Source organism: Netta rufina (assembly GCF_964035555.1).
Source record: "Netta rufina genome assembly, chromosome: 20".
Lineage (NCBI taxonomy): Eukaryota > Metazoa > Chordata > Aves > Anseriformes > Anatidae > Netta > Netta rufina.
Window position 1 is genome coordinate 855,862 of NC_140144.1, and position 117,836 is coordinate 973,697.

Consider the following 117,836-nt stretch of genomic DNA (forward strand, 5'->3'; position numbering starts at 1 on the left):
ACCCAACAGCAGGGACTGGGGAGGGACACAAGCAAGGAGGGCCACAAGAAGTCCCTGCCCTCCCCTCTACCACTGCCAGTTCCCAGGGGATGCTCCACACTGTTGCAACCGGAGGCACGTGGAGTCAGAAGCACCATTTATCCCAGGGAGTGATCCGTGGTGCAAGGGGGAGCACATGGAGCAGTCATGCTGGCTGTCATGGGCAAGAGTCCTTAAATCCTGTCTTCAGAGGGATTAACCAGCCATGGTGGTTTCCTCACAAGCAAATGAAGTCAGGTGGAGCAAAGACAACTGGTTAGATATGGCAGGTACTTCATTTTAGGGGTATCGCAGAGCTTCTTCCTCTGAAGCACCACAGGACACCCTCAATACAATGACAATGCTGGAACAGCACACTGACATGTGGAGAGGAACATATACCTGCTGTCTTCAAGACAGTTTTGTGCAGATCTCCCCAAGCCCCAGACATGATGCCTTGAAGCCCCTCCTACTTCCATATGATGACCCTCAACAAGAAAAGCAACAGAAATCTTTTCTCTCCAGAGTGCTGCATGGCTGTCCAGGAGCCCACAGTGGAGCAGGTGGATGTGGCCTGGAGGAGGATGTGATCCATGGAGAGCCCCTGCAGAAGCAGGACCCAGGCTGGAGCTGCAGCCTGTGGAGAGGAGCCCACACAGGAGCAGGGGGTCTGAGGGGAGCTGCTGCCCATGGGGGACTCGTGCTGAAGCAGTTTGCTCCTGACAGAGGGACCCCATGGTACAGACCCATATTGGAGCAGTTATTGAAGAGCTGCTGACTGTGGGAAGACCACACAAGATCAGTTTGGAAAGGACAGCATCCCATGGGAGGGATCCCATGTTGGAGCAAGGGAAGAGTCACTGTGAAGGAGCAGCAAAGTTGAAGCATTAGGGACTGACCACAGCCCCCATTCCCCTGTGCCGCTTAGGGAGGAGGATGTATAAGAAGGTGGATGGAGGGGAGGGTGTTTTTGTGTTGGTTTTTGTTTGTTTGTTTGTTTGTTTTGTAATTTTGTTTTGTTTTGTTTTAGTTTCTCACTGCTCTAGCTTGTTAGAAATACGTAATAAGTTACATTAATCTCCCTATGTTGAGTCTGTTTTGCCTGTGACAATTGTTGAGTGATCTCCCTATCCTTATCTCAGCCCTTGAGCCCTTTCCATTGCATTTTCTCCTTCTTTTCCTTTAAGGAGGGGGAGTGAGAGAATGGTTGTGGTGGAGCTCAGCTGCCCGGCTGGGTAAAACTGCCACACCTGGACGGTTGTCAAGGATGTTCTTTTCTGTGTGCTTGCTGTCACTGAAGTAACTAAGGAAAGGTCGAAAGGTGTCACTGGAGGTGTTGAGAAGACTCTCATCTGAAGCCCAGTCTGGTCCCTTAGTTGATGGTCACCAAGTGGTTCTGGGGATTTCCATGCCAGCTAGCAGTCATACTACCTCATTGGGAACACTTCAGGTGACAGCTGCCTGTCCTCCACACTGGAGATCTTTGCAAGTGGATGTTGAAAGATCATTTGACAGAACCACAGGTGTGACAGCCACAGCCAGGATTTGGTCCCAAAGCATCAGCCTAAAAAGGAGCCTCTGGCAGGTACAAAAAACACTAATGGAAAAGTTCCAACATATAGAAAAACCCTCTGCCGAGGACAGACAGAGGTGCCCTGGTGTGCCAGAGAATGGAGGGCCACTTTGCCCCTGAGTAAGGAAGCCCTGGGAACTCCAGCTGGGCCTGCAGCAGGGTAACAGAGGGAAAGAAGGACTTGAGATGTCTAAGCACATGCCTTTTTTGGACCCAAACTCTCCAGAGCACAGCCCCACATCACTCTGCAGGTTAGTGCCATGTAAGATATTTGTTCCCTTTATGCTCCTTGGGGGGCTTCTTCTAGAAATAAGACTTGTGAAATCATACTGCATCTGCCTGTTTGTCCCATCCCAGACAATCTGGGGGCTCATTTGCCATTTCAGCCACATTTAACAGAAGGCTCAAGACCTCAGAAGTGCTTGGTTTGGTGAAAACAAGCAGCACATGGGGAAGTGAGACCATTCTTGTACTCCCATTGTTGGAGGTGCTGCAGCATGAATTCACCCCATCACAGACATTACAGAATCCGCATCCCAGAGTAACTGCCTTGAAATCTAGCAGTAGGAAAGGCTCTGGTAGGAGCCTGCCCCTTCTCAGACACTAAAAACAGCACTGCAGAGTACCCAACTGGAAGAAGCCCTTACAGGAAGTACATAGTCAGCACAGTGACTGTTCACATCTGCTAAAACATCTGCTGCAGCTCCTCTTGCCAACATGGAACAACAAGATCATTGACAGCTGAGTAGAACACCATGGAACTCTGGATTCTGCCATAAGGGGGAAGTTTATAGCTTGAGAAATTGTGTGCAGAGGCTCTTCTCATACCTCAGAGGAGGAAAACCATGGCCATGTGTCACCCTGCAGGGCACTATGGCTTGCACTGGTGCTTTATGCAAGCCTGAGGTTCCCATTGAGCCCATGTCCCACAACAAGGCATAAACCTCCCACAAGCACACTGCACAGCTGCATTGGGCTACACATACCTATGTGAGCAGCTGCCTCCAGGACCTTGTCCTTGAACATCCTGAAGGGCTGACAAAATCACTGCCTGTTAGCCTGAGCAGAGATAGGCATGTTTTCCCTTGGCACATCCCCAGGCTGCACGATCTGCTGCACACTGCACAGAGGTGGGAGAGGGCTCCAGCGGGTAGTGGCATGTACAGGGAGACCCCAGCCTCTCCTCTTCTGCCTGCAAAGTGCAATGCTCACTGATTGCTCTGTGCTGTGAGCCAATCATGGCAGAAATAAAATCTCAGTCACCACAGAGTCACAGCATGGCTGAGGCTGGAAGGGACTTCCAGATCCATCCAATCCAATTCATACTCAATCTGAGCCACCCAGAGCAGTTTGCCCATGATCACATCCAGGTGGCTTTTAAAGATCTCCAATGAGGGAGACTCCACAAGCTGTCTGGGCAACTGGATCCAGTGCTCCATCACCTGAACAGTAAAGAAGCGCTTCCCAGTGTTCAGACAGAATCTCGTTTAGATGGCACTATCACCCCACTCACTGCTGCTCACAGGCAAGTCCACATTTTTTGGCTTATGCAAATCACCCTTAGCCCCAAAAAGACTGCACTCTCCTGTGAAACACAACAGCCAAGTGGAGCCTCACTCCAGATGGGGCTTTAGGGCACTTATTGCAGGGTGAATTTGGAGCAATGGACACCTGCCAGAGCAGCAGACTGCTCAGGTTAATAAAAGACAACAATGAAAGTACAATTTTTGGTGGACAAAGCGCATCACCAGCACTTTCACCAGGCTGCACAGCAGCCAAGCTCTTCTTCCAGCTTGTGCTCACTCCTGCCCGCAGTGTGGAGCTGCGGGTCCTAGCAGCAGCCTAGTCACCAAGTGCCACTAGCAGATTTGATTGACCCCAAAGCACCTGTTACAGTCTCTCCCAAGGCAGTGGTGTCCAGAGTCATGACCTGCACAAGCGTAGTACTGGTAAATGCAGCAGTGACTGACAGACACAGCCTTGTGCGCCTGGACTTGGCTCCGTGGGATCCAGTCCCTCAGCTCTCCTGCAGCAGTACACACCACTGTGGCAGTTCAGCCACATTGCTCCTCAGCTATCAGCCTTGTCAAGGTCACCGTGCTTCTAAACCTGACCTCCAAAGCATCTTATAAGGAGATCAGTGCAGTAACATCACTTTGCCCAATCCACACTTTCTGCGCTGGCAAGCCTGTACATGAACTGATGTTCGCACAGTTCATGTATACACTCTTACAGGAAGTATCTAGTCAACACAGTGACTGTTCACATCTGCCAAAACATCTGCTGCAGCTCCTCTTGCCAATATGGAACATGTTGCCTTCTTGCCAACATGGAACATGTATTGCCTTCTGTACCCTACACTCACCAGCATATCACACAGCTCTATTTGCTGTGCTTCCTAAGGACCTGGTTTCCTTGCATTTCCAGTCCTGCAGTGCTCAACAAAGCAGCAGCTAGCATAGCCTTGGAAGTGTACACTCAGAGCTCCACAGGGACACAAGCAGCAAGAAACAAGATCAAACTTCTCTGCCAACCACCAGGCCAAAAAAAAAAAAAAAATGATTAGGTCAGCTGAAATAAAAGGGCCTGCAGAATCAGGAAAGGTATATTAGCAAAGAGCATGCTCTCTTCCAGAGCATTAGGATTCACAGTCTGCATCTGACATGCAGGTCCCTGTCCAGCTCCTAGCTGGGGCAAGCAGGATCTGCCAGAGCAGCAACCTCTGCAGCAGCATCTCTCAGCCAGACACCTCAGTCTTCTGCACCACATCATCCGCTGCATGACTGCCGCCATCACTCACCCTGAGTGGACACACACCCTGCATGCTAACAGATCTGCCTCACAGTATTTTCCAAGGCTACATCACTTCTTCAATTCAGACCCCACCAGAAAGCACAGCCATACACCCTCCACACTTCCACTGTTCCTTCCCTCTGCCTTGTGCTGGCACAAACCTCTATGTAGACTGTGTTTTGAACCAGACCTGAAAACTGATCCCTCAGAAGATTAATTCAATGGGAGGAATGAGAAAATATTTTTCAGCTGGCTCAGCTCTCTGGTCCTGCTTATTACCCAGATGCACAAACCTGTGCATGGGATTGAACCCAGCAAGCATCAGAATATGAACAGGATGCCCCTTCTCCAGATCAAACCTGAACAAACACAAGGTCAGGTAACCTCAGCCTTGCTGCAACTATGGGACCCGCTTCCCACCTCTGCTGTAAGAATATTGTGTCCCCCTTTTTGAATCCTTGACCACCTCCTCCAGTATTTTTTCCACTTGCGCCACAAGCTGAAGTATAGGGACCTTTTCCAAAATAAAGACTGCACTTTTTGTTCCACAGGATGCTCCAGGATGCTGGCTGAAAGCAGGGGAAAGGATGCAGTATTCAAATACACTATATCCTCAATCTCAGCAAGACTAATCCAAGCTAGTGTTCCCTGCTGTCAGCAGCAAGCAGACACAAAATTGCAGACTGGTTGAAGCACCTCAGGTCCATGTGATCCAACCTCCTGCTCACACAGGGCTGTTTGCCCAAGACCATGTCTAGATGGGTTTTGAATATATCCAAGGATGGAAGAAGCTCCACAATGTCTCTGTGCAACCTGTGACAGTGTTCTGTTACCCACACATAAGTGTCCCCTGATCTTCCCAGCGGGTCCTGCGGTCCGGCAGAGAGGTTGTCCCATCTAGGTCGCCAAATTGATTCAAAGATCGAAGCCGAAATTCCTTTAAGTGGTATATTCTTTATTGCAGCGCTGGATGCACGGGGGATCTCTCCACCTATCGTGCATACCCAAAGCAGAAAGCAGTCTTGAATTTATACAATCAATCTATCAATATTCTACAAGCGCCTATACATATTCATTACCTATCCCCGCCTTCCCTCGCTTCTCATGCTAATTAGCCTTTTGGCACCTTGCGCCTGCGTAGAGCCTCCCAAGAATTGTGGGCAGGGGTCTTTGGGACGTGGGCAGGGGTCTTTGGGAGGAAGACCCCGAGTCTTCCTCACAGTGTACTTTTCACCTTTGGTCAGGAATCTGCTGAATTGGCATGTTTCTTAATTGCAAGAGCTGGTTGTTGCTAATTCTTCCGTTTGTTGTATCTTTATAATGAATTCCAATGTCCAGTTTTGAGATTTATAGTCCTTACGTTTGTTTCTCTGTCCGTCTGCCGCTTCCTTATCATGAGTTCCAGTGTCTTGTTTCGAGATATACAGTCCATGTCTGGGGATTGTCCTTGCCTCCCCAATGCCTCCCCAATACCTCCTTAATCAGATGGAACCTTTTATGTTCCCACTGGTGCCCGCTGCTTCTTGGCACTGGGCACCACTGAAAAGAGCCTGCCTCTTGGCACCCTCCTGTCCTGGCTTTGGTTGGGATAGAGTTAATTTTCTTCATAGAGGCTTGTATGATGCTGTGTTTTGGATTTTCAATGAAAACAGTGCTGATAACACAATGTATTCAGTTGTTGCTGAGCGGTGCTTTCACAGTCAAAGACTCTTCTATTTCTTGTGCTGCCCTGCCAGTGAGGAGGCTAGGAATGCACAAGGTTTGGGGGGGGACACAGCCAGCACAGTTGGCCCAAACTGGCCAAAGCAATATTCCATACCATATGGTTTCATGATCAGCAATGAAAGCTGGGGTAAAAGAGGATGGGGAGAGGGTGTATTCAAGGCAATGGCATTTGCCTTCCCAAGAAACCTTGATGAGCCCTTCTTTATAGGAATTGGCTGAACACCTGCCTGCCAATGGAAAGCAGCAAATGAATTCCTTGTTTTGCTTTGCTTGCACATGTGACTTTTGCTTTACCTAGTAAACTGTCTTTATCTCAACCCATAAGTTCTCGCACTTTTACCTTGCTGATTCTCTCCCCTATCCCACGTGGGGAGAGCGAGCAAGTGGCTGTGTGGTGCTGAGCTGCCTGGTGGAACTAAACCACCATACCTCCCTTCAGGTATTTGTACACATAAATAAGATTCTCTCTGAGTCTTCTCTTCCTCAGGCTGAGCAGTCAGAGGAACATGGGGAAGGCAAGTCAGGCAGAGCTAACAAGAACCACTGCAGTTTGACAGTTCAAGGAGGCTACACTAACATTTGGCCATGTTGGTGAGACATTGTCAGCTCTCCATCTTAGTCATGCCTCACTAGGGCATGCGCAGTGCACCCAACAGCTCTGCTGTTTCCCCACAAAGCCCCTGGGCTAAGCTGCAATGCAGGCATGCTGAGCATCTGAAAGTATTTGATCATAAAAGCATTCTTGGATTATTTTTTTTTAATAAAGGAAGACAGACATCCTACTTCCTCCAAAGAGGAAATCTGAAATTGTGCAATTACTATGTGCAGAACTGTTTATATCTGACTATATGATCAGACCCTCTTCCTATTTTCAACTGGTTTGAACATCCTACTTCAGTACAGGTTTGAACATCTCACTTCAGTACTGACAGCTAGGACCAAAGGACCTTTACACCATCCATTCTTTAGCTGACAACAGAAATCAATCCACAGAAAGACAATGCAGTACCACAGATTATTGGCGAAAGACATGCTGCTCAGCTCGGACAGGACAAATATCTAATCTCTCCACTTTCACAGAACAGGAACTTAGAAATAATTAATCTGCAGCAGACAGAGGAAGGATTTACATAATTTTAAATGAATAGACAAAATAAAAATAGAGGCTTCTAAGAATACAGAACTGTGGTGCTTGGGTCAAGAGGTCTTTTCACATCTCCCCTGCAGTTTTATCCCACTGTTTGTCTTCTGAGGCCAACAACCTCACCAAGGGATACAACAACCTCACCAAGGGGATTCTCCAGCTGGACCTGGTAATCTGAAAGTAACACTACAGAGAGACTTTCCTTTTCATTTTATTATTTTTGACTGAGTTCAGTATTATTGACAGGAGAGAGACAAAAATAGATTATTTCTTTCTCTTTTCAGATCTTGGAAATCCTTTGGCTCTTTATACATCCACAAGCAAGTATTTTCATTTCTGAACCCATTATTCTATTAGAACAGTAGACTATACTACACAAAAGGCATTAGAGGAGAAAAAAAAAATTACCCTAGGAGTCTTTGCCCTCATCACCTCACAATTTCCCCAAACTCTTCATAAAGCTCAGCAAAGAGAATAATTACTTTCTTCTTCCTTTCCCTGGATGACACACCTCACAGACATTTATTGTTGCCTAATGCTGCAAAGCTCTTTGGGACAGAATTTAGCTAAGCAGTAGTCTTAAAAATAAATCTTAATCCTGCTGTACAGCACAGCCTTCACCCTGAACCCACAAAGAACCTGCTCAAAGGACCATTTCCAGCCATTCCTCTCCACTGCAAAAGCAAACAATTTCCTGCTAATGTATTTAGCTTTCTTTGTAACAGTTCACATTTTAAATTAAGACAAATGTGAAGAATGCCCAGTGGTCTACGAAATGGAAAAGACTCCATGTCAAATTCTTCTCCTTTATAAAGAGGTTGGAAGAAAGTTGTTTGAACCACATCTTTTGCAGAAATCCAAATTCTCTGGACCATTGTTCCCAACAGGTTTAAAGACAATAGCCCAATGTAATCAGAGATTTCAAAATCTTAAAATGAAAGTTTACTAAAAGCACAAACCCTGGAATGCAGGAAATTAATCAGAAAATAAAGTAATTGAAATATTGCTCAGAACGCCCCTCAGTATCATATTTTAATTCTATTAAATTCATAAAGCATAACACAGTTTAAGTTGCAATACACTGCAACCCACTTTTTCAATCAAATGTCCAGTCTGTCAAAGGTAAGTTGAACTTGTGCAAGTTTTGGAGAAGTGGCCAGGATCTCTTCATGCTTGCTCAGGCAGGAACTCAAGTATGAACTCAGCAGTAGAAAAGCCCCTTTCTCATCTGTTCACTCACCACCTGAGGTTCTCTTAACATGTCAAGACAGGCTTCATTTAACTTGAGCCTTGTCTTGTGACCACCTGAACCAGACCAATCTTGTATACTGTGGTTGCCAATATGTGGCTGCAGATGTTAACAGTAGACATGAAAAATCTACCAGTTTTGTAGTTTCCCACCTGTGACCACATCTTTTGGATCTTCTTCTCATAACAGCTCCTTTGGTCTTCAGTAAGCTAAAACTCTTCTATAAAATAAACTTCCACAACATTCACAGACATCTTGTAAAGTGTTTGCCACATCTTAAATAAGCTGACAAAATCCAGTAGCCTCCATCACCAGATGCTTCTTGCTATCTTCATACACTCTTCCTATTTGTCCTTTGGGGTAAAACTAAGCCCTTATTTATTTACTGGTATGTTCATACAGCACTCAACATAACAAGATTGAGCTAGATCACAGGTACTGCTGGGTTTACTTACAGATATACTAATAGGTCCAGCCCTACCCACTTTGCAACACAACTTTATCCATTACACATATCTCCAAGGGCATGCTGGCCTGATCGAAATCCTCTTGGACCTCTATCTGGAACCAAAAACCTACAGAAATCACCCATTAAATGACTTTAATGGCTGTTTTGAGAGCTCCTCCTGAGTTGTTGTCAGAACAGGGTACATGCTCCCTCCCCTCACCACAGAGCCACCACTGTATCACCACCACAGTGACATTCTCTGATCCTGTCACACACTTACAGGCTCCTGCCAAGAGTGAGGGGTATCATTCACACCTCTTCCCATCTGCTACTCCTTCACTCACCACTCCTCATCTGACTGGTAGATGTGAGCGAAAGCCTACCATGGTTCCTGGCCCTTGCCCTGAGTGCCTCCTGCACTGTTACAACTTTTTTTTTCCCCTCTCACCTCCAAGCACTATACAGCCCAGTTGCCATGTGCTCTGTGTGAAGGCAGGACTGAGCTTTTAGCCCTGCCCATCTCCTCCTTCTCATGCAAAGGCATCAAAGAGCAGGCATTAGGTGTTATTATTCTTCCTGCAAATGAAGCACTGATCCTACACCACAATGTGAATGCTACAAATGTAGGAAGAGCAGAAGACAGTGGAGAGGCTGGTTTGTGTTATAAATTGCCCCCTTAATTAATTTTCAGAGAGCATTAATCAATTCAGAGAGTATTAATCATAGAAAGGAATTTATTGAGTAAGCCAACAGCAAGCAAAACAGCGCTGGGCAGCCGGGGAGTCTCAGCTCCGCCAACAGTGCACGCCTCACCCCCACCAGGGTCCCTTTTTATATCTTGGTAATTCCAGGATTACGCAGCACATCCTGGTATGTTCTGCGACTGCGCACACTGTTGCTAGGGGGTCGTCTCTGTCCCTCTGGTGGTCGTGAAGATGAAGGCCATAGTCTTCCTCGGCGTTGTGGTTCAACTTCTTTTTCTACTTGGTCATGTTGGCCCAGCATGAGACAGGAAGGCAAGATGTTGATACACTAGTTTAGCAACTTATCAGGAGATGGTTACATGAGCTTTGCAGCAGTGTCTTTGAACAAAAGAGGCAACTGAGATGCAGAAGGAGAGAAGGGGAGGAAGTTCTCTTTTTTGTTACATTAAGCAAAAGAATTTTCATAGTGTCTAGCCAAGCATTATACAGCTCCTTACTTCAGCAGGGAGCTTTCACAACTCCCGCTCCTCAAAAAGAACTCCTTGTTTTTATAATACAAAAGACAATGAACAAACATTTATGGTTGTTATATATGGAGTGGTAATTCATGTTGAGAAAATTGTTGATATTAATAAAGAAGGGGGAGATTTGGGAATGTGGCCATGGGGGTTGGAAAGCCCCGTGGTTGAGATAACATTAGACTCTTAATGACGAGGCCATCAAGAGTATAAACGAGTTCAGAAGGAACAAAGAAGGGTGATTCAGGAGACTCCATGCAGTCTCCGGTTTCTTGTTCCCCAGCTGGTTCTCTTGTTCTCCAGCCCTTAAGGCATGGATGTTTCTGGGTGTTTGCTGTTGTTGTTACATTCAAAGTTGTTTGACCAATGAAAAATTGTTTTGAAAAGAACTGCAGTGGAGAGAAGGGTATAAGAGGGGAGCCTGCCCTCAAGATAAAAAAAGGCAACACGATGAAGTTACATCAATAAAGAAGCAGGAAAAAGAAGTGAAGAGGAACAGGCTGGTAGAATGGAGACCAGGGCGGGAGCAGGCACATTGAAGATAGGTTTGGCCAGACTCAGCAAACTGCTCAGAGAAGCTCACACAGAAAGTCGCTGGAAATAGGTGCACTGGAGCTGGAGAGAAGCTCGAGCTGAGAGAAGCGGACCTGTGCACACAACTGCCTCTTGCTGGTAAGCAGTTGCGCATTATGGAGAATCACATGTCCTTAGGAACAAAGACTGTCCTGGTAACCTTACAGCTTATTCTCCTTATTAACAATTGGACAGTTTATGAGCCTGAAATATGGGACCAAACTGAGGTCAAGGTGTGGGACTCTGCAACTAAAAATGGCAAGGTTGCAGTGGGATTGCTCAGCACCTGAGAGCAGTCTCTGAGGCCTTGAAGAGCCATGTGGAGCCACAATCACAAACATGTGGCTTGCCAGATAGTGAGGGAGCTGCGGGCTCCTTTACTGATCCGACTGCTAGGCCATGGGCCCCTCTGCTGCTACAGCCATCGAAGGCCTTTGCTGTTACGCCCCCTGTTGACCTGAACGTGCCTTTTGACCCAGGCCTCATTGGCCTTGAAAAGGAGATGGATATGCTTTTCTTCGATCTGGGAAGAACGGGATACATAAGGCCTGAAGACCGAGTTGCTTGACAACTTAAAGCGAGACATATTGTTCAAAGGGAATGGAAAATGGAGACTTGTTAGTAATCAAGAAAAGGAATCGAAAATGGAGACTGTTAAGTCATGGAACTTAAAGGGTTGTTTGTTACCTTTCCTGATTTTACACATGTATAGGCGTACTCGAGTTTAGTATGTAAAGCAATGTTCTGTATATTTAGAATGTTTGATGTTCGTGTGTGCATGTTGGTGGAGCGTAGACTCCCCATACACCCAGCACTGTTTACTTGCCTTTTGTACCTTTTATAGCTTTTATACCTTTTATGCCTTTTATAAGTATTTGTTTTATAAATATTACAAAATTCAGATTGAGTTGAGACCTCATTTATAACATGGTGCATTACAGTTTGGAGACTCCTCACCCCTTGCACAACAGCATTCCCCAGATCTGCAGGGGTGGAGTGGTGGCCTAGCACCAGCACAGAACCATGCTGAATTTCACCTTCCTCATCCTCATTGCACAAGCTGGGCTTCCAACACTGAAGCAGGAGGCCCAGAGAGCAGCTGGCACAGACAGCCTGCCTGCTGCCCACAACGCCCCACATGGTCCCAGCAAGGAGCTTGCTGCACAGTCAACGGCAGGCACAGCAATCCCACCAGCTGCACTCATCACCAAGCATTGCCACAAACGCCTTACCACCCCTGCCCTAGCACACTGTCACTGAGCCCTGCCGATGCTCAGCTCCATCCCGCTGCCAGCTGCACGGGGCCCAGCGGGCTCAGGGTCCGCGCTGCCTGCATGAGCCCCCAGCAGGGCCCAGCTGCACCCAAAAGCAGCAGCTGACGGAACACCCCCAGACAACACGGCAGTGCCTCGGTAGATATGGCGCCCGTGTGGTCACGTGAGGGGGCGTTATCACAGGACACCGCGGGCCACGGGGTTCTTTGCCCAGCCGCCCAGAGCTCCCGCGCCGGCGGTCGGGTCGGTGCCCGCGGAGAGGAGGCGCGAGCGGGAGGTTGCCATGGGAACGCGCCCGCTGCTGCTGCTCTTCTGCCTCTTCCCGCTGCTGCTGCCGGCCTGCGGCGCGCCCGGTGGGTGCCCGAGGCAGGCCCTTGCTCTGCTTCCTTGCGCCCCGTGCCGTGCTGCGAGCCCCCCTGGGTCCGTCCCCTCCGGGCGAGAGCCCCCAGTCGGCCCGGGCCTCACCGGCTGGGCACTCTGGGCTCCCCTGCCCCAGACGGACATGGACAGGCCGGCACCCTCCCGCCAGCCGGGCTGGGCCGGGCCGGGTCTGGCCACGCCGCGCCGTACCAGGGGGTGGCGGCCGTCGTCGGTCAGCCCTGCACTGATTGTCCTTTCCTCCAGCTGCCCGGCCAGCGGGGCCTGGCCTGGAGGAGCGGTTCTTCCAGCAGGTACGGGACCACTTCAGCTTCGAGACCTGTAGCAACGAGACCTTCCCGCAGCGGTACCTGGTCTCAGGTGGGTCCTGGGCCCTGGGGGTGCACTGCGGCCTGTGGCAGCGATCGAGCTTTCCAAAGGCTCGCCACTCGTGCACAGGGACAGAGAATCTCAGAGAGCTGTGCTGATCTGCCAGGAGTCGGTCTGATCCGAGCACCAGCCTTTAACGACCCACTTTGCTTAGCCTCTCCTCTCATCCCCTTCAGTTCCTCATTCTGGTAATGAGATGTGTGGTGCAGATGTGGAGATTGGCCTCTTAGCAATGTGAGCAGGTAAGAAAAAATGGCAGTGGTAGGTTTGAACTGGGCTTGCCCTGTGCATGTGTATTTTCAGTTAGACACAGTATCTTCTTACAAGTGCAACTTCAGTGCATCAGGAAAAACAGTGACCCAAATGTTGTAGTCAGTACTGGTGATTTTTACACCTGAAGACAACTCCAAGAAAGATGTCTCTTGGGCCTGTGTTTCACATTATTCACAACCCAACAACTTTAGATAGCTTAAGGCATGCTGAACAAAGAGTACAAGGAGCCTGCAGTGTCTGTCTTTCTAGCTAAATAATGTGTTATCTTCTGAGTGACAAGAAGTGCGAGAGAGGAGACTTTTCCAAACAATGTGCTTTCATTTTCATCATAATTTCAATAACTAGAGTCAGATGTTTTTGAGTACTGTGTGCTTGGAGTTATCAGGGAGATTTGCAGTGAGACAGCAAGTGTGGCGCTGTGATTAACATCAGCCCAGAGTGCTACCTACCTTTGGGTAGCGCTGGCCAGTTCTAGCACTCACACACTGTCATCTGAGGCCTACAGGCCTGTGCCTGGAGCCTGTTAGGCACATTATTGCCTTCTCATTATCTGATACTGCAGCTTGTTCATCACTGTCATCTTGTTATATGTATTATACCAAGCATGAGCTCAGGGATCACTTTGGCACAAAGATCAGAACACTAGTGAATTTTGATGGCATACCCAGGACTGAAATTTCACAAATAAAATGACCATTTTTCAGCAGAACTTAGGGATCACATGGTCTAAAGCATTGCAAAAGTTGATTTTTAAAGTGTTATGTTTTATCTGCATGACCTGCCAGGGCAAAGTCTGTAAATTTAGAGCTAAATTTATCTGTGAGAAACAAAACATGCTGAGTAGTTTCCCTCTTTCTGCTTCTTGTGCAATACAAGTCTTTGGATTATCAGTGAGAAATTCAAGGAGACTATTATTTCACAACCAGGCGTCTGACTGTCTTGAGGTTAGCTGGCAGTTGCCCCAGGATTTAAATCTGAAAATAGATATGTTTAAGCAACCTGTTTGTGTTTTTGGCTCTTGTGCACAGCTGTTTGCTACAGAAGCCATGAAGCATATGAGAAGAAATGCCAGAGTAAATAGAGCATTTCACTTTCCTACCTGATACCCAAAACAGATGCAACACAAAAAGAATCAGCCTTTTTGTTAACAAAGATGAAGAATTTCACTAATGACACATTTCAGGCCTGTTTCCAAGCCAATACTTGCTCTGGCAGGTCTGCATTGAGAATATCTGTTAATAGTAACAGCCTTGCCTGACATGCTGCAGTTGCATCCATAGCATGACCTCTGTTGGAGGCTCCTTTTAGGTGATAAATTTAATGCTTAACTGACAGTCTGAAGTCTTGTTGAAGAAAGCTATTTATTCTCCCCACCACCCTCCCCTTGACTTCTGTACAATTTAAGAGTAAGCTAAAATCAAATGTTTGACAAAGTCAGCACTAAAGCAGCCATGTGTTACACAAGCAAGTATTGGCATCATCAGTCAGCTCCTCCTGGTAGTCTCAATTTGCCATCAGTTATAGACAGATCAGAAGATAAAACAAATGTTATTTACAGCTTGGCTCTGGGTTGTACATCACAATAAAAGCAGTAGAAAGAGGCAGGCAATTCCTCAATGTTCATTTTGTAGGAAAAGTGATCTGTGCAAGTGTTTTGGGACAATTTAGGTTGAAATGGGTATATAAATGGGAAATCACTCTTTTGGGGGCAGCTGTTTGCAAATTCCTTGTAGATCTGAGATTTTCAGGAGTTTTAGGCAGAAGTAAAAGTTCCAGGCCATATAGTGATCTCATGGAAGCTCTTACTGAACCCTGCTCAAATGACAGATTTCTGTAGCCTGGCCTTTCTAACATCTGTATTCCCCAACACAGGTCTCAGGGATCAGCCTGTTCAAAGAGTTCTTCCTCATTAAGCTCCTGTCCAAAGTCACCAAAACCAGACATTTCATGCTCTGACAGTTTTGTTTGTTTTTGTTGTATGTCTTCTGTCAATTACCTCACTCAGTAAAGTTCTGGAACAAAGGACTTGGACCAGTCTTTCTCTATACTGGCAATGAAGGTGATATCTGGACTTTTGCTCAGAACTCCGACTTCATATTTGAATTAGCAGAGGAACAGGAAGCACTTGTGATATTTGCTGAGCATGTGAGTATTTTAGTCATTATGCATATTATAGAGTTGTGTTAGTATTACCAAATTCATCTTTCTCCAGGTTCAGAAAAATAATATCTCTTGCCACAAAGCAGAGGTAGACCTGCTGCAGGCTTTCTTGTCATAGTAGTAGCTCTTCATTATTTAACCACAGCCTATGATATTTTTTTTATTATGCCTACCACCAATCCAGGATAGAGACTACTGTTTCAGTAAAACTTATCCTATGGCATATTTGATTTAGATCACTGCTGTTGTAAATAGTTTCTACCGGTCTTGAACTCCACACTGGACTGGAGAGTTCTTTCGTTAAGGTAATGTTTTCCTTTCTAGCCTCTGAAGTCCCAAACCATCCTGTTCCTAGGTACACCACCCTAACAAATCTATTATTCTCCAACCTATGCATGAAGAGATTATACACTGTTCCCTTTTCTAGTTGGGGATTTCACGAGAGAGACATGTCAAGGCTCTACTTGGCACCCACTGAAGTAGCTTGTCCTGAACTTTACCATCCTTTATGGGACATATCCTGAAGGTCTCTATTTATCTGATATAAGCAGATTCTGGAGAATCTGAGCATTTGCTCAGTTAAGAATAAGTTAAGGGGATGGTGTGTGCTCTGTTATCACTTCCCATTTGTGCACACTTGTCCCATTCCTATCATGAAGAACAAGGAAGGCCTAGGCTTTGACACCAACATTTTTGCAGCATATCTCCTTACTTTTAGAGGTACTATGGCAAGTCTCTTCCATTTGGACATGAGTCAATACAGCTGAAGAGGACTGGTCTGCTTACTGTGGAACAAGCCCTTGCTGACTACGCAGTGCTAATTACTGAGCTTAAGCAGCAGTATGGTGCTGCAGACTGCCCTGTCATTGCTTTTGGAGGCAGGTAAAGGTTGTGTGTGGTTCTTCCCTTCTCTGCATCCTTTCCTAGACACAGTTGTGGTGTTCTCATAGTTCCATTTAGCTCCCCAGCAAGCTTTAGAGGCAGAGCTCTAAGCTATTCTATAGACAGCATATGTGCCTGAGCTCCTTGAGAGCTTATCTCCAGGACCCAGGCAGCTCTCCCATTAAGAATTAGTCTTGACTTGTGATTGCCTTTGGGAATGTTTGTTTTGGAGACTGGATGTTTCTAGACATCTTTAATGTACAAGTCAGCCAGAACTGCAGAAGATAAGTTCCTCCTGCAGTATCACATGATTTTACATGAAAAATGCTGAAAATTAATAATTGGTAAAATATTCTTTCTTGGGGCCCACCAGCTTTTTATTAAACACAGCCTCTTTATCAGTATCTAGCCATTTTCATTGTAGGATCTTTTATAATTCTGCTCTGTAATCTGCTGCTTGGTTAGTCCTGGCTTCCAACACACATCCTTCCTCAAAATGCTTGCTCAGCTGCAGTTCAGAGCTGTGTTGATATTGTGTCCCTTTCTCTTGAATGGCTTCCTACAGAAGAGGTGCTTCCCTTTAAAAGGTTTCCAATGAGTACAGGGCTTCTCAGACATTGCAGTGAGCTAAAAAGCATTTGATCAGGTGATTATCATTACACTGCAGCTCACTGTAGTGGTGACTGGGTTGTTGATCCCAGTGGTGTTTGTACCATGTCTACCAGGACAGTAGCTAGTGTAAAAAGGGCCAGGACAGTCCTTGGGTGGGGAGGTGGGATTCAGTGAGACCTGCTAGCAATTAGACTACAGCTGTTTGTTTGTAAATCGGAGTTAAACATGCAGCAGCTCTAAACAGCACTAAACCTATCTGAAGAATACTGAAATATAGCAGTATTGGAGCAACATGTTTCTTGGGGGGGGGAGGGAAGAGGGGGCAAGGGGGAGGGGGGAACAACAACCTTAAGTTGCTTACAGTTTTGCCAAACTATCCAGTGGAACTGAATTTTCTTGTGTCAATTTCTTTTTTCTGTTTCCAAGACCAGAGTTAGAGAAAAGTATATGGCTTTACATGTGGGTGATGTGGGACTTGAATACTTCTGAGCTGTGAGTGAAGAGGCTGGAGTCAGACGAGGTGTTGTTATCTCTGTGTTAGGGTTGTCATTTATCAGCCCCAGGAATGACCTCAGAGTAACACAAAAAAAAAAAAAAAAAATGCATCTGAATAACTTTTGTGGCATTGGGCTTATCTAGCAATCCCAGATATATCTGCAGATCTGTGGCCCTGTCACTGAAGCTGTCAAGGCAGCTTTGAGTTTTGATGTGGTATTTGTTAATGTCTCCCATTCCCTAGGCCTTTGCTGATAATTCATGAAGCTGTTATTTGGGTTGCCCAAGATAACTGCGTCCCATTTCCCAGCAGTAGAGGGAGCTGAATATTCTGTAGTGTCCAGGGACACCCTTTGCTTGTTAGCTCTTTAGACAGTCTTTATAATCCTATATGCAAAATGTTGTCTCCTTCACCCATTAGGTAATGACAGCTTGACTTGAGCCCCAGTTGGTTCTGCACTGAAATCATCAAGACATGGTCAGGATGGGGCAGAGTTAGATAAAGGCAGCATTTATATTTGTCTGCAGAATCCAATTGGGCTAGTGTATTCCCATAAGAGTTGACTTCAGGGTCTGGGGAAAAGTCAGTAGAACGTGCTGTGTACATTAACTATAACTAGGTATTTTTACATAAGGATGACACCTAGATTTGCATAAACATTTTGGTTTTTTGAGTTCAGTGAGCTTGTGCCTGCTGGCCTGATCTTTCAAGTTAGTATGTTATAATCTATCTGTTAAAGGAAATAACTCTTCTCTGTCCTGTGCCAGCTATGGAGGAATGCTGAGCGCTTACATGAGGATGAAGTACCCGAACATTGTAGCTGGAGCATTAGCTGCTAGTGCTCCTCTGTTGTCTGTGGCTGGGCTTGGAGACCCCACTCAGTTCTTCAGAGATGTAACAGCAGTAAGTAGTAGCTCTTTGCAAGAACGTTTTTCTTCTTCCTTTAAGAAGGCAGGATTTTTTTTCTTTTCCATGTCTTTAGACAGACAGCTGTTTTTGCAGCATCAGTGCTACACAGATCTGCAAGGAAAAGCAGCAGCTGCAAATAGTTTTGACTGTTGCTGTGGCTGGGGCAGCTCAGGGCTCAAAGGTGCTGCTCTTGTAAGCAACACAAAACAGTTCCATGATGTTTAGTACCACTAAGAATTCACTTTTCCATTTCTAGTGAGTTGTCCAAATTACAGGCTGAAAGTTTTCCTTTATACCTGGCTGAAAAAAAATGGATAATTAATTGTTCAAATCCTCTTTCAAAATGTTTTTGCATTGATATTTATGATTCACTGTAGATCCTTAGTCTCAATATGGTTGCATTTCAATGAAGAACTTGAATATTTCACTAAATAAAAACGTGCATGGTGTCCTGGATTCACTGAAAACCAAAATTTAAATGTGGCTTTCACGTCCTAAGAACATCAGAATAAATGAAAGTATCTGTGGGAGTATTGCTGAGAACTGACTTGCATTTAGTTTACATGGAAAGAAATGTACTAGCTGGTAGTACTGAAATCTTGTGATGGTGGCTGTTTTGCCTCTTTGGTATGATTTTCTAGATCTGGGTGACACATGTGGCTTTGTGTGAACTACCTGTGTTTGACATGTGGTCCTTTTGCTCTTGTTACATGCATGTATATAAAACCTTATTTTAATGCAGAGACTTACAGCGCAGACAGTATTACTGGTAAGCATAAAGAAGAGAGTTGTGAAAATAAACTCAATAGCATTTGAAAATTTAAGTATATAAGTGAACAAAAGACATCTTGTCTTAAAATTATACATTTTGAATATATGGTATCACTCAATTGTCTAACATGCTCAATAGTGGGAATTCTTCTCTGGATGAAGTGAATTCCTTCTCAGAACCCCTGTTCAGATGATAGCTCTGACTTGTTTCAGTTGTGAATGTGCTGTGAGTCATTACACACCCCTGAAAACAGGGCTTTGACCTTTTCATGTGAAAAAAAAAAAAAAAAACAAACTAACTCAGATACTAAGCAAGCACTTTGAGTTGTTTTCAAAGTAATTCCTTCCACCTTCAGCATGTCTATATAACAGCAACCCTGTGCATCTGAAGGCTGAATTCAGCTGCCCTGCTCAGTGAACAAATGCCCCTGAGAGCTGTTAATACTAATCAAGGCACAAACCTTCTGTGAATCGTTGTGGGAGCTCTCTCTTCAGCTTTCTGCTTCTGAGTCAGAGTATGTTCTCTCAAAGCAGCTTTCTCTATGACTTTTATTGAGCATTTCTGGCACATTTCATGAGCCTACAGCTCACAGGGGAAGAGAGCAAAGGTCAGAAAGTTTATTCTGTGTATGGTATTTGCATAAGACTAGGTTTATATGTACACCAACTGCCATCCCTGCAGCCAGACAGAAAGCCCTAGTGTGAAGAATACATGTACAGCAACACGCGTGCTTCCTGTAAGCTTACTGCTGCAGGGGCTGGCCAAGCGATCAACTTCAGATTGGTTTAGACTTCTGAATTAGGTGTAATTCAAAAAAGTAAAGCTGGCAGCCTGAAAGCTTTGATTGCCAAGTTGGAACAGCTTTTCTTGGAATGTCTGTAATGCCTCCTGCCTCTGCAACAGCTCAGCTGACCTGTTTCTATGTCCATAATGGTCTGCTGGGGAAAAGCAAAAGCGGCAGTGGTTCATTATGTGTCAGGCAGCACACTGCAGCAGTTCGGCATTAGCCTCTCAGGGACCTCAGTGCTCACTGCAGCCAGAACAGACTTACTCTTCCATCCCAGACTGACTAATCTGCATGCTACAGTCTAGAGCCATTAGTTGACAATAAGCACACACAGAAGGAGATTTAAACCATGGAAAATCCCAAAGTGATTTCTTGAACTTTCAGACAAAAAGGCACAGAGAGGAGTCAAAGGAATATTCCATATCTGTTTCTAGTTGAGGCTGCGTCTTTGTAAGAAAAACGCTTAGCTAGTGGTCTGTGGTTAGTTACCATTGTTCTCACATGATGAAGAGACCTTAAAAGAGCCCTACTACTTACTATTACAAAGTACTGGTTGTGGGCAGATCTCAAACTGCCTTACAAGCTGACAGAAGAGAAACAGTTCAGGTTGCCTTCAGTGGCAGAAACAACTTGTTCCAACAGCATAACCAGCCACAGCTCTTGAAGCATACTTTACAGTGCTTTTTCAAGAGGATCAGTAGTGCTTTTCCCGAGAAAAGAAGACTTGGCCTTCTTGGTCATCTGGTAGGTCACTGGCAGGCTTAAGAAGAAAAGCAGGTCTTGGTTTCCCAATCCAGTGCTCAGCCCTGTGTGGCTCCTTCTTACAGATAAAGTACAGTAGGAGGCCTCTATTATATGTTTTAAAAATAAAAAACAGCTCTTGGCCCTAATAGTCTGGTACCTGTTCCCATGTCCTGGTCAAGGCACATGTCTACTCTCATTGTTTCATGTTCAGTCTAATGGCTCCACGAAGTGCAAAGTGTTTTGTCTAAAGGCTAGTCCCAGTAGTGACCTGGTGAAACAATTACTGCTTGGTCTGAGCTGTGCAGGCTGTTAGTTTGTGGTGGCACATTCTGATTTCTGGAGCTTAAAGCAGAAGCACAACCATCATTGCTTCTGGAGATGCAGATATGATTCTGGCCATAGTGGGCAAGTAACTTCTGTCATCTCCTGGTACTTCTGGCAGCTTCCCTGTGTAGCATCTGCACATAATTCCTTCTCAGAACCCCTGTTCAGATGATACCTCTGAGTTGTTTCAGTTGTGAATGTGCTGTGAGTTGTGAATGTGCTCTGCACATATCTCCTCTGTACAACTGTAATCCTGTCATTTTCTGTCCTTTCAGGACTTCCAGAAGTCTGGACCAGACTGTGTCACAGCTGTACGCAAAGCCTTCCATCAGATTAAGAATCTGTGCCTGAGTGGAGGTAAGAACAAATGGCCCCACAGACCGTTTCCCAGGGGTAGGTAGACTCTGGGATGGGGGCAAAAAGTTGATTCTGTCAGGTTTTTGGTTAGGCCTTAACTGGGTTCCAGCTAAATCAATGCAAATGTCTGCCTGACCTTCCTGCTTGCATGATTGATTTTTGATTTCACAAACAGTTTCGATCAGTATTATAATTAGTAATGGACACTAAAATGTAAATATCTGTATGGAGGATTGCACTGTGTTAATTAAACAGTCTTTTCTGCAGGAGAAAAAAAAAAAAAAGAGTTTTCAAAAACACCTTCTATTTGATGCTGGTAATATCTGTGATATCTGTGCTTGGATATCTGTTCTCCTGCACAAGAGCCTGGTTGATGAGACTGTCCTGCTTGGCTCTGAAGGGCACAGCAGGTGGGAGGCAGCAGAGCCTGAGGGAGCAAGGAGGACGTTGCCACACAGGGTGCTGGGGAGGACAGCCTTGTACTTACTGCTCTTTTCACTGCATCAGCCGCAACTGTTCTGTCTCAGAGGGTGCTGCTTCCACCAATGTTCCCCAGGGAGGTTTCTGTGTCTCATGAGTGGGAGATGCAGGCTTCAGGCCAGTGAAGCCACACAGGAAGGCTTTGCCTGAACATCTGTGTTTGTGTAAATTTAGATGTAACATACCCTTCCTGCTGGAAACCTCAACTATGTGTTACATATCTCATTATCCTTGAGTGAAACAAGATGCTGCAGCCTGGTATTGGTTTACTCTGTTGAAGTTCATGCCTTTCATTTGCTTTTATTCTGTAGCTTATGATGAAATCAGCAGCAAAATGGCTACATGCAATAAGATTTCTAACAAGGAGGATGTTTACCAGCTTTTTGGTTTTGCTAGAAATGCCTTCACCATGATGGCCATGATGGACTACCCTTACAAAACTGATTTTATGGGTCACCTCCCTGCTAATCCAGTGAAGGTGAGTACCAGGACACAGGTGAGAATTGCACTTTCTGAAGGGAGGGACATACACTTCAATGACCTGAGTGCAGGGCTGCACAGCATGGGGCACAATCAGGTACACATCACTGGGTGGTGGTGACAGGGAGAGGTAGTGGTGGGTTATAGCACTTCCACTGTGATGATAATAAATCTACATGTTTTAAGCCCCTCTGAGATGGTGGCTGTTGTGTTTGAAATGCATTGCTATCAGGCTTGTCAGGGAGGGCTTGCTGGAGCCATACCTGCCATTCTCTGTGTTTACTTTAGACAAAATGGCCTGTGCAAGTTTGTTGACTTCAGTTTTGATTGCTAAAATATACAGCATTTCAAAAAATGTAGTTTGTGGTAGCCTTGAAACACTTTCATAGACATATTTTTCTTGGTGGGTAGGTTGGAGTTCTAAAAATCAGGTTCCTTTTTAAAGTATCATCCGGTAAAATGCTACACCTCAGAGTACAATGAGGAGAAATGCCTGCTGGTATGGGGACTAGAAAACCCAAAAACTTTTAAGAGTAGGAGATGGCCAAGTGTGGGAAAAGAGCCTGGTTACAAACACTTCTTAGACAGCAACTGGGGCCTGAAAAAGGTCCCAGATCACCTGTCACTATTGCAGCTCTTGACTTCTGCTTTGCTGTCAGCCTTGTGCTTCTGTTCTCTGCTGCACTCCTGTACACTAGGCTAATGGAACTGTACATCCTTCTGGCCTTGTGGCTAAGACAGCAGCTGACATTTGTGGTGTAAGTCCTACCTGGAGCAAAATGCACACTATGCAAGAGGTGCTACAGGCCATGTATTACAGGGATCCAGGAGTTGCTGTCTCTGGCTCCACTGGCCATCCAGCTCCCTTCTAGGTTCTGTTTAATGATCTGTAAAATGGAAATAATATTCTAACCTCCTTTGAGAAGGGCATTAAAATATTCTGATTGCAGGAGGAAGAACTGTTCCTTGTAAGTGTCCTCCACATAGCTGTGGATGTTTACCTTGGAAAAGAAACAGGCTTAGTTCTTTCTCACTGTTTCTATGTATTTTGTTGCTAGAGAGAGGAAAAAACACCAAAAAGATGTTGCAATCAAATATGCAAGTGATACTTTAGACAAATCTTCCTGTTTATCCCTTCTGTGGCATAGACTGTTACCTGTCATGCCTGCAATTTGCCTGTAATGTGTCTCATCCAGGTTGGCTGTGAACAAATCCTTGCCCAGACAGATCCAATTGAAGGCCTGGCAGCTCTTGTTGGTGAGTTAATCTTATCAGATTGGTCTTTCATTTAAAATCCTGTTTTCTAGAAGCACCTCATCATTATGTGGTTTATGTATTGTGGGAGCTGGTACAACTCTGATTTTCCAGTGGGATGGTTTGTGCTGTATTGGTTTCATCCATTGGAATGCATGATGGCAGGTTCATTCTCTCACCTTTTCAAACTTATCCTTGTAAAATTTTTCAGCTGTTGTGGCCCTTGCTGCAAAAATATTGCATGCTGTTGACTTTCGATGAAATGTGACTTCTAAGGTACTTGGTTCTTTTCTAAATGTTTACCCATACTCTGGCTCAAGCAGTCACAGATTCAGTGCATGTTCACTGAAGGAAGTTCTCTGGTCTGCTAGTTGAGGACAAGGTTGCCATCATAATGCCCTACAATCTTATCTGAGTGGCAAGACAATTGTAAATGCATGGTATATGCTTATCTCTGTGAGTACATAAATTTTCAGCCAGCAATATAAAGTGTCAATTCTAAATCACAGCTGAAAATGTTTGGCTAGAGAACTAGAAGTGTTGCTAAAGCACTAACCTCTTGGCAAACACTGTCAGATCAGCTCGACCTATTCACATCCTACTTCTCTTCAGAGGAAGAGTGGAACTTTTTTTTCTTTGTGATGAACAAGCTGGGAGTACATTTCTCCCTCCTGCTGGTGAGGGAGCACTTTGTGCCTCTCCCTGGCTCACCAGTTGCATTCACTTGGGACAATTTAATCATGCAAGAGGCATGATCAACCAGAGCTTTAGGCAGGGAACTGGCTTTCTTCCATACCTGCCCCTCTATGTCATACATGAAAACACTGTCTTCTTTTTGCATGTCGTGTAGTGACCCACCTCCTGTGAGGTAGAGCATAGACTCACAGGCTGTGATACTGAACTGGCAGCCGCTGAATGGGGATAGTGACAGCGTTGTCCACTGATCATTTACAGGACAATAGTACTCTGTTGCATCAACGTGAATCCATTCCTCCACCTGCAAAGAACCAGACCAACACTGATCCATCATATTACACCTCAAGCAGGTATCAATGTCACATCAGGCTTGTTTGGTTCATGGTAGAGGAAATCTCGACATGTGTTTGAATACAGCGGAACTCAAGGTGCCACATCTTCAGTCTTAATTTAGAAATCAAAGCATCAAAAGAAGCTGAATTAAATAAAATAATGCCATTGAAGAACTGCTTTAAAATATGCTTGTTCTTGGAAAATGGGAGGAATGAGCCACAGGAACCTACTGGAATTGGTTTAGCTTAAGTCCTTCCTGGTCTCTGTAGACTTAACACATTATGGAGGACCTCATGGGAAGAGAGCTACAGTGCACTGAATTCTAGATAATAACTGAGTTTGTGTCATCTGGAGGAATTTGATGTCAGATCTGATGTGCAGTTTCTCTTTACAGATTTCTATCACTTCCTCAGTAAGCAATTAAGTACTCTAAGACACATTCATTCCTTTGAAAGAAACAGCACTGGCCATGCCAAAATTGGGCATGGGATCCTGAATCTTTACTTTCAAATATGAATTGCTGAATGATCTTTGAATGATTTGAATGATCCATTCCAGGATTTGAACTTATGTCTCCTAAAATCTAGGCTGGTGTCTTCACTGCAATTCATTCCTCTTCTATTTGCCAGTGTTTTATACCCTCTCAGCACAAACAAGGAAAATCAACATATTTTGGGCAGGTACATGAGCAATTTTACCCTTAGGTTTTCCTGCATTAGGCTGCAGCTACACTGTATGTTTTCTCTATGTAAAATAGAGCTTTAAAGAGCCTTTGTACCCTGGCAAACAGGGTATGACAAGGCAGCTTTTAGTGGGCATGATTTTGGGCAGGTATGCTTGCATAAGCTTACTGGCCTAACTTGCAGCTACACAAGTTCACTAAGAGAACAAAAATAATAAAGTTGTTGGTCATCCAGATGGAATAATGCAGTCAGGGCCTAGCAGTACAGAGACTCCATTTTGGAAGAGAATTGGTGTTACAAGAACAAATGAACTTACTCCTTTTAGTGTCCTTCCTCCAATGCAAAAGATTCTGTCTTTTACTGTAGCCATCCCATGATCACAGCGGGTAAAGGTCATGGCAGAGTTGCTAGTCCAACGTCGGAGGTGGGGGAGGTAGCTGTAAGTGTCTCGTAAGGTTTTACCTGCTGAGAAGCCCCCTAGAAGAAGAGCAGAAATCTTGAAAATCCATCTGTCAGTCTCAGAATCATAGAATAGCTTGGGTTGGAAGGGACCTTAAAGATCATATAGCTTCAAACCCCTGCCATGGGCAGGGATGCAACCCACTAGATCAGGTTGGATAAGGCTCTATGCAACCTGGTCTTGAACACGTCCAGGGATGGGGCATCCACAACCTCTCAGGGCAACCTGTTACAGTGCCTCACTGCCCAAACATCCAGAAAACATTCTGCAAACATCAGCAGAGCTGACATGGTATGAAATTTAAAACATGAGCTTCTTAGATATTATTTTTAAAAAATAGTTCCAACTGTTTCTGCAGATAGTTATTCACAAATGAGTTTTGTATCAGCTCTTGGGGTATTTCCGGTGCAACCAGGAAGCACAAATGGCTTTAGTTACGGAATCTGCTTCCAGCACACAGAGTCACAGAATAGTTTTTTGAAAGAAAAACACTTGAAGTTCTTTGAACTACTGACAAAGATTCAAAGTTCAGAGCCAATCTGCCATTGCTATCGTCAACTTTCTCTTTTAGGCACTCATTTGTGTATTTCAGTGCTGACTTATAAAAAGCTCCTTACAGGTCAAAAGTGCTGCTATTGGAAGGGTAAATACTTTTAACTTTCTGCCTGTTGAATTCCAACCTGCAGAGAGGCTTTGCAAAAAATGAAGGTGATACTTCTGGTTGGGCATATGCCCAGCTTCCTGGGGCTTTGATGCTTTCTCTGTATGCATTGTGGTGTAACCCTATTAGGCTGCTGAGCTCCACACAGCCACTTATTACTCAACAACAGTGCACTGGGGTGAGAATCAGAAAGGTAAAAGTTAGAAAAACTTGTGGGTTGAGATAAAAATAGTATACTAGGTAAAGCAAAAGCTGTGCATGCAAGCAAAGCAAAATATGGATTTTTTTTTTGCTATTTCCCATCAGCAAGCAGATGTTCAGTAATTTCCAGGAAAGCAATACCATCACATATAACGGTTTCTTGAGAAGACAAATGCCACAACTCTCAATGTCCCCCCTTCCTCCTTCCCCATTCCCCCAGTTTTATTGTTGAGCATGACATTCTGTGGTATGGAATATAATATTGCTTTGGCCATTTTAGGCCAACTGTGCTGGCTATGTCCCCTCCCAGCTCTCATTCAGCCTCCTCACTGGCAGGGCAGCACAAGAAATAGAAAAGTCTTGACTCTGTAAGCACTGCTCAGCCACAACTGAATACATTGGTGTGCTATCACTGCTATTTTCATCAAAAACTCAAAACACAGCACCATCTCTTCTCTATGAAGAAAATTAGCTTTGGTTAAATTAACTTTTGTCCCAGCCAAAACCAGGACAACATAGGCACATTGTCTGCATGGTACTTATTTTTACATACTTTATTAAAGTAACACTTAATTTCTGAGTTTGCTTGCGCAGGGTAAATCAAATTTGCAGTTACACCACTGATTTTAGAAGGAAATTAATGTTATAGACAGGTCAGATCTTTTACATAAGGGGTACTTCTGGAATAGTGTTATCCAACCTAGATCGCTACAGCACGTTTGAAGCTCTGTGAAGCTAGGAGGCAATTTTGTCCTTGCTGTCCAGTAGGAATCAAGACAAACAGCAGTTAAATGAGCTTTCTGTGGTACCATGGGTCAACTGAGCCAAAGCAGGGACTTGTACCTGAGCCTCAGCTTTTCCTCTGGCTGAACCAGTATCCTTCCTTTTTGGTCATCTGCACAGCCAGTACAGGAAGTGTTCTGCTGTCAGTGGAGTGTGTGTTGCTATCAGACAGCCTCTGTACTGCCTTTTCTGCTCTCCAGACCTTAGGTGTACAAATAGTTGCAGGTAAGTGCAGGTCTTTGCAAATGTACAGTTAAAAAATAATGTGGACTAGATCAGCACAGGGATCCCAGCTGGCAATAAGGGGTTAAGAAGCATGGATCCTATAGCAATGATAGGCAGACCCCAGGACTTTTAACTGCAGATCAATAACACAAACACCACAGTGCTTTTCCAAGGACAAACTAAAGACTATCTTTCAAGTCTGAATTAGTAGCTGTAGAACCTAAAGGTCCTCCAGCAGTTCCGTGAAATGTTTAAATCCATGGTGCTTTCTTGCATACATACATACTGCACCATCTACCAAAGATCCTTGTAAAGACCAAGGGGTCTCTTAGAGGATAAGAGCTGTACAGGTACTGCAGGTAAGAAGGTAAGAACCTGCACTGTACTTATTTTTATATGGACTAACAGTGCAGTGCAGGGGAGTTAGTCCCACATCTTCCCTTCAGATTAATACCAGAGTATAATCCCATCCCTAGCACTAGGACCCTCATTTACCTTTCAGACAGCAAAGCTTTGGGATTTTAGCCAGGACTGCAAGGTCAGAACCAAGTAGGAGTGTGGTTTGCAAGTAGATGATGTCACGTTTAATGTCATGGAAAGAAAATGGCTCCTGCAATTCAAGATCACAGTGAGGTTGTGCTGACACAGCAGGAAAAGCTGTGGGTGTTGGTGTAGATACAGGCTTGGACTGTGATGTTCAGATGCCACTAAAAAATCAATGAAAGTATATGGGAATATGCTGATTTTGATTAGCTTTGTCACCTGAAATATAGAGGACTCCCTTGTGTACTGTGCCTGCATGATCAGCAATAGGCACGGGGAAAGGAGCTGCAAACTCCCACTTGTTGTCAGTGGGCTGGTATGATTCCACAGTGCGGGTGAGGGTCCCCAGCAGTGTCCCACCACCCACAGAAAAGATATGATCAGACAGCACATCCGCATGGAAGCGTGTCCGCCGCTCCAGCATGCTGGCAACCTGGAGCCAGGAAGTGTTGCGTGGATCAAATCGGAAAACCTAGAAATATACCAAACAGGAGATGGTTAGCAGAAAGCAGGTGCCTGGCTTTGCATCTCATGTGGCTTCAAGAACTGATGAACATTTTCTCTGGGCTGAGGGATGGTTTACATTCAGAGCTGGACACCTGAAACAGCAGTACCATGCTGATGGAGCTGGCATCCCTGCGAAGGGGCAGATGCTGATCTCTGCTCTCTGGAAACAGCTACAGGACCCAAGGGAACAGCATAGAGCTGCAACAGGGGAGGCTCAGGCTGGGTGTTAGGAAAAGGTTCTTCACCAAGAGGTGTTTGGGCACTGGAACAGACTGCCCAAGAAAGTGTTTACAGCACCAAAGCTACCAAGACTTCAAGAAGCATATGGACAATGATTTAAGACATAGGGTCTGTTATGTATGGAGTGGTAATTCATGTCAAGAAAATGGTTGATATTAATAAAGAAGGGGGAGATTTGGGAATATGGCCATGGGGGTTGGAAAGCCCCGTGGTTGAGATAACATTAGGCCATCAGGAATATAAAAGAGTTTAGAGGGAACAAAGAAGGGTGATTCAGGAGACTCCATGCAGTCTCCGGTTTCTTGTTCCCCAGCTGGTTCTCTTGTTCTCCAGCCCTTAAGGCATGGATGTTTCTGGGTGTTTGCTGTTGTTGTTACATTCAAAGTTGTTTCACCAATGAAAAGTTGTTTTGAAAAGAACTGCTGTGGAGAGAAGGGTATAAGAGGGAGCCTGCCCTCAAGATAAAAAAAGGCAACACGATGAAGTTACATCAATAAAGAAGCAGGAAAAAGAAGTGAAGAGGAACAGGCTGGCAAAACGGAGACCAGGACAGGAACGGGCACTTTGATTGCCTCATGAAGATAGGTTCGGCTAAACTCAGCAAACTGCTCAGAGAAGCTCGCACAGAAAGTCTCTGGAAATAGGTGCACTGGAGCTGGAGAGAAGCTCGAGCTGAGAGAAGCGGACCTGTGCACACAACTGCCTCTCGCTGGTAAGCAGTTGCGCATTATGGGGAATCACATGTCCTTAGGAACAAAGACTGTCCTGGTAACCTTACAGCTTATTCTCCTTATTAACAATTGGACAGTTTATGAGCCTGAAATATGGGACCAAACTGAGGTCAAGGTGTGGGACTCTGCAACTAAAAATGGCAAGGTTGCAGTGGGATTGCTCAGCACCTGAGAGCAGTCTCTGAGGCCTTGAAGAGCCATGTGGAGCCACAATCACAAACATGTGGCTTGCCAGATAGTGAGGGAGCTGCGGGCTCCTTTACTGATCCGACTGCTAGGCCATGGGCCCCTCTGCTGCTACAGCCATCGAAGGCCTTTGCTGTTACGCCCCCTGTTGACCTGAACGTGCCTTTTGACCCAGGCCTCATTGGCCTTGAAAAGGAGATGGATATGCTTTTCTTCGATCTGGGAAGAACGGGATACATAAGGCCTGAAGACCGAGTTGCTTGACAACTTAAAGCGAGACATATTGTTCAAAGGGAATGGAAAATGGAGACTTGTTAGTAATCAAGAAAAGGAATCGAAAATGGAGACTGTTAAGTCATGGAACTTAAAGGGTTGTTTGTTACCTTTCCTGATTTTACACATGTATAGGCATACTTGATTTTAGTAAGTTATGGAACTTAAAGGATTGTTTGTTACCTATCCTGATTGTACGTATGTATAGGCATACTTGGGTTTAGTATGCAAAGCAATGTTCTGTATATTTAGAATGTTTGATGTCCGTGTGTGCGTGTTGGTGGAGCATAGACTCTCTGCACACCCAGCGCTGTTTACTTGCCTTCTATACCTTTTATAGTTTTTATACCTTTTAGAAATATTTGTTTTATAAATATTACAAAATTCAGATTGATTTGAGACCTCATTTATAACAGGGTCTGATTTTAGTGTGGTCCTATGTGGAAGTGGGACTTGAACTGAATGATTCTTGTGGGTCCTTTCCCAAAGCAAGATATTCTGCAATTCTAGTATGTAGAAGTGGGAGACCTTCAGTGAGCAAGCCGAGTAACACTCCCTCTCTCCCTCACTCCCTCCCTCCCCCCCTCCCTCCCTCTCTTCCTTAGACATTTTTCCAAGTCTAAAGGTTTCTTGTGTCTTACCTCATTTGATGGTTGCTTTCCCATGGGATCAAATTTGCACTGTCCCCCAATGACAAAGAGGAAGTCATTGATGATGGCTACACAGTGATTGTACAATGGCACAGAGAGGTCCCCAACCTTGTACCATGTGCTGCAGCTCTTGTCGGCAGCCCACATCTCTCTGCAAATGCAGTTGTCAGTGGTTCTGCCACCAGCAATAAGCAGCATGGTGGAACTGGAGTGGAGGCTTGTGCGTTGGGTCTGCAGGAGTGGCTGAGCATATAGTAGGGACTGGTAAGTCAGAGCCTCCTGAAGGTGTCTGTGGCAGCCTGATTTTAGCTTCATAAAAGGCGTTTCCTGAACAAATTCCTGCAGATCCTGTAAAGGAATGAGAGGGAATCTTATGCGCCTTAAAGTGTCTGCTGCATCTTCCAGCCGTGTGCGGTCATGCTGCAGCCAGCTCACAGCAGCTCTGAACAGTTCCAGCTCGCTGCACCCCTCTGTGTTGGTCCTGTCTAAGATTTCACAAAGGGTTCCTCTGTCAAGATCTTTCAAGCACTGAGGATCAGCCAGTATCTGTTTGTAATTCTGCCCTACATAGCACATGGCTTTCTGTCTCAACTCTGCCAGGCCAAGTTTTTTAGCAATGTTAAGAACATCCATGCAGTTCTCACAGTTCAAACAGCCCTCCAGAAATTTGAAGCATAGCTTGATGACTTCACGAATAAGCAGGGTTTCTGCAGCTTTGAATGTTTCCTCAATATTCTGTAATGAAAGATCTAATTTGTTGGAGTAAATGAAGTTGAGAACATTCCTCAGCCCCGCAGCACTGATGGCTTTCAGATGGATGTTACAATCCAAGCTTCCCACTCCTGTCAAGTTTCCAACAAATAGGATCTTGCAGTAATTACTTGCTGATGCTAAAATGATCTTGTGTGCTGGAAAGCAAACCCCTTCTGCCTCCAGTGTTACATCACACAGTGCTTTCTGGGCATGAAGGCTGCTGATCCCTTCTAGGAGTCTCACCAGATAAGTGTCAGACACAAGCCTCTCCATGTTGGTCTGCAAGCTGAACAGCTTCGTTGTGAACAGCACAGTCCCAGGACTCGTTGTACGCTCAGTGCATCTCCTGTGCAGTCATCTGCAGATGAACCGGGGGTTTCATGCTTTGAGGGAGCTGAGGCTGTGCTGCTTGCTCCACCAACCCATTCAAAATGCAGACACAGCAGCGACTTCTCTCCTCATCATGCTTTTTCAGGTTGCCTCTGCAGGAGCTGAGTGCTGCATTCCTCACAGAGCTAAGTGGGGTTGTTTGCCAGCAGAGCTGTTGGTGCTAGTTATCGCAGAAACAGTGTTTGTGGGTTTTGCCTGTGGGCTATGACACTGGCGTTACTGCATTCTTCCTCGTGCTATCTGGTAACTACCCATCTGCACAAAAGCAACTCATTCCTCTGTAGCTCCCCAGCTATGCTTCACTGGACCCTCTGGTCAGGTGCTTTCATCAGGGCAAGCCTGCACATGCCATCATTCCCTTTTTGACCAACAGTCAAACAAAATCTTGTGACATGCACCCCCTTGGCCTTCTTGCTTAATTAGATGCATTCATACAACAGATACTTTGTGGGAGGGGGAGGAGGATGGTGTCAGCAGATACATCCAGTTCAGTTTGAAGCCTGTTGTGCTGGGGACTAATTTTCTCTATGCAGCCTGCTCTTGGGTGCATTAGGGATTGGAGGCTGGGGCCCTCCCAAAGACCAGTGAGCTGCTCACTCAGCTTTTGGCATGAGCAGAGATAGCAGGAAACTTTTGGGAGTCTCTTCCTAACTGTGGATGCAGCAGAAGCAAGCTGTTATATATGGAGTGGTAATTCGTGTCAAGAAAATGGTTGATATTAATAAAGAAGGGGGAGATTTGGGAATATGGCCATGGGGGTTGGAAAGCCCCGTGGTTGAGATAACATTAGGCCATCAGGAATATAAAAGAGTTTAGAGGGAACAAAGAAGGGTGATTCAGGAGACTCCATGCAGTCTCCGGTTTCTTGTTCCCCAGCTGGTTCTCTTGTTCTCCAGCCCTTAAGGCATGGATGTTTCTGGGTGTTTGCTGTTGTTGTTACATTCAAAGTTGTTTCACCAATGAAAAGTTGTTTTGAAAAGAACTGCTGTGGAGAGAAGGGTATAAGAGGGAGCCTGCCCTCAAGATAAAAAAAGGCAACACGATGAAGTTACATCAATAAAGAAGCAGGAAAAAGAAGTGAAGAGGAACAGGCTGGCAAAACGGAGACCAGGACAGGAACGGGCACTTTGATTGCCTCATGAAGATAGGTTCGGCTAAACTCAGCAAACTGCTCAGAGAAGCTCGCACAGAAAGTCTCTGGAAATAGGTGCACTGGAGCTGGAGAGAAGCTCAAGCTGAGAGAAGCGGACCTGTGCACACAACTGCCTCTCGCTGGTAAGCAGTTGCGCATTATGGGGAATCACATGTCCTTAGGAACAAAGACTGTCCTGGTAACCTTACAGCTTATTCTCCTTATTAACAATTGGACAGTTTATGAGCCTGAAATATGGGACCAAACTGAGGTCAAGGTGTGGGACTCTGCAACTAAAAATGGCAAGGTTGCAGTGGGATTGCTCAGCACCTGAGAGCAGTCTCTGAGGCCTTGAAGAGCCATGTGGAGCCACAATCACAAACATGTGGCTTGCCAGATAGTGAGGGAGCTGCGGGCTCCTTTACTGATCCGACTGCTAGGCCATGGGCCCCTCTGCTGCTACAGCCATCGAAGGCCTTTGCTGTTACGCCCCCTGTTGACCTGAACGTGCCTTTTGACCCAGGCCTCATTGGCCTTGAAAAGGAGATGGATATGCTTTTCTTCGATCTGGGAAGAACGGGATACATAAGGCCTGAAGACCGAGTTGCTTGACAACTTAAAGCGAGACATATTGTTCAAAGGGAATGGAAAATGGAGACTTGTTAGTAATCAAGAAAAGGAATCGAAAATGGAGACTGTTAAGTCATGGAACTTAAAGGGTTGTTTGTTACCTTTCCTGATTTTACACATGTATAGGCATACTTGATTTTAGTAAGTTATGGAACTTAAAGGATTGTTTGTTACCTATCCTGATTGTACGTATGTATAGGCATACTTGGGTTTAGTATGCAAAGCAATGTTCTGTATATTTAGAATGTTTGATGTCCGTGTGTGCGTGTTGGTGGAGCACACCCAGCGCTGTTTACTTGCCTTTTATACCTTTTAGAAACATTTGTTTTATAAATATTACAAAATTCAGATTGAGTTGAGACCTCATTTATAACAAAGGGATAGACATAGATGGTAGCGAGACCTTATGAACACTTTGGCATAAAGTTGTGATCACAACCCAAAGCTGGTACATATGCTGCTAGGGCTTTTCCTTCCTTACCTGCTCACTTACCTGGGGTGTTCACCCTTTCCTTGGTCTTGGATGCACGACTTTCACAAAGGCTGTGACTGAGAGGGCAGAGGGTTAATGATAAGTTGGCTTTGTGTTGTGTTTCCACCTGGCAGGGGTATTTTACAACTCCTCTGGCTCAGTACAGTGTTATGACATATACCGACTGTACCGGCCCTGTGCTGATCCCACAGGCTGTGGCACTGGCATGGATGCTGAGGCCTGGGACTATCAGGTAAGGTGTTAGAGACACCAGCAAGCTTCAACAGCTGCCCCGTTTATTCCGCCCCCCCCCCCCCCCCCCCCTCCAATGGCAGTTCTTGTACCTCTTTCAGGTCTGTACGGAGATCAACTTAACGTTTGACAGCAACAACGTGACTGACATGTTCCCCGAGATGCCCTTCACAGAAGCCATGAGAGAACAGTACTGTCAGAGCAAATGGAGCGTGAAGCCAAGAGCACAGTGGCTGCAGACAAACTTCTGGGGAGGAGGTGTGTTGTGTTGGGTGCTCATCACGTAGCTCATATTTGCTCCCTGCATTCCTTTAGCCTGGCTGAGCCCTGCAGGGACAGGCACAGCTAACAAGTGCCAGCAGAAAAACACAGCCATCAGGCCCAGCATAAGGGCTTGAGCAGACTTTTCTCTCTCTGAAATGGAAGTGGGAAGTTCTGTTGTCCTGTGTTTTCTGTTACTGTTTTTATTTGCTGTAGAAACCAAATGCCAGTGGGTAAATGGGCAGAAAGGAAGCCTGTCAAATGTCATCTTTGAATTTCAGACTTGAAAAGTGCAAGCAACATCATTTTTTCAAACGGAGACTTGGACCCATGGGCTGGAGGTGGGGTAAGCAGGTTAACTCCCATCTACCAAGCACAGACAGCAGCCTTCCCAGGTGATGCACTGCCCACTTCGCCCTTTCAAATCAGTGCTGGCAATTCAACTTTAGCCTATCTGAATTTCTGCAAGTGGCTGTTTTATGCTGAACCATTCAGGAGTTGCCGGATGTTAATGACAGACATGTTTGAGTAGTGAGTAGCCAAACAGCCAGGAACATTGCAGCAGTAGCAGTGGCTTCCTGCGTAGAGCAGACACATCAGGAATCCAGCACCTTGTGGGTCTACCCCACCCCTGGAAGTGTTCAAGGCCAGGTTGGATCAGTTTTTGGGCAGCCTGGGCTGGTGGGAGGTGTCCCTGGGGCATAGAACTATGGGCTTTAAGGTCTCTTTCAACCCAAACCATTCTATGATTCTATGAACCTTAACCTGTTGCAATTCTATTTCAAGACAGTCTCAGCACTGCATGCGCCTTGAATTTTCCTTTCTCAGCATGTTTTGTTAGATCAGGCAGTTGCTGTAATCATCAATCTAAACCTGGGAACATTTCAGTTTAGAGTCAACAAAAATTCAGAGTGGTGATAGAACTCTACTTTTAAAAGACTCAAAACAGGATTTTGAGTTAATTGAACTCTTGATTATACTGCAGGTGGTCCCTTGTTTTAGGCTGGCTTGGCAGTCCCAGCTACAAAAGGAACATGGTCCTTAGAGTGGATGAACCTTGTATTTCAAACTGCCTTCTCTAAATTAGGCTGGGTTTTCATATTATAGGAAGCCTCCAATTTACCTGAGTCAGAGGGTTTGACTCAAGAGGAGTTAGTCATGCACACAGTACCAGCTATACCTACAATCTCTTCCCATGCATTTCATCACTCCTACCCACATCAGTTTTCAGAACTGATGTCCAGTTCTGCTTGGTTACTCTGAGAGTTTGTCTCTCTTCCTTTCATTCCAGATAAATAGCAGCCTAAGTCCTTCACTAATTGTAATAACCATTAAAGGAGGTGCTCATCACCTGGATCTCCGGTAAGTATGAAGTAACTGACAGGTTACTGTCCTTTGGATGCCAAGATCCTACTGCCATGGGTGTTTGGTCTTAGCTAGCCACAGTCCACAGAACAAGGAGATACTTTATTTAAATAGAACTGAATACCAGACTGTTAAGGCATAATTTTGGAGTCATTTTCTAACCTAATGCAAGTGGTCTTATAGCCTTCATGGAAGACAGGTTATGCAGGACTCATCCCTAAACTCACGTACTTTCTTGGAACATGTTCTGCTTGCCATGAGTGTCTGATGGCCTGTGGCAATCAGTCATATGAAGCAGTCTCCAGGCATTAACCATCAGCCTTCAGTCCTCCAGCAGAGGGCAACAGCCAATGACGCAAGGGAGAGCTTTATGTTAATGGGCATTATGTTAACTTGTTTTCTGGAGTTTAAATATGAAGTACAAACCACGAGACTAAAGAGATGATCTCTGTCCGTTAGTTCCCTGGCTATGCTTTCCCTATGCAAGAGACAAAGATATGGCTTAGCCAAAATGTAGTGCTCTCCCCTAACTAGCTCATACTGCTCTGCTTTCTCTAGAGGACACAATCCAGCTGACCCGCCATCTGTCATAGAGGCACGCAAGTTAGAAGCGAGCATCATCAGTGACTGGGTGAAATCTGCAAGAATGAAAAGAGGATGGGAGAAGCGCTTTGGAGCTTCAGCAAGTGGGTAGCTGTGATAAGACACACATGGAGGTGGCAAGGCTGCCACTACTTGCTACCAGGCTGCAAAAAGACCACAGCCTGCTGAGTTGTTCTTTTTGAGAAAGTATTATCTCTTCCACCATGCTGATGAAAATTCACCTTCCTGAAGTGTCCCACCTGCACCTAATAAAGGATCAAAAGAAAAACAAAAGGATAAATCACTGACTGAAGCCAAAACCATGTTAATAGAGTTTCATGTTCACCTACTAATGAGAAGTTATTGTAAATGATGGAAAGAATAAAAGCTTGCCTCAAGGCCCAGGAGTCATCACTGTCCTGAACAGTATGGTGGGCAGGATGAAGGTAAATTATTAGAGAACATAAAAACTGGATGACTAGAGGAAAAGCAGAGGTACATTCATTAAATCGAATCATAGAATGATTTAGGCTGGAAAAGACCTCTAAGGTTAAGTTCAACCTTTAACCTAGTACTAGTCCACCGCTAAGCCATGCTACTAAGCTCTACATGTACACGTTTCTTAGATACCTCCAGGGACTCAACTAACTTCACTGGGCAGCCTGTTGCAATGCTACACAATCCTTTTAGGGACGAATTTTTTCCTAATATCCGACATAAACCTCCCCTGGTGCAACTTGAGGCTATTTCCTCTCATCCTATTGCTTGTTGCTTTGGAGAAGAGACCAACCCCCACCTCCACTGAGGTAGCTGTAGAGAGTGGTAAGGTTTCCCCTGAGCCTTCTTTTCTCCATGTTAAACAACCCCAGCTCCCTCAGCTGCTTCTCATAAGACTTGTTCTTTAGGCCCTTCACCAGCTTCATTGCCCTCCTTTGGACACGCTCCAGCACCTCCATGTCCTTCTTGTAGTGAGGGGCCCAAAACTGAACACAGTACTCAAGGTGTGGCCTCACCAGAGCCAAGTACAGAGGAACAATCACTTCCCTAGTCCTGCTGGCCACACTACTTCTGCTACAAGCCAGGATGCTGTTGGACTTCTTGGCCATGTGAGCACATGGCTGGCTCATATTTAACTGGCTATCAGCCAATACCCCCAGGTCCCTCTTCCCTCAGCCTGTAGCATTGCATGGGATTGTTGTACCCACCAGTGCAGGACCCGACACTTGGCCTAGTTGACCTTCATACAGTTGGCCTTGGCCCATCAGTCCAGCCTATCCAGATCCCTCTGCAGAGTCTTCCTGCCCTCAAGCAGATCAACACTCACAGTCCACTTTGGTGTCATCTGCAAACTTCCCGAGGGTGAACTCAAACCCCTCATCCAGATCACTGATAAAGATATTGAAGAGAACTGGCTTCAATACGGAGCCATGGGAGATACCACTTGTGACCAGCCTCCAACTGGATTTAAATCCACTCATCCCAACTCCTTGGGCCCAGGCATACAGCTGATTTTTAACCCAATGAAGCGTACATCTGTCCAGCAAACTTCTCAAAGAGAAGCCCTGGTTCTCCTGTAAATGCTGTGTGATGCCACTCAGTCTGCTCCATAAAGTTCCCCAGGTCAGACTGACAGGCCTATAGGCTGGAAGGAAGATCTGGGAAACTTTCTTATAGATGGGTGTCACATATGCTAGCTGACAGTTGACTGGGATATCCTGATAAGCAGGACAGCTGACACATGATGGAAAAGGGTTTGACAAGTACTCAGTCAACTCTGGTAGACCACATCTGGCCCCATAAACTTGTGCACATCTAAGTGGTCTAACGGGTCACTAACCATTTCCTTGTGAATTATAAGGGCCTAGGAGCAGAAGAAAGCTCTCATCTATCAGTTCAGGTGGCTGAGTACCCAGAGAACAAATGGTCTTGCTGCTAAAGACCAAGCGCTCCAGTCTTTTCCCCATTTATTGTCACTATGTTTCCCCACACAACCAAGAAATGATTGAGATTCTTAGTCCTCCTTTTCTTGTTTATGTATTTATAAAACTTTTTATTTTCCTCTTTAACAGCGATAGCCAGTTTGACCTCAAATTAGGCTTTAGCCCTTCTAATTTTGTCCCTATGCAGCCTCATGACATCTTTGTATCATACATGCACAGGTTCTTAAGAGATTCTACTAGTGATCAGCTACACAAAGACTTGGTCAGCCTCATGCAGTGCTGTGGGTGCTTTTTTGTTTGTTTGTTTTGTACTGCTGTTACTCAGGAGCTGAGTACTAGTAACCAGGAAATGCACTTACACTTGAGACATCTTCAGGTCTTTTTAAAATAAATTACAAGTTTATTAAAGTGTATGACAATTTCATGGCTTGGTAGTATAAGCAAAGAAGATAAAAAAGAATAGTTTTGATCTTTCAAGGTAAACTCATCTTTGCACATTAACAAGTAGATTTTCCACCTACTAGAATTACTATATACCAATAAATATCAGCATAATTGCAAAAATATTACATCTTAGTTATCAGTTGGATGCCTCAGTTGATGAGGTGGTAGAGAAGTCTCACAGGACACCAAAGGCTTGCATTACTTACACAAAGTCATGGCATTGCTTTAACTTACATTACATTGCTCAAACACAAGACTTTTAAGTATTTGCACTGCCAGGTCCTCCCTGCCATCACAGTACATTGGTTCCCAGAGCTACAATATCAATCACTGATGTTATTTCACAATATTCAGGTGATGATAAAAGGATTTGGTTTTGTTTGCATATGACTAACTTACCTCTTTCCTGTTCTTAAGCTCAGAAGGCCAAAGCTTCTGCCCCCTACTAAGTAATGCAGGGAACAACAGGAACAGATGGAAGTCCATTTATCAAATTGTTCAGATATTTATAAATGAAGAACACCATTAGGAAGACACAATCAAACTCCAGGCCCCAAATAAAGAGGCCTTAAGACTACTAATGGAACTATATCCTCAATAATGCTTTTTTTTTTTTTCCCTTCCCATTTGTGCTGTAGGAAAACCTGCATCCCCCTACTAAGAGCTGTCAGCTCATTACTAGTCATGCTTCTTTTTTTTTTTCCTGAAACTGTGGGTCATACAAATCTGCCTTAGTGAGCTACAACCTCGTATTCATCTTCCATGCACAGAGACACTCCCCTGTTCCCCAACTTTTCTGAACTGAGATTTGCTGTACCCTAGCAATTATTCATTCGTAGCACCACATAAAAAAGGCATAGTGGTGGATGTCTGTGCAAAGAGAGGATTGCATCTTGCTTCTATTACCTAAAGCATCGTTAGCTCCCAGCAAGCATGCACCCTAAACCAAACCATCAGTATATTAAAGCAAACAAGTTCAGCGTACACCTTTTGGAAAGTAATCTGCAATTTACCACCTTTGGACACCAGCTTTTTTGGTGCCTTTGAGTGATCAGCTGCCCAAGGCATCTTATGAGCTTCAAATTCTTTAATCCTCTTACAATGAGCTATGGCTGATCCTTTATTTTCCTCTTGCAGATAGTACCTGCCCCAGAGGAATCCACATAGTGTGAGGGACATGCATCAAGTGTTTGATTTATATGGATGGATGAATACTAAAATCTAAAGTACTTCTGCAAAGGGATAAACTAGATACACATGGGCTTCCATGCAGATTATAGATGAGCAGTACTAAAAATAATTACAAAAATAAGCTTCAAACTGTGGTTGAAGACCAAAGGTAGTACCACAAACATATACAACATTTTGAAGCCTTGGGCAAGGAAGGATGGGATATAAGAAAAAACTGGCTATGTGGTGTTCTGTGAACTGACAGGGAAAACCCAACAGCAGCAGTCACCATTCATAGACATTGTGGGACGGGTGCTTGTGGCTGAATTTCTAGGAACACAAAAGGAAAATGGAGTACAAGCAGACAGTACATGACCTGAAACACTGTCAATAAATGCTGGTTTAAGACCTGTATCAGTGATGTCATTGAGAAAAAGCTTATTTTATTTTATCACCACATAACAGCATAAGGAAGGTATGACCAAGTTGGGAACACTGCACAAAGCAGTAAGAACAGTGTCTCTGGCCCCAAGCCTTTAAGTCAGAGTTCGGAAACTGATCATGCAAATGAGCAGGTTTTCTGGGAAGCTGGCAGGCACAAAACATGAATATCCAAAGGCTTCATTTTTAGTGGAAGCAGAGGCCTCCAGACTTTGACATTAAGTTCCAACAATACTTGCAGACAAATAAACAACCTAACAAAAACACACACACACAAAAAAATCCTTTCCAATCTGAAGTTGGGGAAAAAAAAGTCTTAGAGCAGGAGAAATGCAAAGAACTCACAAAACTGTTTACATGTTAGTTGCAAAAAAAAAAATGTCCTATCTGCATTCCTTATCACTGCACTATCACACAGGTATAAAATAGGAAAGCAAGCTGATTCTTTGTCTAGTATTTGGAGGAGTAAATACAGCTGTATTTGAGCTTGAAATTTAATGCTGAAAATCTTAAATGTTCACCATGAAAGGGCCCCTATAAGCTTACACCACAGACCTTGCAAAAGTCTCAGTTTCCCAGTCTGGTAGCAAGAATTCAGTTATCAAAAAGGTTGAAAAAAGATTAGATGCTAAAGGTGCTCCACATCCACCTATTGATTTTTCTTTGAGCAAACAGATTAAATCCCAGAGTGGGAGGTTTCCAACCGCTACATTTGTGCAGTATTCTATGGGTGTGACCATACCCATTTGTTTCTCAGTGAAAGCATAAATGAACAGTAGAGCTGGGTACAACTGTTTTTTTTGTTTGTTTGTTTGTTTTTTGCTTTAGTTAAATTAGACAAGGCACTCAAGCTCTTGGAGAGAAACCAAGGCAGCTCTTTGTGCAAAAGGACACAATCACTGGCTTGAAGAGATTACGTTTCCACAACATTTGATTTAAGCGTCAGAAGCACACTAGGATGCTGAAACACCAAAACGAATTACAGACCCCATACTTAAGGCTGTGGTTCAAAGAACCACAAGAGTACACCCCCACATGCCCCTAGGAAAAAAAAAAAAAAAAAAAAAAAAAAAGTACACAATTTCTGTTGGTTTTGGGAAGGCAGGAAGGGAAAATATATAGTAGAAGTGAGATGGACAAAGTTCATAGTCTGATCTGACAAAACATATTATATTAAGTAAAAATAAATAAGCAATTAAAATGACATTTGCAAAAGAACTGGAAGAAGCAGATGAGTTTTTGTCATATTATTCAGGTTTGTGCCATTTCACATATGATAAAGGAGTCAATCAAGCATTTGCTTTCTATACTAAACAGAGCTGAGCAATCTTAACTTCAGACTTGAAGGATGAGTACAGTAAAGTCACACTTCACAAAGACAATTCAGTTTCTGAGGAAGAATTAGGTAGAGAAGAAATTAGTTGTACCAACAAGCTCAGCTAGAAGAAAAAAAAATGTGTTTGGGAAAATGCATGTTTATTCTTCTCTCCTTCATTTTGCTCATTCTGCAATGGATTAGTATTACTCTCGTGTTAAACATGACACAATAGGAAATTTTAACACAGACTGCCACAGTCTCATTTGTAGAGTCAACTACATTAAGATCAGCATAAGACTTCAACAACAGATTTTTGGTGAACACCTAGATATATTCCACATCTTCAGACTTCTCTTCATTCCCTCAACAGGGCTTGTCCTATAGGTGAAACATCACAGTTTAGAATTTTTATGATCCATGGCAAAATCAGCAATGATGGGATCAATACTAGCTGCAATTGAAGGCACGAGGCCCAAGCAACATAAGTTAGAACAAGAGGTTGTGTACTCACACTGAATTAATCTTCTTTTTTATTTTCTTTTATCTCATTTTAATCCTCCATTTTTTAGCCAAAGCTGAGATCCAAAGTAACACAAACCTGCTTCACAAACTAAAAGACTGAAGGTGTTTCCTTCTCCATTTCAACAGCAGTTTCCTTCTTCTCTGTTACATCAAAGAAAATCTTAGTATCAAATAGGTTGTGCAAGCTAAGGCTACTGGATTACATTGCACACATGAGAAACTTACTTCCAAGGTTACTGCTGGCTTTTGAACTGGAGGGACGTTGTAATTCTGCACAAAATTCTCTTGTCTAGAAAAATCACAGGGTCTTTTTGATGACAGGAAAAGGTGCAATTTATAAGATTCCTTCATCTCCATAAGTCATCATTAGTAAATGGAATGATAAATATTCTTTAAAGGGACTTCAGTAGTGGTCCACATAGTAAGTTCAGACTCAAGCAAACAGAATTAATCAGCATAAAACAAATACCTTACTTTAAAAGTCAATGGTTACAAATGCTGTAAAATACACATATGCCTAAGCCACTGGAAAATTAACCATTACAATCAGATTTAGACTAGTTCTGTTTTGCAACCCTAGATTTATAGGATACTGTATCTCACTTCCACTACCATGCACCTGCATACTTCCCACTGCTTCCATTAACTAATTAAAAAGAGGAAAAGACATTTTGGTGAGAACAACCTATTTAAAATTACAAACAAATTTCTGTGATCTGTGAATACGGAACTGTCCAAGTAGATACAAAGCCAAAGGCAGAAAACTAAAGAAAGCTGTTTTCCAAGTTCATGGTTTAAAACCTATTTGCACATATAAAAACAAAAGATGCCAAGGCTCCTATAAGATTCTATACAAAGCAAACCTGAGTCTGCTTTCTTTTCAAAGAACTGAAAAATCTTCAGTAATTCTATTGCAACCATGAATTCTCATAATACATCTAGACTGTCTGCTTTTAATACTTCTGATGAGAACATGTCTACCAAGGAACCCCTAACAACAACAACAAAATGATAACTTCTCTACAGTCTAAACAATGATGAATAACCTGAATTTTGCTGTATAGCTGTAAGCATGTTGAGTCAACAAACACCTTACAATGCAAGATGTGGACAGGAAGGGATGGAAGGAGGTTGACTTAGAATTATATCTAATGTGCTCACAAGCTTTCCCAGTGCCCAACCTCACAAAGCAGCTTTCAGTCAGAATACCTGAGGTCTAACTGATACAATTAATATATATAATGCATGTATAGTTTCACTTGTTTCACATTGTCTCCTGCATTCCTGCAGATAACTTAAAAAAACCTGCAAAATGTCTACAAAATTATACACCACTTTGAGCCAAATCAGCAGCAAATTCTGTTCCATCATTCATTTCAACCACAGCTTGAACAGATTGTTCAAAGTGCTCTATAAAACTAAGACACTGTACAACAGTTGCTCTGCTGCCACTTCCTTCTAATGTCATGCAGCATAGATTGGTAGTTTGGAATGAGATCAAGAGTATCAGTAACAATACTGACAGCTTTAACTTCTACCTGGGAAATTATGGTTTATCGTTTATTCTACTTAACATCTGAAACACCATATGCTCTTATGAAGGAATGGCGCCATAACCAAGTGTTTCAGTACATCCAGAATAAACTTGAAGGCTGATTCCTTCTCTCCAGAGACATCCCTGTGCTTTAAGACATCTTGCTGCATTCCTGATATTTAATTAGCATTTATTAAGACTGACATAAGTGAGTTCTGGTTCACCAGAGCCCCGTGAACATCATGGTCCATATTATGATTATTCTCTAAGCCTCATAATCATCAGTACCAGGAAAAGCAGCTTAATATTGCACAGATTGTTCATCACAGAACCAAAGCACAGGGATTAGATATAAGACTGACATGACTTCTCCAAACCAGAGATGCTTTCTCAAAAGGTTTTGTTCAAGCCTAAAAAAGGTGCAATACAGCATCTCACCTCAAACCCTGAAATTTAAAGTGACTTGAAGATAAAAACAACACCACTGGAATGTCTACTGACACCCTATCTATGCCGGCACCCAGATTGGGAGTGGATGAGCTTCTGTGTTAAATACAAATTTGTCAAGGTTGATCAAGTCTACGTCATCTGAAAACAGCAGAAACATGTACTTGAGTGTTTCCCCAAGGAAGAAGCTCTCCATTTTATCTCGTGGCTCTGGATTACTGGGATTCTGAACGTTGTTAATGGAAGTATAACCACCTGTAGGAACCTGTGCAAAAAGAAAAAAAAAGCAGAAACTTTGTATATTTCTATAACCTAAAATATTGTATTTTAACCTTGACTTGCACCTCCTCCTGAAGAAAATTGCTAAGATCTATTAGTACTTGCTTTTCATTTGCACATAAAAATTCAGTTATGAAAAAAATCTCTGTGCAATTCAAAACAAACCACGAAAAAAACTGCTAGAATAAAATAAAGCACAATGTTCATTTATGCTTAATTTGAAGAAGTATCACAAAGAGCATACCAATGAAGTTTCTGGACAAATGTACAGGAACTAAATAGTGTAATGTTTGCATTACAGGTGGTCAGAGTACCATACCTATCCTGTTAAGAACAGACCATTGAAATTTAATGACCATTGGCATCTAGACCACACTTTTACAGCATATCAAAGCAGTATCTCCATGAGCACTGCTGTCAGAGTAAATAAAAAAAGCCCTTTATTAAAGCATTAATGCACTTCCATTTTGTTTGGCCACTTTAATCAAAGTATTGCTTCAACCCATCCAGGTACTTCTCAGTTTCTGAATTCTAAAGATCACAGTATAGATCCTAATAGCTTCCAAGACAGCATACAAGTACTTTGGTAGTCTGCATAGACCTTCTTCATTTTACTTTTAATCAATGTAATATAAGTAATCTTGCTGAATATACTAAGTATCTGGTGCATCTCAGACTGTAAGGCACTGCATGAACCGACATTTTATTGTGTTCTAATGAGTATCCTCGCAGTTTTTTGATGGCTTCTGAGAAACAAAGTTTCAGAAGTTCTCATCAGAGGGAGAGTGAATATAGTCCTGAAAGAACCAGGTCATTATCAGCTGACCTTACCCGTGTGTATTTATTGAAGTTCTGCAAGATTTCCCAGCCCCAGTCTTGGTATTTCTTATCTCCGGTGAATCTGTACATATAAAAAAGGCTTTCCACTGTTTCTGGCCGCAGTAAGTTATGCCTGTCTGCAGGCTGCAAGAGAAAAATAAAAAAGCAAATAATTCAGACTAATACATATGCAGAGAGAAAAATAGCAATTCCTATTTACACCTACCCTAAAAAGGTTACTATGTATAACTCAGCTTCTATAATAAATACATTGCAGGGTTAATTAAATCCAAGGGCTAGGGTACACCTGGAAAACAATGCAGCGCAGAACAAGCTGCTTCACAAGAACAGAGTACATCACCAGTGTCCAGACAGGAGCTTTAACAGCATACTAGAGATACAGAAGAGACATCAAAGTACTGTTGAGGCCTGCTAACTGTTCACCTTGATTTCCACATCTTTGTGGCCCTTTTGTGCATGAAGATTGAAGTGCACAATCTCTGGACTCAGGCCTGTCTCTACTTGCTCATACATTTGGTAACACGTTTCTATCAGGGCTTCGGCCAGTTTCATATGATCAGCAGTCAATCCATTGTGAGCTCCCAGTGCCAAAGTACCAGGCAAAAAACAAACCAAGTGATCCTGTAAGACAAGACAACTGTTGCTAAGAAAAAAGTTACAAAAATCAAGTGAAGCAGGATTAATATTACACACACAGACACATTTGTGTTCAAATTGTTTGAGTTTTGTTTTCTTGACATTTCAGGTACAAAGTACTTGAAGGTAAAATTTAACTATCTAGTGTAATGCAACACAAAACAGGAAGCATTATTACAGTAACGTCACAAATTTGAAAAGACCACGTGTTTTTATGTCAGGTATCTGAAAGAAGGGTGGCAGGTCTGGGCAAATTAGGGGGAAGAGGGTGTTCTGTTTTACCAGAACTGTACATTTAATACCAACTGGGGGAGGGGGGGGAGGGGAAATTTATCATCCGAAGGTTTCTCAATAAAGACAAATAAATAAGGGACAAACTGATCATCTGAGCTTAAAATTAAACGTATAATAGAACACAAGCACTGCTATAAAGTTCATTAGAAAAAGAAAAATACTTTGAGACAGCATTTAAAAGAGATCCTAATGGATTTTGAAAGCTTAGTATCTTCACAAAAATAACAGCTAACAAACTATGATGTCCATCAAAACAGCAAGTTAAAGGAAAGTGATACTGCCTAAAAATACTATTATTTAAAATATTTACATAATAATTTAAATAATTATTAAGTAATTATGTTTTAAATTATATTTTTACAGAATAGTATTTAAAATAAACATGTAACATATGAAATGAACTTCCCAAGTGCCAGTATTTTAAAATGAAACCTGAAGTAGGACCACAGAGAAAGATGAATCAGCCACAGAAAACAAAGCTTAGGGGCAGGGGGATACGGCAGCTGAAGCAGATTTTCATTACTCTGAAATAACCACCTTAGCATGCTGTAAGACAGACAACATTCAGAGAGACAAAACTACTGTAGTTACATCCACTGTTACAACTGGAAAACACTGACAATATATATTATCTACATTTTTGCCTGAAAGCTTGCCCCTTTCTTGCAACTTTATTTGGAGTAATAAAAAGCTTTTACCTCTAACTTCTATAGAGCATCAGAGATGTAAGAGTACCATTCTTCTAGAGCACAGGAAACTGCTGACTCACATTCCTACCACTACCTCTCCTAGACTTCCCCTCTTGCCTATAGCAAATTGAATGTCACAGATACTAGGCACTGCAAACAAAACATATTTGGCTCTTGTATTTCACAGAGGAGAGGCACCTGAGGATGACTTGTACGCAGAGTATTCTGTATTGGTTTCCCAACATGCAACAGCAGCAGTGAAAGAACTACAGGGACATTTCTGTTGTCTTCCAGAAGTGTCCAGAGAACACGTCTTGGCTCAGACGGCGATCACTACAGGTCAGATTTTCTCTGACAAGCTGCAGGTAACTCATGAGACACACAACAGCTATCAAAGCATTTTGTTTGTTTGTTTGTTTTTTATTGGTTTGTTCATTTTGTGGGGATGGGCAGAGGGGAAAGAGAACACAGCAGACTTGCATTTGCCTGTACATATGTGGATATTTTTTGGTGGTAGTTGTTTTGCTGTTGTTTTCTTTAATTGTCATTTTAAATGCAGGTGTATTCTTACCATCTTGGCACTGAAATGGCCATGAGCAAGCTCTCCTACAAAGGTAAGCTTCTTGGGTTGTGATCTCTGAAGAAGATGCTTTTTCACGCCTTCTATGGCTCTCATATAGTCTTCCAACAGTCTGTGAATTAAAACCATTCCAAGTTGGCTCACATACTCACATAAGTTTAACCACACCTGATATTGGACACTTATTAGTTACTGCTACCGTGTAACCATACACCTTTGCTTTTCAAGTAACCCCTAAGTTTAAAGTACTAAGGTAAAAGACATCACGAACCCTGTTTCCAGACAACCACCACATTTCATTTCAGGAATCCTTAAGACCACAGTAATTCATACCACAGTTAATCCAGGCGAGTACAGACATGTGTAGCTCAACCCCCTCCTCTAAATTAGATTCAATTATATCAGGTTACCTGGGGACTTTCCAATTAATTTCTGAGTATCTCTGAAGATGGAGAAACAATGAGCTTGCACAATCTTTTCTAATATTTCACTACCCTCTTTATGAAACTTTTTCACAATATTTAATTGCTTTTCTTACATGAAAGTACTCAAAACAAGGGAAATTCCATTTTGAGGCTCACAAAATGCTATCATTCATAGACCTAAAGACAATGGTTCTCAGTTTACAATGAAGTATGGCTTGGAAAAAAACCATGATGCAAACTTTCTTTGTAGATTTGCTCCAAAATGCCTCACCAGGGCATATTGTCTCTCTGTCTGGATTAAACCCTGTGGATTAAACCCTTGACATGAACAAGTCCAACATAATTAGCTTGTAAGGACAAAAACTGGTTAGATTTTTCTTTTTTTGTCTTGTTTGGGAGGAATTCCTTTTCAATATTTCTAATTGCTCTACTCCTTACAAACATTCTCTTCACTTATCCAGGGCAGGTAGGAGAAACATGAGACATAAAGCAACACTTATGCAAATACCAAGCTTCAGTATTTCCTTCTTTCTATGAGGTTACACCATGAAGATCAAATCTGCCACCTCAACCAACCATTTAACAGGATTTGTCTCCAGTCTCTAGTGCACCTCTTATCTGATGTGCTAACAAAGAAAAATTTTCTGAGGAGAAGTTTTTAGTTTAAGCCTAATTCTCATGCTGCTTTTACATCAACTTACCATAGGTCCTCTTGGCTCGCTTTTAAAAACAGATATTTTTAGCGGACTGTTGCACATACAGATTATTTTTCTTTAGGCAGTCATATACAGCAGAAATTTTTACAGCTTGCACCATTTTCACACCAATATGAGAAGTGGAAAGAACTTACTCATTTTCTTTTTTCCCACCCTGAATCCATTGCTTGAGCAAATACTCATAGTAGCTGTCAGCTCTGGCTCCCAGAGTATAGACACCCAAATGAGTGAACTGCCCGCTATTGGTGTTTATGAACATAGGCACCAGTCCATCATTTTTCCCTGAGAGCGTGTGAACATGTTTCATCACCTCATCTACAGCTTTCTGGAAGAAAGAAAATAAAAAACAAATTCCACGTACGAGACTGTAGCTAGTAGCTTCAGGCTGAAAACAAATCTTTATTCTTCTTCAAACTAGTATCAGGGATATCAAGTTCCATTCATGCCATATACTAAATACAGGATTTCAAACTTTCTGACTTTCATAACCTCATATTATGGACAAATATGATTACCTTGCAATAATCATAACTATCTCCTTCCCAAATACAGGGCGATAGTCAGCTATATTCCTGAGTGCTGTAAGCCCATTCAAAAACCAGTACTGCAAAAAACAATACTGGGGCATGAGACTACAATCTGACTTAGTCATATTTGCACAGTAAAAGTGCAGCTAAAATAACAACTACGTGAACCCGCTATAGCTAAAAATTCTTTAAAACAACAGAATTAGGTTACCAAATAAAAAGAAGAGTGGAAATTATTATTTTAGTTTCAATTAACTTTTTTTTTTTTTTTAATACTGTGACTCGGAATCTAATTTAATAATTCTAATTCCTTGGAGGGCAACAACAGGGTTTTGTTCTTTGCACTTACATAATGGCACCAAGAAACCACACACAGAATTCTAAATATTAAGCAAGGCACAGCTTCACAGACCTTGTTTAGCTTAGTATATTTTTTCAAACTTAATAATGTGGTGTCAAACAAAAACATCAATACTAAGAACTGTGTGGTTTTTTGTTTTGTTTTATAAAAAATGAAAACTGTTCCTCAGGGAGAAAAATAATTATTCATTTCCACTACTACCTTCTGATATTTAAGAAAATAAGTCAAATGATTTATTTTTCTTATTCTTCCTTCATCTAGAGTTTCAAAACTCATTTAACATCACTGAGAGACTACAGAGTCAGATGTGGTATCGTATATAGGCAGCAAAAAGGAACAACATCAACAGGTTCTTCCATACCTGGAATTTCTCATCTCCAGTAAGACGAGAGAGCTCCCTAAACTCCAGCTGAATACTGGTCACCTCTGCCACAGTGCTGTCAGATGTCCAGCGAGGTGGATGTGCAGTGCCCCGGCCAATGTTGACATCAGAATAGGGTATCTTGGAGGGGGTTTTGAATGCTGGCATAAGCCTATTCCCAATGTCTTTCTAAAGAAAAGCCAAGAGCACAGGACACACACAAAATAAAAACAGGACACAAAAATATATACAGACACCCAACCCTTTATATTTTCTTTCAGCAACCAGACAGAGAACAGTACCTTAGTTTTAGATTCTGAAAGAAAGCAAAGAATTAAAAATGGTCATGGATTTACTCCTAACAACAACTACAGAGTTTCTACCTTGTTCCTAGTACTGTATGCCTCATTTGAGTCTGCAGTCCCTATGCAACGTGATTTAATCCTGAAGTAAATGACTGAGATGCTAATTTAAGGAGGTGGTTGATGCTGTTAAGATGCCTATACAGAAAAGGCAACAAAATACAACTATTACTCTTTTCCAGTCATTTACCCTTTTTTTTTTTCCCCCATAAACTTTCTTATTATGGTCAGCTCTTCATTAACAGAGGAACAGGCACATCTGTAAGCATACCTGACAAAACACATTAGGGCTCTGAGGTGATCCAGGGTGAAAATAGAAGTGAAGGCTCAAAAGACTAATAGTAAATCCCTCTCCCACCATTTTAAATATGAAATGGTTGCAAAATGGCAACATTCAACTTTGTGATGAATCCTCCCTCAACTTTGTCCAATATGAGGTATACAGTCCAGTTTCATTACTAAGACTCTAATCACTCACAGCTTTTTCCAGGAAGAGGCTATCTCCAGAGAGATGGTAGGTGCTCAGCAAGCCACCAAGAATACGAATTGTGCTCTCAAAGAGGTTCACATCCACATTTTTATCAAAGACTAAGTCGTTTGCTACCCATATTCTTGCTTCTTCAAACTCTGAAAGGTAAAAAGTGTAGTTCACTTATGGATTTCTGGCACGTTCCAAAAACTGTACTAGAGAAATCAGCATTCCATATATCCATGACAATTACTTATGTATCTGTCTAGCAAGATGATAATTTTTGGTTGAAAACTGTAGCAAAGAGAACACAATAGGTGAAATTTGATTTATTTTTTTTTTTTTTGGATTCAGTTCTTGAATGTCTTGTATTTGGGGTAAATAGTCTTTTCAGTCTACTTGAGAAGAACGACAGAAAAATCTGTGCTGTCTGTTGTTACCATTATCTAGTAGTAAAAAAAAAAAAAAAAAAAAGTCAGGTACTCTTTTTCACTGAAGCATTAGCATTTATCAGCTTATAAGAAAAATCAGCAACCTCAAACATAACTTTCATTTAGACTGCACTTTATTCAAAAGAAATCCCAAGAGCTTTCTAAGGCAATCACCAAAGAATTGCTATAAAATATAAAGTAGTCTTCAACAAGAATCCATTTTCAACACATATGAACTACTAATATTTTAAAAACTCTATGCAGTTTACAATTATTTTTTTTTTTAATGGAAAAAGCAGCACACTGTCAACTTGACGAAATTTCAAGACAACCTGCTCAAGTCTAGAGCTGCAGACACAAGATATGGAGTTTTTGTTTGATTTAGTATTTTATACAAACCTCAAACTTAGAAAAGAGAGAACCAAAGGTTTCACTGTTCCTTGTATCCTTTCTAGCAACTCTGTTCTTCCTATCTTGACACTAAGAATGGCATAATTTGTAAACATTTACAAAGGAAGCTATCTAACAGTGTTCAATTCATAAAGTTCCAGAAAAAAAAATAATACCAAAAAAAGAAAATCTAGAGAACAACAAAAACACTCTTACACACTTAAATACTGATTAAGCAAGTTTTCTTCAACAGAACTGCAGATTTTTGACTTAGTATTTAAAATCTATTTGAATCTGTTCGAAAGTCTTCTAAAAACAAAGTCACTTTCAGAATATATGAAAAACATACAGACAGTAGAGCAGTTCACAAAGTCGGTATTGAATAGTCCCTTCCTCTATCCACTGATTCCTTACATAAGCTTCTGAAATCCAGCTATGAAATATTGATATTAGGTATGATAAAACACAAACCAGATCTCCGGCCAACTACATGAGGCCGATGGATAGAAAGCCCGCAGTGGCTGTATAATGACACAAAGATGTCACTAGTATTTTTAGTACAGAAACCAAATCAAGTGGCTTATTAATCCATTCCTCAGTTTCTAGCACATATATCCAGTTATACGTAATAGTGTAATATTATTTTCTGGCTCAAAATTCTAATCCAAGAGCAATGGTCTCTTTTCATACTTTTTTTTAATATTTATTTTTAGGCATTGTGCATGTGCACACTCACCCTCACAGGAAAACTAAACTTATCAGCCACATCTAATAAATGTTCCCTTAAAGAATGCTGACCATATTGCCTGAATAGAAAATAAGCAATTTCAAGGTAAAAAAAAAAAATGGAGAAAAAAGAAATTACCTTCTTTTAAGCCTAAAATCCACATAGTATCCAAGGCATCAATTAAGGTAAGCCCAAGTCCAAACCACTCACTGTAAGACTTGGACAAAGGCTTCAGTTCATCATGGCCCCAAGCAAAATCCTTGTATCCTTTCCATGCATGGCGGAATGCTTCTATCACAGCCATCTGACGTTCATTTATGGGCACTGAAAAAGGAAGACAGCACCTTGTTCAAGACTTCTGCAGGGAACTACCAAACTCCCTATACTGCATATACATGCATCCCTATACTGAACACCATTTTGCTGAATCCTACCCAGAATAAAGTTTCTTCTAAAACTACTTAAATCATGTAAGTAGAAAAAACTCAGGTTATTCTTTTCAGCACAGCCTTTCCTCTGTGGAATAACCAGTCAGTGTCTCTGGTCAGCAATTTACTCATGGAAACAAAGATCACTCCCTCACAATGTCATTTCACCAAATACATTAAAATGTTCACACACAGAGCTGTGAGATGAGTATCACTGAAGCTCAAAGACCTGAAAGTCAGGAAATACCAGAATTAAGACTTTAAATCAACTGTAATTCAGCTGCTGTGTATGTATGCTTACTACATACAGACCTCAGTTTTTTACCACATAACATTTTTCTTTATCTTCCCTATCTTATTTGTTCCCTTTAGCTAAATTTAAAGTCAGTTCTACAAAATAGTTTCTCTAGAACTTTTCATTCTAGAACTCTTCTGTTTTAGAAGGAAGAAAACTGTCAGTTCTGACTTACGCAAATCCACGTCCTTTTCTATGGTTCAACTGAAGGTTTTGCTTACAATTTGCCATAAAAAAAATGAACTCATGGTACATATCCAACATGAAAATTTTGAAGCCCATTAATATTTTGGAGAGCTATACATAAACAGAATTCTACAGGGGGAATATCAAGCAGTAAAACTAACCCCGTTTATACTAAGCTAGCACAAGCCAAGTACATCACATTGTATTATGCCACATTTATCATATTGGAACTTCCTTACATGGAACCACAAAGCATAACAACAGGTTCTTTACTCCACAAGGAGTCCAACAACTACAAAAACAAATTTCTACTGCTTCCTGATGAGCCTTAAAAAGAGTCCAACTTAAATCAGGGAGGAAGTTACTTTCCTTGGATTTGCAGAACAAAAGAAAACACTGCTGAAAAAGGAAACTCACTTTGAAGCCCTCTCTCTTCAAACGTCCGTTTTCTGGAGAACAGACAGGAATGTCTGGCTCTTCCCATAGAAAAGATTACAAAAATTTGACACTAAAATTTATTTTCAATACCATTTTACCAGATTAAGGAAAGCAAGGCTGGACAAGAAGATCTGAATGGAATGTGTGCCCTCTCTAAACAAAGGGAAAAAATATATCGTGCAAAAATTTCAGTACATTCTTCTGATTTTTCTTGTATGGCTGAGACAAAATCAATGTGGGAGAGCAGCACCCGAGATTCAAAAGATAAGGGGTGAAACTGAGGACATCCTCACAGTGTCACAATGTGACAAGATTATCTCCTGGCAAAGGAACAGAGAAGTCCATAATCAGAAGCCTCTCTAGCTTAGAAAAGAACTTGCTTCAGGCTTTCAGAGGATATAATGCTATTGCAAAAATATAGAGTCTGAAGGAATAGGCACATAAGATTGCTTATATGTAAATGAGCCCTTGGTAGTTATGGTTCCAATAATGTACGGAAGAAAACATGCCTCTTCGGTGCTACATAGAACACATTTTAGAATACATTTTCCAGAAGGACGCGTGCATTTTATAACAGGACAGAGGTAGCACTGAGCTACCAGGAATAGTATGTATAACACACATTCTGCAACCTACTCACATAGAATCTGGCCACTAAAGATAGTCACAGCAAACTGTTTCCTACCATGGCACTGGACACATTAGTTAAGTTCTACACATGCATCAGAGTATTCTTTATTCAATACTGAAAACTGAGGCTGCGAATCAATCAAAATTTTGAAGACTAACAAGCATGTACGTTGTCATGGTGAAATAAGGAAACTGAAAGGTTTGGATATCCTAGGTAAATCATCTTTCCTACACATTTTTTGTTCTTATTCCTTTCTCCTGTCAGAATTTTGTTTCCTTCATTTAAAGGAAATAAACACGTGCTGGGAGTGAACAGAAATTAGTTGTGCTATTTACCTGGTTCCTTCTGGCCTTCAGCTTCCAAAGATGAAGGTTTTTCTGATTCCTTTATTTTACTAGATGGAGGCTCAGTGCTTTGGTCGGGTTCTATCACTGCTCCTCTCCAGCTGCAAATACAGAGGATTGAAATTAATACTTAATTTGATCACAATAAGTCCTGCAACTGAATGCGACTTATTTCCTATTTTTCACTATATTTTGATAAAAGGAGTGATTTTGTATCAAGGGTCAAAATAACCATGTTGTCCACTAGATAATTGTTTTGTTCAAATAAAAAGTTATTTGTGCCAGAGAATTTTTACTCAATTAAGATATGCGTCTTAGAACAGGCTCCTGGAATTTCATTAAGTATCTTGACAACAGAATTTAATAAAGAACTTTTTAAAAAGTACTAAGATATCTGAGATTGCTACATTGAAGCATTTTGTTACTTACTGGTTCTGAAATAGTCACAGAAGTCACTAACACTAAATTAGTACCACACAAATGATGATCAGTAAGAACTCATGAATAAACACAGTGGACTAGACATTTAAAATTGCTTTAATTCCAAGAGATTTCCCAAGCATCCCCAACCAACACAGAAGCATAAATCAATCAAAAGAGGTTTTCATTACCGTTACAAATTTCCTGAAGGTAAAGTCTTTCAGAATGAGCTTCACATCAAGCCAGGTTCATATCAACATCAATTGATCTATCTCAACCATGCTGTTTACTATGTAGATATGTTAACTTTGAGGTCGCTGTGTATCTTGAGTTCATGATATTACATGGGCAGACAGAGATAGGGCAAGGATAAAAGAGGGGAGATTTAGATTAGATGTGAGGAGGAAATTCTTTACTTGGAGGGTGGTAAGGCACTGGAACAGGTGGCCCAGAGAAGTTGTGAATGCCCTGCCCCTGGAAGCATTCAAGGCCAGGTTGGAGGGACTTTGGAAAAGCTGGCCAACTGGGTGTACATGGCAAGGGCTTGGTAGTAGGGGGGCTGCTGGGGCGGCCTCTGTGAGGAGAGGCCAGCAGCTGCCCCATGTCAGATCAGAGCCAGCTCCAGCGCTGAGCCAATGTGAGACACTGGTTGTGCCTCTAGGCGAGCAGATATAAGAAATAGGGAGGAAAAAAAAAAAAAAGGGAAAAAAAAACAAAAACAAAACAAAACAAACAAAAATAAACCACTGTGCAACAGCAGCCGGCAGAGAGGAGTGAGAGAAAGCCCTGCAGACACCATGGTTAGTGCAGAAGGAGGGCAGGAGATGCTCCAGGCAACACAGCAAAAGTTCCCCAGTAGCCCATGGAGAGGCCCCTGGATCCACCTGCCATGGATGGCAGTTGGATCTGGGGAGAGCTGCTGCCAGGTGACCCACTTTGGAGCAGTTGGCTCCTGACAGATGGACCCTGTGGTACAGACCCACACTGCTGTGGGAAGCCCACATAGGATCAGTTTGGAAAGGAAGGCATCCTGTGGGAGGGACCCCACATTGGAGCAGGGGCAAAGAGTGATCATGAAGGCGCAGCAGAGAAGAGGCATTAGGGACTGACTGCAGCCCCTGTTCCCCTGTGCCACTTGGGGGAAGAACATAGAAGAGGGTGGATGAGGGAAAGGTGGTTATAGTTTGGTTTTAGTTTCTCACTGTTCTAGTCTGCTAGAGATAAATTACATTAATCTCCCTATACTTAGTACGTTTGACCCGTGACAATAATTGCATAGTGATCTCCCTGTCCTTATGTCAACTCTTGAGCCCTTTCCATTGCATTTTCTCCCGTTTTCCTTTGATAAGGGCGATTGAAAGTGCATCTGTGGTGCAGTTCAGCTGTCCACCTGGTCTGGTGAGAGGTGTCCCTGCCCATGGAGGGGACTTGGAATTAGTGATCTCTAGGGTCCTTTCCAACACAAACCATTCTATGATGACTCTCCTTACAGAACCGAGCTTATTAAGACCTTTAAAGTTTATTGTTTACAGTCACTGTACTTTCTGACTTGCATAAATTCAATCATTTCATTTCTTACTTTCATTCTTTAAATTTCTATCAAGTCTGAGTGATTTCATCACTCTCACATTTTCCTGTTACCACTGGTTTAATCCTACAATGGCATTAGTGGAAACACAGGAATAAAACAGCTCAAGTCATTCTGAGAGATTTTGGATAATATCAACAGCCGAAATACTGATGCTATGATCAGCTGAGTTGTGCCAGTGTTGAAAAGGACACAAACACGGAGGGGGGGGGGGGGGGGGGGGGGGGCTGCAGAGGGGAGGGAATGTAGTGTTCCCATATCTTAAGCACCTCTGCTGAACTTCTAGTAGTCTTTTCATTTTCGAAGTTATTTCTTCAACTATTCCCAAACCAAAAGATTTTAGTCAGTGCTATCTAGGATAATAACCTAATAAATTATTTACAGCAGAATAGATCCTCTAGTAAAGACATTTTTGCATCTGCATAAGGGTTCTTTGAACTGTACAATTGATGTTTTTATAAGAAAGGATTAAACATATTTTACACAATTATATGCTATATACATGTCTACAGCTTCTGCCAGTTCAACTTGGGCGTAACTTTGTTTACTGGCATTATATCCCTAATCAACGCTATGACACTGGTACAATTTTCCTTATCTAGCCCAGAACAAAAATGCTTGTGACTTTATTATTATATTGATATCGTCACACTAACATTTACTACAAAACAAATGGAAGAAATTCACAGACACTGATAATTTTCCAGTGCATTAACTGTCTAAATACATTAGAAATGCACTACAGTCTAGCAGGGCACCAAACCTTCTGCAATTCTTAGAAGCAAATAGTAAAAACAAAAGCTGGACATTCACCCAAATTAAATAAATCAATCCAACAATATCTATCGCTGTCAGACCAAACTTAAGAACAAACATAGGTAAAGATAGAAATCAGCCTCAGACAGACAACAAAAAGCCCTTGCAATTTTCACTCCAACATCCAATGGATCCTTAGAGAAGGGGCGGGGGGGAGGTGAGAGAGAAGAAAAAAAAAGGAGTTATAACTTGCTGGAAACACTTCTACCTGATAACAGATTTCTCTGTTTTCTCTTCTTTATCAGCCTGGACCAGCTCTTCTACAATCTTGCTGGTTGCATGTCGCGTCTTCAGCCTCACATCCCTCCGTGGTGGTTTGATCTGAAGATTGGAAGGACTACGCCGAATGTGAGGCAATTTCGGCTGCTTCTGAAGAAATAAAGAATGCTCAGTACATTGTACAGATGGTAAAATTTAAATCATAAATCAAAATTATTAATTTTGATATAATGCCAACAGGCAAATTCTGATTTGACTGGAAGGTATGCTGAAGACACCATCTTTTTATTGGTGCTGGATTTTTTTTTTTGTTTTATTATTATTATTATTTTTCTTCATTTGTTAATTTAAAAGTTTTGGTTAAATTACCCAAATTTTAAGTTGTAGGGTTTTGTTCTGGTTTTTTGTTTGTTTTTTAGTACATCGCTGATGAAGAAAAAGTACACTGAACACTTAAAGTTAAAGCCAGGTAACATCTTACCATGTCCAAAGCCCTTCCTGAGAGGACAGCATTCCACCCACAGCAGGTTTTTGTTGTAAGTTATAACACCTTTTTCCACAAAATTTGTTGGAACTGATCATTATTTGCATCTTCCACAAACTCTTTGGCACATTTACAAAACTCATTTCTTCTCATAATACCTGAGGTGAAAGTTCTGGGTAGTCCCCAGCGTTGGCATCTGCTTTCTGTGGCGCTGGCAGAACAGCTGGATTCACCAGCTTTAATCCAGGTATTTCTGGTTCTGTTCTCTGCTCATCCAATGATTTGTTTGTTAAACCTAAACATACAAAGCTGTTGCTCAGCACAGAGAATGAACACGTCCAGCTAGAAATGTGTAAGTCTGCTGCATTCACACACTAGATGCACCCCCAAAAAGTGTTTCCATTCATCACTGATAAACCTGCACTAATTGTTGGATACCAAGTGTTATTTGGTATTAACCAACTCCTTAATATCAAAGGACGCTGATGAAAGGCACATACTTTTTTCATTGCTATTATTTTAGCTTCACAACACAGGCAGAAGGATCACATCAATGGTAAACATGTAAATGGTAAATGTATTGTAGAAAACCTTAGAACTTCAAATCTTATGGACAATCAAAACCAAAAGAGTATCACCTTATCCTACTGCTTAGGTTTGGGTTACTAATAGCCTCTATGTTTTTTCATAACATAGATATGTAGATATCTCTAAACCTTGACCAACTAAACCAAAACATTGCTCCAGTCAAGATAACAAAGAGATATGAAAAGTACTTCAGACTAAGCATATCCATTGAAACATGTCGCATAAAATAGTTTAACAATTGTGCTTTAAGAGATGCAGTAAGTCAGTCAATAAAAAATGAGTTATAAAAACTACAACAATCTCTTAAAGATAACACCACATGCAGGTAATTTAGAGCCATACAATACACATACTTTTCCATGGTTCCCCCATGCTGGTAAATGAAACGACTCCACAGACTGCCAAGAAGGCAAACAGGAAGAGAATTATACTCCGCTGCAGTCGAGACAGCTGCTTCCATTTCTTTAAGAGAGAGAGGAAGAATATTTAGCACAACATTAAGAGCCCATTCCACTAAAAAAAAAAAAAAAAAAAAAAAAAAACAGCTCATTCAGAGCAAGTAATGCAAAACTGACTAATTTTACCCTGTTTCCAACTGCAAAAATGATGACAGAGAAAAAAAGAAATATAACATGCTAGCATATGGCACAGCAGGCTCAGAGAAATATTAGAGCCACTTGCTGCAAGAACCCTGGAGAATGCCATATGTTGAGAATCCCAGAGAGCATCATCTGCAGCACGGTGACTTTCATCACAGCCTTGGTTGGCTGACCTGTGCATTTGCCCAGATGTCACTTTGGAAACAAGCCAAAAGTCTCTTCCCTTCTTGCTGGAGAGCTACTACAAAACAGATAGCCAAAATACAAAATAAGAAACAGGGAAAAAAAAAGTGTCAGGAAAACTAAAACACTACTGCAGCGAAGAAGAAAGGCTTAAAATAATCTAAGGACCAGTCGCTGACAGGAAAAGTGAGGCATACTGCCCCTGGAAAAATCATCTGTAGAACTGTCATGTAGAATGGGGTCTGTCACCAGAAAAAAAAAGTAACCAAACTATAGCAACATATAAAAAAGTAAACAACAGTTTAATAAGCAAAACAAAAACACAATTTCAAGATTAGTTTTAGGCAAAAACGTGTTTTTAAAATTGAAGTACTTACAACAAAATTACTAAATCAGACTTCAAATGACATGTTAGTCTAACAGAGAAGTTTTCCCCATTTAGAGAGAGCAGTTAAACATCAATTGTTAAATTACCATTCTGTTGCTTTTAAAACAGTCATAGCAAAATGCACCAAAGCAGGAATTTGCTTCTAATTACTGGCTTTGGCACACAGAGAGGGAGCTTCATTGCTGATGCCATGCTTAGGAACACCCTACAGCTTCCTACGAACTTCTCTACACTCCACAGTACTTCCTGGAGTTCTCATCCTCTTACTAAGCCAGAGGCTGCAAATATTTCAAGGAAGAAAATGCCAAAGCATTCACATTGCCAAGCTCCAAGATACCCGTTTCCTGTTTCTCTACTGTTGACAGTACAGTAACCCTGTGTATTCTTCTCTATGCATGCTGCAACATGCTGGTCCTGCTCCTTTGCCTTCATCTCTACCTGCACTGTCAACCACATCACAGTCATCCAATTGCAAAAGGATGCTTGAAATCCAGCAGCCCTTTATTTCCTCAGGACAGGATGAGAAAAGAGGCACTGACTGTGTGTTCTTGGGGTGGACAGGACTGAGGCACAAGAATACATGAGGGCATTCAGCTTTTTCCTTTTTCCTGCTGGCAAAGAAGATAGATAAAAGGAAAGATGAAATATCTTGTGCTCTGTCCCTGCATTTCCTTAACTGTAAATAAGAGAAGACCTGTAGTCCTGTGTCCCTAAACAAGTTCTTCATAAGCTTCCTCCAACAATCTGTAAAGTCTTCTACATTTGGCTATACTTCACTCCCTATCTGCAACCACAGTCACCTCATCCCACTGCCTCACATTTTCCCAGGTTACCTCTCCAGCAGAAGACGCTCACCCCTACTAAATCTGCCTGCCCACTCCCTGTCCCAGTCAGACAATAAGGTCACTTCCACACAGCTCTGCCAGGGACGTCTCTTCTCACACTCAGCCTTCCCACAAAAGCGGAACCGTTCAACTGAGAAGCTGCAACAGAGGACAGCGCTGACCCTTCGAGCCATAAAACAGGGTGCAAAGGCACCCAAACCAAATCTCATCTCCCTCTTCCAATCCTGATTAGAGTCTGGGGGGAGGCGTCTCTGCCCGTGGCAGGGGTTGGAACTAGATGGGCTCGGGGATCTCTCCCAACGCGAACCATCCTGCGACTCCGTGGTGCAGCCCAGCGCTCCCGCTCCCGTCAGGGCACCCTCGCTGCCCGCACTTTCCGCGCAGGCAGAGGCCCGAGCCCCCCCAGCCGGGGGCACCCCGCGGGCAGAGCCCGCGTCCCGCCCGGCCGCCCTCACCCGCCAGCAGGAGCGCCGCCTCCAGGCCTTGCTGTTGTTGTAGCCTCCGACCCCCACCGCCTCCTCCGGGCTGAGGGTGACGGAGATGAAGTCCCGCCTGGGCGGCGAGGCGGCGGCAGCCGAGTACATGGCCACAGCCGCCTCAGGGGCCGCAGCCGCCTCAGGGGCCGCAGCCCAGCCGCCCGCCGCCCCGCGCGCGGCCCGCCATTATCCTGCAGCCTCCTCGCACCGAGTGGGGACAGAGCGGCCGCTTCCGGATGCCGCTCTAGGCCCAGAGCACTTCCGGAGCTCTATGGCGGCCCTAGCAACAGCGCCGCCGTGCCCTAGCAACGGCGGCCCGGGCCGCCGGCCCCGTCAGCGCCCCTGGGCGGGGCCAGGCCCTTCCGCCGCTGAGCGCCCCGCGGAGGGCGCCAGGAGCCGGCGGGGGCGGCTGGGAGGTGGGAGGCCGGCGCAGCTGCCCGTGGCTCTTCGCAAGAGTTAGGTCGGCCCTCGCAGCTCTCTCCTCGCACCGCACCGGCACCTCAGGGGGAGACACGCACTGGGTGCCAGGCCGCACGGAGCAGGCTTGTTCTGAAGTAGAAAAAACTGGGGCAGGAGCAGCAGTGACACAGAAGCCAGCGAGCACGCCAAGGGGGGAAGGTTATATTCTGCTGTCCACTGTCACAGTGACATCTGTTTTGTGCAATGTCCCCAGCCATCCTGACACGGCCAGTTCTTGAACATGGCTGGTTCTTTTGGGCAGAGTCAGTGGAGTTTTAGGGCTGCAAGAATTTCTTTCCTTCCTTTCCCTTGTTAGCCCTCATTTTCTAGGTACTCTCACACACCACATAGTCATACTCCATCTTCAGCTGCCTGGTCAGGGAGTGAGATGCAGAGATGCTGAGAGCCCTCACGTTTCCTCCACAGTGTGAGATTAGCACAAAGATAGGTCACATGATACCATGATTGGCATGAAAGAAACATAAATGGAAATGTATATGTGGGAGGTAATCAGGAAAAAAAATAATTGAAAGAATGTATTCCCACTAGTCAAGTTCAGGAAGGTGCATCTCCCATCCAGCCTCGAAAACTGTGCTCTGTTAAGGGTGCAGCACAAACCACACAGGACTGTATGCTGGCTGGAGGACATCAGCAAGGCAGCAAAGCTGCACACCACCCTTGCTACTCCAGCCAGCCCACCAGGTAAAGCAAACTCCAAGCCCCTGTTGACTCACAGAGGACAGAGAAGAACTGTCTAAAGCATCCCTCATCCTCTGCATCACACCCGGTGCTGGGTGGATAATCATCATAATGCTGGCCTGACAGCACACAGGTGTGAACATGCATGAACAAAATTGTGAGAGAATGAGTGTGAGTAAGGAAAAGTAAATGTAAGTTTTGTAAATAAATCCTTTCAGGAGATTTGGCACTGAATTTTGGTACACAGCAGGATTCACACAATTCCCTTACCTGCTTCTCCACAGACCCACTGCGATCTGTCCCACTCTGCACAAATAGTTGTCAGCATCTTCATTAGAGAGGATGGTCATTATCAATGGGTGTAGAGGAGTAGGGAAGAATACCATCTATTATACAAATTTAGAGCAATAATGACTGCATTTTTGTATTATATGGATAATACAAAATTATCCATTATTATTATTAAAATTAATTATTATTAAATATTAATTATTATTAAAATTAATTATTATTATTAAAAATATTATATGGATAATGCTATCTCCTACATCTGAGAACCAGATTACTTCTATATCGGGTTCACAGTCTAACAGAAAAAAATTATTGAAGCAGCCATGGATACTACTTTAAGTGCTGGCCCTGAACATCTGTGCCTAACTATTCAGTTAACATGCATCATATGAGCCTTTAAATTTGGAATCTGCCTCTGGTTTATCCTCCAGATAAAGAACTGGGATGAGAACTGGGTGGACTTTTCACAATAAAAAAAAAAAATAATAATAAATAAAGCAACTAAGCAAATTGTTCTTGGAGATTTGAACACTCTGCACAAACAAGCAGAGAAACAATTTAACAGAAGCCTGAAGCATGCACTCATTTTTTACTAGTCGTTTTCTTATCACAGGAAACGACAAATTCATGTAGCTTAAAAATGCATTAAAAATTCCAGCAACCCTTGTATGGGTGCCAAGAGAGAAATATGGGATGAAATAGGTAAGGAAAGAAAATCTGATTTTGACCCTTACTGGGTTTAGCACTAAACCCCCAAAAGAGAGGACAATCTGTCATTTGTGGAAAAATTAATATCTTCCCCTACTGTTCTACAAATAGACCCGTTTAAAATGTGCCAGTTAATTGGAAGCCAAGCAGAAATACCACCACAGTCGGTGCTTAGCACACCTCATCACCTACACAATAGATGTGAAAGCCTGCCTCAGAACCAGAGTGCTCTAGTTGACTTTAAATAAAAGAAAAATGCACACCATCCACAATTAAGGAGGACAAATTGAGTTGCTGAACTTGAAGAAAAAAAAGAAAAAGAAAAAAAAGAAAAAAAACAAAACACACACAACACAGAATTGCAGGGGAGGAAACAGTGTTCTGCTTACTTTCTGATGGAAAAACACATCCCACAATGTCAAACCCCTTCAGGTATTACATGTTGCTGAGTTCTATGTCATCCTGTAAATATATTATGGGCACTGCAGCCTCCAGTCACACTACCAGTGGCACAGTATCAGTGTCCAGCAGCTGTGGTGACAACACCCATGATGTGTAGGGACAAAGACAACTAGTGTATTCTCGTTACAAACAAGGATGACAGACACACAGAAATCACAGTAACATCTTTATTATAGAAAAGCTTAGGTCTCCAAAAGTTTCTGGACCACTATGGGATCCCCCTCTATTTTAGATATATTTTTTTTCATTTCACAATGAATATGAGATTTTTTAAGTTCCCGCAAGAATCTTTTAATGTTCCAGTTTAAAACATGAAGAGTCATAGAAAAAAACAAACAAACAAACAAACAAAAAGGTATTCATCATACTAATTCAGTTTCGCCTTGAAAACAATCTCTAAAAATCATGTCAGCAGTTCAGTGTTCACATGATTTAAGCACATAGAAAATGGGCTATAGTTGAGTTTCAAAAGAGAAAGCATTTTATAAATGAAAAAATAGATGTATTATTTCTTTATAGTACTGTGAAACTTAAAGCAACCTGTGCCTGAATTGATAAGCAATATTTGCAAGAATATCATGTGATTACTTCTCAGATGTAAAAATTGATAGACAGGAATGAAAATGACCCATAGAAAATTGTGCAATAAAAATTACAGAATTGAGCAAAGACAAATGCTTAATTTATACTAAAAATCAGTTATTGGTTGCACATGCAAAATGAGGTAATCAGAACTGCAATAAGCTGGTTTGCACATCCAAAAGACTAATTACTTATGCATATGTAGATACACTTTATATCTTTAAATTCTGCCATTGACATTTAAATGGTTTCTTTAGAAAACATGAGGCTACTTATAAATTGTACTTGGTCTCAAAGCTATTTTAATACTTCTCTAACATTCTGAATACAGCTTCATATGAGGAATTTTAGAAAATCACTTATGTGAAAGATTAATGCTTAATATCAGCATCAGCCATTGCTTAGTAGAAGCAGATCCTGAGACCTGGTATTTCAGATGATGCCTCATCTGAAATGTTTTATCTTCCTCATCACCTTCCTTATACCCGATTTGGGTGAAAAGTATAGCATGCTCCTCAATCCAATTCCACTCAGCAGAGCACACACAGAGTCCTCGTGAAGTGTGAAACAACTTTGGTGTGTTCAGTGAAGGTTCTGTTGTAGGCAGCTGCCCACATGGCACAGGTCTGCTGGAGCTAAACAGGAGCTGTGTATCATGGTCACCCTGGAAGTCCTCAGCCAAGGCTGAGTTCATGTGCTACATGTGTTCTGACAATTATTGTCCTTAATTAGCTGACAATTATCTTCACATTATAGTTAATAATATATTTTTAAAGAAAGGCATTTTTCTGCTTTTGATTACACCTCCAATTCCACCATCACAGCATGTTCCTCCTATTACTTTCAGCCACTTTAAAAGAGTTCCCCTTTGAGGGTTAGGATATACATTAAACAAAAAAATGAAAAGCAAAATAAATGTTTGCCATAAAACAGGAAGAGTAGAAGGTTATTATGAAAACAGTTCTCAGCCTTTGCCCCACCTCCAACCCCTCAAAAATAGTAATAATAAAAACCCTGTTCACTACAGCCATAAAGAGTAAAGAGTATGCAGCCTGAGCTGCATATTTAGTTATGTTTTCTTGGAATACCACTACTGAGCCTAAATATGCAAAATAGCCTGTTCTGCTGCTGAGGCCAAATCTCAAGCAAAACTTACACATAAAAGGATCCCTATCTACAGCAGACTCCTCTGCATAACCCAATTAGAGGATGTACTGAAGTTGGTCTACTAACCAGCACAATATTAGAGACAGAGGACCGAGTACACGAAGTACATACTTTTTAGGGTGGGGCATCATACTGATTTTTCTTCAGCTGTGCACACAGTAGAAAAGAAAAAAAAAGCAACAATAACAACAAAAAAATGGAACAAAGATACAAATAAGATACATAGCAAGGCACTGCAGAGATTTAATCTTCTTGAATGCAAAGCTGATTGATTTGTTTCTGATTTACTCTGTTACATATCTGTATGTATAACAAATAAGAAATATAAAATCAATTTGATACCTGGAAGGTATTAATCTCCATTCACATCAGTCTACGATAAAGACCAAAGTAAAAGGCATAGCCTTCAGTTACCAAATAGCCAGGTACATATGCATATCTGTGTAAACACAACTGCTGCAAGCATTTGCCAACTATCTGATACTATAAAGCAATTTTTCATAATACATAATACACTTCACAACTGACATTTTAGCAGTGTCATTTCTTTCAATGGCTCTGACAGACATGATTTGAGAAGTCCTCCCTCCTTTTCAAGAATTTCCTAGCATTTCTGCTTTGTTTTCATCGAGTATAAAGGGAGAACAGAAGTCTTTGTTCTTCATGCACGCCTCCAGACCCTGAGAATATGTGAAAACAGTAAAGTTAGGTTATAAATGGATCAGACTTGTTATCTGTACTATTTTTAAGTCTCCATAATGTTCTCGAAGAATGATCTCTGGAACAAACCTTCCTAGAGAGGGTGAAGCATGGAGCAGAGTGTTCTTACCTCCGATTAGAACAATCCTAGCAAAGAAAAGTCAACTTAAATTGTCTTAGGTTTTGAAAGTCTCCAGAGACGGAGACTCCAGAGCCCCCTGGGCAAGCCTGTTCCAGTGCTCTGTCACCCTTACCATAAAAAAGTTTTGTTTCATATTTAAGCGGAATCTCCTGTGTTCCAGCTTGCACCCATTGCCCCTTATCCTAATGGATATCCCTCTTATTATAATGGATATCCCCTTATCCCTCAGCCTTTCCTCATAAGCGAGATGCTCCCCTCCCTTAATCATCCTTGTGGCACTGTGCTGGACTCTCTCAAGCAGTTCCCTGTCCTTCTTGAACTGAGGGGTCCAGAACTGGACACAATATTCTAGATGTGGTCTCACCAGGGCAGAGGAGAGGGGGAGGAGAACCTCTCTTGACCTAATAACCACAGCCCTTCTGATACACCCCAGGATGCCACTGGCCTTCTTGGCCACAAGGGCACAGTGTTGGCTCATGGTCATCTGGCTGTCCACCAGGACCCCCAGGTCCATCTCCCCTTCACTGCTCTCCAGCAGGGCAGTCCCCAACTTATCCTGGTGTCTGGGGTTGTTCTTGCCCAGATGCAGGACTATACATTTGCCCTCGTTATATTTCATTAAGTTTCTCCCCGCCAAATTCTCCAACCTGTCAAGGTCCCTCTGGATGGCAGCACAGGTTTCTGGCATGTCAGCCACTCCTCCCAGCTTAGTGTTACCAGCAAATTTGCTGATGGCACACTCCGTTCCCTCATCCAAGTCATCGATGAATATATTAAACCACACTGCTCCCAGTACCAACCCGTGAGGGACTCCATTAGATACAGGACTCCAACTTGACTCCATACCATTAACCACAACCCTCTGGCTTCTTCCCTAGTGGAGATGTAAACCTCTGTGTATACTCTTCCCCAGAGCACACATAACCTTCTGCAATCTACTCTTTCTCACCCTGTTTCTCCAACATATAAAGGCTCCTTCCCTCATTACTAAATGGAATTAGCTTTCTCAGAACCAATCGTTTACTGAGGGATGAACCTCATAAATGTGTTCTAAGATGCATTTCCTCTAAAGACAATGAAAATATACTCTCAGTGTTCACTCACTGTGGAAGTGATTAGTATGCACAAGATTCGTATGCACAGATTAGTATGCAACTGTATACAGTCACCCCATGGATTTGGTAATTTGAATATTCTGCACTTTTCATTCAGAGGATCTCAAAGTACTCGTGAGTCCTCATGAAATTGCACAGACTCATTACAAATCTCATTATACAGATAGCCAAACTTGTGATAAATGAAGACTGAACAACCTGCTGAAGAATAAGCCACAGAGGGAACCACAAATATAACACAGAGCCCAAGTCCTAGCTCCCTCAATCTTATCATTTCTCAGCAAGCACAGGGTAAAGAAATCCAATTTCTGTATAGAAATCAGATGCATTCCTGCACAGTCTTAAAAATACCTCCATAGATAATTATTCTCACCTCTCCAAAGTAAGACACTAATGGAGAAATCTCACACACAGCCGGAGGATCTTCAGTTCCTGAGAGACTGAAGAAGAGAACACAGGATTAACTTCTTGCTATGCTTACAAAGCAGTGTGTCATCTTTGAAAGTCTGTCAGGAATAAGACATCCAGAAGGGTAAGACATTTGTTATATTCACATACATCAGACATCACTTGAACACAATCACTGAAAATAAAAGGGAGTCAGCAAGTCCCAACTATTTCTCATCAAAACAATTACATGACTTTTAAAGAGGTGCTTTTCAAATACAATGAACAGCTTGTGGGTTTATTTGAGTTGATGAATTAAGAGTCCCAAGAATGGAAAGCTGCTTTTACTTCAGTGTGATGCAGGAAGTATTTAAACTGGTAGTTGCTATAATAGCCAATACTCATGTCCACCTGAGATTCTAGATGGGCTTTAAATACTAGGATCATATTCAGAAAAGCTGGGGAGGATTACAAATTACAATTCCTTGGGCTGGCTAAATCCTGAATGATACAAAAGGTTGCCTCTACCTAAGGCAGTTGTCTCACTGTGTGTTGCTATACGAGGAGTCAACTATCTCCAAGGCAGGAAATTCAGCCAGACTTAAAGCAAAGCTTACTGGCCATTACTGACTAGAGTACTTACAATCACTAATGGAGTAATAGCTGATACAGATAATACTTGGCATGTTCAGAAAAGGCCAGCTGAACAGAACCCATGCCAAGTCATCATGTGATCCGGCAAACACTCAATTTTAGAATGAAGTGTACATGCCATTACCGAGCTTTCAAGTTTGGGCAGTCACATGCAAAGAAGCTGCAGAGAAGGTCACAAAGATGCACACCTGAGTTTCTCTGGTATTCTGCAACCATTTTCATCCAGAAATCTGGCCCCAGCCTTCAAAGCCCAGCGGTAATGCTGGGCCAGGAGGGATTGCCGAGCAGTAGTAGGAGTGTCTTTGTCAGCTGTGTCTGCATTTTTTAATGGTGAGAATTCCTCTTCTCTCAAAACTTCAAATGCCACAAAATTCCTGCAAGCAAAGGGGAGAAAACAATGAAAAACAAAGTTAGCCATCAACCCTGTTAGCAGAAAAGATGCAAAAACAACTTTCAAGGCGAAGAGTTCATACATATTTTAGGGAGCATTGATGTATGCAGCCTGGGGCAAAGTCAAACTAAGGAAAGCCCACCTCCCATCTGAAGAACAAAGAATACCAGGACTTTATGACAGAAAAACAGAATAGAATTATAGAATCACAGAATCATTTAGGTTGGAAAAGACCACTAAGATCATCAAGTCCAACCATTAACCTAGCATTGCCAAGTCTACCACTAAACCATGTCTTTAAACACCACATATACGCATCTTTTGAATACCTCCAAGGATGGTGACTTAACTAATTTCTCTGGGCAGCCTGTTGCAATACTGCACAATCCTTTTAGGGACGAATTTTTTCCTAATATCCGACATAAACCTCCCCTGGTGCAACTTGAGGCTATTTCCTCTCATCCTATTGCTTGTTGCTTTGGAGAAGAGACCAACCCCCACCTCCACTGAGGTAGCTGTAGAGAGTGGTAAGGTTTCCCCTGAGCCTTCTTTTCTCCATGTTAAACAACCCCAGCTCCCTCAGCTGCTTCTCATAAGACTTGTTCTTTAGGCCCTTCACCAGCTTCATTGCCCTCCTTTGGACACGCTCCAGCACCTCCATGTCCTTCTTGTAGTGAGGGGCCCAAAACTGAACACAGTACTCAAGGTGTGGCCTCACCAGAGCCAAGTACAGAGGAACAATCACTTCCCTAGTCCTGCTGGCCACACTACTTCTGCTACAAGCCAGGATGCTGTTGGACTTCTTGGCCATGTGAGCACATGGCTGGCTCATATTTAACTGGCTATCAGCCAATACCCCCAGGTCCCTCTTCCCTCAGCCTGTAGCATTGCATGGGATTGTTGTACCCACCAGTGCAGGACCCGACACTTGGCCTAGTTGACCTTCATACAGTTGGCCTTGGCCCATCAGTCCAGCCTATCCAGATCCCTCTGCAGAGCCTTCCTGCCCTCAAGTAGGTCAACACTCACAGCCCAGTTTGGTGTCAACTGCAAACTTCCCGAGGGTGAACTCAAACCCCTCATCCACTGATAAAGATATTGAAGAGAACTGACTTCAATACGGAGCCATGGGAGATACCACTTGTGACCAGCCTCCAACTGGATTTAACACCATTCACTCTTTGGGCCTAGCCATACAGCCAATTTTTTATTTTTTTTATCCAGGAAAGCGTACATTCATTCAAGCCATGAGCAGACAGCTTCTCCAGGAGAATGTTTCGAGAAACGCTGTTGAAAGCTTTGCTAAAGTCTAGGTTGACCACATACAGAGCCTTTCCCTCATCCACTGAGCAGGTCACCTTGTACCAGAAGGAGATCAGGTTCGTTAAGCTTTTCATAAACTGAGGTGCCCAATCTCTTTCCTCATGACCCTCAAGGACTGTGCAGATGTAGGAGGAAAAACAAAACTTCTCCACAGATCCCTCAGAAACTTCTCCAGGCACTAGAGACATGTGGACAAAAAGTCTCAGCTAAGAGCAGAGCAGTATGGAAACAACAGCAACACCTGAAGCTCTGATACATGGCAGAGCTGTGCTGCTCACTACAGAGCACATCACCCCTGCTCAAAGAAATGGTCACTGAACTTGAGTCTGTGGGCAAGGATAAATTGAGGACACCAGTTTCCAGGTATGAATAAGCAATAAGGGAGGACTTACAGTCAATGTTAAGTACAGTTGTTTATCAGAAAAAGGAACTCAAACAAGATACCAGCCTCTGCACATTTCTGCACTTCACACGTGAAGAGCATCTGCCAAGCAATTTTTGCATTATTTTTACAAAGTACAGGAAATCACTGCTTGCATATGAGCTCTTTTGAAAACCAGAACTCTGCACTATTTCCAATATGCTGCCTTTGCCTTTCATATATTTCATTACTATGTCAGGAAATGGAGACCATGGTTCAAAACTTGAGCTCTTTTTCCTAAAGTAAATCCTCTAAAAGCAAAAATGCAATCCCCAAACAAGATATTTCAGTTTGCTTGATATCTCTTTTTGCCATCCATTTAAGCCTAGAAGAAAATCTTTACAGATGAATTCTAGGCCTTCAAAAACAGTATTTATAAATTTCTGGTGGATTTCTAAATTATTAAAATCCCACATTCCATGAACTCAAAGCTCCTGTGTTAATGCTGTAGCACAGCTATCTCTGCTATGTTTCAGAGTTTGGCAAGCCAACATCTACAGTTCCTACAGCAACAGTAACTTAGCCCCAAGGTGCTTAAGCAACATGTTTTTTGAACGGAAAGGGCACAAACTAAGCCCTTATTTAATACGCACCTAAATGTAACAAGAGTTGCAGTTGTCATGGAAGTCACAATTGCACAGAGCCTGATTTCTTAGATTCTGAATACTTTAACATGCACTTATATTAAATGCTGGTTTTGCACAAGATTTCCTTTTCTTTCTTCCTTCCTTCCTTTCTTTCTCGTTCTCTCTCTCTCTCTTCCTTTCATATGGCTATTAGAGGCTGGGCCAATCAAACCATCCTCCACAGAACAAAAGGTTCCCAGACTGCTCAGAGAAAGCCCAGCTGCTGCCAAGGACTCTGTGAATGCACCTGTGCAGCCTGTGAAGTTACTGTCATGGTAGATCCAACCGTCTTTTTAACAAGTCACCCACAAACCACACACTATGACAAAGTCTTTTACAACTTGCAGTCATCCAAACAAACAGTGAGAGGGGAAAAATATTCATGTCTGCCACTAACTTAGAGAACTGGAACACATCAAACACAAACTTCTCCAGCTTTATCCCATTTGGTTTTAGCGGTTTTACCAGATTTCCCTCCTCGTCAATGTAAGGCACCTTCTTTATGGCTATGTGATGCTTCAGCTGGGGCTCATATTTTCTGCAAAAAAAAGGAGGACAAATAAGATCATTTACTTCTTGCCCACTTTGAGAAAAGAAGTACACTTCTGGGAAGCACGCTGCTTATTATATGTATAATAATAATAATATATATTACATGATTCTAGGTCATATCTCAACTGTTGTGGGTTGTGACATAAAATCACATCCAGGAAACACTTCATTGAGCAAAGCAGCCCAGACACCTGCATGGCAGGGAGCAGCAGCACTCGTACACAATGTGACATAATAGGGTAAAGGAAAAAGTGAGGGAGGACCTAGCATCCAGCTGCAATCAGAAGCACAGGAGAAAAAAAAAAAAAAAAAAAGTAACCTAAACTGTTAGATCACACAGAATCACACAGAATTATCTAGGCTGGAAGAGACCTCAAGATCATCGAGTCCAACTTTTGACCTAACACTAACAAGTCCTACACTAAACCATATCACTAAGCTCTACATCTAAACGTCTCTTAAAGACTCCACCATTTCCCTGGGCAGCCCATTCCAATGCCTCACAACCCTCTTGGTAAAGAAGTTCTACCTAATATCCAACCTAAAACACCCCTGGCGCAGCTTTAGCCTGTTCCCCCTCGTCCTCTCACCAGGCATGTGGGAGAACAGACCAACCCCCACCTCGCTACAGCCTCCTTTAATGTATCGTAAAGAGTGATAAGGTCGCCCCTGAGCCTCCTCTTCTCCAGGCTAAACAAACCCAGCTCCCTCAGACGCTCCTCGTAAGACTTGTTCTCCAGACCAGCTTCATCGCCCTTCTCTGGACTCGCTCAAGCACCTCCATGTCCTTCTTGTAGCGAGGGGCCCAAAACTGAACACAGTACTCAAGGTGCGGCCTCATCAGAGCCAAGTACAGGGGGACAATCACTTCCCTAGACCTGCTGGCCACACTGCTTCTTATGCAAGCCAGGATGCTGTTGGCCTTCTTGGCCACCTGAGCACACTGCTGGCTCATATTCAGCTGACTATCAACCATCACTCCCAGGTCCTTCTCTGCCTGGCAGCTCTCCAACCACTCCTCTCCCAGCCTGTAGCTCTGCTTGGGGTTGTTGTGCACTTGGCCTTGTTGAACTTCATACAGTTGACCTCAGCCCATTGGTCCAGTCTATCCAGATCCTCCTGCAGAGCCTTCCTACCCTTGGGCAGATCGACACATGCACCTAACTTGGTGTCATCTGCAAACTTACTGAGGGTGCACTCGATCCACTCATCCAGATCATCAATAAAGATATTAAAGAGGACTGGCCCCAGTACCGAGCCCTGGGGAATGCCACTAGTGACTGGCCTCCAACTGGATTTGACTCCATTTACCACGACTCTTTGGGCCCAGCTATCCAGACAGTTTCTAACCCAACGAAGCATACGCCAGTCCAAGCCATGAGCAGCCAGTTTCTTGAGGAGAATGCTGTGGGAAACGGTGTCAAAAGCCTTGCTGAAGTCAAGGTAGACCACATCCACAGCCTTTTCCTCATCCACCAAGCGCGTCACTTTGTCATAGAAGGAGATTAGGTTTGTCAAGCAGGACCTGCCTTTCATAAACTCATGCTGACTGGGCCTGATCACCTGGTTGCCCTGTAAGTGCCGTGTGATGACACTCACCATAATCTGCTCCATGAGTTTCCCTGGCACTGAGGTCAAACTGACAGGCCTATAGTTCCCCGGGTCTGCCCTCCGGCCCTTCTTGTAGATGAGTGTCACGTTTGCTAGCCACCAGTCGACTGAGACCTCCCCCAATAGCCAGGACTGTTGATAAATGATGGTAAGAGGCTTGGCCAGCTCCTCCGCCAGCTCTCTGTCCTTGGGTGGATCCCATCCGGCCCCATTGACTTGCGTACATCCAAGTGCCGTAGCAGGTCGCCAACCATTTCTTCATGGATAGTGAGGGCCACATTCTGTTCCCCATCCCCTTCCACCAGTTCAGGGTACTGGGTATCCAGAGAGCAACTGTTTTTGCCACTAAAGACTCAGGCAAAGAAGGCATTAAGCACCTCCGCCTTTTCCTCATCTTTGGTAACTCAGTTCCCCCCCCGCATCCAGTAAATTCTCCTTAGTCCTCTGTTTTGCATTAATGTATTTGTAAAATCATTTTTTGTTGTCTTTGACGGCAGTAGCCAGATTGAGCTCCAGATGAGCTTTGGCCTTTCTAATTATGTCCCTGCACTGCCTCGCAACATCCTTATAGTCCTCCCGAGTGGCCCGCCCTCTTTTCTAAAGATTGTAAACCCTCTTTTTCCTGCTAAGCTTAAGCCACAATTCTCTGTTCAGCCAGGCTGGTCTTCTTCCACTCCGGCTCGTCTTTGGGCACATGGCGACAGACCGCTCCTGCGCCATTAAGATTTCCTTCTTGAAGAGCGCCCACCCAGCCTTCCTGGACTCCTCTGCCCTTCAGACCCACCTCCCAAGGGATTCTACCAACCAGTGTCCTGAACAGTTCAAAGTCAGCCCTCCGAAAGTCCAATACATCAGTTTTACTGGTTCCCTCCCTGGTTTCTCCAAGAATGGAGAACTCTACCATTTCATGGGTAAGTGATGGCCAAGTTGAAAATGGAGCAGAGCAGATCTCTCACACAAAGTTAGATCAAGCTCTTCAGGAACACTATCTGGCTCAGGACTAGACAAAAAATGAAGCTAGATCCCCCATAGCTATCTCCACGCCTTTAGACTTCATCAGTATCATATCCTCCCACAGAGACAGTATCCCCAGCCTTTCCTGAGTCAGTATCATATCTAAGGGAAGAGAGCTGCATGCTGAACACTCAGTATCATGCCTCCCTCTCCCGACTCCAAGCAGAATCTTCCTCCGTTTCCACTAACTCCCCCAACCTGTTGTCCCAAGGGACAGCATTGGTAACATTCCTATTGAAAACCCTCAACATTGGTTGACCACACCACAACTCACATGCCTGCTCATCTCTGCAGGCCCAGAAAGGCCATGCACTGGTTTATCTCCATAGATTAAGTTACAGCAAAGCATGCAGCCTCTCCATTACATAAAGCCTAAAGAGCATGTTGGAGTGGTCAAAAGTGGACATGGTTGTTTTAATCTCTTTTGAGAAGAAAGGAGGTACCCATAACTATAATTACAAAGTGGGAAATGGGAACATCCACTCTTGGAAGCATTTCTGGGATGCACAGCTGCCTGGTAGTTCTGCTGGAACTTACTGGGCCACCATCTGCAGAAATTCAACAGTGAAGAAATGGTTGCAGATATTGCCAGTGCTATACACCAGCCCCCCATTAGGGCTTTGCAGCTGCGCAGTCTCTGGACTGATCTCACTGTACTCCACCACCTGATAGATCCCATCCACACGACACACCACCCCAACAGGCTCTGTGGGGTAGGCCTTCTCCACCACCTGCAGACACAGGACAGAGGACTATGACAAGAAGAAAGAAAAAACTGGCAATATTTCAACTCCCCCTGGCACATTATCAAATTATCTTACTATACCCTACTGCACGCTGATTCTTTAATGCTGCAACAACACAGGCAAGACAGTGCTGAGTATACAAAGTAGCCTGGAGGCATATTTTTTTTCCAACAATCTCTCATAAAAAACAGTACATGACAACTTAAATTGCAGTTACTCAGAAGACAAACCACAGTTAGAAGAAATCAGAATACTGTGGGGACACTTTTCTTGTCAACTTTTAACTGGGACCTGGCATTAAATGAAGAATGTTTACAGCTATTAACCTTCAGCTCCCTGCCTGCATTAACAGTGTTCATGATTAAAGCAATACTAATCTGTCCTCATAAACATCAAGCACCTGCTCTTTTGGAGTCACAAAACCAGGCTCTTTCAACTTTACCTGTCCTCCGCAATGGGATGTAAGGAATGCCATGACTAGACTTAAAGGTGTACATGTATTTATAAAGCACATCACAGTCTAATAAAGCTTCTTGATATCTCAGGTGCCTTTATAGAAAGGGCACACATAAAAGGGAATTGATTCCAGTTTGTAGTTTCCTGTGCAATTACAGTCTCTGCTTTAATCTAAGTTTATTTTCCACTGTATTCTGGGAAGAGGGGAGGAGGTCCTAGAAGTACACCCCCAGGAAGTATACTCTGAATACAAAATGGGCAGCAAGCGGCTCCCCCTTGCATTTTCAGAATGCCACATCTAAATCTGCTTCAAGTGACCTGTCATTGGACAGAGATCTGAACACTCCCGTACCTCCAAGCTTACCCTAACCAGTACCTTCCAGTGTAATCAGATCTTAACTCCCTGTGGGGAAATGGCCCAGCATTAGCACCACCTCACCTTGGCACCGCAATCTGCCCCTTTGGTAACACAGAAGCCTATGAAGACTGGATCTGCCATCTTGACGAGGATGTTGTCTACACAGTATACGTGAACATACTGTATACCACGCTGCTTCATGTCATCCAAGATCTTATTATCCACCAAAGCACGATATAAGCCACCATTGCCATCTATAATGCAAGAGAAAAGAAGAGGCCCTGGTTAATTAGTGACTCTGCAGGGTTTTTATTGCAATTAACAAAGCAAAAGGTACAAGTCCTGAACAAATTTTGTTTAACAGCAGAGCAGGGAATGTTTTCTAGCCAAGAATCAGTGCCACTGGATTTTATTTCCAGCTCTGCCACCAACTCAGTTCAGGCAAGGCCTGAACTTTCACACCCTAGTGTGAAACCTTGCAAAGTAGGACTGGGTACCAACCTCACAGAGAAGCATTATAAGACTTTGAATTGTTGTAAGATCCTCAGAGGAAAAACACTAATGGGGAAAACAGTGTGGCAAAAGAGGGTGGGAAAAGACATTTCTTCTCTTTCAGTGCAGAACAAAAGCACATTTAAAACTCAGTCTGTAGAAAAACACTAAGGACAGTCTTATCCTCTGCATATTCCTGTCCCTAAAAGTATCCAATGACTTTCTAAAGGCTTAAACTCCATCTGCACATTTATTTGTTCACCACAGATCACCATTTCATGGGCATTCCTTTGACACTCCAGTTAGCTCAGGAGAACCGTTCTGCAGCCACAAAAAAAAAACAAATTACTGCAACATAGCCTTGAATGGGCTGCCTTGACTGAGTCTCTTGCCATGTTCAGGTTAAGAGAAGAGAAGATGTGAGACATTTCAATCTTTTTGGAAAGAGTTAATCTTCCTGCTCCTTGTTGCTTTTTTCCCCATTTCCAGCTATCAGCCTTGAAAGGGGGAGCCTTCAGCCAGGTGAGCTTTCTCCCCAGCCTGACAGAATCACTGCTGATTCCTGAGCAAACACTAACTCAGAGCTGGCACAGTGCATGGCAAGGAGCACACAAAGCTCTCCTGACAGCTTCACCCTGGGAAGCAGCAGCCCAGGGGCTGTCATCCTGGAGACTCATCCCTAGCTTATACACAGCCCTACCCATGCACATGCACACTATTCCAAACCTGCACCCCTTCTAATCCTGCAAATATTCCCAGGCTTTGATTAAAAAAAAAAAAAAAGAAAAAAAAAAAGGCCTGATTGGAACCAGAATCTGTTCTCCAGCAATAACTAAACAGAGGTTGCTACATTCTTGATTAACAGACTAAAGCATTTAACTGAACCCTCCCATGTTAATTAGAAGCATTGACATTGACTTCCAAATACTGCTCCTGTGTGCCAAGGCCAGCTGACAGTAATTTTCAACACATTACTGTACCAAATAAGGGCAAACAGCAGGGTACCTGGAGCCATAGCAATTTTCCCCTTCTCTTCCAAGATGGCCTTCCCATCAAAGGTAACAGCTGGCAGCATCCTCTGTTCAAACATGATCACATTGGATTTATCCAGGTTGAAGAAGCCATGGTCTACAAAGAACTCTTCTGTTGGCCCCAGTGTGAACTCACTAGTCATGATATACCTGGGTAGGAACAAGCGTAGAGCAAGGAAGAAGAAAAAGAAAAAAAAACTACAGATGGGACAGAGAAGGAAAGAAACCTTAGAGAATTAAATGAATGACAATACAGTAACTTATGGTATGTAGCTGATTAGTAGAGATCTCCTTGAAAGCTCATCCTGCAGTAAGGCTGTACAAAGTCTCATGAGCAATCCTTACCCACAGGTTTAGCTCCAGGCAAGACAGAAAAGCCTTTCCCTAAATACGAATAACATCTGGATATCCAAGTCAGCTCCAAAACAGAGTAAAGAACAGCACAAGAGATTCGTTCACCCCAAATTTCAAACTGAAAATAACCATTTAAAGAAGTATTGACCAGCAAAAGGTGTTGAGAATGAACCATGAATCTCCAGGAGCTCAAAGTATGCTAGTGCATCTTTTGTGCCAACACGAAGAGCAGCACAACTTGTTTTTAAGTTTCACTGTTTCCTCCTCTCCTTCTAGCTCCACCTTGCTTCTGTCTTTCCTTCCATTACCTTCTGTCTCCAACGCTGGCTAGAATCATAACAAGTCTTACAAGGAGTGGCTGAGGGAGCTGGGTTTGTCCAGCCTGGAGAAGAGGAAGCTCAGGGGCAACCTTATCGCTCTTTGTAAGTACATTAAAGGAGGCTGTAGCGAGGTGGGGGTTGGTCTGTTCTCCCACATGCCTGGTGACAGGATGAGGAGGAATGGGCTAAAGTTGCACCAGGGGTGTTTTAGGTTGGATATTAGGAAGGAATTATTTACTGAGAGGGTTGTGAGGCATTGGAATGGGCTGCCCAGGGAAGTGGTGGAGTCACCATCCCTGGAGGTCTTTAAGAGACGTTTAGATGTTGAACTTAGTGATATGGTTTAGTGTAGGACTTGTTAGTGTTAGGTCAGAGGTTGGACTCAATGATCCCTTCCAATCTAGACAATTCTGTGATTCTGTGATAAAATCATAAAATATCCTAAACTGAAAGGTATTCAGAAGAATTATCAAATCCAAGTTCTGGCTCTACACAGGACCACCCAAAAATGAAGCCATATGTCTGAGAGCACCGTCCAAGTGTTTCTGGAACTCCGTCACGCTCAATCCTGTGACCAGTTCTCTGGGGAGCCTGTTCTAGTGCCCAACCACCATCTCAACAAAGAACATTTTCCTAGCATCCAGCCTGAACCGCCTCTGCCACAGCAACATGCTGTTCCCTTGGGTCCTCTCGCTGTCACCAGAGAGAAGAGATCATAGAATCATAGAATGAGTTGGGTTGGAAGAGACCTTAAAGATCATCTTAATTCTAGCTCCTCTACAGAGAGATCTCCCACTAGAGCAGGTTGTTCAAAGCCCCATCCAACCTGTCCTTGAGCACTTCCAGGGATGGGACACCCACAATTTCACTGGGCAGCCTGTTCCAGTGCCTCACCGCCCTCATGGCAAAGAATTTGTTCCTAACATCTAACCTAAACCTACCCTCTTTTAGTTTAAAGCTATTATTCCTTGTTCTATCTCTACACTCCCTGAAAAAAGAGTCCCTCCACAGCTTTCCTGTAGCCCCCTTTAGGTACTGGAAGGCCTCTATAAGGTCTCCCTGGAGCCTTCTCTTCTCCAGGCTGAACCCCCAACTCCCTCAGCCCGTCTTCACAGGAGAGGTGCTCCAGCCCCTTGATCATCCTTGTGGCCCTCCTCTGGATTCCAACACGTCCATCTCCTTCTTGTGCTGGGGGCCTCAGGGCTGAACACGGTGCTCCAGGTGGAGTCTCACGAGAGCAGAGTGGAGGGGGAGAATCCCCTCCCTCACCCTGCTGGCCATGCTTCTTTTGATGCAGCCCAGGATGCAGTTGGCTTTCTGGGTCGCAACCACACATTACCAGCTTACATGTACGTTGAGCTTCTCATCCACCAGCACCTCTAGGTCCTTCTCCTCAGTACTGCTTTGAATCCATTCTCCACCCAGCCTGTATTAGTGCTTGGGATTGCCCCAGCCCAGGTGCAGGACCTTGCATTTGGTCTTGTTGAACTTCCTGAGGTTCACACACTCCCACCTCTCAAGTCTGTCCAGGTAGGTCCCTCTGGATGGCATCCCTTCCCTCCAGCATTGACCACACCACACAGCTTGGTGTCATCAGCAAACTTGCTGACGGTGCACTCAATTTCACTGTCCACATCGCCAACAAAGATGTTAAACAGCGCCAAACCCCGTACCGATCCCTAAGGAACATTGCTTATAACTGTCTTCCGCTTGGATATCAAACCATTGACCCCAATTCTTGAAGTGCAACCATCTAGCCAATTCCTTACCCAACAAGTGATCCACCCATCAAATCCATGTCTCTTCAGTTTGGAGATGAGGATGTCGTGTCAGACAGTGTCAGATACTTTGCACAAGTCCACATAGACAACACCAGTTGCTCTTTCCAGCTCTGCAACCCCATCGTATAAGGCCAGCAGATTTGTCAGGCATGACACATGTGGGACAGTGTCAAATATTTTGCACAAGTCCACATAGATGATATCAACGTCTGCCCCTCTGTTCCTGTCATGAGGAAGCTGTAGGCTGCTATCAGGCCTCCCCTCAGTCTTCTCTTCTCTAGGCTGAACAAACCACGTAACTTCAGCCGCTCCTCATATGTCTTGCCCTCTAAACCCTTCACCATCTTGGTAGCCCTCTTTTGGACATGCTGTTATAGCTTTATGTCCTTCTACTGTGGTGCCTAAAACCACAAATAGTACTCAGGGTGAGGCTGCACCAGCACAGAGTGGGACAAGCACTTCCCTCAACAAGCTAAGAGCCATCTTTACCATGTACCTGCGCAGCACTTCCTCATGTAATAGGTATATAGGGTCTTCTGGTCTTCTGTAAGCACACTAGGGTATCCATAGTTTGCACATGACAGCTTAGACCTCATATACACACTGATTTACATCTTTGCAGCACAGCAGAGCCTGGCCTCTGGGGTACAGTTGCAGCCAGCTGTCTCCTCAGCCCAAGGAAAATAAACTGTAAACATTATCATCAGATGTTGAATCCTTCTTTCCAACAGCACCTGGGATGAATGCATTTGCAATTCAGGTTATGTATACATGGCTTCAGAAAGAAGTACACAATCCAGACTTTAATTACTTTCAATCTCTGATTTGTAAAACAATGTGCCATCCTGAAGACCTGAGATATACATGCTCTTTTGTTCTTCCCAAACCCTGCCTCACACCAAACAGTGATTTCATAAAGGTATTTCTTTATATTCTAAGGATGAACACATAGCAAAAAATATTCCCAGAACCATGCTGCAGTGCCTTCCTCTCTCTCTTAACCACCACATCCCATAGAGAATTGATAATCTGCACCTTGCACAGAGCTTGGAGACTTTTGAAAGCTGGTAGCAACCAGCAGATAGGTAGACAGCTATAAACAATGACAGCACGAGGTAGCCTAAAAATGGAGCACGACAAGCATTTACTATTGTGGAAGGGAAGAGTTTTATGCTGTGGCTGAAGATGCACATAGAAGGTCTTGGAATGTGAGCACAGTGTCTCCATACAGGAATCTGAGAAAGTATGGCACAAACATATGACATCTCTCACAAACATTCTGAAACAGGCACTGAAAAGTGCTGTTTATTATGTTGTCAGGGACTGCACTTGAAAAGACACTTCAAGGGTAGTGCTCAGTTCCTCAGATCTGCAGACACAGGCCTGTCATTTCCCATCCCTGTACATCCCTCTGGATGGGATCACACACCCTGCAGAAGAAGATTCTCCCCTGACACGTCACTGCAAGGCACCTAGAACAGCACTTCCAGAAGACAATATAGGCAAGACTAGCATGCAAAGACCTCTGTACGGTAGGTCTGTGGCTCCAGGTCACCTACCAGGGGATGGCACACTTGCAGTGGTATCTCTGGCCAGCGAGCTGCTCCACTTTGCGGATTCTTTCTGCTTGGATCTGATATAATGTCTTCCCACTGGGCAATCCCACATTGTACATGCCCTTGGGATAGCTCACTCCCAGGCGTGTTCCCTGTCCTCCAGCCAGGAGCAGCACTGCCACTTTGTTCTGTGAGATCTGATGCAAACCTGAAAAGGAGAAAGAAGCCAAAGGAAACATAATCACAAAGACAGTCAACATTCTGTGCCCTTCTTCTGAGCCTTTCTACAGAGCTCAGGCAACAGCCAGAAGCTGACAGTCCAATGACCACTGCTGGCAGTTCAGAGAGAAATACGATGCTGCATGCAACATTAAAAAAAAAATTTAAAAAATCATTTCACCTCTCGCTGATAGATCCATTTCCTCATTTAAAGCAGCAGATGGTTTAACATTAAGAAACAACTGTGAATTGCAGCTTAGGATGTTCAAATTGGCCATTAGAATATAAATTAATTACTGGAAAGTGGTGCAGCACTGGAAAAGATACCCAGAGAGGTGGGGAACATCCATCCCTTGAGGTTTTCAAGAGTTAAAGATAGCTGACCTCACCTAGGGCTGGGTGTGGTTCTGTTCAAAGTAAGGGGGTCCTTCAACACCAACATTTCTACATCCCAAAGAAACAGTTTCATCATCTTCAGTAAAGCATGAAGATTTCTGGAAGCCACCTCAATCGACTACCTGTGCTTGTGTTCCAGCTTCTGTTTGCCTGCAGTGACTAATAGTAACACAGCAAATTTCGCAGAAGCCACAACTCCCACAATCTAATTAAAAACCATATCATTTCTCCTGACAAGCCAGAAATGTCCAGACTTTGGGGCACAATCATACAGCTCATTCACAGACTTTGTTCTCTGCTTTTTCTCAAACCATCACCACAGTAACCACTAGGCTCAAATCCAACAAAGTATTTACCTTAGGGGACACTTTACATTCCTCTGGCATACAGTGAGCTCTCGGACTGCCCAGGTCAAAAGCTACAGCTCTTCTGCTGTACAGTAGCAATCACAGCCTTTTGCAACCTAACTCAAGAAGTATCCTGCACGTTGCTGAGCCTGCCAATGCCCCCCACAGTACAGGAGCCCATGCTTCACCACAATCTCCAAGAAGAAGACAAACACTCACATTTTAACTTCAGCAGGAACTAAAAGATTCCTGATTTGGACTGATAGACACAAGGACCAAAAATACCAAATTAGAAGGAAACTAGGATTGTTTTTATGCTCACCTTTAAATAATTGTAATAATACTGTTGATTTCCCCATGCTTACAGGTTTCAGTCAGACTACAGCAGGAACACCATGTTTCTGCCTAAATACATGTACACTGTTTCCCAAAATGCTCATAATGCCTAGTTAGGCACAATGAAGGGAGCCAGTTACACAGCACTGCCATTGCTTTGCTGAAGGACAGGGCTTTGAATTCACAGGATCACAAAACGTTGGTTGGAAGGGACCTCTAAAGGCAGCCCAACCTCATGCTCCAGGTAAGATTAGAAGAGCTTTCTCGTAGGAAACCAGCACTGAGGGTCTTGGACTTGGGATTTCAAACTTTCAGGAGGTTCCTGAGTAGATGAGAAAGCTCAAATGGGTTTAAACTTAAAATTAAAAAGGCACAGATGACAGCACTGGATGAGCTGTCTGGTGAGACACTTAGCTCTACTAGCTCTACTACAGCAAAGCTCCAAAGTTTCAGTTTTGTAACTCTGATGAAATTAAAATAAACCCAATTTTATGCAACAAACCACAAACAACGGTTCTATTACAGAACTTCCTACTGCAAAAGACTTAACAAAGCACTGGTGTGGGGGTCTAAAGTATAAGTTATGCCACTACTATTTGCTAGAGTCCTTGGCACACCAGTTGCTGCTGAGTCCTTGGTTGCAGGTTCCAACCTGTAACACCGACTCTCGTTGCAGCCAGGACACAGGGCTAATGTCTGGTTCATTTACAGACACAGGTCTCCATGTGGGCCCAGCGAGGCCCTCTCCAGCACACAGCACCATGGAGTGCCATGGGAAGGACCTGAGAGAATGGGCTGCAAGACAATGCTTCCAGGGTGGTGGCTGCCTCTCCACTGGCACCCTGTGCTAACGGTGTCCTCCGAGGAGAAGAGAAGCAGCAAATTCAAGTACAAGACAAGCTGCAGAAGGGAAGCATCAGCAAGAGGATTGAGAAGTTTTGTACACAATCCTTGGTTGGTGCAGTGCTACAGCTCGGGGAAACAAAAACCTCCGGAAAAGCTTCTTTCCTCCTAGTCCCCTCTCTCACTTCCCTTCTCCCTCTGCTCACCTCCCCATATAGACATGCACCCAAACTGACAGCCACTTCAGCACTTGGCTAACTGTCGGTATTCAACTCCCAGCCAGCCTTTGTGTTCGCAAGACTGCCAGAATCTGGCCCACCATCATCTTTACTTGTTCCTGTGCCTTGGAGGAAAAGCCCCAGCATGAGAGATTCCTCACACAGCCCCTGTTGTATGAGGCAAACCTACAAAACAACTTGCAGGGATGGAATGGTGAGCAATTAAATGCCTGTTGAAGGGTCAGCAGCAATGACTAAGTTACCAATGGGGGAGAGAAAGGAAAAGCAACTGTGGTTAGAAACCAAAGTTAAACTCTTCAGTATGAGTCACTGTTGTGGCAGCCACCCCCTTTTCTGATGCAGGGAACAGAGAGGAAAGTCACAGCTGTAAATGAAGCAGTGAGTGTTACCAATTGCACACATTCTGCTTATTGCCCTCCCCTGCTTTATCTCAGGAAAAACAACAATTATAGTCTTGCCAAGTTCAGGCAGCACAGTATCTGATTCACTACGCAAGGAAAAGCCTCCCCCCTGGTCAATTTATCCATAAACAGATTTAATCTTGGCTTCTCCACACTAACAATAAGCCTCTCATGAAACAAGACAAATAGCAGCATCTGAGCAAAGAAAATCACTCAGCCATTAGCACTGGCAAAAGCAGACTTGCTATCACTCCCACGATCAAGAGCCACTGTGAATGAGTCGTTCTCCAATGATTCCCAGACACATTAAAAATCCACAGCAGATGGTCATGGGCCCAGACACCCAACAATGCAAAAGGCATCACCATGCCACAGTCACCCATGACCACACAAGTGCCACTGAAAAACAGAACAAGACCTTTACAGGGCCTGTACACCCAGCGAGCACATCCTACTGAACCTAGCAGAGGGAGAACGTGAAATATATACATCACCATCCAGTTGGCTCCAGCTACTTGCTTCTCTGGATGCAACCAAGTACCTGACTTGTTCATAGCTGCACCAGTTGTGACACATCAGTGCCCCACTGTACTCGTTTGGAAGGTCAGTTATGAGTCACTGGACAGGTGCAGGTTCATACCAGACCAACCTTGAAACCTCTTCCCTATGTTCCAAATCCAAGTATTCATTAGTGTTCATCCTTACAGAAGCTGAAAGCAAGGACAGGTAGCCTGGGAGGAATACTGAAAAACAGTCCAAGCAGGCAAGGATCAGGTTAGGAAAGCTAAAGCCCTGATAGAATTAGATCTGGCCAGGATGCCAAGGGCAACCAGAAAGGCTTCAACAGGTACATCGTTGATAAAAGGAAGACTAGGGAAAATGTGGGCCTTCTCCTGAAGGAAATGGGAGAACTGGTTACCTAGGATATGGAGAAGAACGAGGTACTCCGCAACTCTTTTTTCTCAGTCTTCACTGGCAAGTGCTCTAACCACACCACTCAAGTTGCAGAAGACAAAGGCAGGGGCTGAGAAAATTAAGAACTGCCCAATGTAGGAGATGATCAGGTTCAAGACCAGCTAAGGAACCTAAAGGTGCACAAGTCCATGGAATCTGAGGAGATGTACCTAACAGTCCTGAGGGAACTGGCAGATGAACCTGGTAAGGCACTATCCATCATATTTGAGAAGTTGAGGCAGTCCAGTGTTCCCATGGTCTGGAAAAGAGGAAACACAACCCCCACTTTTATAAATGGAAAAAAGGAAGACCTGGGGAACTACAGGCCAGTCATTCTTACCACTATGCCAGGCAGGATCATGGAGCAGATCCTTCTGGAAATTATGATTAGGAACATGGAAAATAAGGTGATTGGTGACAGCCAACATGGCTTCACTAAAGGCAAATCATGCCTGACAAATCTGTTGGCATTCTACGATGGGGTTACAGAGCTGGTGGAAAAGGAAAGAGCAACTGGTGTTGTCTATGTGGACTTGTGCAAACTATCTGACACCGTCCAACATGATATCCGTATTTCCAAACAGAATGTGTGCTTGCAACCCAGAAAGCCAACTGCATCCTGGGCTGCATCAAAAGAAGCATGGCCAGCAGGGTGAGGGAGGGGATTCTCCCCCTCCACTCTGCTCTCGTGAGACTCCACCTGGAGCACCGTGTTCAGCCCTGAGGCCCCCAGCACAAGAAGGAGATGGACGTGTTGGAATCCAGAGGAGGGCCACAAGGATGATCAAGGGGCTGGAGCACCTCTCCTGTGAAGACGGGCTGAGGGAGTTGGGGGTTCAGCCTGGAGAAGAGAAGGCTCCAGGGAGACCTTATAGAGGCCTTCCAGTACCTAAAGGGGGCTACAGGAAAGCTGTGGAGGGACTCTTTTTTCAGGGAGTGTAGAGATAGAACAAGGAATAATAGCTTTAAACTAAAAGAGGGTAGGTTTAGGTTAGATGTTAGGAACAAATTCTTTGCCATGAGGGTGGTGAGGCACTGGAACAGGCTGCCCAGTGAAATTGTGGGTGTCCCATCCCTGGAAGTGCTCAAGGACAGGTTGGATGGGGCTTTGAACAACCTGCTCTAGTGGGAGGTGTTCCTGCTCATGGCAGGAGGGGTGGAACTAGATGGTCTTTAAGTTCCCTTCCAAGGTGAACCATTCTGTGATTCTATGATTATCTAAGCCTTGTGTTACTGCAGGGCTAGTGCAGATGGAACTTCTCCATTTGGCCTCATATATGTGAGCAGGACAGCCCTGAAGTGCCTGGTATCTGGCTCCTTCCACTGAACTTCACTCAGAAGTTTCCAGTGGAGGAAAAAAAAAACACGAGGGAAAAACTTACAGGGAAAAGTATAATCTAAAAAAGTTCCCATGAGACACTTCTGAACCAGTTTTGTTTCAAAAGGATAATAAAATAATTTTAAAATCCCTAAATAATTCAGAACTGAAGTTGGCTGAGCTGAAGTATTTCATACTGATTTAAAACAAAGCTGCCTGAAGACTGAAATCAGCACTTGCTGGTCTGAGTTGAACTCCAAAGCAACACATCCAATATTATGATTCATCCACTAATCAACATCCATCACTTACCCAGCTCCGTCCTTGCAGCATTACCTGCTCCTGTAACAGCATCTATCAAGCTCACGCATACACATGCACACTCCGGTCCTGACACAAAAAGGCCACATCACCTCCTCCTAAGTGCCACTTGTCTCAAATGATAGGTTTAAGCATAGTAACAGACTGCAAACAGCGGGCATCTTTCATATGAAGCCTAGCATTAACCATGAGGGCCCATTTTGTCAAGCAACATCCATCAGCAGTAGCTGCAATCCCTGGCCACGACTCAAAGGTACCAGTGCACCACTTCACTTAAATCAAGATGCCTCAGATAAGATGCATTTCATCTAAGTTTTCCACACAGTGACTAGAGGACGGAAACTGCCTAATGGTTATTGAGCCTCTCGCACTGACCTCCCCAGTGTGGCCTTGCTGCATGGAATGCAGGCAGAACTCTGAAACTCAGACCTAAACAGGATGAACCCCACTCCAAAGCAATGCCACTAATAAAATCAACAGTTCCATTTTCTTTTTCACTTCCCAGAGTCCAGTAGACTGACTAGGCAGACAACCCAGGACTCCTAGCAGGTGGGCACACTGTAGGACTTGCTGAAACCATCACTGCTCCTACCACTGCCATGAGAAATTCTGCCCTCCTTTCCAGCAGAAGCAGGGTCACTGTACTCCTAGAAGAGGTCCAACAGCTTCTAGGGCTGTATGAACAGCCCTCCCTGATGGCAAGCATGTCAGGATGGGACAGATCTTCCCATCATTTATGGCATTCACAGTATTTATAGTGCAACCCTATAACTACTGGAGAGTTTTTCAAGTTCCCGATTTTAGGTTGCCATGAAAATAAATATCCCCCGAAAGTTTAGTAAGTACTTCGGCTCTCACTACCTAGCTGCAAAAATACTAGCATTCATAACAATAACAACAACAAAAACATAGTAACTGACATATCTTGCTGCATATTCCTGCAGGAAAGGGAAATATTTATCACACTTAAAAAAAAATAAATAGTAACTCCAGCTTATCTTCTGCAGCACATGAAATACCAGAAGCTGAACCAAACAAAAAAAAAGGAAGATGCACTGGCTGACAGATATCTGCAGTAAGTCATAGTTTGCATATAAAGCAAAAACAAAAATAGATTTTGCAGGAAGAACAGATTGATCTTGCAAGAACAGATTGAATTCTCCTGCTGAACAGATGCATCAGCCTGATTATAACAACAGTCAGCAAGAAAAGAATAAATCAGGAAAAAAAAAAATCTACAGAGTAGTCAGATAACCAGAGCAGCTCATCAGAGCCTCATGAAATGGCAGCTATACTGTGGCCCATGCCCTAGACTAGAATTTTATTAATAAAACATTTACTAAATCTAAAAGTGTCTGTACTTGACTTATATCATCATCCATAAGGCTGCCTAGAACAAACTTCATGTTTGTGTTTAAGATCCAGGAAGCAAGTCTGTCTGAGCTAAGTTTTATCATCTCAGAGATAGTAACAGATCCTTTTTTTTTCTTTTTTAACAGTTTAAAAATATCTTGGATGTTCCCAAGAATAACTTCTGAGTTGCTTGGCTCTTTTAACAAACTTTTTAATCACAAAAGTGGGAAGGGGAAAGGACAAAAAATTAATTTCAGCTGTTCAGTCTTTATTTGAAGATGACAAGCTTGCTGCACATGGGAGCTTCTGGGAATTCAGATGCCCGTTCACAAAGCACAGATGAGCTCAGTTTAGGGGTGATAGCAATCCCCTGAAGCAAATGGTAACATCACAGACACGCAACCTCTGGGAGATCCAGCAACAAGCTGAGATGTCTAGAAAGGCATGCATGAGGGCCTGATCAGAACCAGAGTATGTTCTGCTCATGTCCCAGCTCAACACCAGGAGCAGTTCACTTTAAAGAAAAAACCCTTTGGAGCCTCAGTCCTCCCAGGGATACACAAACCCAGGAAATCCTGTGCCATACCACTAGCTCCCCCAGGGAACACTGAATTGGGGGTCATCAGTGCTCCCTGGGGAGAGGTAACTTCTGCACACCAGTCTCCCATTGCAATGCTGCTGGGGTTCAGCACTACAAAGTCTCACTCCCAGGGAATAAAACTGAGGGCTGATTCTCACCTGTAGCATTAAACTGGATCATAAAAACAAAGTAAAGTGAAATTTAAGAACTGCATCCCCCTCTCCTGGTAGAAATCAGAAGTGGTCTCTACACAAGATGGGTATCAGGGCAATCTGGATTTTAGGGTCAAGTGACGTTTGCATTGTTCCCGTCACAGAGGGCCTTCTGAATTCTTTCTCTGGCAAGAACTGCTTACAGGAAGCAAGGTCAATCCCACAGAGTTTGCCTTGTTTACTGCTGACTGTGGCACGAGTCAGACATACCAGCACCTCTCTGAATCGCAGCTGAAGACAAAGGACCTAGCTGTCCAGTTTACTGAAGTTGTTTAACTGTGCAGCCCTAACCTAGATCATCTGACCCTAAAATTCATGCATTTCCTCCTCAAAGCAACATCCTCAAGCCTGAGGAAGCAAGCACCACCCTAGCAGCTCCACTCCCAAATCCAACCAGGCATTCCTGGGTGGCTGTTCCCACTCTGCTCAGCTCACTGAAGCTCTATGCAGTATCACAGAATCACAGAATTTCTAGGTTGGAAGAGACCTCCAAGATCACCCAGTCCAACTTCTGTCCTAACACCAACGAGTCGTCCACTAAACTGTATCACTAAGCTCTACATCTAAACGTCTCTTAAAGACCTCCAGGGATGGTGACTCCACCACTTCCCTAGGCAGCCCATTCCAATGCCTCACAACCTTCTCGGTAAAGAAGTTCTTCCTAATATCCAACCTAAAGCTCCCCTGGTGCAACTTTAGCCTGTTCCCCCTCGTCCTCTCACCAGGCATGTGGGAGAACAGACCAACCCCCACCTCACTACAGCCTCCTTTAATGTATCGTAAAGAGTGATAAGGTCGCCCCTGAGCCTCCTCTTCTCCAGGCTAAACAAACCCAGCTCCCTCAGACGCTCCTCGTAAGACTTATTCTCCAGACCCCTCACCAGCTTCATCACCCTTCTCTGGACTCGCTCGAGCACCTCCATGTCCTTCTTGTAGTGAGGGGCCCAAAACTGAACACAGTACTCAAGGTGCGGCCTCACCAGAGCCAAGTACAGGGGGACAATCACTTCCCTAGACCTGCTGGCCACACTGCTTCTTATGCAAGCCAGGATGCTGTTGGCCTTCTTGGCCACCTGAGCACACTGCTGGCTCATATTCAGCCGACTATCAACCATCACTCCCAGGTCCTTCTCTGCCTGGCAGCTTTCCAACCACTCATCTCCCAGCCTGTAGCTCTGCTTGGGGTTATTGCACCCCAGGTGGAGGACCCGGCACTTGGCCTTGTTGAACTTCATACAGTTGACCTCAGCCCATCGGTCCAGCCTATCCAGATCCTCCTGCAGAGCCTTCCTACCCTTGGGCAGATCGACACATGCACCTAACTTGGTGTCATCTGCAAACTTACTGAGGGTGCACTCGATCCATTCATCCAGATCATCAATAAAGATATTAAAGAGGACTGGCCCCAGTACCAAGCCCTGGGGAACGCCACTAGTGATCGGCCTCCAACTGGATTTGACTCCATTTACCACGATTCTTTGGGCCCAGCTATCCAGCCAGTTTTTAACCCAACGAAGCGTATGCCAGTCCAAGCCACAAGCAGCCAGTTTCTTGAGAATGTTGTGGGAAACGGTGTCAAAAGCCTTACTGAAGTCAGTAGAAAGGCTTGGTGGGAGATGTGAGCAACGTTGCTGGAAAGCCTGGTTGGACACAAATACTTGCCTCCACTGTCATGAGAACCTACCTCTTCACTAACCAGAAACTAGCCCTAGACAATGGGCTGTGGTTAGGCCTAGCCCCAGTTTGCTGCACAAGTTTGCTGAAAGCCGTTGTGGAAGGTGATGAACCCAGACCAGCCAAGACTCCAGCAGTGCAGGGATGATGCTCACATTGCATTAAACCAGACACCCAGCTGCTCAGGCCAGCAGGCCACCACAGCCTCACCACCACGAGACAGGACCAGGCACACATGTCCCATGTCACCAATGTTAATCTGTTCAAGGACCAGAGCAAGTGGCAGGCTGGCCATGATCCTCTACCTACAAGCGGAGAAGCCACCCTGAGCATCTTCAGCAAAAATGCCCTGACAGACATTTCCTCATGCTCCCTCCTTCACCACTCAGCCCCATCTGTGAAGTCTGACACATCTGAAAAGCTCTTCTGTTCTATAATTGTGTCACTTCTATGCTTGCTGTTTTGATTTTGTTTGGAAATTTTTACTCCTCTGCCCACACATCCTCACCTCTTTACTGGCAGATCTAGGTCAAGACTGTGCAGACATTTGCCACACTTTAGGATTTTACTCTGGCCACAGCTGTTTTTTCTCTTGCTTTCTTTCAATTTTATATATATTTGCTTATTTAACAGTGATGTTTTATTTTATAAAGAAGCAGAGAGAGGCCACCGTACCTTTGAAAAGAAACAGAATAGAGCGCACACTTTGAAAAAAAGCACAGTGTTTCTGTGTAATACACATATGATGGGGAACTGGGGAGCACAGCACCCCACTCCACACAGCCTAGGTCTAGATACCACCTCTCCCATCAACCCCACCTTTCAAACACTCACAAGGTGACCAAGGAAAGCTGCCAGTATCTACCAGGCTCCAAAAAATGAGGAAGGTGGTTTGACACCATATAGAGTCCCCAACAGCTCGCTGGGTATGCACACGGGCCAGCTGGATCAGCCTAGCCATCCATGTGAAGTCTGCTGTGCGGGTGAAGGCCTGCCTCAGGCTCATCAGCCATGGAGGGATGATGCAGGAACTGCAACGCGTGTGAAGTCAGGGGATGCTTTGATAGCAGAGCTGTCCCCCCAAGAGCACTCTTCCAATGTGTTTCCCCATCCACCTGCCTTGTCTGAACAGATATTTTCCTTTCTTGGGCTTCCCCTATTGCTACCCACTTCTCTGCTCAGATCTCATCTTCTTCCTGTACTACAGTGACGCAGTTTAAAGATCACTCTGCCCCAGCCTCTGCTGTAACACAAGACCAACTTCATGCCAGCAAGATGCCCATGAGACCACACGCATGCCTGGGTGCAACTTCCCAATTAAGCTGCAACACAGACTCTTCTCCCACCTATCTCCAGGGACTTCACATCTTCCTACGAGACGCAGTGCTATTCCATGTCTTGCCCACCACATGGCTCTCCAGCCACTGCTGCTGTGTTGAACAGCTAGAAATTAAAGTTAAACATGCAGGCCCCAAATGCCTCAACAGCTTTTGCCAGGGATCTGACTGCCTGTGTTCAGGACTGGGTCCAACAAGGTAGTCTCAACTCCAAACCAGAGTCCCCACACTGTCATGGAGGTCATTGCCCTACCTGCCCCGACATCATGCTTGGCTGCCACTCTTCTTTCCCCTGCTGCTGACACCACACACCATGGCAACAACCCGCTGGTATAAAATGCAGTGCCATCATCCAGGCTGCCGGATGTCACCCCAACCACGATGCTGCAGGACACTGCTCTCTGCCCTGGGGATCCCACTGGCAACAGTCCTAAGCTCTCCATCAGCCATTTCCAGGGTGCTACAGGGAGGCAGCTGTCCTCCCAAACATGCCATGTTATGCAGCCCTTCCTGACATTACCAGGAAGACAAGCCAGCCTCACACAAGGAGTGTGACAGCCCACGGCTAGATCCAGTCAGTTTGGGAGATTTCCACAGGCACCACACCACACTCTGGTTTTAAGATAAAACCCTCTCTGTTTTTGGCCTTCAGTTGTGCAAGTGGTGTGCTCATGAATCTTATGACACCCCAAACAGCCGACCTCAAACACCTTTGCTTCCTGCCAGCCTCAGCAGCATCTGTGGACTCCACAAACTAATGAAAAAGTAGAGGTTTTAGAGAGAACGTTTTTCCACGGGGACGAGCAAGCAGCTCACTGCAGTCACTCCAGGCTCTGCAACCGCAGAAACGCTCTGCCGTCCTCCCCCGTGCTGCGCCCCAGCCTCCCGCCAGCATCGCGGCGGCCGCAGCGCTGCACCGAGGGAGGCACTGCCCGGCCCGCAGCAGCGGGAGGCGCCTCCGGGCCAAGTCCCCTCAGCAAAGGGCGGGGGCCTGCGCGGCCGGGCTGGCGGCAGGGGTCCCGCCGGGGCCGGCCGGGCCGGCGGCGAGGGCCCAGCCCCGCGCTCGGGGTGAGGCAAGGGGGCAGCGACCCCGCCCCGCGCCGCTCACCTTCCGCCTCCCAGCGCTCCAGCGCGGCGGGGCCGCTGCGGCGGGCGCCGCCCAGCAGCTCGGCGGGCAGCGGCTCCATCCGGCCGTCCAGGAGTTCCAGCGGTCCCGGCTGGCGGGCGGAGGCCGCCGCGAGCCGACAGTGCTCGCCCAAGCCGGGCGGAAGCGCCGCCAGCAGCGCCCCGCGCTGCGCCGGGCCCAGCTGGGCCCAGAAGCGCAGCAGGTGGTCCTGCCCGGCCCGCGCCAGCCGCGCCCGCACCTCCTCGGGCGGCCCCATCCCGCCGCAGCCGCCCAGCCTCTGCCCCCCGGCGGCGGGGCGGAGCGGGGCCGGGCCTGCCCCAGTCCCGCCGCCGCTCCGCCCCGGGCGACTCTCGTTCCCGACGCCCCGTCCTGCGCCCCGGCGGGGCTTACTCTCCGGCTTTTTTCCCGTTTCCTCTGCCCTGCGAGGCTGGCTGCGTTCGGCCAGCAGCCCTTCCCATCCCTCCTCAGGCCAGCGTTGCCCGGGCTCTGCAGGCGCCCGCCGGCCTAGAATACACTTCTGCAGTGCTTTGTGCATACTGAAGTGCTTTGGCTGCTCAGATATATCTGATGGGGATACCGGAGGTGCTCGTACTGGGAACTTCATATTTAAGAAACTCAGAAGGATTACATCCACTTTTGCGTCAGAAAACTCGTGGAGTTAATTTCAGCACAGCATGCAGCTGGGTGGGTCCTGTGCCATCCAGCTGTGATGCTTGTCAGGGATCAGATTCCCCCAGCTCCCAAGTGCGCTGCCTGATCAGACACTGAACCAGCAGTGAGGAAATGCTGAGACAGAGAAACGCAAAGAAGGCTGAGCCAGTCATGAGGTGTCAGATGACACACAGTGAGGTGTAGATATGGATGCTTAGGGACATGGTTTAGTGGTAGACTTGGCACTGACAGGTTAACGGTTGGATTTGATGATCTCAGAGGTCTTTTCCAACCTAAATGATTCTGTGATTTTATGAGGTGGCTTCTTCTGCCATGCACAGTTGGGCCACAGGCTGCCAACAAAGAGGGCAACACAATGCCCTAAACTCCTGTCCTCAAAACCCCACTGCTCTCGCTGTTGGGCAACCTGGTCACAAACATCCTCTTGCAGCCATCAGCCTGTCTCTGTAGCTGGGCAGAACAAGACCAGAAGACAGCTGTTTGGATGGACATGGCTACCTCCCTCTGTGTGGCTGGAGCTGGGGAGCTGGACCCCATCTGGATGAGACAACCAGGTTAGGAAGAAGCCCTGCTAGTTGTCATACCTTCTGCTTCACAGTCTGTTTTCCTACAATGTCTCAGTGGAGGACTCAACAGAACTACTATGTGGACATGGGCCTAGGGTTTTAAAAACTCCTAGCTCTGATCCCTGCTGCTCCCATTTACACAAATCTCTTCCTGCTGTGGTTGTATTCACTGTCTGCCTGGTATGTGAATGGGTGTAGTCTCTAGGTCCTTCCACACACGTGGTACGTGCTTAACCACTGACCCTTACAAACACATAGTTATCAGAAAAGGCTTTCTCAGATACAACTTTTGAATTCCACCCTGTGTTTTTTTTCCTGCAGAACTTGGTGCAGCCCTTGCTGCAAAGGCTTGGAGAAACCCCAGCACACAGCCATGACATACCAGACAGGACAACCTGAGAAAGCAGGATGTAGGTAAGACTGGGCCAAACAAAATGCAAACATGCACAAGGAACAGGAAATTCATTGTCAAAAAAAGCTCCAGCAACCCTAAAGAAGAGAGAAGTCTTCTGCTTCACAATACTTCATGTGATAACAGCAGTGGGTTAGGATAGTGTATCTTACTGGAAAGCTTCTTACAGAGATTCTAATTTTTAGGACTTTGCTTCAATAGGTAAGCATCCACAAATGTGTCCTCTAAAAAAAAAAAAAATGTGACAGACCATGCAGGAACATTTTAGCTGCCAGCTCAGGCCCTGGTTCCCAAACTAGCCATAGTAGGAGCCAGTGGAAATACAAATTCTTGCTCTGCTGACCTAGGCATGTTACAGACTAAGAAGATACACTCCTCTGCCCCCCAGGTGCTTGTTTTAGCTCCTCACCCACTGTCTCTCAGCCGTTGTGACAGCCTGAGAGCTGCCAGCCAGCGGCCAGACTTCCTGCTCACAGGGCCTCCAAGGGAAAAAACAGTCTGATGGAAAGAAAAGCAACTTAATGGGAAGTACCTGCCCCCCTCCAAAGCAAACAAACCATGTCCTCAAAGAGGTCCAGTAAGCAGGAAGATTGAAATGATGGCATCTCAGCACTGGTAAGAGCAAACAAGACAACCCTCCCCACAAGGAAAGCTTGCTGCTGCCCTGAGACTGCACACCTCCTGCCACCTCACGCTCCTGCCCAGAGGTTTGCAAGGGATGGATGAACTGCTGGGTTGACATCTTGGTACCATACTGGGAGCGATTCCCTGCAACCTCTTAGCTTTGGGGCTAAGAGAAGGGATAAGCACAAATAGTGCTTAATTAATTAACAACAGAGAGAACCAGAACTTGATATCTAGACTGCTGTTAGCACAATTCCTGGTGTGGCTTTAACTGAGGGCCAGCTAACAGTTCCAGGGTATTGTTCTGGAAATCCACTCTGGATGTAGCACTATTTCTTGGTAGACGCTGTAAGACAACACATTGAGACCTTCTTGCTCCAGCTACAAGAAGCATCATGCTCACATGCTCTCATCCTCTTGGGGGATTTCAGCCACCCGGATGTTTGCCGGGAAAGCTACACAGCAGGTAGTAAGCAATCTAGGAGATTCCTGGAATACGTTGAGGACAATTTCTTCGTCCTGGTTTTAGACAAACCAACCAGAGAAGTGTTACTGGACCTGGTGCTCACCAATGCAGAAGAGCTCATTAAAGAGGTTAAGACTGGAGAAAGCCTGAGTTGCAGTGACCATGCTCTGGTTGCGTTTGTGATCTCAAGGGGTATGGGCCTGGCTAAGAGCAAATTCAGGACCCTGAACTTCAGAGGAGCCAACTTCCAGCTGTTAAAACAATTAGTGGATGAGATCCCATGGGACACTGTCCTTAGGGACAGAGGATCCCATCAGAGCTGGCAACTCTATGAATATTTATCTTACAGTGCAAGAGCTCTCTATCCCCATATGTAATAAATCAACCAGGGAAGGTAGAAAACCAGCATGGCTGAACAAGGACCAGCTGATAAAACTTAGGCAAAAGAAGGAAATGCACAGACAGTGGAAACAGGGCCATGTGCCCTGGGAAGAGTACAGAGACACTGTCCAGATATGCAGGGATGGGATCAAGAAAGCCAAGGCACTGACAGAACTAAATTTGGTGAGGGATGCAAAGAATAACAAGAAGGGGTTCCACAGATACATTGGCCTCAAAAGAAAGACTAAGGAGAGTGTACCGCCTCTGACAAATGAAGACAGATGTGGAGAAGGCTGAGGTACTGAACAACTTCTTTGCTTCAGTCTTCACTGGTGGTCAGGCTTCCCACATTTCTTGTGTCCCTGAACCCTCTAGGCAGGGACTGGGGGAGCAGAGTCCCTCCCACTGTAAGTAAAGAACAAGTTCCGAACTGCCTGATGCAACTTAACAACTGCAAGTGTATGGGGCCTGATGACATGCATCCCAGGGTCTTGAAGGAATTAGCTGATGTAGTCACCAAGCCACTCTCCATCATATTTGAAACATCATGGCAGTCAGGTGAAGTCCCTGGTGACTGGAAAAAGGGAAACATCACCCACATTTTTAAAAAGGGTAGAAAGGAGGAACCAGGTATCTACAGACTCACCTCTGTGTCTGGCAAGACCATGGAATGGATCCTCCTGGAGACAAAGTTAAGGCACATGCAAGACAAGGAGGTGAACTGAGACAGCCAGCGTGGCTTCACCAACAGTAAATCATGCCTGAGCAATCTGGTGGCCTTCTGTGATGGAGTAACTGCATTAGTCGACAAGTGAAGTCTGACCAATGTCACCTACTTGGCCTTCTGTAAGGCTTTTGGCATGGTCCCACATGACATCCTAATCTCTAAATTGGAAAGGTATGGGTTTGAAGGGCAGACCATTCAGTGGATAAGGAATTGGCTCAATGATTGCACCTAGAGAATGGTGGTCAATGGCTCAATGTCCAAGTGGAGGCCGGTGAGGAGCAATGACCCTCAGGGATCTGTCCTGGGACTGATGCTTTTTGATATTTTCAAAAATGACATAGACAATGGAACTGAGATGGAACCCTCACCAAGTTTGCAGATGACACCAAGCTGAGTGGTACACTTGATACCAAAGAAGGAAGAAATGCCATCCAAAGGGACCTGGACAAGCTAGAGAATTGGGTCCATGTGAACCTAATGAAGTTCAACAAGTCCAAGTGCAAGCTGCTGCACCGTGGACAGGGCAATCCCAGACATGAGTACAGACTGGGAGAAGAACTCATTGAGAGCAGCACTGTGGAGAGAGACTTGGGGGTTCTAGTGGATGAAAGGCTTAACATGATGCATCAGTGCATGCTTGGAGCCCAGAAGGCCAACTGTGTCCTGGGCTGCATCAAAAGCAGCTTGACCAGCAGGTCGAGGGAGGTGATTGTCCCCCTCTGCTCTGCCCTCATGAGGCCCCACCTGGAGTACTACATCTTGTGCTGGGAGAAAACACAGGAAAGCTGTGGACCTGTTAGAGTGAGTCCAGAGGTGAGCCACAAAGATGATTAGAAGGCCGGAGCACCTCTCCTATAAAGGAAAGGCTGAGGGAGCTGGGGATGTTCAGTCTGAAGAAGAGAAGGCACAGGGGAGGCCTCATTGTGGTCACTTTCAGTACTTAAGGGGTCTTATAAAAAGGACAGAGAGAGACTCTTTACTCAGGTAGATAATGATAGCACAAGGGGGAATTGTCTTAAACTAGAAGATGATACATTTAGATTAGATATTAGGAAGAAATTCTTCACTGTATGGGTAGTGAGGCACTGGAACTGGTTGCCCAGAGAAGTTGTGGATACCCCATCCCTGCAGGTGTTCAAGGCCAGGATAGGGCCTTGGGTAACCTGTTCTAGTGGGTGGCATCTCTGCCCATGGCAGGGGGGTTGGAACCAGATGATCTTAAAGGTCCCTCCCAACTCAAGGAATTCTGTGATTCTATGATAGAGGCCAGCTGGTCTGGGTGGCAGGTAATAGCACATACAGCCCACAGACACACCATTGGTTCCCCCAGACCTTGTTCTCCCCCACGAGAAGGAAGCAGTGGGGCTCACAGCATGTCCCTGAACCTTTGATCAGGAGACAGCCTAATATGGCAGCAAGCACCATGTCTTAGCAGAGTTAAGATTCACACATGTACGTGAACATCAATATCACACTGAAATCTGCATGGTGCTTAATCTGCTGCCACAGTCACACAGCATCATCTATGCATGTGCTGTCAGTGTCGCATGAGAATATGACCATCTCCACCAAAATCAACTTGTTAACACTACTGATGAGGCTGCTGTGACCTTTTCATCCAGGGGAGGCAGTGTTGATTGGTGGGACGTGCTGGTCTGCTACCTGCCTCCGGGGGGATATCAGATGCCCTGTGCCCTTCCCAGAGAGGAGCAGTGGTGCATTTGGATGCCGCCACAGGAGAGCCAGTGCAAGTGTCACTGCATTCCCAGCTGCCAGCACCTGAGGGCCAGCACAAAGGGAGGGTTGGGACTGTTTTGAATGGCAGGTGGTGCTTTCCAGAAGCTTGGAGGAAGGAGAACTGAATAACTAATTTATGTTAAATACAAATAAAAACAAACAAACAAACAAAAAACTCTACTAGTGAAAAGAACTTGCCTGGCCCTAAAATAAAGTATTCACTGAGAGAGGAAAAAAAAAGAAACAAAAGCCTTTTTCAAGAATTTTCAAAATCTCCTATTCACCCTACCACTCTAAGGAGGTCTGTTTGATGACAATCCCTTCAGATCACTTTGATAAAGAAAACATAGTAAAAGTGGAACTGCAATGGCCCCAGCTTCTTGTTGCCAGAATATAAATTTCCACATGGAGGAGTGAGAGTATTTCACTTGAATCAGTATATACAGTTAACCCCAATAATTGTTTTTGGTATCTGCAGATTGCTTTCCTAGTAACATAGACCTGCCTGGCAGGGAAATTGGACAAGAGACATTAAGGTAATTTTAAATCCCCACTATTATTCCTTGCTGTTCCAGCAAACCCAGAGATGTGGGAGGCATCTAGGGAAAAATTATTTTCCTACAGAGCAGCCTTTGTTGAACATAACAGCCCCCATGCTGATGCCACAGTTTGGATCATTTTGAAACGTCCTGTCTTTGTGGCACAGTATGAGTCTTTAAGCTCTACAGAGGCATGCAGCCTCCTTACCTCCTACTGTCACCAGAGCTGAGCAGCATAACATTCACTGCTCTGCCTCTGAAGCAGAAAGGATAGGAATAATGTACTAGTTACTTCTTCCTGTATCCTACGAAGGTGTGACTGTGTTCAGTCAAATGTGACCAAGCCAGGCAGAGATCTCAAAACAGGTAGGTAGGCCAAAAAAAAGTTATGAAAATAAATGGTTTAAAGAAGAGCAGGCTGTGAAAAGCCTGGCCATAGCCCAGAGACCAGTCACAGCAGGTTCCTGATAGAGAAAGGACCAGTGATGGTCTCCAGAGGCTGCTGCAATTTACCTGGCAGCCTGAGCCTCAAGTGAGTGAGAAACTCCATTTAGAAGAGGAAAGGCAAGAATGGGCTGAGAAGCCAGGCATGGGACAAAGCTGTTGAAGGCACTGGGGGACTTGACAGAGAAGCTGACAGTCGGGAGAGCAGCAAAGGCCACATCAATAGGAGAAAATGAGGGCCAAGTCTCTACCCCCTTCTCCCTTTCAAGCCAAGTCAGAGCTAAAGGAAATTACCCCAACAGACGGCACAGGGAGATGTCCACAGACAACCTCACAGGGAATTAGCAACTGGACAGTGTCTAATTCTCTTTTCTGTGTGCTGAGGCAATTCTGGCTGCAGGGACGTGATGAGGATGAATATGTGCTGTCTAGGTTCTCGCAGGTACTGGTGTCCCACTTGCACCTGGCAGTGCTGTCTGTGCTGCCAACAAAACAGAGCAGCCACTTGCTTGAGCACCCACATGTGCTTTTGTGTCTGCACAAGCCCGGCCATCACCCTTCTCCAGCACACTAACTGCCTGACTCCCTTAGTTCAGTGCCATGAGCATCATATCAGGACAAATTCCTTTCAGGTGCCTCCCCAGGGCTGAGCCACTTGCTGTTCCTGGGACATGGGAATAGTGACACCAGAATGACACCTGTGCTTTGTAGTCTGCCTTGTTGCAATGAATCTGACAGAAGGAGCTTGCAGAGAAAGGCAGTATCTTTTACTAGGCAGTATCTTTTGCACTGTTAAATCTAATAGACAGTTCAAATTTCAGGCTAAATTATAGAAACACTTTATCTTAAAACTGCTGGTTCATAAAAATTCTGTAAGAAAGATAGAAGTAAAATCCAGCTGGTGATCAGCCACCAGTGGTGTTCCCTGGAGGTCGGTGTTGGGGCGCATCCTCTTTAATATCTTTATTGATAATTTGGACGAGGGAATTGAGTGCACCCTCAGTAAGTTGTCAGATGACACCAAGTTGGGGGGAAGTGTTGATCTGCTGGAGGGTAGGAAGGCCCTGCACAAGGACCTGGACAGAACGGGTCGGCGGGATGAGGTTGAACATGGCTAAGTGCCGGGTCCTGCACTTTGGCCACAACAACCCCATGCAGCACTACAGGCTTGGGGGAAAGTGACTGGAAAGCTGTGCAGAGAAAAAGGATCTGGGGGTGATGATTGATGCTTGCCTGACCATGAGCCGGCAGCATGCCCAGGTGGCCAAGAAAGCCACAAGAGCATCCTGGCTTGTATCAGGAACAGCGCAGCCAGCAGGACCAGGGAGGTGATCATCCCCTTGCATTCCACTCTGGTGAGGCTGCACCTCAAGTACTGTGTTCAGTTTTGGGCCCCTCATGACAAGAAGGCCATCGAGACCCTGGAGTGTGTCCAGAGAAGTGTTACAAAGCTGGTGAAGGGCCTGCAACACAAGTCCAGGACACAAGTAGCAGCTTAGAGAACTAGGGCTGTTTAGTCTGGAGAAGAGGAGGCTCAAGGGAGACCTTATTGCTCTCTACAACTACCTGAAAGGGAGGTGTGGGGAGCTGGGGGTTTGCCTCTTCTCATAGGTAACCAGTGATAGGACTAGAGGGAATGGCCTCAAGTTGCACCAAGAGGGGTTCAGGTTGGAATTTAGGGGACATTTCTTTGCAATAGTGAGAGTCATGTCACAGTTTGGACTTTTTGATCCTGTTCACTAACCAGATTTGCTCTAGAGATGTTAGAAATGCTAGGTCTTCAGGTATCTCTGCTTCAAAAAGTACATGCTTCCCTTTACAAGGTTATGGTGCCTTTGGTGCAGAAGAGGCAGGGCTTTCAGGGCGATGAAGAAGACTCCCAGGAAAAAATGTTCCCCCACCTACCTTACTAAGGCTCTTACATCCCAGGCTCTGTACCTGTTGAAAAACGTGTGCAACAAAATTTGGGAAAGGTGCAAAGTCCAGCTCAGTGATTTGGCCATCCTGTCCAGCATCTGAAGTTTGTCACTGTAAGAAGCGGAAAAAGCTGTTGAGTTCGAGCACAGGTAGCAGACTCCTAGTTCTGCTGGCAAGTAAGCAGATTTACGACCGGAGAAACAGCAGGTGAGGCAGTGCTGTGAGCAAACAGGATTTGCGCCTGACGAAGCACCAGCACCAGCCTGGCTTTTCGCGGACCTCCCCCCTGCTGGGAAACAGCTGCGGCCAAAGGTCACCAGGCCGTTACAGGCGGCACCCTGCGCCCTGCGGCTGCCGGCGGGAGGCGCCTTCCCGTCCCCGCGACCGGCTGCGGTCCCGGCCGGAGCCGGTGGGATCCCGAGCGGCCGGGATGAGCCCTGCGGGCTCGGCGGCGAGCGAGGCCGCTCGCTGCGCGGAGGGGTCCGGCGGGGGCCGCTCCCCAAGCGGGGGGGGAACAGGGCGGGGGGGGCGGGGGCGGCAGAGCCCCCCAGGACACGGGCGAGCGGGGAGGGGGCGGCTCGCGCCGCGCCGCAACTCAAACCAGCGGCCACGCCCGCAGCCAATGGGCCCGCGGGGCTGCCCACCGCCAGCCAATGGGAGCTCGGGGCTGCCCGCCGCCAGCCAATGGGAGCGCGGGGCCGGGGCGGGGCCGGTAGCCCAGCGCGGCTGGGCGGCGAGGTGGCCTCGGGGCGGCGGCGGCGGCGATGGCTCCGGAGCGCGGGGCCCGGCCGCCCCCCGCCGGGCCGCCCCCTGCCGGCACCGAGGGGCTGCCCAGGGCCTTCCTGCAGAGCCTGCGCACCCTGTTCGACATCCTGGACGACCGGCGGCGGGGGTATGTGCACCTCCGGGAGATCGAGTCCCGCTGGCAGGGGGCGGAGGCTCGCGAGCTGCCCGCCGGTGTGCTGGAGGGGCTGCGGCGGGCGGCGCCGGCCAGCGGGTACCTCACCTTCGAGCGCTTCGTCCTGGGGCTGCGCGCCGCGCTGCCCGGCGCCGACGGTGGGCCCCCGGTGAAGGGACGAGCCCCGGGGCGCGGCGGCGGCGAGCCGCGGGCGGCGGAGAAGGAGAAGGAGAGGGAGAGGGAGAGGGGCCGCGGCACCGCCGTCAGCGCCTCGCGGAGCCTGGAGAAGCTGCCGAGCCCCTGCGGCGCCGAGGAGCGGCGGGGGCAGAACGCGGGACACCGGGAGCCGGAGCCGAGCCAGCCCCGGGCGCGAGGTGAGAGGCACCCCGGCATCCCCGGGCCGGCTGCGGCTCGATGGGAGACGGCGGGTGCGGGTCCCTTCACCAGGCCGGAACGGGCCCGCTCTGCGTGCTGAAGGTGTCTGGCCGTGTACGGGCATCGCAGCAGAACTGGCAGCGTTGCGAGTGATCCAGCGACACCGTTGCCGGAGAGTCGAGTTAGGCAGGGCAGGCTGGGATCCACACCCATGGCTAGGTCTGGTTCTCAGGCAGCACAGACCTGTTCTTTCTTTTTCATTTAAAACAACAGTAAATTCTTCCCCCAGGCCAGATGCAGAACTCTGAGAAGTCGCTGATATTTATTTTTTATTTTGTCTTCAGTGGGCTTTGATTCAAGTTCTAGATAAACCGGAATGGAGAACGCACAGTTTGCAAATCCTGCTCTGTCTCGGGCTTGTTCTTCCCTTTACATTTCTCCTCGTGTGGGCGCTTGTCTCTTTATAGTGGTGACAAGAAGAATTAAGGGCTTTACAGTAACATGTCCGTAGTTGTCCTCTGGCACAAAGTCTGTAGGTGACCTTCCTTGTGGGGTGGATCATGAAGCTGATCATCTCTGAGAGTTGCTGGGTATTGGGATGGGGAAGCAAACTCCTGAGAGCCAAGCAGCTTTGCTTGAGTACCAGCCGCAGCTGTGTAGTCAGAGTTAATGCTGTGAGTGTGCATTATCAGAAGGGGTTGCTCCATGATTTCAGGCACATTTTGAATAGTGAAAAAGAGTGAAATCTGATTCAACTGTGTTGTTAATTACATGGCACAATTTACAGCAATAAATGAATGGGAAAGCAGCAGTAGGGAGATGTGCTTCAGTGTCCCCAAGCACTCACTGTCCAGGCGGTCGGGACAGGGAATGCCCCGCAGCCGCTGGCAGAGCTTTGGCTGCAGAGCCCAGCAGCAGGTTGCTGCTGGCTGTGTCCCTTCCTCAGGACCTGGGGTCCCTGTGCTGGATCTGCCAGGGTTCCCCTGATCCTGGGCCAGTGAGCTATTAGAGGGCTTTGTGCTGTCTCACATGGCTTTGTCCTAGGGTTGCAGTCTGGCATTGCACCTAAAGTGGGGCATCCACCTACTGCTGCAGGAAACATGGCTCTGACCCCCATCCCAGCGTTCTCCATCCTTTGCTTGTCTTAGATGCAGTGACTGGGAAGTTCATGGAGTGAGGTGATTCAGCCAACTGAATGGGTGTAAAATACATTATTTTTATACTTTTGTGTGCTTATATGTGTTCTTTGGCATGATCATTCAGTTTGATGGGCTGGTGAGAATTTTGGGCTGACAAAGGCAGGAGAGCAGGACGACTTCCTTTACCTTGGGAAAGTTGTCTGAGCTAGTTTGCCTTCTGTTCCCCACCCTTTCCTTTTAAACATTGCAGAGATTGTCTGCTTCTCATTTTGCCTCCAGACTAATCACTAGAACTTACTTAGTGGACTGTTATTAAAGTTGTTTTATCGTCAAGAATGTAAATCCAGAAAAAAAATGAAAAAAAAATCCTGCTTGATAAATAATCATCAAATTGAAAGCTCTCTACTAGATGGGACTGAGCAGATGACTACTGCAGAATATAATTTTCTGGTTGCTGAGGATCTTTCTATTATGGTATGGTATACTGATGTCCTGAGCCTGCAGGCAAGTTTAGTGCCTCAGCCCTTGCTGCCAGCTTCCCCAAAAGCAGGGCTATATTCTGGCAACAGGCTTGAATTTTAGACTAATTCAGCAACTTAGTGAAAGTTATAACTCAGTTACCGTATGTCTTTTAACTCTGGATCCTGCACACCTGCTCAGTGATACCCTCCACTGCAGAGGGCTTTCCTAAGCATGTGATTGTACTGGTGCATGTTCCCTTCAAAGGGATGTGAAAGATTCAAGCATCAATGAGGCAAGACTTGGCTCTTTTCTCACTGAGGAGAAATGTGGGTCCAGTAAGGCCTGTCTCAATTAGATTACATCATTTGGGCTTAAGGTTATTCTCAGCCTCCAGTCATATGATGTACCTTTTGTAAGAACTCTAGCTGAGAGTGGGGAGGTGATGTATCAGTACTTGTAATCATCAAAGTGTTTGATGGCGCTCTCCCTGTCTTGTGTTCCTGAGGAAAGGAGGTACTGACAGGATGCTACCCAATCTCTACTTCCTGGCCCAGGGTGGATCCGCATGTGACAGAGGTAATTTGAGTATGAATTATGGCAAGATGGCAGAGGCTGAGGGCTAGGTGATCTTCCTGGCACTTTCAGGTGGTGCAGTGAGCTAGTGGGACAGCAATTCAAGTCCCTGTTCCACCTTCATCACTGATTTCTGTTAGCATGGGCAGAGACATGGTAGCATGGGCTTCTGAAGACATTCCTGCTCAAAGTCGTCTTCAAGGTTCTCAGAAGTTAGTGTCAGCCAGGCAATGCTGGAGCAGCCTGCACATCATAAGCAGTTGCTTCGTTGCCAGCCACAGTGTCCAGGAGCCCACTGATATGCCTGGCACGAGGATCACAGAATCACAGAATTGAAGGGGTTGGAAAGGACCTCGGAAGATCACTGGGTCCAACCCCCCTGCCAAAGCAGGTTCCTTAGAGCAGCCTGCCCAGGTAGGCATCCAGACGGGCCTTGAATATCTCCAGGGAAGGAGACTCCACAACCTCCCTGGGCAGCCTGTTCCAGTGCTCCGTCACCCTCACCGTGAAGTTCTTTTGCATGTTGGTGCGGAACTTCCTGTGCTGTATCTTGTGGCCATTACCCCTTGTCCTGTCCCCACAAACCGCTGAAAAGAGGTTGGCCAAATCCCTCTGTCTCCCGCGCCTCAGGTATTTATACACACTGATGAGATCCCCTCTCAGTCTTCTTTTCTCAAGGCTGAATAGACCCAGGTCTCTCAGCCTTTCCTCATAGGGAAGATGTTCCAGCCCCCCTATTACCTTTGTGCCCTCTGCTGGACTCTTTCCAGGAGGTCCCTGTATTTTTTCTGTCTTTTTTGTACCGGGGAGCCCAGAACTGGACACAGTACTCCAGGTGAGGCCTGACCAGGGCAGAGTAGAGGGGGAGGATTTTCTCCCTTGACCTGCTGGCCACGCTCCCTTTAATGCATGCCAGGATCCCCTTGGCCTTCTTGGCCATGAGGGCACACTGCTGGCTCATGGTCAACCTGTCATCCACCAGGATCCCCAGCTCCTTCTCCTCAGAGCTCCTCTCCAGCAGGTCATCTCCCCAGCCCCTACTGATCCATGCGGTTGTTCCTTCCCAGGTGCAGGACTCTACACTTGCTCTTGGTAAACTTCATTTGGTTTCTTCCTGCCCAGCTCTCCAGGCTGTCCAGGTCTTGCTGAATGGCAGCACAGCCTTCTGGTGTGTCAGCTACTCCTCCCAGCTTTGTATCGTCAGCGTACTTGCTGAGGGTGGACATTATTCCCTCATCAAGGTCATCAATGAAGATGTTGAACAAGACCAGACCCAGCACCAACTCCTGGGGAACACCGCTTCGCACAGGTCTCCAGCTGGACTCTGCGCCACCAATCATCACCCTCTGAGCTCAGCCAGTCAGCCAGTTCTCAACCCACCTTACTGTCCACTCCTCTATCCCACACTTCTGCAGCTTTGCTAGCAGGATGTCATGGGAGACAGTATCAAAAGCCTTGCTAAAGTCAAGGTAGATGATGTCCACTGCTCTCCCCCCACCTACTCAGCTGGTGATGCCATCATAGAAGGCAACGAGGTTGGTCGAGGACAACTTCCCCTTGGTGAATCCATGCTGACTACTCCTCATAACCTTCCTTCTCTTACAGTTGCTTGGAGATGGCATCCAGAACAAGCTGTTCCAACACCTTTCCAGGGACAGAGGTGAGACTGACTGGCCTGTAGTTTCCCGGATCCTCCTTGCCCTTCTTGAAGACCGGAGTGACGTTGGCTATCCTCCAGTCTTCAGGCACCTCTCCTGTTCTCCAGGACCTTTCAAAGATGATAGAGAGTGGTTCAACAATCACCTCTGCCAACTCCCTTAGCACATGTGGATGCATTCCATCAGGACCCATGGATTTGTGTGCTCTGTCACTTCTAGTTCCCCTCCCTTCCCTCGTCAAACCTAGTTTAAAGGCCTGGTAATCAGCTCTGAGAGCTTGCTCCCCAACACACTTGAGCCCTACTTGTCAAGTTGAATTTGGTCAGCAGCCCACATACCTGGCTTCTCAAAGGGCTGCCCAAGATCGAAATACCCAAATCCTTAGTCCAGACACCACCCCCTCAGCCAGTCATTCACCTCCTTCTTTCTGGGTCCCGGTCACCCAAAGGGAGGACAGAGGAGAACACTACCTGCACCTCTGATCCCTTCAACAATCTTCCCAGGGTTGCAAAATCCTTTTTAATATTTTTATAGTTGCAGCTTCCTGGGATCCTACCTGAATGACAACAAGAGGATAGTAATCCTCCGGTTTAATGAGCTGTGGCAGGACCTTCCTAACGTCTCTGACACGTACCCCAGGAAGACAGCACACCTCTCTGGATAGGTTATCTGGGCTACAAATAGCAGCCTCAGTGCCTCTCAGCAAGGAGTTTCCGATCACTAAGACTCTACATGCTATTTTTGTGGCATGGGTTGTGATGCAGTTCTCTGCCCGGCCCCAGTCCCTATGCTCAGTACTTCCCCCAATCTTGACACGCTTTGCAGGGTTGCTTCCCAGGTTCGTACTACTGTCCAGACCCTCAACCTCATCCTGTTCCTGCCTGAAAAGGGAGTCGCCTACAACAACTACCCTTCTGTCTTTCTTGGTGGAGGCAGTTTTGAGGCATGGAGTCAATTTCCTCGCCCTAGGCATCCTCCTGGGTACACTTTCTACCTCATCCTCACCCACCCGTCTCTCAAGCTCAGGGGCCTCAAACCTGTTGCGTAAGGGCACCTGGGAAGGTGGGGCCGGTAGGAGGGGGGCACTGCATGCGAGGTTGAGCAGGGACCTGTTTCCATTCCTCCTCAACTCCCAGGTCCCCTCCCTCTGCCCGACTGCGACAGGGCAGGGGGTCCACCCCCATTTGGGGTGTCCCACCCCAGTACCTGTCCTTCAGGCCCTGCAGGGAGTTGCCCCACCAGTCTGTCTCCCTCTCACACTCCCTGGTGGCCCTCAACCTTTCCACCTCCTCCTTGTGCTCTGCCATCAGGCAGACCAGGTCATCCACCTGCTCACACCTTACATGCACAGTATCTCTGCCTCCCTCAGAGGGCAGCAACAGGCTCAGGCAATCCCTGCATCCAGAGATCTGAACTGCTGCATTTTTGAGCAGGCAGTCAGTCAGGGTGGTTGCAGACTTTCTAGAGAGAGCTCTCTGCCTAGTGTAGACCACTGCAGCCTAGCTAGTGGTAAACAGCCGTTAGATGAGTTGTTCTTGTGGGCGGGGGGGAATGCTCTGCCCTGCCTGAGCACGCCCTGCCCACACGCACTGCTGTGCAAACTGCCGCCGAGGACGGTGAGGCTGATGTTGGAGATGTCACTGTGCACAGAAGGCACCATGACAGCTCCTTGCTGCTGGTTCTTAGGTTGCCTGCTGCAGCAGGTGTCTCAGCATTAGGGGTCTTTACCCTAGTGGTTCCCTATGGAAAAGCTTTCATCCCTGCTGAGAGCCAAGGAATTATGATATGGGGTGGTTAGTGCCTTGCCCAAGGGGTCTGCAGTGTCTATGGGCACTGCCTCCTACCAGCGCAGCCTTTGTGGCTAGGGTGGCCTGGCTCTACCAGCCTGGGAGGGAGGAGGCAGGACCTCTCCTGCTCCCTAGAAAGTCTGATCCCTACTCATAACCAGAGGTTCTGTTTTAGTCACTATGTTGTTAGCTCAGGTGCACAGAGCTCATTTGTTTGACTGGTGAACACGTTCTTATCAAAGTTTCAGCTCAGATCAGCCTGTGGGCTCCACTTTTATCATGCAACACAGACCCAATACTAACACTTCTGGGTAACAGCAGCAAAAACTGTTTTAACATGTTGTTTCTACCCTGCAGCTCTTCCCAGAGGTGCTCCTGGTTTTGCTTTGGGATTCTGCTTATCAAAGCTACTCTCAGTTTTGGGACTATTCTTCTGCTTCCCCATCAGGATGTGTTATAGGTCTGCTAGGAGAACATGTGCATAGCTGCGCCAGTCTTGCTGTTTTAGCTGTCCCTCACAGGGTGTATGATATGGTTGTATGAAACTAAAGACAGTTGGCAAAACAGATAAATGAGCAATATCAAGACTTTGTGCTTAGTAAGATGTCAGAGACCTGTCTCTGCTGGAGCACTTGCTGATAAGACAAGTGGGACACTGTGATAAACCAGCAGGTGGATTTTTCCCATACCATCATGGCCCCTCTTCTCAGTGACACAAAGTGACAGGCTGAGCGAGGTTACTGCATAGCATGCCACTGTTGGAGCATTGCCTGCTATGAGTGCAAGTCTAACTCCTGTTGCTGAACTAATAGATATGTGGCACCACAGACACCCGCAGTGTGGTGTGATTCTCCCTGACCTCACTGCCTTCCAGCTCCCTCCTGTGAATCGAGCTTGTCTTTGAGATGCAGGGTGACTTCTGTCTCCACTCACTTCTCCTGCCCTATATTCCTCTTCCTTCCCATCTGTGTGCTCTGCTGAGGAGGCTTGTGCAGCAGCTAGGTGGTATGCCTGGCTGTGCAGCACCATGCATCCTGCCTCAGCACTCCCAGTCCTTCATGCCCATCTGCACTGGAGAACATGCTAGACCTGTGGAAGTTTGCTCAGGTGCCTGGGAGCCAGCATGTGCCCAGCCCATAGAAGGATGTGGTGATGGGTGGGAGTGCCTGGGAGATACATGGGCAGCAGTCCCATGGAGATGTTCTCCACAGCTGCCTCGCTGCCTGCTTTCATTTGCCTACTTCCCTGCTGCTATTTTCTGGTTCTTTTTTGGTAAAGCAGGGAAAGCAAAAAGCTGTGATCAGAGAGCATGGTGAGCAGCAAGAATGAGGAGGGTGAGCACACGGTAGGGTCTGCTGGGGACTCGGCAGGGGACTGGAGCAAGGAGGGAGTGCAGCAGGCTTGCTGCCTGGGCATGTCTGGAAGGGGTGGTGACAGCAACCTTGGTGCCCTGGTATCACAGTTCACAGCAGCAGGGCGGTGCTCTAAACTCATCCAGAAACATGGAGCTGAGCTGCCTGGGACATGGCTGCAGGGCTGTCTTTCTGGCAAGTTAGCCAGGGCATGGAGTACAGGGCTTGTGCTGATTTCAGAAGGTGCTTAGCCAGTACCTGCTTTAGTGTACAAGCATATAGCATGGGCAGGAGACATCTGATCCAGCCTGAAACCTGCCAGTGTGAATTTAATCTGCAAAAATAGGTTATGTGTGGATTTGGACCAGCATAATTTGTATGTAGTACATCAGCCTTTCGCTAAATAGGATGTTAGGATTTTGATAAAAATTTGGTAACCCTATAGCCAGATTGTTGTATGTTTAGACCAAAGGCATGCAGCTTCTGGTATGCATCACCCCCTTTAGCACCAAGCACATATCTGGGTGGGGAAGAAAAGTGTATTTGTTCTGAAATGTGTTGGTCTGATCTCCATGACCATCTCCAGAGCTGCTCTAAGTGGCTGCCCCCTCCAAAGAAAGCCCCTTGTGAGAGCTGCCACAAATGACTGGAGAAGGAGCTGATCCCTGACTCTCTCTGATGCTGCTGGGTTGCCACTGTTTGTACAAATGGGAGCAACTGTGTGAGCCCGTCACCAAACGGGAGCTGCCTTCAGGAGGAGGTGAGTGCATGGCAGGGCCTGTGCTTCCTGAGCAGAAGTCAGGGATCCCGTGAAGACTGGACTGAAAACTGGAGTTGGCAGTACCACTAATGGTTTAATTGTGCTGGAACTGAAGCAGCATTGCCTAGAAGTTGCCTGCTTTTTACAGAAGATGATTACCAAAGTCTGTTGCCGGCCTGGCATAACAAAGTAAGCTGTTGCTGAGGTCTGGCTTGCCTGCACAAAGATGTGAGCAGGTGCTATGTGCAGTGCTTCCTCAGCTGCTGCCTGCTTGCAGGGCTACCCCACAGACTGCCCCACAGAGGGGCCATGGGGAGGTTTTGTTGCAAGCAGCTGATGCCCTCATGCTTTCATCTGTTACAGGTATTGATGTTAAGTCTGCTGGGCAGTCCCAGGGAGATGGTGGCCATGGAGGCACTGGGGACGTTCGGAGACATCAGAGGTTACATGCAGAACACCGGAGACACACTATAGCCAACGGTGTGGATTTTAGCATGGTAAGAAAACAGCCTTGTCCTGGGCTGCAGTCAAGGGGCCTGCCCCTGCAGGATTTCTGTTATAAAGCTGTATTGATGTACATTGTGGTCTTGCAGTTACTTCCAAGGCGTTTTCTGTCCTGAAATGTGCAAGAGAAAGAGAAGTTATGGTTTCCCCTGTGTCCCATGGAGCAATGTCAGCCTATGGAGTTGGCATCTGTGCAGTCAAACACTGTCTTCATGGGCAAAAACTTGGGTAGAGAAAGGCAACAATTTACCTTATGGTACAGGAGAAGGCCCCAGTGCTGCAGTCATCTGAGAAGATTGGTCTCTGGGCTTTTCAAGCATGCCTTGTGCAGAGCCTCAGTGCTGTGTCCTCTGCTAGCTGTTCTTTGTAGGTCAGGTCTCAAGCATGCTGATCCTTGTGGCTCCCAAGAGATTTTTGCCATTAATGCAGAGAAATCTAAACTGAATTTGCCTGGGAAGCCCAGTATCAAGGGATCTGCTCCCCTCTCTGTCCCTGAATGGAGAGGTTTGGATCAGCTTGCCCAAACCAAGGGATCTGCACTGCTCCCAAGTGGAATAGCGAAGCTGCCTGGGCATGTTGCCCACAAGCTCAAGCCAAGACCTTGCCTGCAGGATGAGTGATCATCTGGTCTTCCTTGCTTTGTCTCGTGGCATGAGGGCTGCAGGCCAGGCCATGACTCTCACATCTGCAATTCCACTTTTGGCACCCTGGTGTCACCGGCTTCCTGATCTGAGCAGGGCCAGCAGGCTGCATTAGTGTCCTTGTGCAGCATTGATTACAGCATTGCACTGGCCTTGGGCAACATAACATGCTCTGATTCCCAGCCTGGCCAGTCTGGGGAGGGTGCAGTTTATGTATGCATGGGAAAAGATTTGTTGGGCTTACAGCAATGCAAGGGGCTGGGTCTTTCTCTTTCAGACCGAGGGGGTCTCTGCTGAGAGGTGCTGACATGGAGCAATAAATGTGGATGTGTTTGCCTGGGATTAGGGGTCCCTCTGGTCCTCAGGTTTCTGGTGGTTGGACATTGCTGCTTTGACAGGGTATGCCCCCTTCCTCCCTTAGCAGGGCTCTCACATGTGCACATGGCTCCAAGGTGGAGTGCAGCAGAGGTGTCATCACTGCCGTGAGTGTGAAGTCCTGCCTGGTGCTGATGAGGAAGGGGATGGTGCCCAGGGTGTCTCCCTGAAGGCTGGTGTTTGTTCCCAGCACTGCCACAAGTGCTGTTGCTTTTTAGTGTTGCCATTGCCTTTGTTTCCCCATGGTGCATAGTTGTGTGGGAGGTGGGATGCAGGTGCTCTACCTTTCTTCCATCCATCCATCTCTAGTGTATCTGAGTGCTGCTCTGCCTTTACATGTTCCTCCTCCCAGAGATAGGATGCCTCAACTTGTCCTGTGGGGGTTGAGAAGTCTTCCCAAGCACCAGGGCAGAAGTATTTGGTACCAATTCCACTTCTGAGTATGCAGAGACAGTTGGAACAGGTTTGAATCCAGCAAGGATTGAATCTGCATGCAGGGTGGAGATCTTGCCTGGCTACCCTTCCTCCCTGATGAAGGGAGGATATCTGGCAAGACAAGGCACACAGCTGTGATTAGGCTAATCTGCCTAAAACCAAGGAGGGGGGGGACACACTGTTGTCCATCGTGTGTCCTATAGGCGCACTAGGACCTGTTCATCCTCCTCAGCAAAGCAGACGAGTGGGGCCTGTGCTGCAGCCCCAGGACCCTTTATGACAGCTGGTGACTCCTCAGATGTTCGGTGGGTTTTGTTGTTGTTTTATTTTCAATGAGTCCATTGATTGATCCAATTTCCCCATGTCCTTGGCATAGCTGGAATGAGACCTGTGAGAGGCCAAGCACTTTTGTTTGCAGGCAGCCCAGAGAAGAAGCACTCTCCCCTCCCCTTCTATCACAGGCAGTGACCAACCAAGATGTGCTGTGCCCATTCCACCTCCCCATTCTCCTGCCCGAGAAGCTGCTCTGCCCCTAGCTGTATCCTGTCCTCTGCCCCTAGATTGATTCCATCTGTCCCTGCACCTAACGGAACTGCTGATGTCCCACTGCTCTGTGGGATGCTGCCTCTTCCTCCGGTTCCCGTGCTGACCAGCAAGCCCAGTGGGACCAGGCTGGGATAGGCAGTCACAAGCTGCAGCCAGAACTGGATGGGGGTCCTTGCCACATACAGCACCTTCTTCATGCCCCTCAGCAATACTCTGTGTAGTACCAGGGCTCTGTGGTTCTTCGTGTGGGTACGTCCCCTTCTCTCTGTTTGTCCATATGAGCATTGGTGTGTGAGTGGCTGCTCTATTGTAAACAGCACGTCCAGAAGCAGAGGGAGCAGGAACAGCCCTGGCATAAGGGGTAGCTGGCATGTGACAATTGTGAGACTTAGGGAGTGGAGGTGGGGACAGAGAAGTGCTGGCAGCCTGAAGAAGCTGTTGGTACAGTCTCACCTGTTTGCTGGAGGCGGTCAATGTTTAGGGTCACTTCTGAGCTGAATTGTTCCCGTCCAGATGTTCTCCAAAACAGCCGGAGAGGTTTCTGAGTGTCCAGCAGTTTCTAGGCTTGCCTGCTTGTGTGATCAGAGTGCTTATGGTGGATGGAGAGCTGTCTGCCCTCCACAGTGAAGACTCTCCTGGTGCTCAGTCTGTGCCACAGGCTGTGGAGGTCAGGCAACATCACGGCAGAGAAGGCAGGCAGCCATTTGCTTTGGGGAGTGCTGGGAAATCCAGCCCAGTGCTCTCGACATGGAGGAAGGCCTTTCTGCCTTGGAGCAGCCACAAGGGTGGTTCAGGAGGGCTGTGAACTGGGGGAGCAGGCTCATGCCTGCTTGGAGAAGGGGACAGGAGTTGGACTCAATGATCCTTATGGGTCCCTTCCAACTCAGGATGTTCTATGATTCTATGACAGGGAAGAGTGAAGGCTGATGAATTGTTCTGTGGTCATTCTGTTCTTCTGGGAACAGACCCTCCTCTTCTTGACACCTCCGTGATTTCCTCATGGCGGTGCAGAGCCAAGGGGCCTTGGGAGAAGGGTGGCAGCAGAGCAGGGAGGCCCCTTGTCAGCTGGGCACAGGCAGCTAGGTGCTGCTGCTGTCTGCTGTTGATGGAGGGCCCAAGCTGCCTGTGCTGCAGCAGGTTGTGGCTGGCAGGGCCCTGTTCTGCTTGTCCCAAAGGGGTGGGGGCAAAAGCCCTGGGTGCTCTGTTAGCAGCCCTCCAGAGATGTGAATATATCATGTCCCTCTCCATATGACTTGAGCCTGAACCTGAAAGACTAAGCAGACACAGTCAGCAGAAGGGTACGCTGTGCTCAACTCCAAGATGACTTGGGCAGAAAAGCAAAGGAGAAAGCAGAGAGCTGGGTAAACAGGACTGTAGATTTTGTCTGGGGTTCTGGTCTCTAGATAGCTTGGCTGCTCTCTGAAAGCCAGGTGAACTTGTGCTACTGATTGAAGCTTGCAACCTCAAGAGGATTTAGACAGTGGGTGCTGGCCCTGTTCTTAGCTCATCCTTGGATAAATGACAGAGCAGAGAAACGTGCTTCTTCACTAAGAGCTGGTGGGGAGCAGGCCGGGTTCCCTAGACAGGAGGATGGAGGCAACCTGACTGCCCTTCAGCTGCTGCAATTGTTCTCCCAAACTGGAGAATTCTTACTCCAAATCAGGATCAGCCAGTGGCTATCATCCAAATTCTCTGCAGCTTTTCATGGGGAAAAGAACTGACACAGCTGCTGGTAACCAAATTCCTCTGTGTCTCATGAAGAAACCAGCTCCTTGGGCTTGACAAGACTAGGCTAGAGGAAATTGCTTGAACTTCGGATTAAGTTGATCTGTAGATGCCTTCACTTGGGATCTAATGGGGCAGTGGTTCTCTGAACATTTGACTTGGACCTGGATGAGGAGGGGATAACACATCTGTGCACTGTCCTGCAGCTGAAGTATATGAAGGAGCTGGAGCAGGAGAAAGATTTCTTGCTTCAGGGTCTGGAGATGGTTGAACGTGCCCGTGAATGGTACCACCAGCACATCCACTTCATGCAAGAACGCCAGAGACTCCTGGGAAAAAACAAAACCAGTACTGTGAGTCTAGGACTTGTTCTGGGGATTCCCATCTGCTTGGGAGGGCCCGTGGGATGTGAGAACTGGGCTGGGATGTTTTGGTGTACCCAGTAGTGGCCTGGCTCTGCTGCCTCTGCTTGTTGCGTGTGCCCTCGCTGTTTGACTGAGGATCCCAAAGGGGCTGGGGATACTGGTCCAACCCTCGCTTGGCAGAAGAGAAGCATGGCAGCAAGTAAGGAGGGTATGAGCAAGCCCCTCCACGTGCCTGGTGTGGAGCTGTGGGGTTGCTGCCTGAATGGGATCAGGCCTGGCCTCTCACCATGGTGGATTTCCCAGGTAAAATTGCCCAATGCAGAGAGGCCAACCCTTCCTCACCAACTGGGACATTCTGCTGCCCACCTGCCAGCCACGGGGCTCTTCCTTGGGCCAGCCCACCTGGGGGAGCCCTAGGGCAGCACAGAAAGGGTCTTCCCTTGTGTGGACACCCATGCCCTTGGCACAGCTTGTACGCCCCCCTCACCTCCTGCCAGGCTGCATGCAGGTTCAGGATCAGAGCATGACAGAGCAGCCACAACCTCAGCCCTTGTGCTGTCTGTGCCATAATGCCAGGCTTGAGGCTGGTGTCTTGCCTTGTTAACATGGGTATGTCCCATGGCCTGTACAAGCTCCATTCTACAAAGGTGCAGGGCCAGCTGAGACATGGAAGCAGGTGGGTGCCCCAGCTCTGGGAGGTGTTTGGAGGGGGCTGAAGGCCAGCCAGCCACCAAGTCCTCTCTGCAGGGCAGAATGACTCCCTAGAAGCTGGCCCCAAAATAATGCCTGGACTCTTCTGCCCCGTCCTCCAGGACTTCTTCCCTGATGGCAACCAGAGCCACCTGGGCCACCTGCTTCCCAAGCTGCAGGAGGTGAACCGCTGCCTGGGTGACCTCCTCTCCGCCATGGGCAAGGTGAGAGAGCAGGATGTTAGCAGCTTGCCATCATTTGTGTGAGCTAGGTGCCTGCCCTTTCTGCCCTCACACTGAGAGCTGGGCTGTCATTGGAGCTGTCAGAGCTTCCCCAGGCTCTAGGGGCCAACTTGACTCTGTTGGCAAGACAAGGATGGCAGACAACCAAGAAGATAGTGCAGCTAGTCCTGGGCTAGGATGGAGGATTCTCAAGGTATTTGAAGGGATAAATGAGGTCCCCAAAAAGGTGTAGACCTTGTCATGTGAACAAGGAAAGCATCCTGCTGAGGTGCTCAACCAGTCCTCTTAGAACTGGCTGTCCTGGATGCCAGGTCACATGGCTCCTGGCAGGAGCAGGACACGCTGGCATGAATGATTCCACTTTAGTCTAGAAAAGCCTTGGTGGAGACCCTGTGATGGCCTGTGCTGACTGTACTGGTGGGGTCTTAATCCTGTGTAGGACTTTGCTCAGCTCCCAGTCTATTAGTTCCCCATGGGTCACAGAAACAGCTTTTATCTTGGGACACAGGCTGGGGAGGGCCACCAGGAAGAGAGCTCAATGTCTCAGCCCTTCGCTTCATCTTCTCCACAGCCAGGGAACCCTTCCTCAACTCTGAGCAGGCTGGCCCCCACGGCCCCCGTGGTGTCCCCAGCCTCAGCAGGTTCCCAGCAAGCCATCAATATGCTGAAAGAGCAAAACCGACTTCTCACCAAGGTGAGTGGGGATGATGGAGAGGAGATACACTTACAGAGAAGGCTGGGAGGGAGCCCTTGGGGAAAAAGTATGTGACAGTTAGAAAGTGTTCCTTCAATCTGGCCAACCTTGGTCATCCTGGAGAAGGGCTATGGGCTACACCTGGAGCCCTTCCATGTCCTGCAACTGGGTACCCCTCCTGTTGAGGGGCATGTATCCAGCTATTTACTAGGTGAGGGACCATGGACATGGACCTCATTTTCCCTGCCAAAGGGAAAAGACTATGACAAATAAAGGCCACAAGAGGGTGCAGATGCTGCATCTTGGGTCTGCAAGCAGTACTTCTGGGAAGCAGACACCAAAGATACCCCTGCTAAGGCCACGCTCACCAAAGGAATTTGCATCCTGGCACATGCAAATGGTGCTTTTGGGCTGTGGGGGGCTTAGAACAGCTGAGCCTAGCCCGGCTCACAGATGCCTCAGGCACAGCAGAGCTCTGATCAGCATTTTACTCCTCTGTCCTGTGCAGGAGGTGACCGACAAGTGTGAACGCATCACCCAGCTGGAGCAGGAGAAATCTGCTCTGATCAAGCAGCTCTTTGAGGCTCGTGCCCGCAGCAACCATGAAACGAGCCAGCTGGACTCCACGTTCATCTAGTGCCTGTCCCCCAGTACTCTTCCTGGCCCCATACTTGAGCTTCCCCAGAGGGGTTTGTGGGGCTGGGACTCTTGCCCTAAAACCATTACATTCATTGCTTCAGGTGTGGAGCTCTCAAGAGTTGTGGAGGTCTAGAACTGCCCATGGCCTCCCTGTGGGAGTAAGCTGGGGACAGCACTTCCCCAGCCCTGCTTGGGCAGGCCTGGGGAGTCTACCCTCCCTGCTGTGCTTGGCCAGCAGCACTGCTCGCAAGCTACTCCTTTTCTAGAACTGATGGCAGTGACTACTCCCCCATCCCGTGATC

General features: G+C 45.6%; 5 protein-coding genes across 7 annotated transcripts; 2 read left to right on the top strand and 3 right to left on the bottom strand.

The window, feature by feature from the left end:
• The first annotated feature begins 12,224 nt into the window (after positions 1-12,224).
• DPP7 (dipeptidyl peptidase 7) lies at positions 12,225-36,707 on the top strand. Its single transcript, XM_084299189.1, has 13 exons — positions 12,225-12,372; positions 12,644-12,757; positions 15,045-15,184; positions 15,918-16,081; positions 17,957-18,092; positions 21,001-21,082; positions 21,874-22,040; positions 23,239-23,299; positions 33,980-34,098; positions 34,199-34,355; positions 34,640-34,704; positions 35,650-35,720; positions 36,282-36,707. The coding sequence occupies exons 1-13, from the start codon at positions 12,303-12,305 to the stop codon at positions 36,415-36,417; spliced, it is 1,482 nt and encodes a 493-aa protein (XP_084155315.1). The 5' UTR covers positions 12,225-12,302; the 3' UTR covers positions 36,418-36,707.
• Positions 23,884-33,951, bottom strand: LOC311217264 (kelch-like protein 13; the record flags this gene model as incomplete). The annotated part of the gene is given in 5 exon segments (XM_084299188.1): positions 23,884-23,901; positions 23,904-24,293; positions 25,325-25,485; positions 28,101-28,353; positions 30,460-33,951. Coding segments are annotated over 5 exon segments (1,857 nt in total). The 5' UTR covers positions 31,495-33,951.
• A 123-nt stretch (positions 36,708-36,830) lies between the features above and the next one.
• On the bottom strand, positions 36,831-61,332 carry MAN1B1 (mannosidase alpha class 1B member 1). 3 transcript variants are annotated; one of them, XR_014619013.1, is made up of 14 exons: positions 61,116-61,332; positions 58,999-59,107; positions 58,216-58,352; positions 57,563-57,723; positions 54,522-54,631; positions 52,347-52,532; positions 50,670-50,818; positions 49,830-50,018; positions 48,715-48,905; positions 47,431-47,551; positions 45,664-45,861; positions 45,232-45,363; positions 42,366-44,386; positions 36,831-42,281 (listed from the first exon to the last, which is right to left on the bottom strand). XR_014619013.1 is itself a non-coding variant. In XM_084299187.1 (13 exons), exons 1-13 carry the CDS (start codon positions 61,242-61,244, stop codon positions 44,183-44,185), a joined length of 2,013 nt encoding a protein of 670 aa, XP_084155313.1. In that variant the 5' UTR covers positions 61,245-61,332; the 3' UTR covers positions 36,831-44,182. The 3 variants fall into 3 exon arrangements, 2 of the variants coding, with proteins under 2 accessions (XP_084155313.1, XP_084155312.1); XM_084299187.1 differs by having other exon boundaries at positions 36,831-44,386; positions 57,563-57,720; XM_084299186.1 differs by having other exon boundaries at positions 36,831-44,386.
• Positions 61,333-64,015: 2,683 nt separating this feature from the next.
• Positions 64,016-93,445, bottom strand: UAP1L1 (UDP-N-acetylglucosamine pyrophosphorylase 1 like 1; the record flags this gene model as incomplete). The annotated part of the gene is made up of 9 exons (XM_084299004.1): positions 64,016-66,184; positions 67,834-67,900; positions 68,690-68,875; positions 71,660-71,800; positions 74,977-75,170; positions 76,081-76,253; positions 77,497-77,672; positions 81,537-81,741; positions 93,172-93,445. 9 exons carry the CDS (start codon positions 93,443-93,445, stop codon positions 66,098-66,100), a joined length of 1,503 nt encoding a protein of 500 aa, XP_084155130.1. The 3' UTR covers positions 64,016-66,097.
• Positions 93,446-102,281: 8,836 nt separating this feature from the next.
• On the top strand, positions 102,282-117,532 carry SAPCD2 (suppressor APC domain containing 2; the record flags this gene model as incomplete). The annotated part of the gene is given in 7 exon segments (XM_084299195.1): positions 102,282-102,410; positions 102,412-102,946; positions 111,042-111,175; positions 115,111-115,257; positions 116,082-116,183; positions 116,773-116,895; positions 117,404-117,532. Coding segments are annotated over 7 exon segments (1,284 nt in total). The 5' UTR covers positions 102,282-102,296.
• Between the last annotated feature and the right edge of the window lie 304 nt (positions 117,533-117,836).

Coding starts and splice junctions, on each gene's coding strand:
- DPP7 (XM_084299189.1), top strand. CDS start 12,303: ATGGGAACGCGCCCGCTGCTGCTGCTCTTCTGCCTCTTCCCGCTGCTG. Junction 16,082..17,956: donor GTCATTGCTTTTGGAGGCAG/GTAAAGGTTGTG, acceptor GTCCTGTGCCAG/CTATGGAGGAATGCTGAGCG. Junction 21,083..21,873: donor GAATCTGTGCCTGAGTGGAG/GTAAGAACAAAT, acceptor TTTATTCTGTAG/CTTATGATGAAATCAGCAGC.
- MAN1B1 (XM_084299186.1), bottom strand. CDS start 61,244: ATGTACTCGGCTGCCGCCGCCTCGCCGCCCAGGCGGGACTTCATCTCC. Junction 52,533..54,521: donor TGAAGGCCAGAAGGAACCAG/GTAAATAGCACA, acceptor TTCCTTTTTCAG/TGCCCATAAATGAACGTCAG. Junction 45,862..47,430: donor GCCATTTCAGTGCCAAGATG/GTAAGAATACAC, acceptor CTTGTCTTACAG/GATCACTTGGTTTGTTTTTT.